The 144,179-nt window shown below is 39.5% G+C and overlaps 2 protein-coding genes across 7 annotated transcripts; one reads left to right on the plus strand and one right to left on the minus strand.

Moving 5' to 3' along the window:
* Positions 1-1,769: 1,769 nt before the first annotated feature.
* Positions 1,770-113,407, minus strand: UBE2E3 (ubiquitin conjugating enzyme E2 E3). Of its 6 annotated transcripts, none has more exons than XM_070070507.1 (6): positions 113,329-113,407; positions 111,605-111,823; positions 109,758-109,808; positions 8,596-8,728; positions 4,317-4,464; positions 1,770-2,408 (listed from the first exon to the last, which is right to left on the minus strand). In XM_070070507.1, exons 2-6 carry the CDS (start codon positions 111,796-111,798, stop codon positions 2,311-2,313), a joined length of 624 nt encoding a protein of 207 aa, XP_069926608.1. In that variant the 5' UTR covers positions 111,799-111,823; positions 113,329-113,407; the 3' UTR covers positions 1,770-2,310. The 6 variants fall into 6 exon arrangements, with proteins under 6 accessions (XP_069926608.1, XP_051704343.1, XP_069926607.1 ...); XM_051848383.2 differs by lacking the exon at positions 113,329-113,407 and adding an exon at positions 112,890-113,240; XM_070070506.1 differs by lacking the exon at positions 113,329-113,407 and adding an exon at positions 112,252-112,822.
* On the plus strand, positions 112,528-117,811 carry LOC127491522 (translation initiation factor IF-2). The gene is made up of 3 exons (XM_070069875.1): positions 112,528-112,926; positions 113,003-114,123; positions 117,576-117,811. Exons 1-2 carry the CDS (start codon positions 112,528-112,530, stop codon positions 113,951-113,953), a joined length of 1,350 nt encoding a protein of 449 aa, XP_069925976.1. The 3' UTR covers positions 113,954-114,123; positions 117,576-117,811.
* Positions 117,812-144,179: the final 26,368 nt, after the last annotated feature.

Raw genomic sequence — 144,179 nt, forward strand, 5'->3', positions numbered from 1 at the left:
CGTATCCTGGTCTCCCATGGGGTGCAGGGCCCAAGGACTTGGGCCATCCTCCACTGCACTCCCTGGCCACAGCAGAGAGCTGGCCTGGAAGAGGGGCAACCGGGACAGAATCCGGCGCCCCGACCGGGACTAGAACCCAGTGTGCTGGTGCCGCAAGGCGGAGGATTAGCCTAGTGAGCCGCGGCGCCAGCCCTATTTTTATTTTTTAAAATATACTAGTTTTGATTCTCTCCTCTTTAGAAGAGTTACAGTTCTTACTTTATAGGTAGCTATATATCAGAACACCAAGATACTATCAGCTTATTTGAAAGTGTAGCCTGTTCCCTGCAAGAGAAAGCAGAACAAGCAGAACAAAGATGAAGAAGATTAGAATTACTCAGAGTTTTATGGTGAATAAAAAATACAGAAATAAGCAAATTCAACTCTGGTGGTTCATATATGAATAACTTGAAACTGCCTTACTCCAAGGCTACAAAGGTAGTTTGTGGAACAGTCACAAATATGTTAAGTCTCCATTTCCTTCTATTTGGTCCCAGGCCAATATGGGACACAGCCTATACATTAGCAAAATATCACGGTGATAATAGTAACTAAAGAAAGCCTAACCAAATTCCCAAACCTCTGACTAGCACCATGACAGAAGTTTATACTCTATGATGTGCAATGTGCAATCTCAGAAATGGGGAAAATCTACTTCCTACAGCTCACAAAAATCCTTATAGCTTACGTAAAAAGTCTTCACTCTTATCGTATTGACTTCAGTCCATTACAGATTATTGGTTACTGGTTAAAGTAGTTAAAACTCAGAGATTTTCATAGACGCAAGGATATAGTACTGTTTTATTTGGTGTTCCTTCAAAGGAAGTTAAGTGAAAAAATAGTAAGCGCATATTTTATTTTATTTTTACTCAGACTTAAGACTTCTACTGGCAACTCAAGAAAGAGCTCACTATTCTTAGTGATAGTATACGCAACTATATTTGTTTTAAACTGTTATTGAGAAGCAATTTTATGTTACTAATTCCATTTTATAAATTTTAAGACAGTGCTCCATTTCCACCTTCAGATGTAGAAGACACTTAAACCACACACTTGACCACGTGACCAGAGATAATGACCCCAAGTCATAGTAAAACACAAACCTAGTATTAGAAAGAATTTGACCCATAAAACTCTTAAAATATCATATTTTTTCAATAGAGGAACAATGTCACTTCTGTACACTAACATGTAACTTTCTCTCTACCTTCAGGGCTGACAAGAGTTCCTGCATTCAACTCTGCCTGTGGCTATCCTGGATGGCCAGGTGCCACGGTGAGAATGATAATACATACCATAAAATTCAAGATCAGGATTAAAAGGAGACTGTACCACAAACAGCCATGAGATCAAAGGGATTATTTGACAATATTGTCTAATGGTGGAGAGAAATCACCAAATTTTTCTAGAAGGCATTACCAGATTCCTAAGCAAGCCTGAATTTTATCTTCTTTTTCACTTAAATACTATCATCATCAAATTAAACCTTTATGTGTTTCTGAAACCAATGATTTAAAGTCCAGTTCTGTATATTTACGCTCATTGTATTCTCCAAGACTTAAAGGAAAAACTCTATACACATTTAATGATTTTAATGTTTTCAATTTAATAATTCACTTATTTTTACTAGTCCTTAGTAGTCAATCTTCATACCCACATTTTTATTTCATCAACAATCATCTCTGACACACCTTCTAACAAGACTGACTAAGAATATTACGACAGGAAACTACGCCTTCAGGAGCATGTTTATTGTGTTTGAGATGATACATCAGGTGCTCTCTGAGCTACAAAGGGTAAAAGGAAATCCTCTCATTACAAACTGACAAAGGTAAAAGGTAAAACATTTTTCACAACAGCATGAACCACATACTCAGAAATAGATCTGGGTTTAATACAAATGACATAATTCCTAGTCATCTACAGCTACTTTTATAACTTCATACAGATAATGAATTAGGCTAAAATGCACTATAATATTTGGTAGACTTCAGGACCAGTATCCTTAGTACATCACAAAATACATTTTGATATCCCAAAGAAGCAAGACTTGCAAGTAGGCATTTTAAACATAACTAATCTACAGCTACAAAGTTCTACTCTTGAGAGCATTTACCTTTTTGGGGAGTCTCCCAGTCTCCAAAGGATAAAAGCAGAGAGTAGAATCAGTATAACATATACACAGAAGTCCGTATTGTAAAGGCTATAAAGATTTGCAGCACAGTGAGAAGATGCCTTCTGCTCCTTCACACTGCATACAAATTATGTGAATTATGTTGCGTATCTCTTGGTCCACTGTCTGGCTATCCTGTCATGTTCTGCTCTGTTGGTCAAATACTGAGTGGCTATGCTTCCAACCAGAGGATCCGCTGGAAAAGTGGAAACAACATTAAAAGATATTATGTGGTATCTTTAAGGTACAGTTCTGATATTCTATTCAACTAAAACATTTTTATTTTAGCAGCACCTTGAAATTCAATAGCTAGGTTTTCAAAAGAAAAACGTTTAAAGCAACATGATCATTTACATAGTCTATTACTTAAATTAGGAAGGCCCCTTTGGTTAAAAAATGAATTTTGAGTTAATAGAATTTATTTTTTATAAAAGATGTAAGCCTTTAAAATACAAAGATTTCTTTGTAATCCTCACATTTTATTCAATAATCAGAGTGTGCTAGGTGGTTGTAATTCTGTCCTTATTTTATACATTAAAAAAATTTTGAGATAAACTTGAATCTACAATGCTAAATGAAATGTTTCTCTTATTCTGTGCAGTGATCTTTAATCACTACTCATATCTCCACTAGAAAACTTGACATTTCATTTTCATAGACTTCTGAACTAGAAACTGAATCTGAGTTTTATTTTGAACTTATTTTCAAAAAGATAAAGGATGTCCATGTGGTAAAATAACTGAAATATACCAAATAGCCTGTAAAAATATAAAGTTCTCTTCCTTCGTGATCCAAATACTCTGAAGATTCTCTCCCTGGCAAATAACTGTTACTCATTTACAATATTTCTTTCAGATACATTATGTGCATTTAAAAGCATTTAGAATATTATTTCTTATATATATTTCTCTGGTACCTTGATTTACGCTTAATATCTTAAAGATCATTCCTTATCACTTCATATCTAACGGCTTTATTCTTTTTAATAGGAATAACTTCTATTTGTAGACATTCAGGTTATTTCCAATCTTTTTCTTTAATAAAGGATAGCACAATGAATATCTATCTATTGCGTACGTGTAACTACCAAGCCACAGGTAATGGAAACAGACCTTACTATTATGTTTTTAGAAAAGTATGTCAGCTCCTTGAAAAATGACCACATAGTAAGAGAACTTACAGGAAATTCCAGGTCCAAACACCAGTTTATGAAGTTAGCTACCTATGTTAAAGCTCCTATCTGGCTGTTAGATATTCCTAAAGAAGTTATGGACTATACACTGATGATTTTATTTTAATTTATATAATCATCAACTTCCATCTGCCATAAATTTAGCATCCATTAATATTACATCTAATATAGCCAATTTTAATTAGTCCTAAAAGTTAAGGAAGAGCAAGAAACCCTTCGTTTTTTGTCTTCAAGTATACGGCTGCATGCAAAGATAAAGAAAGAGAGGCACTGGGGCCAGTGTTGTGGCACAGAGGGTTGGGCCACTGACTGTGATACCAGCATCTCATAAGAGCACAGGTTCAAGTCCCAGCTGGTCTACTTTCCTGCTAATGTGCCTGGGAAGGCAGTAGAAGACGGCAAAAGTACATGGGCTCCTGCTGCCTATGTGGGAAACCCAGATGGAGTTCCAGGCTCCCGTCTGCAGCCAGACATGCCAGCAGCCACTGAAGCATTTGAGGAGTGAACCAGTGGATTGAAGATCTCTCTGCCTCTCCCTCTCTCAGCAACTCTGCCTTTCAAATCAATCAATCAATCTTAAAAAGCAATTAAAAAAAAAAGAAAAAAAAAGATATTGCTTTACTCTTATCAGAAGTACAGCTATCTAATTTAAAATGTAGATTCCATACCTAGATTTCATGAAGGATGTTAAGAAAACTATTATAGAGCAGCATGACATTAATAAAATGAGAGAAGTTATTGAGAAACTTCTGGGCTAGTCTAACTGAAATAGGTTTGATGAGTTCCTCACAACATGTTTTATGCTGATTTATTTCTACCAAGAGCATTTACTTCTTTATCCACATTTAAGCTATTGAAGAAAATATACTAGTTTTTGTGGCTTTATTATATGTGTTTACAAAAATTGCTTACCAGGGTTGCAGTCTGTCAAAAGGGAACAAATAGACAGCAAAACCTTTGAAATAGTCAAAGCAGGACTCCAGTTGTCTTTAAGGATGTCCAAACAGATGACTCCCTGACTGTTGATGTTGCAGTGATAGATTCTGGTGCGGAAAGTAACCTATGTACAATCACATTAAAAACAGGAAGAAAATGAATGCTTTTTACCAACCAAAATTCTCACCAGAAAAAAATGAAAGGTACAAAACCACAAACAATACTGAACAGCAAATAATTTAACTGAAACTCATATTAGGTTTAATTGCAAAAATTAAATGGGCTTATTTGAATCAGTTGAAAGATTATTTTCTGTTTTTACCTGGCAAAGAGGGAACAACGAGGGAGAACAGAAATGTTTTGGCACCCAGGGTAAGAGAAACTGGTGGAAGAATTTTTTTATAAGCACGGAAGTTATATTTGTTTCTTGGCAGAAAAATACTGGAGAAGGATTTAGATAAAGTTTGGTAATGGGGCTGGTGCTGTGGAGTAAAGCCATCACCTGTCATGCTGGCATCCCATATGGGCGCCGTTTCGAGGCCCGGCTGCTCCACTTCTGATCCAGCTCTCTGCTATGCCTGGGAAAGCAGTGGAAAATGGCCCAAGTCCTTGGCCCCTGCAGCAGCATGGGAGACCTGGAAGAAGCTCCTGGCTCCCGGCCATTTGGGGAGTGAACCAGAGGACAGAAGACCTCTCTCTCTCTTTCTCTGTGTAACTCTTTCAAAAAAAATTTTTTTCTTTTTTTAAAAAGGTCAGTGATACCATTTATACTACCTGTCTTTCTAGTTCTCAATTTTTCATTCCCACGGTTGGTACACTGTGTTTTGTTTTGTTTTCTTTTTGAGTAAAACATTAAAATTAGCAGTCTTTACTACTAGGTAAAGGAAACTGACATAATGCTGAGGTACGTGAGAAAAGGTAGGAACAAATACTGGCAAGTTTCAAAACAAATACAAACACTAATTGAGTGGTTCATAATTTGGGATTGCAGAGGGGAAAAAAAGACAATTTCTGACCTTTAGGAAGTTAACACTGAACTGTGAGCTCTGAAATGGAATCTGAAAGAAAATACTAAAATTTCTCAGACGTATCTTTCTGAAAAGGGGGCAGTAGTTGAAAGGTGAGGACGGAAAGACAGGAATAGCTTACTGGTTCAGTGTGGGAAGAGGCGGAGCCTCTAGAACTGCTCTGTCCAATACAAAACCAACTAACTACATATGTGTGAATACACAACTTTTGAACTGGGGCTACCCAAAGCATCAAAGTATAAAATCAGATTTCAAAAACTTGGTGGCAAAAAGATGATGTAAAAGGCATCAGAAATAATACTGTACTTATGTGAAAATGACAGTGTTTTGGTACTTGGCTAACCAAAACAAATTATTATTAATTTTAGGGGTACTTGTTTGACCTAGCAGTAAAAATACCACTGAAGAAACCTGCATCCAGTATTTAAGTGCCTGGTTTAGTGTCCTGGCTCCATTTTAGGTTCTAGCTTTCTGATGTCGTGTACCCTGGAAGGCAGTAGGGGGCGGCTGATGTGGGTGGGTCCCTGCCATCCGCAGGGGACATTGAGTTCCCAGGTCCTAACTTCAGCTTGGCCCACACCTAGTTGTGAGCATTTGGGAGAGGGAGCCAACATATGGGAACTTGTTCTCTTATCTCTCAAAGTAAGTAAATAAAAATATAAGTTTATGGTCTCTTTTTCCATTTTTAACTGTGCCTACCTGAACATTTAAACTTCTATCTATAGTCTCTATTATAATTCTATTAGTGCTGCTCTATAAAATGAGGAATAATGTATATTCAGGTTATTGACACTCAATAGAGACACAGTGGTTTACAAATAAAATTAATATTTTGAAAATGTTCAGCTCTTAATAACTAGAGAACAAAAATACTATTCATGAACAGAAGAGAATTACATATTTATCATTCAACAAGTTCAACTTTTAACTTCAAAAAACAGGAACTAAACAGAAATAATTGTTCCAACAAGTTAATAGCAGAAACTTCGTTTGTTTCAAATGTCCAACATTTTTTTAGAACTTAGTGATGCCTAATTCTACATAAGTTATCTTAGCAAGAGGAGTAAACAGAAATTAAAGAATTAGAAAATTAAATTATAATTTCAAAAATTAATAAGCTGAATTTGAAAAGAACTGCATTAATCAAAATGATAAATCACACACAGAACAACTGTTTGAAACCCATGTTAGTCAACCCATTTTCCATTAAGTTGATAGGACAAATGTTAACAGTGTTATAATTCTGTATAAAATAAATCTTGCTTTTTTCCCCTAGTTTTGCTAACATGTTTAAAGCAATTCTAATATGGAACACTAGGCAGAGTTATCACTACTTATAAATACAGTTATAAGGTATTTCTAAAATTTCATTTGTTTTCCTGTAATACAGAGTACTTTTAGCATTATACTAACATTTAAAGGTGTTAATCAAATTAGGGTTTCGCCCTTTTAATTGATTCAGCAAGATGGATTCTATAGACCTGGAAACAGTAAAAAATATATTAACTTCAAGATCTTAGATTCTTTTTTTTTTTTTTGACAGGCAGAGTGGACAGTGAGAGAGAGACAGAGAGAGAGAAAGGTCTTCCTTTGCCGCTGGTTCACCCTCCAATGGCCGCCGCTGCAGCCGGCGCACTGCGCTGATCCTGGCAGGAGCCAGGAGCCAGGTGCTTTTCCTGGTCTCCCATGGGGTGCAGGGCCCAAGCACCTGGGCCATCCTCCACTGCACTCCCTGGCCATAGCAGAGAGCTGGCCTGGAAGAGGGGCAACCGGGACAGAATCCGGCGCCCCAACCGGGACTAGAACCCGGTTTGCCGGCGCCGCAAGGTGGAGGATTAGCCTATTGAGCCACGGCGCCGGCTGAGATCTTAGATTCTGATGGAACACATAGAAAAACACTCCAAAAATAATCTGGTAACTGTAACTGACAGTAAATATTTGTAGGGGATCCAGACCTTGGCATCTGCAACTTGAGGTAAATACCACTAGGTGGCACTGTTGTTACCTTATTATATAATGCTTTCCTGAGACAGAATCTTTCTTAAATCTTTACGTAATATTTATTATATATATTACACACACATGCATCAAGTTGCTACATAAATTGTAATTTTAAAAGATTTTATTTATTTGGAAGACAGAGACACACACACATAGGCAGAGTGATTTTCAATCTGCTAGTTCACTCCCTAAATATCCACAATAGCTGGGGCTTGCCCAATCTTATCCCAGGAGTCTGGAAATCAATCCAGATCTCCAACACGGGTAGCAGGGACCCAAGTACTTGGGCCATCATCTTCTGTTTCTGAGGGTGTACATTAGCAAGAAAGTTGAAAGTGGAGCTGAGACAAACCCAGCCACTCCAAAATGCGATGTGGGCGTACCACGCAGCATCTTTACAACTGTGTCAAATGCTTCCCCCTCTACATAAACCTTAAATAGTATAGGGCATAAGAGGAATAATGTAGCAGCTAAGGGCTATAGGCTTGCTAACACACTTTTCCCCCTGGCATGTTGAACGTCTCTGGAATAAAAGTACAATTGTGTTCTGATTTCGTTCTGGCATTTTTTTTTTTTTTTATATAGCTTGACAGGTAAAAGGAAGGAAGCCATTCACATGAGTGTCTTGTTTAAGTTTTGTAAACTAATTATGTTACGTTTAAGTCTGGTAAACTGACAGTTATGACAAGGCACAACTTAATGCTTCTCTTTGTTAGCCATGTAATTCATATTTCAAGTGAATGAAGCACTAACAGGCAGAAACCACCCCCGGTCATCCTCCACTTCCAGTACAAGGTCATACCCACGCAGCCACATTACTAGTTTCCTGTGTATCTGTTGTAGTTTCCCAGGTTTTTGCTTATCTATGAAGGATTTCGCATAAAACTCACACTAAACTCTCATTTCTGCAAACTGTCAGTTTTTTGTCCCAGTATGTTTCTTAGAGAAGGTTCACCGAATATTTTCCCTCAGAAGTTCAAAATGTATCTGCCTCACTGATATGCAAAGTATAGTTTTATTTACAATTAACAATTCACCTTCCTTCTGTTGATCACAAAATTATTTGTAAGACTCAATTACTTTCAGTTTTAAAATTCTTTCATGTGAGATTCCACATAAATTCATGAAAAATAATGAAATAAAATGCAACCAGAATACAAGCAAGTCCTAGAATTAATGATTTCAGAGAAGAATGAATATTAAAGAATATACTTATATGTTCTTACCTTTGGTGGTTTAAATGGATAATCTGATGAAAATGTGATATCCAGAAAAAACACACCACCTTCATATACAGAACCTGGTGGACCAAGTATAGTTGATCTCCACTCATAAATGTTATCTCCTTTAGGCCCAGCACTATTTAAAAGAAATTAAAAATCAATATATACATCTGCAAATATACATGCTAACATCTTAAAACCAGTAAAGTATTAAAGGTAAATTGGTAAGAGCAACAAAGAATGAGATTAAGTATTAAAAAAAAAAAAAGCAATAAGCCCTAATGTGCTCAGGCATATGTATAAAAACCTATTTTAAAATATCTCAAACTTACAGAAAAATTACAACAAAAGTACAAAGAACACTTTACCCACAATCTCCTTCTGTTAGCGTGAGGCCCCATTTGCTCCTCTCTCTTCAGAACACACACGCACACGCACATACACACACAGACACGCAAATGCACCTGTTCCTGAATCATTTAGGAGCATGCTTGCATACATCACGGTCCTTTCCCCATAAACACTTAAGTGTACATTTCCTAAAAGCAGTCTCCCATAAATCACAATGCATTTATCTTTTCAAGAAATTTGGTAACACAATACTATCTGCATAATGTTGTTAACTGAATCAAAAGTATTTTTTTCCAAGACACAAGTTCCGGTCTTTGGAACATGTTATATCCTATGTCCACAGTCTCTGTTGATAGGGTTCTCTCAGCCTTTTCTGACATTTCTAACATTAACATTTTTACAGGATACAGTTCTTCAAAACAGAACTGAATGATCATCACTTGAAGCTGTTTCCCCCTCACTAATTTCAAGTCATGAATTTCTAGCTGAAACAGTACATAAATGATGTGTCCTCCACAGGGTTATCACATCCAGAAGCACAAGATATCAACCAACCTCTTGCTCACTGGTGATGTTAGGTTTCTTCATCTAGACAAGCACGGTCCAATTTTCCTACTACTTAGTCATCTTTTCCTTGCAACTTAGAAGCAATCTCTGGGCAAACACATTAAGATCATGGAAATGTCTTACTTATTAAAGCTTCTCTCCTGTATCTAACACCTATTTGTGATTCTTTAACTCTACTAATCATGATTTCTCAGCTCCAGTACTTCTTACACACATCACCCAACTGCACCTTGTTAGAATGTAAGCAACACACTCTTCTGTGTGTTCCTAGTTTGCCTCCTGGGTTCCTATTTTTTCCCAATCCTTTATATAATTTACTGTGGCATTAGTTACTCTGGTGGATCAGAATGGCCACAGGGAACCCTTTTAAAAAGGCTCTAATCCTTCTGACATGTCACCACATTTTCTAAGTACCACCTTTTCTGGCATAACAGGAATTCTAGGCTTTCAGTCTGGTTATCAGCCTGTTCTCCAAGGAGCCCTAATTTCTTTGAGTGAAAATGTGATTAGAAACCAAGATCTGAGTCCTAGGTGCTACTAAGCTCCAGTTACATTTTGATGAATTGTGCTCAACATCAGCACTTCATTTATAAAATGCAAACAAAAGATTCAGTTCAAGTAAAATCTAAATTCACAATTACTTAGTAGGAAACCCTAATACTCCATAAACCCTCTTCAAATATACCTGACAGACTTCCATTTTTCTTTCTAACCTTTACATCATAAACTCCCTGGCTTTCCGGAGACACATATGTATAAAGGTTTTCTTCTGTTAAAGTGATCATCAGTTTAGAAATGATCTCAGGTTCTATTTAAAACAGGTTCAAACCAGCATTGATAAGGCAACCATATGTTAATTAACAATAGGGTGTTGGTTAAAATGATTTAACTATTGTTAATTATTTAAACATAAGAACATAAAATGTAAAACTTCAGGAAAGTAAATAATGCTATCAATAATCAAATATGTTTTCTGAAAAATGCTTCCTATAAAAAAGTCTATAAACTTGATGATGTGTTAAGAATGGTTACAAATTGTTTCAATAATCTTTAAGGGAAATATATGCACAAATAAAACTTAGCATTTTGTTCTATTTAGGAAAAAAATTTTGAAAAGAAATAGTATTTCATAAATTTTAAGAAACACTATAGGAACTGCAACTAATTATAGTTCGGGTTCATTGTTAAGTCATCATTTGAGAATCAGGTATGTTCACTAAGAGAATATCACTAGAATTAAAAACACCCAAAATTAAGGACCAATAGTATAAAACAAACAGTTTAAATGCTTCTGAACCATATATAACGCACCAGTAAGAGTAACAACAATAATGAAGTTAGCTACATTTCACTCCATTTGTACCATAAACCAAGAATTGTTTAAAGCACCAAGGTGCATTCATAACTCACTGAATTTCAACAAACCAAGGAAGAGGGTACTATTATTATATTACTACTTTTAGATGAGGGAACTTAATGTATGCCTCAGAGCTACAAAATGACACAGAATTTGAACAAAGCAAGTAAACTAGTCTGTATTTTCCTCAATGGTTTTGCTGTAGTTCCTCTTCTAATTTCAGGACTATTCCTTCTGATCTCCAATCAAATTTTGCAAATATTTATTTATAAATGAGCCTGGGAGGGGAGCTGTTTTCCAGGTAAACCACACTGCCTCAGAGATATAATTGCTTCTTGGTATAATGCTTGGATAGAAGGTTAAGTTGGGATTACTGTATTTTAATGGATCACAGATTTGTAGACTGAAAATATCAGGCTGATATCAACCCCCAACCCCTTTACATGTGGAGAAATCAAGATACAGGAAGGGTATCTCTAACCTAGATTTCTGAATTCTGGAACTACGTATCTAAATTCTAAGTCTTTATTTTGAAATACAATATTTGAATATAATAAAGTTGAATAGTGCCTCCAATTTAAATCAAGTTCCTGATAGTCCAACTCCTACAATCCTTTTTTCAGCTAACTTCCTTTTTCTAGTTCCTCAGAGCAAAAGTCTCATCTTTGATCACCTTCTTTGAGCTCTGATACAGTATACCACAAAATTCTACTGTTTCTACCCGAAAAACATATTCAAAGTACTGCTTCTCCCCACTGGCGCTGGCCCAGCCTTGACTGAAAACACCAGCATCCTCTACGTGGTTAGTCACAACTGCCTGCCTTCTTCCACCTCTCACCCAATCCCCAAACCACGTGTGGTTCTCAATATGACAATCAGGAAGAATAACAGCTAAAAAGTAAAGCACAGTATGTAACTCTGGTCAAAACCTTCTTGGTTGTATTGAAGTCAAAGTCTTATAAACGACAAGACCCTGTATACTTTTCCACACCACAACCCCCTCACCTCTTACACTCTCCATTCCTGGGCTGGTTGTACCATGTTTATTCTGACCTCAGTGCAGCTACATCGTTTGTATCTCTGCCTGGAAAACTATTCTCCTAGAAAACCACCTGGTTTTTTGCGTGTGCGTTTGCTTGCTTGCATAATTTCTGCAGGTCTTGACCCAAAAGTCACCGTCTCAGTATGGCCCTTCCTGGTGACTCTAATACCACAAATGATCTCCACATATTTCATATGCTCCATTTTTCTTCCTCATAGCATTTACCATTCTTTAGCATATCACAGAGCCCCACGCTTTACTTATCATCTGTCATCCAACAAGAATTTAAGCTCCATGAAGATACAGATGTGAACTGGGCATTTTATGATCAGAAAATGAGGTGCATTTTTTAATATGTATTTTTTTCTTTTTGACAAAAAGTAATTGTAATTATTTATGGAGTACAGGGTAATAATACATGTACACAATGTGTAACAATCAAATTGGAATAAACAGCATTTCTTTATCCTTATCAATTCTTTGTGCTTGATTACTAGTTCTTCATAAAGTATCTAACATGCTGTTCTAAACTAATCAACTCAACTGTGCTAGAGAACACCATAAGTTATTCCTCCTATCAAACTGTTTTTGAACCTGTTATCCAACCTTTCTCTACCCTTCCCAGCCTCTAGTGATCACTATTCTAGTCTCTTCCTGATAGTCCATTTTTTTTTATCTTCCACATGCTTGACAACAGGCAATATCAGTCTGCCTGGTTTATTTCACTCAGATTCCAACCATATTGCTGCAAATGACAGGATTTCATTCTTTATGGCTAATAACTCCATTGTGTACACATAGCACAATTTCTTTATCCATTCATCAATTGGTGGACACTTAGGTTGTTTCCATTGCTTGGCTACTGTTAACAGTGCTGCAATAAACACAGGAGTTTATTAGACAGAAATTTCCTGTCTAACAGCAGAGGGGATGCGTGGATTATATGGTAGACATATTTGTAGTTTTGTGAGGAATCTCCCTATAGTTCTCCAAGACTGTATTCATTTACATTCCCACCAAAAGTATATAAGGATTCCCTAGTCTGATTCCTCACCAGCATTTCTTCCTCTTTGCTTTTCTGATTACAGCCATAACTGCAATGAGATGATATCTCATTGTGGTTTTGAGTTGCATTTCACTGATGGCTAGTGATCTTCAGTATTTTTCATATACTTTGTTGGTAACTGTATTTCTTTTGAGAAATATCTATTATTTGACTTTTTTAAGAAAAGGATTTTGATCTGAAAGGCAGAGTTACAGAGAGAGAGACACACACACACAGACACACAGACAGACAGACACACACACACAGAGGGAGAACGTGCACACGCCCAGGCCAAAGCCAGAAACTAGTAACTCCATACAGGTCTCAAGCACTCGAGACTTGTTTTGGATGCTTCCCCAGGTGCATTACTGGGCTCAAATGGGATGCCAGTGTCACAGCTTGTGGTTTATCTCACTGCACCACAACACTGGCTTCTATTTGACCATCTAAATCAGGTTAGATTTTGCTCTTGAAGTTTTAAAGTTTCTTATATAGTTTGGATATCAATCCCTAGTCAGATAAATAGTTCGCCAATATTTTCTCCCATTTTGTCAGCTCTGTCTTCACTCTTCATTGTTTTCTTGGCTGAGCAGAAGCACCTGAGTTGACACAATCCTATTTGTCTACTGTGAGATATAACTTAATAATTAAAGTGATCAAAGAGTGATGGGATCAGCAGAGGGGACAGGAAGAGAATATCAAATACTGCAAGTTTACTAGCAGTGGTGACAAAAATGGAAGAATAAAATTATTTCTTATACTTGCTTCGTAAGGAAGGGTTAATTTACTCAGTGATTTACTTCAAGGACAATACAAAATAATTCATTCCTGTTCTGGCTCAAGTTATAAAACAGCAGATATAATATCAACAGGGATTTAGTTTACTAAAACTTCAATGTGAGCTAATCTCCCAAAGAAAGGTGAATAAACTCATAACCAGAAATTTGACCTCTTATTTAAATATTTAGCAAATGAGAAACATCTTTAGACTACTGTTTTCCCTTTGAAATTCTCATTTTTCCTCTTTAAATACAATGTTTCCCATATGCATTCTTATCAAACCAATAGAAATAAAAAGCAGGTAGAAAGTACAGATATAGATAGAGTGATACAAAGTGACACCAATGAATTTTCTGTTATGAGCAGCTCTTACTGCTAACAGGTGACACTATGTCAAACAATAACAGCTTCAAGACTAATCTTAGCAAAATCTGGTTCCTCAATTCTTGAATACTAATTCAACTTTTATGGCGAAGGTAATAAACAATATCCTTTTGCAGCACTGGAATAATTCTAAGAACCCTCAAATCCTTAATTTAATAATGGAATCATTTTGCAATACACTATTTCTAACACATTGCTTTTACACAGGCAACTGTTTAACCCTGCACTAAGCCAGATGAAAAGGCTTATAGTAAATACCGTATGCATGTTCTTTTATCCCAAGAACAAAGAAAAATCCTATCTAAAAATGATCGGAATAAATTATAAATTAATACAGAGAAATCATGTAACGATTTAAGATGACATAATTGTGAAAAACATGATGTCATGGTGAGCACTACATTTTACACTGTTAAATTGAATATTCCTATGTTTGTTATTGAAGAATGAGTTTACTTTTATGACTGCAAAAATGGAAGGGTCGAATTAACATGCCATACTGATGTAGTAATTTCAATGGACTTATTCAACTCAACTGAATTTTAAAGTTCCACACAGTCATAAAATGCATGCTAAAAATACAAACAACTAGATAAACAGACAAATAATCCATATCTGCGAATAAGAAGAATCAATTTGTGACAATGTCACTTCTTCTTACTTCATCCTATAGATTCAGTGCAATTACATCCAATCAAAAATCCAAGCAAGTTATTTTGTGTATATCAATAAACTGATTCTAAAGTTTATATGGAATGTCTAAAGACCCATAATACCTAACTCAACACTGAGGAGAGAACAAAGTTGGGAAGACTCAACTGCAGCACTTAGTATAAACATGCAGAAATCAAGACCGTGAGATACTGGTGAAAACAGACAGACCAAGGGAAAAGAACAGAGAACCTAGAAATAGACATATTTAAATGCAGCCCACTGATCTTTGACAAAGAAACAAAAGCAATACAATGGAACAAAGAAAACTTTGTCAATAAGTGGTGCAAGAATAACATGCACCTGCAAAAAAACTGAATCTTGACAGACCTTAAACCTTTCTCCAAAATTAATTCAATATGGATCAGACCCAAATGCAAACAAAAAAATTTTAACACTCCTGGAAAATAACATAAAAGAAAGCTTAGATGACCTTGAAGCATGGTACCATCTTTAAATATAACATCAAAATCATAATCCATAAAGGATATAACTGATAAGATTACATCAAGAGAATGAGAAGACAAACCACAGACCAAGAGAAAATACATGTATACAACAAATCTAATACAGAACTGGTATCCAAAATATACTAAGTACTCTTCAAACTCAACAACAACAACAAAATCAGTAACTCAATTTACTTATTTATTTGAAAGGCAGAGAGGTGGGCAAGGAATATCTTCCACCTACTGGTTCACTCCCCAAATGCATTCAACAGCCAGACCCCAGCCAGGTCAAAGCTAGAAGCCAGAAACTCCAACTGAGTCTCTCACATGGGTGGTAGGAACCCAACTTGAACCCTCATCTGCTGCTTCCCAGGGTGCATGTTAGCAGGGACCTGGATCAGAAGCAGAGGCAGTACTCAATCCCAGGCACTTTGATGAGACTTGGGTGTCCCAGGCAGTGTCTTAACTCAAAGCATAATGCCCATCCCAGAAAAATTAGTTATACAATTGGCAAAAATTCTGGACACGTCACAAAGAGACACAGGTGACAGGTACGTAACCATACGGAAAGATGTTCAAAGTAATGTCAATAGGGAAATGTAAATTAAAACAATGGCATACCATTACACACCTGCTGAAGAGCTCAAATCCAAAACAGTGACAATACCAAATGCTAGAAATGACATGGAGCAATACCAACTCACAACCACCGCTGTCTGGAGTGGGACTAGCACAGGGAATGTGAAATGTCAGGATTTTTTGCACGTAGGATCCACTTCTGAAGACAAAATTTAATAGTTTTTTATAAAGCTAAACCTAACTAATCACATGATCCAACAATCACATTCCTTGGTATTTACCCAAAAGAACTAAAAACTTAGTTCCACACAAAAATTTGCACACAGATGTTCACAGCAGCTTTTGTCACAATTTCCAAAACCTAGAAGTAAACAAGATGCTCTTCAGTAGGTAAATCTGTGGTATAGCCAGTTGCTGGAATATTATTCAGTGTTAAAAAGAAATGAACTATTAAGTCACAGAAGACATGGAGGAAGCTAACTGTGTATTGTCAAACAAAAAAAACCAATTTGAAAAGACTATGCACTGTATAATTTCAACTATATGACATTCTGGAAAATTAAAACAATGCAGAAAATAAAAAGATTGGTGGTAGGCATAGGGTGGGGGAGGAGGGGATAAACAAAACAAAGCATCTTTAAGGCAGGGAAACTGTTGGAGACAGTAAGCCAGCGATGGATATACATCATTATACACTGGCCAAAACCCATAAAATGGACAACACCAAGAGTGAATGAACACTGATAGAAACTGACATCTGGGTGATAATGATAAATGCAATGTAGGTTCAACCACAAAAATGTACTGTTGTAGTAGGGGAAACCTGGCTTTAAGTGTATGGGGTCAGAAATACATATGAACTCTGCATTTTCTGCTCATTTTTGCTATGCCCTAAAAATGCTACAAATAATAGTAACAATCGTTCTCTCCTTTTTAATTCTGTTAGTAGTAGCAGACACTAGTCTTGTTTATGTGATCCCTTTGACTGTTAATCCTATCGTTATGATCAATTATGAACTGAAACTGATCACTTTGACTAGTGAGATGGCATTGGTACATGCCACCTTGATGGGACTGAATTGGAATCCCCTGACACGTTTCTAACTCAACCGTTTGGGTAAAGTCTGATTGAGCATGTGCTGAACTGTACATCTCCTCCCTCTCTTATTCCCACTCTTATATTTAACAGGGATCACTTTTCAGTTAAATTTAAACATCTAAGAAAAACTGTGTGTTAATTAAAGAGTTCAACCAATGGTACTAAGTAGAACAAAAAAAATACTAAAAGCGATAAAGTATTAAGTTGTTCCTCGACAGTCAGGACAAGGTCTGATCAAGTCACTGTTTCTCATACTGTCCATTTCACTTCAACAGGTTTCCTTTTTGGTGCTCAGTTAGTTGTCATCAATCAGGGAGAACATATGATATTTGTCCCTTTGGGACTGGCTTAATTCACTCAGCATGATGTTTTCCAAATTCCTCCAGATGGCAGATGTCCTAAACAGCACTCTGGCCTCAGAATCAGCCCTTAAGGCATTCAGATCTGGCTAAAAAGTCCATGAGAGTATTTCAGGCATGGGAAGCCAAGATACTCTGGCAAACAAACAAACAAACAAACAACAACAACAAAACCCTACATGAAAGATCTCTGTGAGTGAGGTCCCAGTGGAAAGAACGGGCCATCAAAGAAGGAGGAACCTTTCTCTGAAGGGAGGAGGAGAGAAATTCCACTTTGACTATGGCCTTGTCTAAATAAGATTGGAGTTGGCGAACTAAAAGGCTTCCATAGCCTTGGCAACTCATGACAAGAGCCTAGGGTGATTACTGACGCCATAAACAAGAGTGTCAATTGTTAAGTCAACAACAGGAGTCACTGTGCACTTACTCCCCATGTAGGACCTCTGTTCTTAATGTGCGGTACTATGTGAATTAATGCTATAACTAGTCTTCGAACAGTACTTTATACTTTGTGTGTCTGTGTGGGTGCAAACTGTTGAAATCTTTACTTAGTATATACTAAATCGATCTTCTGTATATAAAGATAATTGAAAATGAATCTTGATGTGAATGGGATGGGAGAGGGAGTGGGAGATGGGATGGTTGCGGGTGGGAGGGAGGTTATGGGGGGAAAAAGCCACTGTCATCCAAAAGCTGTACTTTGGAAATTTACATTTATTAAATAAAAGTTAAAAAAATAGTAACAATAATACAAATAAAATATGGGGCACCACCAGTGTGGCCAACCGGTTAAAAGGCTGCCTGGAACACCAGCATCCCATATCAGAACACTGGTTCAGGTCCTGGCTCCTTGGCTTCCCGTCCAGCTCCCTGCTCATGTGCCTGGGAAGACAGTCAAAGATGCCCCAAGTACCTGGGGCCCTGCTACCCATGTTGGAAACCCAGATGGAGTTCCTGACTCCTGACTTCCGGCTGGCACACATGGGGACTAAACTGAAGTATGGAAGATCTCTCTCTCTCTCCCCCTCTCACTCTCTATCCCTTATTAATCAAAAAGTCTTTCTAAAAAAGAAAGAATTAATTTTAAGAAGCAAAGTTTACAATAAGTAAATATTTGTATATTAAAACAAAAAAGTAAATATTTCTCTAAGTGTTAGCTTATAAAAGTCGTTTCTAGGGCCGGTGCTGTGGCGCAGTGAATTAACACTCTGGCCTGAAGCACCGGCATCCCATATGGGCACTGGTTCAAGACGTGGCTGCTCCACTTCTGATCCAGCTCTTTGCTATGGCCTGGGAGAGCAGTAGAAGATGGCCCAAGTCCTTGGGTCCCTGCACCCATGTTGGAGACCTGGAAGAAGCTCCTGGCTCCTGGCTTTGGATGGACACAGCTCTGGCCAGAGTGAACCAGCAAATGGAAGACCCCCTCACTCTCTGCCTCTCCTCTCTCTGTGGAACTCTGACTTTCAAATAAATAAATAAATCTTAAAAAAAAAAAAATAGTTTCCAACTTACAGATAGATGTATTCCAAAAATTTGTTTTAAAAGCAGATATTTTGGACTTGGAACACATTTTAACCACAGTAATACTTGCACAAATAGTGGTTTCAATGCAGCCCACAAAAGTTATTTTAAACCATTTTATCCATAACATTACATATCAAATATTAGTTGTAAAAAAATCAGAAAAATAAAGTTGTATTTTATTTTTTATGATATTAAGCTAAACATTTTTAAAATAAATAACCCACTCCACCTTCAGATTGACCAGTTTGGCTTCAAGTTCATGTATTGGCAGAGATGTATTCACTCTGGCCTCTGGCCTTTTCCTATTCTTGCAAACAGACACTTATAACCACAGGAAAAAAGAGACAAAAATAAGGAGATTCTGGTAAGAATAATTGTAAAGAAAAATATTATTCCTGAATAATCAGGATGTTGAAATGATTGAAAAAAATGGGAGGGCAGATGGATTAGGACTGTGAACATGATGGAGAAATATGCTATGAAGCACTGGGAGGCAAAAGTACTGTCCACTAATAAACCAAAGCCAGGTACAAAAGGGACCAGCGAGCATGTCCTGGAAAGTATAAAAATGGAGAAAGGAGATACTCCTCAGACAGAAAAAAAGCAAAGAAAATGAAGAAAGGAATCTACGTCTGGTCCTAACAGTAAGCAGGCTTTTCAACACCAATAATCAGGAGTATGTCCTGCCTGATATGATCAGAAACTGAGATCTGGGACATAGATGAGAAAAGCTAATTTTTTTTTTTAATCAAGTAGCCTTATTTTGGCCCCTCAGTTTAGAGGAATCACAGAGAAATCTTAGATTTAGCTGGGGCAGGTTTTTTTTTTTTTTTTTTAAGATTGTTATTTATTTATCTGAGAGTCAGAGTTACAGACAGAAGGAGAGAAACAGAGAAAGGTCTTTCATCCCCTCTGCTGGTTCACTCTACAAATGGCCACAATGGCCAGAGCTGAGCCAACAGGAAGCCAGGAGTCAGGAGTTCCCACATGGATGCAGGGGCCCAAAAACTTGGACCATCTTCCACTGCTTTCTCAGGCCATAAGTAGAGAGCTAGATCAGAAGAGGAGCAGCCGGGACAGGAACTGGCACCCATGGGGGATGCCAGAGCTGCAGGTGGAGGCTTAAGCTAGTAGGCCACAGCACAGGCCCAAAAGGGAATTTTTGTGGTTGTTAGATTAGCAGACCAAAACTACGATGGAGCAATGTGGTGACTATTAAAACACAAGTGTTCTCACACTGGTGACTTCATTTAAGTACTACTCAAAAGCCATTTCCAGATTTTTTTTTTTTTAATTTGACAGATAGAGTTAGACGGTGTGAGAGAGAGACAGAGAGAAAGGTCTTCCTTTTTCCATTGGTTCACCCCCCAAATGGCCACTATGCTGGAGCTACATGGATCCGAAGCCAGGAGCCAGGCTCCTCCTCCTGGTCTCCTGTGCAGGTGCAGGGGCCCTAGCACCTGGGCCATCCTCCACTGCCTTCCCGGGCCACAGCAGAGAGCTGGACTGGAAGAGGAGCAACTGGGACAGAATCCGGCACCCTAACCGAGACTAGAATCTGAGTTGCCGGCGCCGTAGGTGGAGGATTAGCCAAGTGAGCCACAGTGCCGGCTCAGATTTTACATCTTGTGTGATCGCTAAGCCTTTCTTTCTTATTTATTTATTTATTTATTTATTATTTATTTGACAGAGTTAGTAAGAGAGAGAGACAGAGAGAAAGGTCTTCCTTCCGTTGGTTCACTCCCCAAATTGCCGCCATGGCCAGAGTTACGGTGATCCGAAGGCAGGAGCCAGGTGCTTCCTCCTGGTCTCCCATGCGGGTGCAGGGCCCAAGCACATGGGCCATCCTCCACTGCACTCCCAGGCCACAGCAGAGAGAGGGACTGGAAGAGGAGCAACTGGGACCAGAACCCAGTGCCCATATGGGATGCCAGTGCCGGAGGTGGAGGATTAGCCAGGTGAGTGCTGGCGCCGGCCCCCAGATATTCTTAAAATACAAGTTTCTGAAAGCATCTAGTGTATATCCTAAACAGTTGGAGCAACAAAGATATTTAAATGACACACAGACTTAAAACTGTTTTAATTAATTCTTTTAATTAATTAAGATCAAAGCTAACTAGGCATGATGTTAAAAACCAATTTGGGGCAAGCCTTTGGCCTACTAGCTAAGATGAAGCTTTGGATGGCCACATCAGAAGACAGAATACCCGGGTATAAGTCCTGGCTCTGCTCTCATTTCTGGCTTCCTACTAATGAACATCCTAGGAACCAACGATGGCTCAGATAGTTGCATTCCTTCCACGCATATGAGATGACTGCATTGGGTTCTCAGCTTCCTGCTTCAACCTGCATCAGTCTTAACCATTTGGAAACTCTGTCTGTACTCTCTTCCCTCTGTGTCTGTTTCTCAAAATAAGTACATAAATAAAGACATTTTTTAAGAAACACTGAATTTCTACAAGGTATTTCAATTTGAGAATTAGTTACCTCAAAGTATACTTTACAGTTTGGTCACCCATTCATTTTCTTACAGTTTGTGGCTGTCATCAGTTACCTTTCTTTTGGACAATCTTAATAGCTGAGTAAGATGCAATCAGATTAATAAAACAGCTGGTGAAACAGACATCTCAGCACTATGAATCAGTCATAATTAAGTAAATCACACTCATTTTACACTATGCCACACCATATAAAAATTTCCAATGATTCAAAAATATTCCTAGTTTCTGAAGATCTACACCAAATTATTTTATTTGGAAAATGTATTCTTAAAATACAGATAATAGAAAAGTGCAAATTTTAGATAGGATATCATTCCCCTAAAAAAAGTAATAATCAAGAAAACACAGAGAGCAGCATTTATAAAGATAGCTCACCTATAGACTGTAAATAGAGACTGAGAAAGAAATATCTACATAAGAGGTAGAGTAAACCATCATATGAAAGACCTCTCTCTCTCTCCCTCTCTGCCTCTGCCTCTCTTTTAAATAAACAAACAAATAAATAGAAAAAAATTTTATTAGTACTGTAACTTTTCTGTAACATCTTCAATACTTTTTCAGGAAATTGATCAGAGTACTGTCCTATAAAAGGGTGGTTTTTTGAAAATTATAAGATTTGTATTAAGCAAAATTTAATTGTTTAAATTATTTATTTTCATTTTAATTTGAAAGGGAAACAGAAATCTTCCACCTGCTGGTTCACTCCCCAAATCTCCCTACAAGATAGGGATGGGTTGGGCCAAAACAAGGAACCAGAATTCAATCCTGATCTCCCACATGGTGGCCAGGACACAAGTACTTAAACTATGACCAGCTACCTCCTGGTGTACACATTAGCAAGAAGCTGGACTTGGAAGTGGAAGAAGCAGGATGACAACCAGGCTTTTTTTTTTTTTTTTTTTTTTTTTTTTTTTCAGACAAAGTTACAGAGAGAGAGAGAAAGAGAGAGAGGTCTTCCATCCACTGGTTCACTCCCCAGATGGCTGCTCAACGGCACAGCGAGCCGATCCGAAGCTGGGAGCCAGGAGCTTCTTCCGGGTCTCCCATGCGGGTGCAGGGGCCCAAGGACTTGGGCCAACTTCTGTTTTCCCAGGCCATAACAGAGAGCTGGATTGAAGAAGAGCAGCTAGGACTTGAACCGGTGCCCATATGGGATGCCAGCACTTCAGGCTAGGGCTTTAACTAGCTGCGCCACAGTGCTGGCCCCAACCAGGCTTTTCTATATGGTATGCAGGCATTCACAAAAAGTGTCTTAACTGCTATACCAAATCCCTTCCTAGATTTCAACATTTTTTCATAAAGTTTTTAACCACTCCTTACCAACTTAATATAAATTTCCACAAAATGCCTATATGCCCTTCCAGCCCCTTTTCAAATTACTGTAATGCATGGAAGATGATTTTTGAGACCTACGCTCCTTTTCATACAGTGAGAGTGTGGCAAATAAACAGATTTGCTCTTTCTGTTAAGCAACTTCACCCATACATGTCCTACAGGGAAAGAAGTACTGTTTATTTTCATAGTTTTTCCATTGAATGGGATTAAATTAATGCACACTCCTTAAAAGGCATTAAGTAAATTCACATTGTGCATGATATTCATGAATGGTTAGTTAGCTGACACAGAAAAAGACTGGTGAACTCTGAAATTCATCATCCAAATGCAGTCACATCTGAGACCAGAATGTGATGCAGTGGTTGGAGCCACCACCTGTGAGGCTGGCATCTGGCTCAAGTTCTAGTCCTGGCTTCTCTACTTCTGATCCAGCTCCCTGCTAATTCACCTGGGAAAACAGAGGAAGATGGCCCTAGTACTTGGGCCCCTGCTACTCATGTGGGAGACCCAGATGGAGTTCTGAGCTCCTAGTTTCAGTCTGGCCCAGCCCTGGCTGTTGTAGCCATTTAGGGAGTGAGGCAGCGGATGAAAGATCTCGATCTCTGTCTGTCCCTCTCTCTAACTCTTTCAAATACATAAATAAACCTTAAAAAAGAAACTGAGTTAAAAAATGCAGTCAGGTCTGTTTTGCACATCTTGAGTAACACTTAAAAGAAAATGTGGGCCTGGTGCTGTGGGGCAGCATGTTAAAAGCCCTAGCCTTCAGTGCCAGTATCCCATATGGGTGCCAATTTGAGTACTGGCTATTCCACCTTCTGATCCAGCTCCCTGCGAATAAAGCAGAGTACAGGCCAAGTCATTAGGCCCCTGCACCCATATGAGGGACCTGGAAGAAGCTCCTGGTTCCTGGCTTCAGACTGGCTCAGCTCCAGCCATAGTGGCCATTTGGGGAGTGAACCACCGGATGGAAGACCTCTACCTCTGTGTGTGTCTATACCTCTCTCTAACTGTCTTCCAAATAAATAAAACAGAAAGAAAGAGAGAACGAGAGAGAGAGAGAGAGAGAAAGAGAGAGAAAGAGAGAGAGAGAGAGAAAGAGAGAGAGAGAGAAAGAGAGAGAAAGAGAGAGAAAGAGAGAAAGAAAGATACAAAGAAAGAAGAGGGAGGGAGGGAGGGAGGGAGGGAATGGGGACTTCATGATGGTGTGGCAGGTTAAGCTGCTACCTGTGCTGCCAGCATCCTGTAAGTGCCAGCTGGAGTCCCAGGTGCAGCACTTTCAATCCAGCCCACTGCTAATGCACTTGGGAAAGCAGCAGAAGGCCCCTGCCACCTCTATAAGAGACCCAGGTGGAGTTCTGGGCTCCTGGCTGCAGTGTGGCCCAGCCTAGATCACTGCAGCCATTTGGGGGAATGAACTAGTGAATGGAAGATCACTCTAACTCATCCTTTGAAATAAATAAATGAATCAAGAAAAAAATTACCTTTTTCCTCCTAACCTCTTCTACTCCTCTACTCTTCAGCTTAAGCCTAAAGAGATCTATCTTTACTGGAATACAGGAAGAAGGAAAATATACAATTTTTGTTACCAATTATTTTTCTTTCTTTCTTTTTTTTTTTTTTTTTTTTTTTTGACAGGCAGAGTGGACAGTGAGAGAGAGAGACAGAGAGAAAGGTCTTCCTTTGCCATTGGTTCACCCTCCAATGGCCACTGCGGCCGGCACGCTTCGGCCGGTGCACTGCGCTGATCTGAAGGCAGGAGCCAGGTGCTTCTCCTGGTCTCCCATGGGGTGCAGAGCCCAAACACTTGGGCCATCCTCCACTGCACTCCCTGGCCACAGCAGAGAGCTGGCCTGGAAGAGGAGCAACTGGGACAGAATCCGGCACCCCGACCGGGACTAGAACCCGGGGTGCCAGCGCCACAGGCGGAGGATTAGTCTATTCAGTCGCTGTGCCAGCACCAATTATTTTTCACCCCAACAAGTTTATCAACGGTAGGTAAAGTTTTTGAAGATTCTTAGCACACAGAATAACGAAGAATGAATGTGTATGTGTCAACTAGACTGGAAACCTAAGCAATCTTTTTAAAATTTTTCTAAGGGAAAACCTTATCTCTGTATTTCTTTACAAATTTAAAACACTGTTGATAAATGAATAGTTGGAATTCAAAAGTGTTTTCAAAAAAGTTGTCTTTGTTTAGGTTGAAAATAACTAGGAGTTTATGATTTATTAGAGAGAGATATAAGACAATCAAGAGAAGGGGGATGGCTGGGCAAACAATTTAGGAATCTAATTCCACCAAGAAAGGTAGGCTGAGTTATCTGGTAGTAGTTCCCAATTATTTTAAACTTCCCACACCCAGAATGGCACCTTTCTGATAAATTTGTGAATTCTGATGAACAGATAAATTAATCTGTACTACATCCAACCAGAAAATGGTATTGCTTATGAATACATAATTTGACTTGTGAACATATAAATTTACTTTGAATTGAAAAAATGTATCTGAGTTTTTACGATATGCAAATAGATTCAATGCAGAAAACAGGAATTCATTCACTCAAAGATTTACTGTGGCATAGCAAGTAAAGCAGTGATACTGGCATCCCATATGGGCACCTCTCCACTTTCAATCCAGCTCCCTGCTTGTGGCCCAGGAAAAGCAGCAGAGTGGATGGCTCAAATGCTTTGCCCCTGGCACCCACATGGGAGACTTGGAAGAAGCTCCTGGCTTTGGCCTGGCTCAGCCCTGGATATTGCTGCCACTCAGGGAGAGAACCAGCAGATGAAGATGTTTGTTTCTTCCTCTCTTTCAAATAAATAAATAAATCTTCTAAAAAATTTATTGAGTATCTACTATTTTGTGCCAAGGACCTGTGGTGAGAAACTAAAGATACCACAGCCACTGCCTTAGAGAGATTGCAGCCTAACTTGAGATATAAACGTTAATCAAATAAACACAAAGATCATAAAACAGAAAATGTGACAAATGTTACAAAGTAAGCTTTGCTGAGTTCCAGTGAAATACGATCTAACCAGGGACAGCAGGGAAGATTCAGAAGGCAATGCTAGAGAGGATCTCTGTAACAACCAACAGAATTTAATGATGGAAAGGTGACAGGGAAGAATGGGGAAAGACAACTGAAAAGCAAATGCAAATGTATTGAGGCAGCAGGGAACAAGGGCATAAGGTAACAGGGAGCGTGGAAATAAGGAAATGTAAAAAAAAATGAAATCTGGTCATTTGCAACAAAATGGAGGAATCTGGAAAACATCATGCTGAGTGAAATAAGCTAGTCCCAAAGGGACAAATATCCTAAGCTCTCCCGGATCGGTGACAACTGAGCACCTAAAAGGAAACCTGTAGAAGTAAAACTGACACTATGAGAAGCAATGACTTGATCAGCCCTTGTCCTGACTGTTGAGGACAGCTTACTATCTTATTCTTTTTAGTATTTTCTTTTTCTACTTAATACCATTGGTTGAACTCTTTAATTAACACACAATTATTCTTAGGCATTTAAATTTAACTGAAAAGTGATCCCTGTTAAATATAAGAGTAGGAATAAGAGAGGGAGGAGATGTACAGTTTGGCACACGCTCACTAGGACCTACTCTTTTTTTTAATTTTTATTTGACAGATAGAGTCAGACAGTGAGAGAGTGTGAGAGAGAGAGAGAGAAGAGAGAGAGATAGAAAGGTCTTCCTTCTGTTGGTTCGTCCCCCAAAAGGCTGCTATGGCAGGCACTGCGCCAATCCAAAGCTAGGAGCCAGGTGCTTTCCCTGGTCTCCCACGCGGGTGCAGGCACTCAAGCACTTGGGCCATCCTCCACTGCCCTCCCAGGCCAAAGAGAGCTGGACTGGAAGAGGAGCAACCGGGACTAGAACCGGTACCCATATGGGATGCCAGCGCCACAGGCAGAGGATTAACCAAGTGAGCCACGGCACCAGCCCCATCAGACCTATTCCTAATGGTAAAGCTAGAAATGTGCCATGGGACTCCAAATCCCATTAAGCTGGCATGTACCAATGCCATCATACTAGTTAAAATCATCACTTTAAGTTCATAATTGATCTTAAAGATAGGATTGTCAAAGGGATCACATAAATAAGACCAGTGTCTGCTAATACTAATTGACAGAATTAAAAAGGAGAGAACAATCCAACATGGGAAACGAGATACACAGCAGACTCACTCATTGAATGGCAAATGCCCTAAACAGCATTCTGGCCTCAGAATCAGCCCTTAAGGCATTAGATCTGGCTAAAAAGCCCATGAGAGTTTCTCAGGCATGGAAAGCCAAGACACTCTGGCAAAAATGACCAAAATGAAAGATTTCTGTGACTGAGATCCCGGTGGAAAGAACGGGCCATCAAAGAAGGAGGAACCTTTCTCTGAAGGGAGGAGGGGAGAACTTCCACTTTGACTGTGACCTTGTCTAAATAAGATCGGAGCTGCCAAACTCAAGAGGCTTCCATAGCCTTGGCAGCTCATGACAAGAGTCTAGGGTGATTACTGACATCATAAATAAGAGTGTCAATTGTTAAATCAACAACAGGAGTCACTGTGCACTTACTCCCCATGTAGGATCTCTGTCCTTAATGTGTTGTACTATGTAAATTAACAGTAAAACTAGTCTTCAAACAGTACTTTATACTTTGTGTGTCTGTGTGGATGCAAACTGTTGAAATCTTTACTTAATATACACTAAGTTGATCTTCTGTATATAGATAATTAAAAATCAATCTTAATGAAGAATGGGTGGGAGAGAGAGTAGGAGATGGGATGGTTTGCAGGTGGGAGGGTGGTTATGGGTGGGGGGAACCACTACAATCCAAAAGTTGTACTTTGGAAATTTATATTTATTAAATAAAAGTTTTTTAAAAAATATTTTCTACTATTCACACACACACACACACAAAAAAGGAAATAAGGAAAATGTAACAGAAATAACCAGATTATGGGGAAGCACAATAGGATGAACAGATAAGAGAAGTACTAATCAAATGTCCATAATACAGGACTTTGTCAAGATGTGTTAAAGATAACTGGAGCAAGCATCTGGCCTAGGGGTTAAGTGGATGGTAGTGATACTTGCTTCCCATATCTGAGTACCTGACTTTGAGTCTCCCAGATTCTTGCTAGTACACACCCTAAAATACAGCAGAGGATGGCTTTGCTCCCTAACATCCAAGTGAGACCTGCCTGGATTGAGTTTTTGGCCTCTGACTTTACTTGGCCCAGTCCCAGCCACTACAGGCATTGGTGGGTGGACCAGTAGCTGGGAGCTCTGTCTCTTAAACACATTTAATTAACAATTAACAAATAATTAACTATTAATTCTTATAAATAAGTGAGAAAATAGATGCCTGTGTTGGATTGAATGCTTGGTCTAGCAATCAAGATGCTGGTTAGATACCTGCACCCCACCTTTGAATGGAGTCCCTAGGTTTGTGTACTGGCTCCATTCCCAATTCCAGCTTCCTGATAATGGGAAACAGCAGGCAATGGCTCAAGTGGTTGGGTCCCTCCTACCTATGAAGGAAACCCTGACTCAGTTCCTGGTTCTTGACTTAGGCCTGGTTGGGTCTTAGCTGTTACAGGCAAATGGAAATGAACCAGCAGACAGAAGCTTCTTACTATGTCTGTCTCTCAAAAATTTTTTCAAAAAGAAAGAAAAAAGTTTAAGATAATGTTCTTTTTACTCTAAAAACAGTAAGAAGCTAGCAAAGTATTTTTAAACAAGTGAGGTCATCATACAAATATTTACATTCTGGAAGGCCTTCTCACGTTGCTGTGTGGCAGATTGTCTAGAAAAGGGCTAAGAGGGGCTGTGGGTGGACTACTATAATAAAGAGGTGAAAGGTCAGAGGCTAGACTAAGGTGGTATGGGAGATGAAGAGAGGATGATGAACCTGAGAGATCTTTTGGAAGTAAAAAAAAAAATCAACCAAATTTACATTTTTGGAATATGGGAGGTGAAGGGAAAGAGGTATCAAGAACAGCTTGCGATTTTCTGGACTGTGGAACTGGGATGATAGTAGATTACATTCACTAAGATACAGATGCTAACAAAGAAATCTGATTTTGGATTAAAGAAGTTTTTGAAGGGGCTGTCCTGTGGTACAGCAATTAAGCCACTGCCTGCAATACTGGCATTCCATATGAGTTCGTGTCCCAACTGCTCCACTTCTGATCCAGTTCCCTGCTAATATGCCTGGGAAAGCAGCAGCAGATGGCCCAAATGCTTGGGCTCCTGCACATGTGGGAGAACCAGATGGAGTTCTAGGCTCCTAGCTTCAGCCTGATTCAGCCCTCACTGCTGTGGCCATTTGGGGAGTGAACCAACAGATGGAGGATCTCTATCTAACTAACTAACTAACTAACTAACTAAGTCTCTGTCTCTTTCTCCCTCCCTCTCTCTGTAAATCTTTCAAATAAATTTAAAAAAAAAGAAGCAATTTTGCTAGGTTCTAAAATGGCGGATTAGGGACCAACATATTGCGCTAGGCTAGGGGATAAACAGTTTTTTTTTTTTTTTTTTTTAAAGTGTAAGACATACACTCAGGGGAGAACTGGAAAGAAAAAACACACTGGAAATCCTACAAGAGGAATACTGTGGACTTTTGTGGAGAGTGCACACAGCACGAACACGAGCACAATGCACAACTGCAGCAGCCAAGAGCTTAGAAGTGGAGGTGAGACCAGACTGCAGCAACCAGTAGTGATATAGCTAGAGGGACAGTGTGGCCTGAGTCTGCACTGGAGTCCTGGGGACTAGTGGTTGCTAGCAGTTACCTGCAGACTCAGTGGAAGGAGAAGCGGCATGTTTATCTCACCCCGACTTCCCCACTACAGCTTCTGCTATCTGGCTGAGAAACAACAGGCACCATTTTGGGTTTGGTCAGGAGCTTTGAAGACTTGGTGAGCGTGCACAGCAACTGGCTGAGATAGGACATCTTCTCGGCAGTACTGGTGGCAGTGGTGGGGAGAGAGCAACATTCGGCCAGTGGCTCTTGTATATGTGTGTGTTCCAGAGATTCTAACGGAGGGAACAATCCGCAGTTCCCATTGACTTTAAGCCTGGCTGGGAGGTAGCTGGACAACCACGCAGGATTGTAAGGTGTCCACAGCCTCCCAGGATCAAGACAGCTAGGTGGAGCTGTCTCAGGGAACATCTCCTTCTCTGTTGACTGGACAGGCTTGCAGGGCAGAGAGAAACCTCTGCATCCAGTGACTGTGGGAGCCTTTGGTGCTGAGACTGTGGGGACACAGTGATTACATGAGAAAGTACAGGGTGTAGCTGGGTCTGTGGGCAATCACTGGGTGCAGCTCTACATGTTCAGAGCTCCCTGGCTACCTACAGTAGGTCACTGTAGTTGGAACAATGCTCACATTAAGGACTGTGCAGATCATTTGTGTAGTTCATACAGTGGCAAGAAAAACACTCGGGGCTAACATGTGAGCATTGAGATTTAATGTGTCCAACTTGGGTGTTACCCTGGACACTCGGCCCACCCTGGAGCACTGACCAGAACTCCCTGGCCACACCAACCATACACCTCTTGGTATTCACTGAACGTATAGACATTCCACTAATCCAGAAACTCATAGCTCAAAGATAAATGCCATCAGAGGGAAAAAAAAAAATCAACTCCACAAATGCCTAAAACAAATGCAGAAATTCAAGAAACAATGATAAGGAAGACATCATGACCCCCCCCCCCCGCCAAAGGAAAACAACATTTCAATATTAGAATGTGAAGATGAAGGAATTGAGGAAATGCTGAAAACGGAATTCAAAAAATTAATCACAAGATTACTCAAAAGCCATCAGAAGCAAATCCATGAACTAAAGGAAACCAAAAATGACATGAATGAAAATTATTCCCAAGAAATTGGGATTTTAAAGAGAAATAAAAATGGAATATTAGAAACAAAAAATTCAATAGATCAAAAAATTGTGGTAGAAAGCCTTAACAGCAAACTTGGCGAGGCAGAAGAATATCTAAACTAGGAGCCTAATCTTTGAAAACCTTACAGTCACAACAAAAACAAAACAAAACAAAAAAAAGAACAAGAAAATAGAAAACTTAAAAACAGTGTAGGAGATTTATGGAATACTATCAAACAACCCAACACACGGGTGTTAGGAGTTCCTGAAGGCATGGAAAGAGAATGGATTAGAAGGCCTATTTAGTCAAATAATTACATAAAACTTCCCTAATTTGTAGAAAGAAGGGGACATCCAAGTAAAGTAAGCAAACAGACATGACCAGAAAAGATCTTCACCACAGTACATTGCAGTCAAACTTTCCACAGTAAAACTTAAAGATTCTAAAATGTGCACAAGGGAAATACCAGATTACTTTCAGAGATCTCCAATTGGACTCATAGCTGACTTCTCATCAGAAACCCTACAGGCTAGAATGAAATGGCAAGACACAGTCCCAGCCTTAAGAGCAAAAAATCTGTCAACCCAGAATACTGTACCCTGCAAAGATCTCATTTATGAATGAAGGTGAAATAAAGGCCTTCCATAACAAACAGAATTGAAAAAATTTGTTGCTGCTGAGCATTGCTTGTCCAACCTTACAAAAGATGCTTGAGGATGTGCTACACACAGAAACACAGAAAGATAGACATCATTATGCAAGAATGTGAAGGTGGAAAATCCTCCAATAAAAGTACAAAAGAAATCCAAAGTAAACAACAGGGATATTTATGGAAAAATTGTAGGGCCATTTTTATCAACAGTCATGTTGAATGTAAACGGCCTCAACTCTCCAGTTAAGATATATAGTGGATGACTGGATTAAAAAAAAAAATAAACACCTATTTGCTCCCTACAAGAAATACATCTCACCAACAAAGATAAATGCAGACTAAAAGTGAAAGGATAGAAAAAAGATATTCCATGCTAACAGAAAACAAAAAAGGACAGGTGTTGCCATCCTAATACCAGACAAAATAGACTTTAACATAAAAACTGTTAAAAAGACAAAGAAGGACACTATGAAATGATTAAGGAATCAATTCAACAAGACTATAATAAATGCATATGCAACCAATTACAGGGTACTTGGCTACTGAAAAGAAATGTTAATGGATCTAAAGGGAGACATAGACTCCTACACTATAGTAATGGGGGACTTCAACACCCCATTTTCATCAATGGACAGATCAACTAGTCAGAAAATCAACAAAGAAACAACTGAACTAATTGACACTATGGACCAAATGGACCCAACTGATATCTATAGAACCTTTCACCCCACAGTTGCAGAATACACATTCTTCTCAACAGTGCATGGAATTTTCTCTAGATATACCATATGCTAGGCCAAAAGCAAGTCTCAGCAAATTCAAAAAATCAAAATCATACCATGCATCTTCTCAGACCACAATAGAATGAAGCTGGATATCAACAATACAAGAATTTCTAGATCATACGCAAACACATGGAGATTGAACAACATGATCCTGAATGAACAGTGGATCATAAAAGGAACTAAAAGACAAATAAAAAATAACTCAAAACAAATGAAGACAACAATACATCATATCAAAGCTTATGGGATATATCTAAAAACAATGTTAACAGGGAAGGTTATAGAAATTGGTGCCTACATGAATAAATGGGAAAGGTATCAAATAAATGAGCTATTGATGCATCTCCAAGACCTAGAAAAACAACAACAAACCAAACCCCAAATTAGGAGGAAAGAAATAATTAAAAATACAGAAGAAATAAAATTGAATCAAAAAAATACAAAAGAACAGTGAAATGAAGAGCTGCTTTGTTGAAAATATAAACAAACTAGAACCAGATTTGGATGCTCATTCTCACCAATGCTATTTAATACAGTCCTGGAAGTTTTACCCAGATCCATTAGGAAAGAAAAAGAAATCAAAGATATACAAATTGGAAAGGAGGAAATTTGCAGATGACATGATTCTATATATAGGAGATCCAAAAAACTCCACTGAGAGATTATTGGACCTCATAAGAGAGTCTGGTAGTGGCAAGATATAAAATCAACAAGGAAACAATCAATAGCCTTTGTATAAACAGACAATGTCATGGCTGAGAAAGAACTTTATTTGTAAATTAATTTACACTTGAAAGGATGAGGCTTACAGAGAGGCAGAGGCAGAGAGTGAAAGAGAGAGAGGGGGAGATAGAGAGGGCTTCCACTTGCTGCTTCACTCCACAGAAGGCTGCAACAACGGCAGCTGGGCCAATCCGATGCCAGGACCCAGGAGCCTCCTCCGGGTCTCCCACGCAGGTGCAGGGGCCGCCATCTCCTACTGCTTTCCCAGACCATAGCAGAGAGCTTCATTGGAAGAGGAGCAGCTGGGACTTGAACCGGCGCCCATAAGGGATACCAGCACTGCAGGTGGCAGCCTTACCTGCTACGCAACAGCACCGGACCCCTGAGAAAGAACTTTTAGTATCAGTCTCATTCACAATAGCTACAAAAAGAATTAAATACCTTGGAATAATTTAAACCAAGGATGTCAAAGATTTCTATGATGAAAATTACAAAACATTAAGCAAGAAATAGAAGACACTAAAAATGGAAAAATTTTCCATGTTCATGGATTGGAAGAATCAAAATGTCCTTACCATCAAAAGCTATTTACAAATTCATTGTGATATCAATCAAAATACCAAAGACATTCTTCAAAGATCAAGAAAAAATGATGCTAAAATTCATATGGAAACACAAGAGACCCCAAATAGCTAAAGCAATCTCATACAACAAAAAGCCAGATGCATCACAATACCTGATTTCTAGATAGACCACAGGGAAGTTAAAATCAAAATAGCCTGGTACTGGCACAAGAAAAGACATGTTGACCAATGGAACAGAATAGAAACACCAGAAATCAATCCATGCATCTACAACCAATTAATCTTTGACAAAGGAGCTAAAACCAATCCCTGGAGCAAGGACAGTCTCTTCAACAAATGGTGCTGGGAAAACTGGATCTCCATATGCAGAAGTATGAAACTAGACCCCTACCTTTCCTTATACCTTACACAAAAATCCACTCAGAATGGATCAAAGACCTAAATCTATGATCCAATATAATCAAATTACTAGAGAACATTAAGGAAACTCTGCAAGACACTGGCAGAGGCACAGACTTCTTGGGAAAGACCCCAAGAAGCACAGGCAATCGAAGGAAAAATTGACAAATGGGATCACAACAAATTGAGAAACATCCAGACTCTATAAAAAGAGACTCAAGAAATTCAACAACAACAAAACAAACCATCCAGTTAAGAAATGGGCAAAGGACTTGAAAAGGCATTTTTCAAAAGAGGAAATTCAAATGCCCAACAAACACTGAAAAAATGCTCAGGATCATTAGCTATCAAGGTTTCACCTCCCTCCAGGTAGAATGGCTCTCATACAGAACCAACAAAGCACAGATGCTAGTGAGGATGTGGGAGTAACATACCCTGGTCCCCTGTTATTAAGAATGTAAACTGCTGCAGCCACTGTGGAAGACAGTATGGAGAAACCTCAGAAATCTGAATATAGACCTACCAAATGACTCAGCCATCTCACTCCTGGTAATCTACCCAAACCCAAAGAAATCAGTAATGAAAGAGTTATCTGTGCCCCTATGTTCACTGCAGCACAATTCACAATTTAGCTAATAATGGATTCAACCCAGATGCCCACCAACTGTTGACCAGATAAAGAAATTATGCTATATATACACTACAGAGTATTGCTCAGCTGTTAAAAAAATGAAATCCTGTCTTTTGCACAAGGTGGACTCAACTGGAAACCATGATACTTAGTGAAATAAGCCAGTTTCAAAGCGACAAATATCATTATGTTTTCCTTGATCTGAGGTAACTAACAGAGTACCTGAAATGTAAAGTATGGAGTGAAACAGACATTTTGAGATTCGATGATTGTTTATAGCCCTTGTCTCTTCTGTTGAGGAACAGTGTGGTTTTTTTTTTTCTTCATACTATTTGTTGAACTCTTTTACTTAGTGTAGGGTTAACTATATGATCATTAAGTAAACTGAAAATAGACTTTTGTAAAAATTAAGAGCAGGAATGTGAGAGGGAGGAGTAGGAAGGGTTGGAGCATGGGCAGAAGTGGAGTGTCACTATGTTCCTAAATCTGTATGCATGAAATACATGAAACTTGTATAACTTAAATAAAATTAGAAAAAAAGCAGTTTTCAATGTACCAACAGATAGATCTGACAAGAGACATATACAGATAAATATTTATGTTTATGTGTCTATATGTGGGGTTTGGGCTGTAGGTTTAAGTATGTGAGACCCTGCTATACAGGTGATCTTAAAAGTCCTGCAGGTAGATGAGTCAGGGTAAGGGAAGTTTGAAGAGTGAGAATGGAGAGGATGCCTGAGATGAGAGCTCCATACGTAAGTCACAATAACATACAGCATAGCTTTGACAGATGTGTAATAGACAAAAATAAAAGAGCATATGGAAGAAAGCAGGGAGAGATGAATTACATCAAGAGATAATAGAAGAAGCTGGGTTTGAAGAGTGTCAGAGACTAAGGAACACTTCTGGTGAAACTGGGATTACACCAGCTCACGGTGAGGACAAGAAAAAAATAATCCGCAATAATTTTGAAGACATACGTTAAATGAAAAGAAAAAAAAAAGGCAGGTACAGAGCAGGGAATAAAAATGCTCCCAATAATATAGCTATCATCTATAAGAACTCTCTGCATATAAAAGTTGGTAATAGGAGCTCTTTCTAGAAAAATACAGAAGGAAATGCTAATAGTAGGACATGGAGCTTTAGAGTGGAACAGACACCTATCTATCATTCACTGTACACTTTCTGCCCTGAATTATTTTCTCTCAGATATGACACACACAAATTTAGTTTTGTTTTTTTTTTTTTTAAATAAAAGTTAGAGGAACCTCTGTGAGTCTCACAAGGATAATGTACTGAGTAAGAGCTGTAAAGGGAGTGTAGAGAAAACCTAAACCATGAAACATTTTATATAAGTAGAGTGAATTTCTAAAATGTGCCTTCTTATACTTAATCCTATAACAGAGAAAGTCTGACAGTAGAGTGTCCCCTAATTCTGTAACAACACAGACTAACAACTTACTAGGTATCCTGGCTAGAACTACTTACTCCTTCTCAAGTAACTTCCTTTTCTCCTTTCTTTCCCCACTATAAATTTTAAAGGTATATCCAAAATTCAAGCCATTTTGCCACTATTTTATAAATCTATAGCACAGATCAACCACATCTGATAAACATCTCATTCTCCCTCATCTATTTAAGACAGGTTATATTGAGCAAAGATACAGTCCATGAGTTAACACTGGTTTACTGAAGTGATAAGATGAGAGGGAGAGAAGAACTGTGAGCAGAAATCTCCCAGGTGATTTTAATTAGCAACCTGCTAATTGCTCCTCAAGTTAATTGATGGTGTTGGCACATTTGAAACTATGGGTCACAAGCTTGGCTACCAAGTAAGCCCACCTGTGGAACTTCAAAATTCACTCTTTCCTAGGTCCCACTCCCAGAGATGCTGATACAGTTAACCTGCGGTGTGGTCTGAGCTTATAGATCTAAAATTTCATCAGGTGATAATAAGCAGCCAGGATTCAAAACTACTGGTTGGTGGAGGGGTGAGGATCTGATATGCAAAAAGAATGGGAAATAACAGAATGAACTAAGTATCCCAATCATGAACTATGACAATTATCTAGGCTCCTTATGTGTCATTCCTGCTGTGCAGATACAAATAAAAAGCTTTAATAACTTTTTATTAAAAAAAGATTTATTTATTTATTTGAAAGTCAGAGTTACACAGAGAGAGAAGGAGAGGCAGAGAGAGAGAGAGATGCCCTCAATCCACTGGTTCACTCCACAGTTGACTGCAATGACCGGAACTATGCTGATCCGAAGACAGGAGCTTCCTCTGGGTCTCCCACGTGGGTGCAGAGGCCCAAGGACCTGGGTCATCTTCCGCTGCTTTCCCAGGTCATAGCAGAGAGCTGGATTGGAAGAAGTAGGGCAGCTAGGACTCGAACCGACGCCCATATGGAATGCTGGAACTGCAGGTGCCAGCCCCTTAATACTTTTCACCACAACTGTTTTTTATTTTGGATTATAGTGTTTATTAGGGTAATACAGCTCCCTAGACTTCAGTCTGGGACATGTCAGCTTCCTTGGAAAACTTCCCCATTACCACTTCAAAAAACTACAAAATGTTTTTTATTTTTTTAAATTGGTCAAATGAGAAAATGTTTTGACAGAAGTAATTTTGGTTTTAGATTTGTCTTTAAAAAATAGAATGCTGAGGCCAGTGCTGTGGCGTAGTGGGAGAAGCCACTGCCTGCGGTGCCAGCATCCCATATGGGCTCCGGTTCAAATCCTGGCTGCTCCACTTCCGATCCAGCTCTTTTCTATGGCCTGGGAAAATAGTAGAAGATGGCCCAAGTGCTTGGGACCCTGCACCCATGTGGGAGACCTGGAGGAAGCTCCTGGCTTCGGATCGGCACAGCACACTGGCCATAGCAGCATTTGGGGGGTGAACCAATGGAAAAAGGAAGACCTTTCTCTAACTCTGCCTGTCCAAAAAAAAAAAAAAAAAAAAAAAAAAAAAGTAAAATCTGGTTGTACTTACCAGATGTATGACATCAGGCAAATTATCCAATTTTTGCCCCTATCTCTGATGGCTTCTACTTTTGGGGTTATGGTGATGATAACAGCTCTTAATATTATACAATTTTCTTTAACACTACTTCAAAGCCAAATACTTAGCACATTTGACTGCGTGAACATGGGTGTACAAAATCAAAAAGCTTCCAGACATGTTTTAGTGTGAGTCCCTTGTTTTACAAAAGAGGACACAGAGGCCAGATATTTTCTCAAAGCCACGAAACAACCATGTGGCAGAACCTGAATTCTAACCTGTTTCTTGACTCCAAGTTCAGCACTGTCTTTCCAGCATCCTTGGAAAATCTTTTCTTCCTACCTCAACAATCATTCACATCTCTTTCAATACTTTTTAATCTGAATTCAACTAATTAACAGAACCCCTTCCCCACCCAACGTCAAAAGTGACTTTTCCACCCTTTTAGAGCTTATCAAGTGTTGTTTGGCTTTTTGTTTAGGTCACATTGTTGGATGGCTAACTAGATAGCACAATAGCTAGAGGACAAGTCAGAAAACATGAAACATACAGCTAGCCATGAAGGCCCAGAATAGTAACTGACGTTTCACAATAGCCTTAAGAATAAGATTGAGTGATGGTCACTACACATTGTTTCCTAAGACAGGATAACAGATTAATTCCGAAATACTGGAAAGCTTAGATGCAACTGAAAATTGATGCATTAGACTAAAGAGATGTGACAACTACATGCAGTGTGGTGTCCTATAATAAAAAGAGATATTAGTGGAAAAAAAACTGGTAAAACCTGAACAAAGTTCAGAGTTTAGTTAATAGTAATTTCTGAATACTAGCTTCCTAATTTTGACAAATGTGGCAGAAGGCTTCACAACCACAAGCATTCTGTCATGTAGAGAACAGGCATCACGGTAATGTACAAAGTCAACTGGGGTCTGAGAGATACCAGGCCTCCCCGATGGCCCTGAGCTCTGGGAGAGTAGGGATGAGCTCTCCTAACACTCGAGTGCTCTCCCTAATCACACTGCTCTTGCCAATGACTTGGCTGTCATTCAGTTCACTGAGGAAAAACACTGGCCATAAATATAATCTGTCTGACAAAACCTTATTGCAAGTAATGCTGTTAAGAATCCTTAAGTTACACAGCATTCATGGAAAGCCCTGACATCCATCTTAACCATCAATGTGGAGCTGTACTGATCATCTATATAAACTGTTCAATGTTCCTATGAAGAGAGGTAAAGGGCTATTTGAGGTCTAAAATCTACTTTAAAAAAGAAAAAAAAAATAAAAGCCAGTGAGTCTTTGAAGTCTTGTCCTTCATCATATTTCTTTAGAGCAAAGAAAACATATTGAAGATTCCAGAGGAACCTTAGAGAGTACTTAAGAAAATTCAAGTCTTCTGCTCTTCAACATTAAAGACTATCTCATTTACTACAGTCTAACTCTTTTGTTCAATCTAAAATGACTGTATAAACCTCTTCCCAAAACTGTTTTATTAAAATGACATTTTAAACTATGATTATTTTGAATAGCATAGATACTAAAAATGAGTTCCTCTGTCATCATAATAAATGGTTTTTCAATACTATTAACCTACAATCCACCTGAAAGCTCTGATGATTATCCACACTTACCCTTTATATTACACCTTACACTAAACAGAAATTACATTTTGTTCTATACTTAAAGGTTTGGTTGTCACAGCAGTTTTATATATCCCAAAACAGCCAATATAACATTTTCCACATAATAGATATTCAATAAGTGTTTGCTGAGTAAATGTCAAGCATGATAAAAACGCATCATGGCACAAAAATGGTAATTTAAAAAAACTTTCCTTTCCACGAATATTTCTTGCAGGCATATCATAAGCTGGGCACTGTAGCTGGTGGAAAGACAAAAGGAATAAGATGCCATCTAACTGAATTTACAGATGTGAGAATGGCTACATGCTATAGTGTAAACATGTGCAGAAATGATGACAGTCCCATAAAAGGATAAAGGAGACATGGTTGCTTACTTGGGTGTACCAGAAAGCTCTACCAACGTTTGAGTATAAGGCAATCCTCCAGTTTCTCAAAGAAGATACAAAAAAACCTTTTCTACATTTAAGTATACAAATTTTTAGGGTTATCAAGGAAATAGATCTAAAAGTACTTATCAGTTTAGCGGCCAGAGCTGTGGTACAGTAGGCTTAGCCTGCAGCACTAGTGTTCCATAAGGGCACCAGTCCCTGTAACAGCTGTTCCTCTTCAGAGCCAGTTCTTTGCTAATGGCCGGGGAAAGCAATGGAAGACAGCCCAAGTGTTTGGGCCAAAACACCCATGGGAGAGACTGGGAGGAAGCTCCTGGCTCTGGACTGGCCCAGCTGTGGTTGTTGTGGCCATTTGGGGAGTGAACCTGAGGACAGAAGATCTTTTCTAGCTGTCTTTCCCTCTCTGTGTCTGTAACTCTACCACTCAAATAAAATCTTTAAAAAAAAAAAAAAAAAGAAAAGAAAAAAAAGGTTGTGAGGGTATGTGTAAGGGGGGTGGTATCAATAGTTCACTTAATAGATGGAAATAATGCAATTTGTTTATCAATTCACCCAGTTAACAGACACTGGTTTGTTTTCAGTTGCTGGCTATTATGACCACAACTGTTCTAAATATTTGAGTATATTTTTGTGTGAACATATTTTTCATTTCTCCTCGTGTAAAGGCCTAAAAATGTTATTGCTGGATATGGATATATTTGTTCTCTAAAGCTGATGATGTACTGCAAACTAATATGGCTGAAAACAATGGAAATTTATTTTTTCAGAGTTCCACAGGCTAGAAGTATTAAGCCAAGGTACTGGTATGTCATGCTCTATTGAAGCTCTAGAAGGGTCTCTAGGGAGGTATCTGTTCCATGTGCTTTCTTTAAAAAGAAAAGATTTATTTATTTGAAAGGCAGAGTTACACAGAAAGGGGGGAAAAACAGAGAGATCTTACATCCACTGGTTCACTTTCCACATGGCTGTCAACAGCTAGGGCCAGATCAAAGCCAGGAGCTTCACCCTGGTCTCCCATGTGGGTGGCAGGTGCCCAAACACCTGGGCCATCTTCCACGGCTTTTCCCAGGCCATTAGCAGGGAGCTGGATCAGAAGCAGAGCAGTCAAAATAGGACCTGGAGCACAAAAGGGATGCCTGATGCCTGCATAGCAGGTGGTGGGTTTACCTGCTACAATACTGGCCCCCTGTTCCATGTTTTTTTCCTCAGCTACTGTTGCTGCCAGTAATTCTGGGCAGGCCTTGACTTCCAGCTGCGTAACTCCCATCCCATTTTTCATTGTTGGGTGGCATTCTCCCTTTAAGTCTCTGTCTTCATGAGACAGTCTCCCCTCTTTGTCTCTTCTGAAAGAGAACACAAGTCATACCGAATAAAGAACTCTCCATTCCAATATGACCTCTGTACTGATTTCATTGGCAATGACCTTATTTCCAAAAATGGTCAAATTTTTTAAATAGTAGAGATCACACATCGTTGGGGAGATATAACTCACTCAGAACCCTGCATGACAAAGTGGTTGCCTTCTCAATAGTAACATATGATGATTTTAACTGTTCTACATCGTCCACCAAACCAAACTTAGTATGACCCAGGTTTTTTCTTTTTAGCTGTTCTGGTTTGTATGTAGTTAGAGTTCATTGCAGTTTTTTTTGTTTTTTGTTTTTTTTTTTTTGACAGGCACACCGCGCCTATCCAAAGGCAGGAGCCAGGTACGTATCCTGGTCTCCCATGGGGTGCAGGGCCCAAGCACTTGGGCCATCCTCCACTGCCTTCCAGGGCCACAGCAGAGAGCTGGCCTGGAAGAGGGGCAATCGGGAAAGAATCCAGTGCCCCGACTGGGACTAGAACCCGGTGTGCCGGCGCCACAAGGCAGAGAATTAGCCTAGTGAGCCCTCATTGCAGTTCTAATTTGCATTTTCCGATTAACTAATGACGTTAAGCATTGTTGACCTTCACATACAGTTTCACTAGTAACATGTCTGTTTAAATCTCTTGCCCATTTTGAAGCGCTTTCCTCACTATTAATATAAAATTTCTTTGTATGTTCTGGATACAAGTCTATAATCAGACACAGGCTTATAAACTGCTTCTCTGTCTTCCCTTTTCATTTTCTCAAACATGCCTTTTGTTTAGATGAAGTCCAATTTGCCAATTTTTGTCTTTTATTTCATGCTTTTTCATCCTAAGAAATCTTTGCTTAATCCTAGGGTGAAAAAACTTTCTATGTTTTATTCTATAAGTTTTATAGCTTTGTCCTATATTTCAATTTGAGCTAAGTTTTGTTTCTGATGTGAGGTAATGACCAAGTTTCAGTATTTTGCACATTAATACTGTTATTCTAGCATCTTCTGCTAAAGCCCTTTCCCTACTGAATTACCTTGGCATTGCAGTCAAGGAAGGAAGGGAATTTCATTATGCTCTTAGAGCTGTGTCTACAAATCACACTGAGTCTGCTGAAGAGCCCAGCAGAGTATTTTAGGCATGGAAAGCCAAGGCACTCTGGAAAAAAAAAAAAAAAAAAAACAAAAAACAAAAAACACCTAATTGAAAGATTTCTGTGAGTGAGATCCCAGTGGAAAGAACGGGCCATCAAAGGAGGTACCTTTCTCTGAAGGGAGGAGAGAACTTCCACTTTTACTATGACCCTGTCGGAATAAGATCAGAGTTGGCGAACTAAAAGGCTTCCATAGCCTTGGCAACTCATGACTAGAGCCTAGGGTGATTACTGACGCCATAAACAAGAGTGTCAAATTGTTAAGTCAACAACAGGAGTCACTGTGCACTTACTCCCCATGTAGGAACTCTGTCCTTAATGTGTTGTACTACGTGAATTAATGCTATAACTAGTACTCAAACAGTACTTTACACTTTGTGTTTCTGTGTGGGTGCAAACTGTTGAAATCTTTACTTAATATATATTAAACTGATCTTCTGTATATAAAGATAATTGAAAATGAATCTTGATGTGAATGGAACGGGAGATGGAGTGGGAGATGGGAGGGGTGTGGGTGGGAGGGAAGTTATGGGGGGGGGCACTGTCATCCAAAAGCTGTACTTTGGAAATTTATATTTATGAAATAAAAGTTAAAAAAACAAATTAAAATTAAAGAGTTAATCTAGCAGTGTAATAAATGAGATGAAAAAATACACAAAAATTGATAACAAATACTTGATAAATTGATTTGAATACAAGAAATGATATGGAAAATGGGAATTAAATTCCTAACTAAAGAGTATGACTGTGGAGTCCTCATAACAGTGCTAATGGAGGAGCTGGGTCAGTGAAAAAGAAAAGCATATGGATGAGTTAAAAACCAAAACAAACAAAAAAAGCCAGGAGCCCACCCAGACAAGTAGTTCTTACCCCCATTCTACTTCCTGGTTTCCCAAGGCATCAGTTCTGGAGGAATGATACAGCAGCCAGGGATCTGGAGCAGTTCTTTCTTTCCCGCGGTGGTAGAGGAAAAACAGGTTCAGCATCAGTGTGTTAACACTGGCTGTAAGTCAGGCATTGGGAGCCTCTGCAGGTCTACCCAGAGGTGGACCCATATACTTCCAAAGTGAAGAACCTATTTTGCCCTAATGGAGGAGACTTTCCTCTGTTTCCTGGTAGAGTGCTTGCGTGAGTTCTCTAGGATAGCTCATTGCAAAGTGGCATGTAGCTTTTCTCTTCCTTTCAGAGATGTTTTGACAGAAGGTACATTTTGAAGGTATCCCTTAGACATTACTGTACTCCAGCTTTCAGTCAGATTTTAGACAGATCTTAAATAATTTCATTTTTTACTTACATAGTTACAATTTTGATCAACATTAAAAGGAAGTTGATCATCTTTTACATTATTTCAGTATAGTTAAATGACAACAGACATGCAAAGTAGATTTAAAAATTCCTAATAGGCTTACTATTTACTTCTATATATCCTGCCTCTTCCTCAAGTGGTATTGTCTTCCCTCTAACGTTTACATATGTTTCCACTTTCATATTCCAGTGACAATTGGATTAATAAGTATTATTTCAATTATTCGGAAAAGAGTGGTGTGCAGGGGTGGGCTGGACCAAGCTTGTACTGACTCTTAAGAGCTGACTGTTTAATTTTTAGGAATTTTGCTGTTTGTTAAACACAGCTGTTATTAAAATTAAATTTTAAAACCTTAAAATAAATTACATACAAGAGAATACAACCTCAAAATCAATTGATGGTTTGCGTGTAGGTCTATGTCTGGGTCCTCTAGTCCATTCCACTAATCTATCTATCCATTCTTATGTCCATGCTAGTCTTAGTCTTGATTATTGTCATCTCAGAAACATGCAGTTTGAGTCCTTCTACTTTGTTTTTCATCTCCAAAATTTAGAATGTTGCCTAATGTAATCTGGTTCCCCCATCCTATTCATTTCAATTAGAAATTTGGTATTTCAGGCTGGCGCCGCGGCTTACTAGGCTAATCCTCCGCCTTGCGGCGCCGGCACACCGGGTTCTAGTCCCAGTCAGGGCACTGGATTCTGTCCTGGTTGCCCCTCTTCCAGGCCAGCTCTCTGCTGTGGCCAGGGAGTGCAGTGGAGGATGGCCCAAGTGCTTGGGCCCTGCACCCCATGGGAGACCAGGATAAGTACCTGGCTCCTGCCATTGGATCAGCGCGGTGCGCCGGCTGCAGCACGCCGGCCTCGGCGGCCATTGGAGGGTGAACCAATGGCAAAGGAAGACCTTTCTCTCTGTCTCTCTCTCTCACTGTCCACTCTGCCTGTCAAAAAAAAAAAAAAAAAGAAAAAAAGAAAAGAAAAGAAAAGAAATTTGGTATTTCAAAGATAACACTCAAGAAAATCAGGATTTTACTGTTTAAAGAATGGGCTGTACTGAAACCACCTACCACATTGGAGGCTTACTTTAACATATACCTAGAGTCCAACATCACATAAAATCAATCTTGAACTCTAAGAGAGCTGGCTGTTGAAGGATGAGAAGACTTCATTATATGCTTATATTACTTATAATATGACCTTCCCTCTGTCTCCATGCAAAAACCCTGGGCACATATAAAGACTATATACATAACTACAAAGAATAACAGATAACCCTATCTATATTATTATATGTAGTATAAGTAACATGCTAGTATATTATATATTATTAATAACAGGATTACTGATAAGAGTAACATAATTAGCAATAATCTGGGGGCAGTGTTGTGGCACAGTGGTTTAATTCACCTCCTATGATGCTTGCATCCTATATGTGTGCCGGTTCATGTCCAGGCTGCCTCTACTTCCAACCCAGCTCCCTACTAATGCACCTGGGGGAGCAGCAGAAGAGGGCTAAAGTGCTTGGCTCTTGCACCCATGTGGGAGACCTGGAACTACCCCCTGGCTTAAGCCTGGACAGCCCTGGCCATTGTTTCCATTTGGGGAGTTTATCAGCAGATGGAAGATTCTCTCTCTCTCTCTCTCTCTCTCTCTCTCTCTGTAACTCTACCAAATAAATCAAAAAATTTTTTTGATTAACAATTAGTATTTTAAAATTATCTTGAACTTTTTTTAAAAAAGAAAAGAAATGATAATTATTCCCCTGACAATGATAAAAGCATGTTTAAATTCAAAAACAGGGGCCGATGCTGTGGCACAATACGCTAAACTGTCGCCTGTGGTGTGGGCATCCCATATGGGTTCTGGTTCTAGTCCCGGCTATTCCTCTTGCGATCCAGCTCTCTGCTATGGCCTGGGAAACAGTAAAAGATGGCCCCGAAGTCCTTGCGCCCCTGCAATTGCTCCTGGCTTCGGACCAGCCCAGCTCCAGCTATTGCAGCCATTTAGAGAGTGAACCAGCGGATGGAAGACCCTTCTCCCTGTTTCTCCCTCTCACTGCCTATAACTCTACCTCTCAAATAAATAAAAAAATTTTTTTTTTAAAATTCAAAAACAAAATTAAGTACCTGGAAGAAATACTGCAACCAAAAAAGAAGACTTCAGGAAGAGAAATATATACAGGGGCTTTGCATCTCATACACCATAGAATAACAAGTGATTAGAAAAATCTTTTATTTGTAAGTTTTACTTTTTACCATGTAAAAAGTATCTCTTAAATAGAATGCATACAAATATAGAAATAAAAGTTATTTTGCTCTAATCTATATGAATTCAAAACTCAATACTAACCATAAAGCACCTAAATGATATGAATAGTTTATGAAAGATGACTTATATACCAAATACATTATGAAGCTTTTCCAAAGGAGAATTTGCTATTTATCTAAAAAGAATTACCTAAAATACCAATTATCTTTGTTTTCCCCCATCTCTAACCTTTCCTAAATTACAAGTCTGAAGCCAATTTCTCCCTGGAAATATAAATCTATGTATTTTTTTAAAAAGTTATCTTTAAGATTTTACCATGGCAATGATAAAAATTGTGTTTAACCTGAAATTCAACCTTTTTCTATTATTGAAAACATTTGACCAGCAGAAAGTTAAATTTTGTACTCTTAACAATTCTTATAAAACTTCAAGATTAAACAGAATTTAAATACAATTTGATGTACACACTGAATTTTAAGTTGGACTTAAAAATATTAATGTGGCATGTAAGTTTTAGGAAATTTCACACAGTATTTGATAATCCTAGAATTAAAACAAGCATTTGCCCATGAACTTCTGTGCTTCTGAATCAACTAGGAGTAAGCAGGTGCCCTTTTAAAATTGTACTTTTCAATCTCATTTTCTCTGCATTTCAAAATTATTATACTAAACTTTGAATTTTCTTACTTTTCAAAGAGATTGTAAAATTTTTCTTATTTAGAAAAAGATAGCTTTTAAAGAGCTAACAGTAAGTCCTAGATACAAAGAAGATATTCAAAACCAAAAAAAATGACTCATTTTAATTTTTTTCCAACTTCATTATCTTATTCACCCCTATTACAAAGGCTCCCTTCAAGAGGAGCCATTTGAATAAATTAGACATATAATTTTTCTCTGGTCATGTATATGAAAGTATAATATATATTTTTATCAGAGAACAGAAACTGGCTCTCCAGAGAAATAAATGTCATCAATTAAAAATTAATGTTGACTATGTATTATTTCATATAATTACTATCAGATGAATAAGGCCACACTCTTTCTTTTCCTTTGAAATAATGATATTCACTTTAGCCCCCTTAGGATACTATTTCAACAGTTCATTTTGTCAGAGCCATCTCCCAAGGAAAGCTGAGTGTTAGAATCTGCTCAAAATGGGTATGAGAAGCTCCATTTCTTCAAAAAACAAAAATCCCAGAAGAGTGATACTGTGCAGTTTTTGGTGTCCAGGTTCTCCCAGTGGAGTACCTCCCAGAAACCAGCTTCACTTCGCAGAAAATAACTCCTGAATGATAACAGGTTACATGGAACTTCCAAAATGGGCATTTGTGAGCCTGGCCAAAAGTGAGTTAGACAAAAATAAAGGCATTTTTAAAAATGTTAATAGTCTGGAAACATTTAAAATCAGGAAACAAACTGCTAAACTGTTGTGTTATATGAGAGGGAGTTAAAAGTTATTAATGCAAAGTTTATTTAAGTAGGCATGTTATAATTCCAAGGTAATCAGTAACAAAATAAAAATACTGTATATGCATGCAGCAAAACTAGATGTGGAGGAAGAATGTTTCTTTAAATACACACACCAGAACTAATGCACAAGCAAAAAGTCTTCAAGGAAGGAAACAGAAAATTAGAAAGTATTAAATAGACAGTAAAACTAACCCCCATCACAATAAATGTAAACAGACCAAAACTTTTTAGAGATTGTCAAACTGAATAAATACATATTAACACAGCAAACTTGTATTTTTAAAGAGCTGTTAAGATGTTTCAACTTATTGAAATATTTAATTTTAAATTTGCTTCAGGTAATAAACAGCCCACAGATATATCACCACAGCAAAGGTTAGACAAATGCATACATTTCCAAACTTCATACTTTATTTTTCAATAAGCAGGGTGAAGGGGGATTAAGATACAAACAACCTGAACCACAACACTAATGAATTTGATTTAATGAAGATTTTTTAATGAAAACATTTGTAGGACTTTGTAACCAAAGCAATGAGAGATGATACATTTTTTTCTCAAGCACAGTGGAAATATTTACAAAGCCTAATAATACACCAGGTAAGAAAGTAATTCTCAACATAATTCTTTTAAAAACTAGTACCAGGGAAGCCACAAAGACAGTTGTACCAAAAAGGTTCTGTGACCAATATAATCTTGATGTTAAAAACAGGCTGGGGTAGGCATTTGGCACAGAAGCTAAAGTCTCTGCTCCAGCTTCCTGCTAATGCACATTGTAGGAGGAGCAGATGACGGCTCAAGTACTTGGACCCATGTGGGAAATCATGATCAAGTTCCAGGTACCTGCACAAAGACTCTTCTGTCTTTAAGTACCAGAAGAAAAGCCAATCCCACAAACACAGATGCAAAATCCTTAATAACAAACCACATCCAAGAATGTTTGCATTAAAAAAATGGTATCATAACCAACTTGGAATTGCAAAGTAAGTTTGACATTGGGAAAAATACACAAACAAAATTTATCATACCAAACAAATTAAAGCAGAATATTATGATTATTTCCATAGTAGAAAAATTACTTGTCAAAACTTAATACCTAATGAAGATTTTATATGGGGTCTGCATTATGGTGCAGTGGACTATGCTGCAGCCGGTGACACCAGCGTCCTATATTAAAGCACTACTTTTGAGTCCTGGCTGCTCTGCTTCAGATCCAGCTATCTGCTAATACACCTGGAAAAGAAAAGGATGATGGTCCAAGCACTTGGGGCCCTCCTACCCACCCCGGAAGGCCTGGATGTAGCTCTGGGCTCTTGGCTTCAGCCTGCAAATGGGAAGTGAACCAGTAGATGGGAGACTTCTGTTGAATTAATAGGTCCTTTTTTGTTGCTGAGGGAAATGACACAGATTTCTCATCTGTTGGTTCACTCCCCAAATGACCACAACAACCAAGGCTGGAAAAGGCAGAAACCAGGAGCAAGGAGTTTTATTCGAGTCTTCCACATGGATGACACAGGCCAAAAATCTGGGCCAACCTCTGCTGCTTTTCCCAGGCCACCAACAGGGAGCCGGATCAGCAGCAGAATGGTAGAGACATGAACCAGCACCCATATGGGATGCCAGCACTATAGGCAGTGGCGTAATCTGCTACACTTCAGTTCCGGCTCCATAAATAAATCTTTAAAAAAAAAAAAAAAACACTTAAAGAACGCCATCACCTTCAAAAATAACCAAAATGCCCTCTTGGAAAACTAGCAAACGGGGATTACTTAACCAATAAAAATATCAACAATGAATCAAATATCAACACTTAATATTTTTAAGATGAAAAGCTCATACTACTCCATTTAAAATCCAGAATAAGACAGGAAACGCATCTATGATCTGGTGGTACAGGACAGAACAGCAAAGAAATGGAACTAGAAGTAACTTTCTCTTTGCTTTCCCCTTCAAAAAAAGAAAGATGGGGGCCAATGCTGAGGCACTGCTTCTGACAACAGCATCCCATATCCTAGTACCTTATGAGTTCCAGCTATTCCACTTCTGACTCAGCTTCCTACAAATGTGCCTGGGAAATCAGCACATAATGGCCCAGGAACTTGGGCCCCTTCCACCATGAAGGAACTCCTGGCTCCTGGCTTCAGCCTGGCTCAGGCTGGGCTGTTTAGCCCATTTGAGTAGTGAACCAGACAATGAAAGATTTTCTTTCTCTCTCTCTCAATCTCTCCTTCTCTCTCTCTCCCCCCCTCTCCCTCCCTATCACTCTTTCAAAGAAATAAATTTCAAAAAAAAAGTGTCAGAGATGACTGTCTACATGTAAAACTCTGAAAATGTGAGACAAAAATCACTAGAATTAATAATAGTATTTATACAAAGTTGCCAGATGAAAAACATCGAAAAAATCAGTTTAGGAGATCCAAGATAGCTAAATAAGGCACAGATACACTAACTTAAGCTACTTTCAGATATGAAAAGTACAAGGGAAGGACTAAGTTTCCAGGGGTGTGAAGAAGTGAGGAGGGGGAAAAAAAAAGAAAACCAAAGACTCTGTGGGACAAGAGGAGAGCAGAGACACCACTGCAGCTAGCACCCAGCCCAGCAAGGTGCAAGCTGTGAACCTCCAATTTTACCACGTGAAGGTAGGAAGAAACTGCTACATGCCCGCGGCTCCAAGTTTTGGCTGAGAGGAAATTCCTCAGTCCCCTACTGACTTCTACTTAAGCCTGGAGAGCTGACTGAGGTCTGAGCAACGGCCGGGCTTGCAATAGGGAAGCTGATTTCCTTCCTTCCCTTTCCCTACTCTGCAGAGCACCGTAAGTCATGCAGTGTTATCTCTGTTCTCCTACCAGCATTATAGTCAGGGTCAGAGCATGTGGGGCTAAAGACAGATCCCCTACAACTGTGGGAGTTTGGGGACATTAGCCCCAAGGCTATGTTAGCGCACTCTATGTGAGCAAGGGGGGCTAACACCAAAGCAGCCCATTAGAAAAATCCACTCCCATCCTGGGAGATGTGGGTAATGACTCCACTACACCTTGCAACACAAGGACCGTAACAATTCATTCTAAATTTGTTTGTGCCACTGGAATCTACATGGTGGACCTACAGGAAAGAATCTACCTGCATTCTACCTCTGTGGACTCAAACCCTCTAGAGTGGGATCTCCTGTATACACTGAAGTCACCGTCACCCTCTAGGACTAAAACAGGGTTCAGTCCACATTCCCTAGCCCTAGGACTAGGGCTCTTGTTATTATAAGCCCCAGCACCAGTTGGACTCTCCTTGCAGGGTGTGAGGAAAGGTACATCCATATAATATGGTCCTACAGCCAAAGCAACTGGTGCCACAAACCCTGGCTTCATTCAGGCTTGCCAGAAGGACAAGAGGGGCAGACACGCTTGTCTCCCTCAGCACCAGGAACAAAGCCTTGGCTATCATGTTTGCCAGGGAGACTGACATTGAACTCTCTGTGGACCAAAGATTCACACTCAAGGAAACCTTTATTTATCTCAAAGTCACACTTCCAGCCCAACAAACTGGAGATCAGTTCAAAGTGTCACAGACACAGATGACATTGATTAAAACAAAAGAAATCACTCAGTGACTACACTCCTGGGCTCACCCAGAACCAAAGTCAAAAAAGCAAGCCAAGTAATTGATACTTTGCATTCCTGCTAAACCATAAAGAAGAAGGGACGAGGGGCCGGTGCTGCTGTGGCATAGAGGATAAAACCGCCACCTGCAGTGCTGGCATCCCATATGGGCACCGGTTCAAGTCCAGGCTGCTCCACTTCCAATCCAGTTCTCTGCTATGGCCTGGGAAAGCAGTAGAAAATGGCCCAAGTCCTTGGGCCCCTGCACCCACCTGGGAGACCTGGAGGAAGCTCCTGGCTTTGGATTGGTGCAGCTCCAGCTGTTTTGGCCAACTGGGGAGTGAACCAACAGATGGAAGACCTCTCTCTCTCTCCCTCTCCTCCCTCCCTCCCTCTCCTCTCCTCTCTGTAACGTTGACTTTCAAATAAATAAATAAATCTAAAAAAAAAAAAAAAAAAAAAAAAAAAAAAAAAAAAAGAAGGGACGAATACACCAGATGGACAGACTTCAATGTAGGGATACAGGAGACATGAAGAAGCAAGGTAGCAAGAAGCCTCCAAAAGAATACAATACTCTTCCAGAATTAGATCCTGAACTGAAGAAAATCATTGAAATGACAGCTATAGAATTCAAAATAATGACTATGAGGAAACTCAATGAGATGCAAGAGAACACTGACAGATTCAGGAAATGAAGCAATCAAAGAGTGACATGAATGAAAATATTACTAAGGAGACAGAACTCATTAAGAATAACCAAATAAAAATTTGGAGATAAAAGCTCCAGTGAGTGAAATAAAAACATGACTGACAGCTTTAACAGCAGAACAGATCAAGTGGAAGAAGAATTTCAGACCTTAAGGAGAATTTTAAAATAACCCAATCAGTCAAAAATAAAGAAAAAAGAACCAAAAAGAATTAAAGTCTGTGAAATATGTAAAGCCATTAAACATCCAAATGTCTGTATTATAGTTATCTCTGAAGGATAAAAAAAGGAAACGCTATTGAGAACCTGCTAAAGTAAATAACAGTTGAAAATTTCCAAAGGTCTTGAAAGAGACATGGACATCCAACTATAAGAAGCTCAAAGTCCTCAAGCAGATTCAACCAAAAAAGGTCTTCTCCCAAGCATATCACCATCAAACTGTCAAAAGTTAAAGACAAGAAAAAAATCCTCAAGACACTAAGAAAAATGTCAAATTATATATAAAGGGAAACCAGTAAGATTAATATCACAGTTCTCAACAGAAACCCTACAGGCCAGATGAGCATGGGATGATATATTCAATGTCATAAAAGAAAAAAAAATTACAACCAAGAATATTATATTCAGCAAAGCCACCCTTTAAAAGTGAAGGAGAGCAGTGTTGTGGCACAGCTGGTAAAGCCACTGCCTACAGTGCTGTCAACCCATGTGGGCACTGGTTCAAGTCCCAGCTGCTCCACTTCCAATCCAGCTCTCTGCTATGGCCTGGGAAAGTGGTAGAAGATGACCCAAGTCCTTGGGCCCCTGCATACACGTGGGAGACCTGGAGGAAGCTCCTGGCTCCTGGCTTCAGATCACCCAGTTCTGGCCATTGCAGCCATTTGGGGAGTGAACCAGCAAATGGAAGACCTCTCTCTCTTTTTCCGCCTCTCCGTAACTCTGCCTTTCCAATACATAAATAAATCCTTTAAAAAATGAAGAAAAAAACAAGTACTTTTCAGATAAGCAAAAACAGAGAATTCACCACCAGCAGACCAGCTTTACAAGAAATTCTGAAGGGTACCTTGAATTAGAAGTTAAACATCCTCAAAACACATAATACCACCAAATTCATTAACACAGCAGGTAGAATCATTATCCAATCAACAAAATGACAGGTCTTAGATCTTATCTGTCAATACTAACCTTGAATATAAATGGATTAAATTCACCAACCCAAAGACTTAGGTGGGCTAAATGGATTAAAATAAAACCATGATCCCACAATATGCTGCCTACAAGAAACTCACTTCATAAAGATACTACACACAGACAGAAAGTGAAGAGCTGGAAAAAGATACACCAGGCAAATGGAAATCAAAAGCAAGCAGGAGTAGCTATCATGATATCAGATAAAACAGACTTGAAATCAAAAACTGCAAAAAGACATAAAGGACATTATCTTTTGATAAAAGGTTCAATTCAGCAAGAAGACATAACAATCAAAAATACATATATATCCAACACAAGACCATCCAGATATATGCAGAAAATACTGCTTGAGCTTAAGGGAGAGAGAGACTCCGCAATACAATAATAGCAGAAATAAATGAAATTGAAACTAAAAAAAGGCAATACAAAAGGTCAAGAAAACAAAAAGTTGTTTTTTTTGAGGAGATAAACAAAATAGATAAACCTCTAGCCAGACTAACAAAGAAAAAACTTAATAAGTAGAATTAAAGATGAAAAAGTAGACATTACAACCAACACCACTAAAATACAAAGGATCATAAGAAACAACTATGAAGAACCATATGCTAATAAACAGGAAAACTTCGAAGAAATACATAAATTCCAGGATTCATATCACCTACACCAAGATTAAATCAAGAAGATATAGACAACCTAAATAGACCCATAACAAACAATGAGACTGAAGCAGTAATCAAAGTCATCCATCTCAGAAAAGTCTGGGACCTAACAGCTTTATTACTGAATTCTACAAAACATTCAAAGAGAAAGAAACGCCAATACTCTTCAAACTATTCCACACTATTGAACAGGATAGAACTCTGCCACACTCTTCCTTTGAGGCCAGCATTACTTTGATACCAAACCTAAGACAGGATACAAAAAGAAAACTTTAGATCTATATCCTTAATGAACATAGATGCAAAGATTCTCAACAAAATACTAGCAAATCTAATTAAAACCCACTTTGAAAAGATCATATATCACAATCAAGTGGGATTATCCCAGAAATGCCAGGATGGTTCAACAACTGCAAATCAATAAATGCCATATATCACATCAATAAAATGAAGAATAAAAACTAACAGATGCAGAGAAAGCATTTAATAAGATTCAACACCTCTTTGTGATAAAAAATCCTCTACAAATTGGGTATAGAAGGAACATACCTCAAAATTATAAAGGCTTTAAATCACAAACCAACAGCAAAAATCATACTAAATAGGGAAAAGCTGAAAGCAAAGATCTGGAACAAGACAAGGATATCCACTTTCACCATTTTAATTCAATATATTACTGAAGTTTTAGCAAGAGCAATTAGGGAGGAAAAGAAATCAGCAGCAAAATTGGAAAAGAGTAAGTCAAATTATTCATGTTTGCAGATGGCATGATGTTGTACATGGAAAAACCTAATACTCCACCAAAGAGTTGTTAGAATTGATAAACCAATTCAGTAAAGTTACAGGTTACAAAATAAACATACAAAAAACAGTGGCTTTTTGTATGCTAATGATGAACTCACAGAAAGAGAAATCAGAAAAGAAATCTCATTGACAACACTAACCAAAAAGATCAAATATTTAAGAATAAATTTAACCAAAGAAGTTAGGGATCTCCATAAAGAAAATTATCAAACACTGATGAAAGCAATCATCAAGGATACAAAAAATGGAATGATAGTCCTTGCTCACAGACAAGAACCAATATTATTAAAATAACTATACTAACTAAAGCAATCCACAGACTCAGTGTAATCCCTATCAAAATATCAATGACATTCTTTACAGAACTAGAAAAAGCAATCCTAAAATTCATATGTAATCACACACACACACAAAAAAACACCACAATAGCCAAAAAAGATCCTAAAGAAGAAAAATAAAGCTGGAGGCATCACAATACATGACTTCAAAGCCTACTACAAAGCTAGAGTAATAAAAATAACGATACTGGCACAAAAAACATCAATGCAAAAGAATACAGAGTCCAGAAATTAATCCACATACATATAGCCAACTGATTTTTGACAAAAGTGCTCAGACCATACAGTGGAGTAACATAATCTCTTCAACAAATGGTGATGGCGAAACTGGATTTATATATGTAGAAGAATGAACTCTCACCATATACAAAAATCAACTCAAGCTGGATTGAAGTCTTAAACTCAAGACCTGAGATGATGGCCTGGGAAAGCAGTGAAGGATGGCCGAAATGCTTGGGCCCTGGCTTCAGATTGGCACAGCTGCAGCCATTGCTGCCAAGTGGGGAGTGAACCATCAGATGGACCACCTCTCTCTCTTTCTCTCTGCCTCTCTATCTGTGTAACTCTTTCAAATAAATAAATAAATCTGCCTTTTTTTTTTAAAAAAAAAAAAGACCTAAGATGATGAAGTTGTTGGAAGAAAATATAGGTGGAACACTCCAAGACACTGGGGTAGGGTAAAACTTCTTGAATAAGAACCCCAAGAACACAGGCAACAAAAGTAAAAACTGAACAAATGGGACTATATCAAACTCAGAGGCTTTTGCACAGCAAAGGAAATCATCAATAAAGTGAAGAGACATCCAACAGAATGGGAAAAAGTATTTGCAAAGCACCTGACAAAAGATTAATACCCTGAATATATCAGCAACTTAAAAAATTCAACAAAAAACCCAACCAATTCAGTTGAGAAATGGGCAACGGACTTCAGTGACCAGTTTTCAAAAGAAGAAATACAAGTGGCCAACAAAATACATGAAAAAATGCTAAACATCACTAGCCATTAGGGAAAAGAAAGTCAAAACCACAACGAGATACCACTTCATCCTGTCAGAATGGCTACAACCCATTTGGGTTCCTGCACCCTCGTAGGAAACCAGGATGGAGTTACAGGCTCCTGGCTTCAGCCTGACCCAGACCCAGCTGTTGCAGTCATTGGGGGAGTGAAAGTCCTCTGTCTCTCCACAGAGCCCTTACCCCACATTTCAAATAAATAAATCAGTAAATGAATCTTAAAAAAAAAAAAAACAAAAAAAAAAAAAAACACTTAATCCTATCATTATGATCAATTATGAACTGAAACTGATCACTTTTACTAGTGAGATGGCATCAGTACATACCACCTGATGGGAATGAATTGCCTAAGAATAATTGTGTTTTAATTAAAGAGTTCAACCAATGCTATTAAGTAGAACAAAAAAAAATACTAAAAGGAATAAAACAGTAAGTTGTTCCTCAACAGTCAGGACATTGTTTCTCATAGTGTCCATTTCACTTCAACAAGTTTCCTTTTAGGTGCTCAGTTAGTTGTCACAGATCAGGTAGAAAATATATTTGGGACTGGCTTATTTCACTCAGCATGATGTCTTCCAGATTCCTCCATTTTGTTGCAAATGACTGGATTTCATTACTTTTTTTTTTACTGCTGTATAGTATTCTATAGTGTACATATCCCATAATTTCTTTATCCAGTCTTCAGTTGATGGGCATTTAGGTTGATTCCATGTCCATTAAGTGTCAAAGGGATCACATAAATAAGACTAGTGTCTGCTAATACTAACTGACAGAATTAAAAAGGAGAGAACAATTCAACATGGGAAGCTGGATACACAGCAGACTCATAGAATGGCAGATGTCCTAAACAGCACTCTGGCCTCAGAATCAGCCCTTAAGGCATTAAGATCTGGTTAAAAAGCCCATGAGAGTTTCTCAGGCATGAAAAGCCAAGACACTCTGGCAAAAAAAAAACAAAAAACAAAAAACAAAAAACAAAAAACAAAACCAAAAACAAAAAACAAAAAACAAAAAACACCTAATTGAAAGATTTCTGTGAGTGAGATCCCAGCGGAAAGAATGGACCATCGAAGAAGGAGGAACCTTTCTCTGAAGGAAGGAGAGAACTTCCACTTTGACTATGGCCTTGTCTAAATAAGATCAGAGTTGCCAAACTCAAGAGGCTTCCATAGCCTTGGCAGCTCATGACAAGAGCCTTGGGTGATTACTGACGCCATAAACAAGAGTGTCAATTATTAAATCAACAACAGGAGTCACTGTGCACTTACTCCCCATGTAGGACCTCTGTCCTTAATGTGTTCTACTATGTGAGTTAACGGTATAATTAGTACTCAAACAATTCTTTATACTTTGTGTGTCTGTGTGGGTGCAAACTGTTGAAATCTTTACTTAGTAAATTCTAAGTAGATCTTCGGTATATAAAGAGAATTGAAAATGAATCTTGATGTGAATGGGATGGGAGAGGGAGTGGGAGATGGGATGGTTGCAGGTGGGAGGGAGGTTATGGGGGGAAAAAGCCGCTATAATCCAAAAGTTGTACTTTGTAAATTTATATTTATTAAATAAAAGTTAAAAAAGAAAAAAACCAATGACAATAGACCAAGCTGTCTTTTATGGGAATCAAATTCAAGAAGTTAACTTTACCTAGAGTTTGTACTGTTTTCTTCTCCTAAGATTTATTTAATTATTCTTTAACTCACTGTCAAATTGCAAGGAAATCTCAATAATCTACAAAATATATGATCTATATTTGCTATATTAAAAGATCTATTTGTCTCTAAGAGTGTCCGAAGTATTTGCATGAATCATTATCTTCTAAATTTGAGTAAATCTTTTGAACACAGTTTCAGTTTGTTTTGTCCGTTTTTCCTACTATTTTACTAACTAGTTAAGTATTCATTTATATTTGCTTGCATAGTGGAAGTCTCAGTTCTATCATCATCTTATTAACTATTCTGCTGACCATGTAAAATAAAATCAAATTGCTTCTTGGTATTATTAAAAAATTTAACAAATTTTTTGAACATTAGGAAAATGCTTAAATGTTTAAGATAAAATGTTTATGTACACATTTCCCTAAATACATTTCTTGTTTTTCTGAAAACTGTTTTCACACAAAGTTCACACAACTATCTTAGAATCTTTTTCTTAAGATTTATTTATTTGAAAAGCAGAGCGACAGAGAGAGAGAGAGAGAGACAGAGAGAGAGACAGAGAGAGAATCTTCCATTCCCTGGTTCACTCCTCGAATGGCTGCAATAGAAAGGACTGGGCCAGGCTGCTGCCAAGAACCAGGAGCTTCTTCCCAGGCCTCCCATGAGGATGCAAGGGCCCAAGCACTTGGGCCTATCCTCTGCTGTTCTCCCAGGTGCATTAGCAGGGAGCTGGATCTGAAGTAGAGCAGCCAGGATTCGAACTGGCCACCCATATGGGATGTATGCCCTGCAGCCTGCAGCTTTAATCCTGCTGAGCCACAGCGTCAGCACCCAAGAAAATTTTTAAAACAATGAAGAGAGGCTGGCTTTCTGGCGCAGCAGGTTAAGTTGCTACCTGTGATGCCTGAATCCCACATGGACACTGGTTCCATTTCCAGCTGCTCCAATTTCAATCCAGCTCCCTGCTAATTCGTCTGGGAAAGCAGTGGAGAATGACCCAAGTGCTTGAACCTCTGCCACTCATGTGGAAGACCTGGATGACACTCCTGGCTTCAACCTCGACAAGCCCTGGCAGTCACAGCCATGTGGGGAGTGAATCAGCAGATTCAAGATCTCTCTCTCTCTCTCCCACTCTGTAACTCTTTGAAATAAATAAATAAATCTTTAAAAAGCAAAACAAAGGGCTACTGTACATTCACATTAGAATAGTTCTTACAGAGGACTATGTATGGGGACCAGCACTGTGGCACAGCATACCATATGGATGCCGGCTTGAATCCCAGCTGCTCTACTTCTGATCCAGCTCCCTGCTAATGTGCCTGGGAAAGCAGCAGAGGATGGCTCAAGTCCTTGGGCCCCTGCACCCACATAGGAGACCTGGAAGAAGTTCCTGGCTCCAGCTTTGAATCAGCTCAGCTCCAGCCACTGTGGCCATTTGGGGAGTGAACCAGCAGATGGAAGACCTCTCTGTGTCTCTACTTCTCTCTGTTACTCTCTTTCAAATAAATGAAATAAATTAAAATAAATAAATGTGTAATTTCAACGCCACTGTACATTATGCAGGGGGAAATAATGTCTCATTACAGGTCTACTCTGACATCCACTAAAATGTGAACTAGTTTGCACAGGTTAGTCCCTTGGACAGCATGATGTTGCTCTGTCCACCAAGGCTTAAAAATTCACAGTGTAGAGGAAAAAAACCTGAATTAAAGCATTTTTACTAAAATATATTTTAATAGCTGGTGTTAACAATTTGCATAACAAAAGCCAAATTATGTTAATAACACTGTATCATTCTGTAAGCCCCTTCCTTTGAAAAACATTTTGAATGTTTTCTTCAAAACTGTTAGGTTCTCAATGATAGTACAGTCTTGCACATTTATCATCCACCACAATTCTGCATCTTTTGAAGGAGATGGAAGCCAAACATCACAATGGTGTGATTTTGCATTTTTATCACAGGTCAAAGGTCAGCAGTTCTGTATCATGTCTGTCACATACTTGGTGCTACTTCCCAAAATGTATAGCAGCTCATTATATGGACACTAGAGAAAGGGACTGTGATATAGTTTTATCTGTTCCGTTAAAACAAATCATTCTCAACAGCAACTGGATAATAAGGACATAGATATTATGCAAACTGAATACCACATTATCAAATGCAAAAGCATATGGAATTCCCACGAATCTACCAAAGTAATGTGGACAACTGGGGAGAAAATTTGCCTGGGGATCTTTCCAGGACTGTGGATTCTAGTAGTGTGAGCATCACGGAACGACCACAACAGAGATCACATATGATGTCCTGACTTTTTTTATCATCAATAGTTGAAGTTAGTTGCCTGGAAAGGGCCCTTGTGGGTTACTTCAGAAAGAGACTCTCATTTTAGCATCCTTCATCAAGTTCACACATCTACTTGCTCAACCAAAGCTATCTCATCTCCATGTCACATTACCCAAAACAACAGCAATCTAACCACTGAAGTTATCAGAAGCAAATACCTAAGGTATAATTAACTTATGAAGTAAAATTCACCTTATAGAGTGAATTCAGCCTTCTAACAAAATTATTTTCTTACAATAATATTTCTTTTTTTTTTTTTTTTTTTTTTACAGGCAGAGTGGACAGTGAGAAAGGTCTTCCTTTGCCGTTGGTTCACCCTCCAATGGCCGCCGCGGCCGGCGCGCTGAGGCCGGCGCACCGCGCCGATCCGGTGGCAGGAGCCAGGAGCCAGGTGCTTTTCCTGGTCTCCCATGGGGTGCAGGGCCCAAGCACCTGGGCCATCCTCCACTGCACTCCCTGGCCACAGCAGAGGGCTGGCCTGGAAGGGGGGCAACCGGGACAGAATCCGGTGCCCCGACCGGGACTAGAACCCGGTGTGCCGGCGCCGCTAGGCGGAGGATTAGCCTAGTGAGCTGCGGCGCCGGCCTTCTTACAATAATATTTCAAATCCCAAACCTAAACCTAATGTTTCTGTATCTCAACTATATATTAATCCATAAAGAACCTTTCAGTAATACAGGGAAAAAAAAATCAGCATTTTCTGAAGTTCTAAACCTTTAGAAGTAAAATACAATACAATTAGCTACCACTATTAATACCTCTCAGGAGCATTCCCCGTCCCCACCACAAAAATACCCATCATTTATAATAAAATATTACTATAGAATAATAGGCAGAAGTTTGCTCATTTAGTTTTCTTCCCAAGACCATAATAGATAAATACGATAATAAAAATGCACCTATTTTTCTTTATATCTATTACTATAATTTTGGTATAAACTATATCCATTTTGTATAGGGATATGTATCAAAGATCATAGACATTATCTTTTCATTAAAAACATTCCATGGGAAATCACAAACCTAAACTGAATTTTTTTAAGTCTAACAAGATAACCACTAAAAGGATTCTTTACTGCTAATCTACATAGACACGGCTCTCAAAGATCATTAAAAGTATATAATATGATTCAAATCCACAATTAACTTGATAGAAAAATTCTGTATTTCTCATTTCTGAGAAAAGTTCAATAACACAGCATGGTGGTCATTCAAATGTGTAGTATGTGTGGTATTAACAAGTATGACTAAAGGTACATTAGAAAACTGTTCTAAAATAATACCCTTAAATGGCATATGCTCAGAAAATTCCACCTGTTCTTACAATACAAAAGGAAGACAATAAAACTTATCTTGCAGGTCAGCAAAGTGGTGCCAGAATCCCCTAAGAGCAACAATTTAAGTCCTGGCTGCTTTACTTCAGACCTATCTACCTACTCATGCACCTGGGAAAGCACTCAGGAAGAAGGCCCAAGGACTTGGGCCCCTGCCACCCACATAAGAGATTCCCATGGAGCTCCAGGAGGCTCCTAGCTTCCGCCTGGCCTACCTTTGGCTGTTGGAACCATTTGGGGAGTGAATCAGCAAAGGATAAGATTAAATAAATTTTAATATCAACAGGTGAAAAAAATGGTAGTATCTTCAGTGACAAAATCAATATTATGAAAATTTACAAGTAAAATGCTAGTAATAAAAACAAAGGTATTTTTCTACAAAGCAAGCCCACTTCACATTGCTGAGCAGGTTACTGCTCTACTTAACAGAGTGCCTAGAGAACAGATTTAGGAATTCAAGCATACTGGTCGAAGTAGTCTGGTTTCTGGACAAATGTCAAAGCCCACACCTGAGATTCTAAACTGTGCCTCAAAACCTGTGCCCCTAGAAATTATCTGATATTTTTAACACTCTGAATATAAAGACTGAGTATGCCTTCTCTAACATGACCAGTATGAGACATGTTTTAGATTTTGGATTTTCACATATTTGCATGCACATAATGAAATACCTTATGAATGAGACCCAATTTTTTTTTTAAGATTTATTTTTATTTATTTGAAAAAAGAGTTACAGAGAAAGGCAGAGACAGAGAGAGAGGTCTTCCATCCACTGGTTCACTCCCCAGATGGCCGCAATGGCTGGAGCTGCACCAATCCAAAGCCAGGAGCCAGGAGCTTCTTCCCAGTCTCCCACGTGGGTGCAGGGCCCCAAGGACTTGGGCTATCTTCTACTGCTATCCCAGGCCTTAGCAGAGAGCTGGATCAGAAAAGGAGCAGCTAGGACTAGAACCGACACCCATATGGGATGCTGGCACTTCATGCCAAGGCTTTAACCTGCTGTGCCACAGTGCCGGCCCCAAGACCCAATTATAAACACAAAAATCATACACATACACACCTCATACAGCATAGTCTGACGGTGATTTTGCAGACTATCTTCCAAGCACCTGCAGTTCAACTGTGATCTCTCACAAGAGGTCAATATGGAATTCTTCACTTGTGTTATCAAATGGACTCAAAAAGTTTTGGATTTCAGAGCATTTTAGATTTTCGTATTAGGGATGTTAAACCTACACTTTGAGTACGGACGCCAAAACAAAGTCTGACTAAAGTCACAAGAAAGGCTAATCCTGGATTCTTAAAACCCTTATTGGTGTGGGCCCCTAGTGTGCCTGGGTTCAATACCCACTCTTTGACTCTAGCTTCCTGGTAATGCAAACCATGGGAGGCAGCAGTTATGGAACTGGGTTCCACCTACCCACATGAGAGATCTGGACAATCCCCAGCCTTGGCCTTGACCCAGTCCCAGCCACTGTGGACATCTGGAGAGAGAACCAATAGATGAGGACTCTCTGTCTCTCAGTCTCTCAAAATAAATAAATAAAAATGTAAGATGAGGAGAGGAGCTTCTGGCCTAGCCTAGTGGTTAACATGCTGCTTTGGATGCCCAATTTATACTGCTGTGTCTGGGTTTTAGTCTTGGCTCTGCTCATAATTCCAACTTCCTGAAAATGTGCACCTGGAACAACAGGAGGCAACAGTTAGTTGGTTCACTGCTACCATGTGAAGAGACCAAGATTAGTTTACTTGCTTTGGCCAGGTTTAACAGGCTGAGCCATTGGGGACATCAGTTATAAGCCAAGCAGATGGGAGCTCTCTCTCCTCCTCTCAAATAAATAATTTGAAAGAAAATAAATTTTAAAAATAAAAGACCCTTTTGACTTTTTTCTTAAACTGGCTACCCTGCTAATGATATGATGAAAATTACTTTGTTATCATTCTATTTTTATTAATTGAGCTGATGTGAAGTATAATAATACATCAGAAAAACTTATTTTTAAAGTTAATACATTTGAGTTACTAAGTAAAAAAATATTGGTTTTCATTTCTTTGGAAGACCATGAAAACAACTCAACTACTTTTTTTTTAAAAAAAGATTTATTTGTTTATTTGAAAGTCAGAGTTATACAGAGAGAGAAGGAGAGAGAAGAGAGGCAGAGAGAGAGAAAGAGGGAGACTGTCTTCCAACCGATGGTTCACTCCCCAATGGGCCGCAACGACCAGAGCAGTGCCAATCCAAAGCCAGGAGCCAGGAGTTTCCTCCAAGTCTTCCCATGCAGGTGCAGAGGCCCAAAGATGGGCCATCTTCTACTGCTTTCCCAGGCCATAGAAGAGAGCTGGATTAGAAGTGGAGCAGACGGGTCTTGAACCAGCACCCTTATGAGATGCCACAGCGCAGGCCCCACCCATCTACTTTTAGAGTATACAGTGGTTCATTATAAAATAGGTACATCACATTGCCTTTATAAAAACTCAATGACAGGGGCCAGCGCTGTGGCATAGTGGGTTAATGCCCTGGCCTGAAGCGCTGGCATCCCATATGGGTGCCGGTTCGAGACCTGGCTGCTCCACTTCCTGTCCAGCTCTCTGTTATGGCCTGGGAAAACAGCGGAAGATGGCCCAAGTCCTTGGGCCCCCGCACCCACGTGGGAGACCTGGAAGAAGCTCCTGGCTCCTGGCTTCAGATCAGCACAGCTTCGGCGGTTGTGGCCATTTGGGAAGTGAACCATCAGATAGAAGACCTCTTTCTCTCTCTCTCTGCCTCTCCTCTCTGTGTAACTCTCTGACTTTCAAATAAATAAATAAATCTTTTTTTTTTTTTTTTTTTAAAGAAACTCGATGACAGGGGCCAGTTTTGTGGTATAGTAGATTAAGCTGTCACCTGCGACACTGGCATACCATATGGACACAAGTTCAAGTCCTGGCTGCTCCACTTCTGATCCAGCTTCCTGCTAATTTGCCTAGGAAAGCAGCAGGGGATGGCCCAAGTGTTTGGGCCCCTGTACCAAACAGGGAGAATTAGATGATGCTCCTGTCTCCTGGCTTTGTCCCAGCCCAGCCCTGGCCGTTGCAACCATTTGAGGAGTGAACCAGCGAACAGAAGATCTCTCTCTCTCCCTTTCTCTCTCTGTAACTCTGTCTTTCAAATAACTACATAAATCTTTAAAAATAAAAACCTCAATGACAGAATCTAGATGTTGGGTACATTGTTAGTCACATAGCTTTGCTCTAGGTTTAAACATTTTCACAATCAAATGTCAGAGAAAACCAGACATAATAATGACTCATTTACACACAGCAGCATATAACCAATATGATTTTACAATATCATCATATATATTAAATGTCAAGTTTGTGAAAATAAATTCAGAAAACCTTCAAAGTCTGATTTATAGCTCTGTTACAATTCAACATTATTAGAGATTACCTGATCAGGCCATTGCTTGCTTATTACATTATGCATGGAACTTAGCATCCAAAATACTTCAATTTTATCCCTTATTGAAAACCTTTCTAGATGATTTTTCATGCAAATCGGGTAGAGGGATGAATAGTATGGTGAAGTCTTCAACATTTTTCTAAAAATTAACTTTAACATAATTCATAATACTCTTTAGGAGTGAAACTTAACATACATTGTCAATCATATTCTGAGGACAGTATAAAGACTAATCTTAGAAGATATTAACATTTGTAAAAAATGCTTTGACTATTTTAAATAATTTTAATTTTGAGTAACTAAAAATTGTTTTTGAGGAATCTTTTACCCATTGTTAAATCCTCACATCAACTTTCAGTTCATAAAGAAGGACTGAACATGCATGTTTATCTCCTTCCATTCCTGACCTTTTACCAGGATAATAACAAGGGAGAAAAGTGAGCAAACAAAGGACAACAAACAGGAGTTTGAGAAATAGGGATCAGCACTGTGGCCCAGCTGCTCCTCTTCCGATCCAGCTCTCTGCCATGGCCTGGGAAAGCAGTGGAAGATGGCCCAAGTGCTTGGACCCCTGCACCCATGTGGGAGACCCAGAAGAAGCTCCTGGCTTCGATTGGCCCAGCTCTGGCTGTTGTGGCCATTTGGAGAGTGAACCAGTAGATGGAAGAAATTTCTCTGTTTCTCCCTCTCTCTGCTTATAACTCTACGTCTCAAGAAAATGAGTGAAATCTTAAAAAATAAGTAAATGAGAAATATCACAAAACACAGGCTTCTTAATGGCTTCATCACCCATGGCAACAAATGGCAGGGAAAAATAAGAACCATTTAAATTAAGGATAATAGTAATAGCAAGGATAGCTAACTTTTACTGAATAGTAACCTAAGTAGCATGTGCTATTTTAAACAGTTCCCACCTATCTCTTTTTTATTTTATTTTTATTTTTAACAGATTTAATATGATTTGTAGATACAAATTTAAGAACATAATGATTTTCTCTTCCTTCCTCCCTCTCCCCCTCCTTCTTCTTCTTTATAGCTTTTGATAACATATTTTAAATGTACATCACAGTAAAAGGGCTTAATACCTCACAGAATAAGAAGTTTAACAAATAGAAAGCAAAAAGACCCTAGTAGGAATATAGACAATGGCTATAAACAATAATTAAATGGAAAAATGACCATTTTATCTATATATGGTTTTAATCACAGATCATTACTTCTATAGTGGTATAACATCTTTAACCATTGGTTTCTTTTTTTTTTTTAATCTCTATCTCTTTACTTAAATCTCATACCAAAACCATGAGGTAGATCCTACTATTAACCTTCCTATATAAAGAAATCAAGACACAAAGAACTTAGGTAATGAAACTAAAGTCACACATATAATAACAAGATGAAACTCATGTGCTCAATTCTCTTGCTACACTAAATATCCCTGATTTTTTGCCCAGAAATATCTAAAGACTGCTGGGTAGAATAATGCCTATGGCCAAATCAGGAAGCTGTGTAAAGGAAAGTAAAAGGGATGCCCCATACCGGCCAAAGTCCTCTTATTCTCTCTTGCCACTAAGCAATTTATTATTCGTTTATGGAGCAGACTCCTTATTATTCAATCAAAAGGCAATGCAAATAACCCATTTTATTTATTTAACATTTATTTTATTTATTTGAAACAGTTACAAAGAGAGGGGAAGAAACACACACACACACACACACACACACAATGTGTTAGGGGAGGAGAGAAAGATACCTTACATTCACTGGTTCACTCCCTAAATGGTCATAATGGTCAGGCTGAAGCCAGGAGCCCGAACTCTGTGCAGGTCTCCCATATGGGTGGCAGGGGCTCAAATACTTGGTCCATATTCCTCTGCTTTCCCAGGCACATTAGCAGAGAGACAGACCAGAAGTGGAGCAGCCAGGACTGGTACTCATAAAGGATGCTGGCATCCTAGGAAGCAGCTTAACCCATTGCATCATGACACCAGTCCCATAAAATTCATTTTTATTTGCAACAAATATAGGTATTAGAGATTTTGTGGCAATATATATTGATGAACCAGAAGATAAAGGTAAAAAACACCATTTACTGTTAAATAAGACATTTAAAAAGTATCTGTATCTAATTTTAACAACTTAATAATAACCTAATGCATCCTCTCACTGTACAGTAGATAATCAATCCTCATTACTCACAGATTTCATACCTGTTCATTCTTCTATTCCCTAAAACACACTTGCAAATTCAAAATCAATAGTAGTGGGGCTTTTACAGTCATTTGTGCATATGTTGCAAGTGGAGAAAAACTTAAACTCTAGGTGAGGTTGAACAAGGCACTGCATTCCTGTGTCAGCTCTTATACTGTAAACAAGTGTCCTTTTTGTGGCCTATTTGCTACCGTGTTGTTTGCACTTTGTGCTTTTTGTTAGTTGGTGCTCACTGTCTGAACTGGTCCCCAAGCACAGTGCTAATGTGGTTTCTATAGTCTCTTAAGATCAAGAAGACCATGACATACTTCACTGAAAAAATACATGTGTTAGATGAGCTTTGTTCAGTAAGCATTATAGTGTTGCTGTCATGAGTTCAATGTTAATGAATTAACATTATCTATTAAGATGTCTTTAAATAGAAACAATGTTGTTTCCTCTAATTTTTATTTAAGCATTGAAATGTTGGTGAAATGTTACAACAGGCGCCAATGAACCCTGTATTTCCTCTAGCTGTAGTGATTCAGTATTCATTAATCCAGTCTTTGCAGCAACCCCATGGAATATAAGCACCAAGTATTAACAAGAATGAATTGTATTCCTTTTCCCAAACAGCGGATATATCTTTCTGAAATGGATGGAGCCAGCAACATTCATCTTATTTTCAAGAAAGTCGTACCCAAAATTTAAATTTCCCATCAAATAACTATTAAACATTCACAGAATGTTGGTCCATGATTCCTAGAATTATAATATATTTTTAGTAAACAAGATTAACTAGAAGAAATCTAAATGTAATGCTCCATTTAAGTTCCAAAATTACTGTCAATGGTATCTTATTACATTTGTACTACATTTTACAATTTCCAAAATATTACACATCCTATGATTTTATCTTCACAAAAGATGATAGCCTATGGAGTGACCTGATCCTGAACTGTAAACAAACTGCAAAATGAAATAAACATTTTTCTTCCCAAGAAGTCCCTCTGGGTATTTCAGTTAAGGTAGTGAAAAAAATTGACTATTAGAAGATGGGAAGATGGTAGGGGCAGTGTTGAAAAGATGAAATAAAAAGGAAAAGAACAACAGTTCTGTGTTTAGAACATTACTTATAATGAAAATCTTTTTCATCAACTCTTAAAGGCTGAATTGTGTCCCTCTGAAAGATGTATTCAAATCTGTTATGCTGTACTCAAAAGATGACCACATTTAAAAACAGTCACTGCAGATGTACTTACTGAAAATATGGTCAGAATGCAGTAGGGTGTGTGCCCTTATAAGAAAAGAGAAACAGAGACAGACACTCAGGAAAGGACAGCCCCTTCCAGGACAACAGAGGCAGAGATAAGAGATGCATCTGTAAGTCAAGGAGTGGCAAGGACTGCCTGCACACACCACAAACTTGAAGAAACAAAGAATTCTTCCCTATGAGTTTCAAAGTTAGCATGGTCCTGCCAACATTATAATTTGGAGAATATCTAGCTTCCAGATATGACATGATAAATTCAGTGTGTGGTACTTTGTTATGGCAGGTGTAGGCAACTAACAAATCAACAATCCCAAAAAACTAACAGTAAATAGACTATTAAAAAAAAAAAGTTCACTGGTACAATATGCCCTCCACTTAAAGTAAATTTTAGATATAATTAAAAATGAAGCTCCTAACTCCAGAGTCCTACAGTTTCAATTATTCCATCAAAATGTAAAAATGAAAATAAAATCCATGCTGTACTTTCCAAATAACAATGTGGGGGAAAAAAGCAAGTTAAAAAGGCCATGGAATACTGTATTCTGAAAGTACATATTAGAGGGGGAAAATTAATGTAAAGTTAGTTTGTTTTTCAGTGACATTTATGGGTAGTGAACTTTGACCACTGGCTGAACAGGTTTCAATGATTTAATGTCTGTCAACTAAGAACTAGATGGAACTATATTCTCATTTCCATCTTCTTGATTTTACAATGAAAAATCTGAGACCAAAGAACCTAGTTTTCTCTTGACTCCTAGGTCCAGTAATCAGAAAAGTCATGAGCTTTTCTAGACCCTCTGGACAATGAAGGAAGCAATTATGTATGTTTACTACTACATTAGTGCCATTCACTAAGATGTTCCTAATACTATCAAATCAAAGATAAAGAGCCAGAAAACCGTAATGGAAAAACACTAACTCTTGCAATTAAAATTACTTCTTTCTACAAGCTCTTCAGAATCTGCTTATTAAAAGGCTTAGTAGGCTGGCGTTGTGGCACAGTGGGGTTAACGCCCTGGCCTGAAGGGTCCACATCCCATATGGGCACGGGTTCGAGACTCTGCTGCTCCATTTCTGATCCAGCTCTCTGCTATGGCCTGGGAAAGCAGTATAAGATGGCCCATGTCCTTGGGGCCCTGCAGCCACGTGGGAGACCCAGAAGATGATCCTGGCTCCTAGCTTTGGATCAGCGCAGCTCTGGCTGTTGCAGCCAATTGGAAGGTGAACCAATGGATAGAAGACCTCTTTCTTATTCTCTCTGCTTTTCCTCTCTCTGCATAACTTTGAATTTAAAATAAATAAATAAATCTTAAAAAAAAAAGGCTTAGTAAAAGTATCAAACATGAGAAACTAAATTTATCTCCTCCAAATAAATAAAATAAAACATTGGAACAGGCATTTCAACCTAGCAGGTTAAGACAACTGTGTACCATGTAGGAGTTCCTAGGTCTGATCCCTAGCTCTGGCTCTTAACTCTAGTCAGCTTCCTGCTAATGCAGTTGTTGGCACAACTCAAGTAGTCAGGTTCTTGCCATCCATGTGACTCCCAGCTTCAACTATAGCAGGCATCTGAGGAACCAGCCAGCAGATAACAGTTCTCTCTGCCATCTTTTTATCTCTTTGTCTCTCAGATTAATAAATAAAACTTTTACAAACTGCAACAAAATGCAAAGGTGTGAGCAAATGAGAAGGGCACACAATTTTAACTACCTATACTCTTAAGTCCTCCGTATCAGAAAGTAATCACATATGTATGGCCTACACTTTACTGTATATTTATATGCACATGCCTCCCACAAAATACCTCTACAGATACAAACATACATACAATATGTCTCCCTGTATAACATCTATGTGTATAAATAGATGACAATACTAACCACGTATGGAAACACAGGTACTTACATGCATGTGGATGTGTATTTATTCATACACGTATGAGAAAACGACAAAATGTCCATGGAAAATGGAATTCAAAGATAAGTATATTTTGGTGCAAAAAAATTCATGGAAAATGAGTTATCAAAAAATACTCATGGATTTAATCAAAATAAACTTGCCTTACACTTCAATTAATTTATCTGTGAATTACATTTTTCAATGAAGTACCCTTATATACTACCAAAATACATTCCTCAAAAAGGGTCAGAATCTTATCATGTTCTTTAGATTTTAGTGGCTTAGGTTGCTACTGTAACATAACCCCTTTTATTAGTTATTATTCACTTAAGGAGAAATGGCAAAGTACCAATAAGCGCAAAGCAAAGGAAAGCCCAACATGTAAGCATAAATTAAACCAAAGCCAATCACCATGACAGTGTCAACACAGAACTAAAAGAAGACCAACAAGGGTGATCTGAAAGAAAAGAGAAAGCAGAAATTAAAGATACTGGGAAAAGAAATGGAGACAAAATGAAACAAGTTCAGAGGACCGAGTTGGAAGGCGATGGCTGGCATGGGGATTAGATTCTTTTAACCAAGGTAAGTTGCAGCAGTGGGGCTCCAAGTCACTCTAAAAAAAAGCAGCTTCAATTTCCTCTTCAAAGTTCTCAAAGTCCCTTGTTTTAGGTGAGAGTTGAAAGACCAGGCAAGCTAAAGAGCACTGTGAGTCCAATTATTAAACAAATTTTTATTTCATGCTGTTGTTAAATTAAGCACCTTATGACACTTTTACACCAAAAGGATTAAAGGAAAGCTGAGAGCTGGAAGGCACAGATGAATCAAGTCTAGAAGTTACATTTCCCAGATGTATTCCCAGTAGGCAATACTGCTGCACATACCTTAGTCAGTATACATACAAACTATCTTCCTTGAGAAAGAACTGTCCAGAACTGGGACAACCCATGGTTAGTCTTATAAGAACAACTGTTGCTTAACAAACTGGAGCTGATCATGCCTGGCTCCCTGTCCCATGCCCCAACTCACTATCTGTGGTCCCAATCTCACAGGCACCCTCCTGAGTTTTCATTTCTGAATCTTCCTCACTGGTCCATCCCTTACTTGTCCCAGCAGCCTCTCCTGGGTCTCAGCCTTCACTTGCATACACCTAAAAATCTCCGTAGAGAGCTTAGTCATTGTGCTACTTTAATCTGAGCTCCCAGGCCTATCATTTTTCCAGACTTCTCAATCCTCATGCCCCTCCTTCAGGATCTACACTTTTCACTCCAAGGAATATTCCATCCTCAGTCTCAGGTACGATAAGGCAGGTTCTATTCCTCACCCAACTGTCTTCCACTTTCCAACTTTCTCTTTTCAATTGGAACCAACTATCCTCACTTTCCCTTTCTTCTCCTGTCTGCAATATAGTTACTTAATAAAGGTCCCAGTCAGATGAGACCTGAACTGCCAGTTCCAAGTGCTCTCCTTTGAACTGTTGTGGCATTTCCAGACTCAGGCCTCCAACTCAGACAGACTCATCTGTCCCTGGATCTTTGATCCTTCGCACCTTTCAAGTATCCTTTTTCTCTCCACTCTCCCAGGATGAAGGGCGAGTCCATTATCTTTTCAAGTTTTCCTGTAAGTTTTGTTTAATTTTTGTTTATCAAGCATATTCCTTCTGATTTAAGTAAGTAGACTATGTGAATAAGCATTTAAAGAGAAATATCTAGTAAATAACAGTAGTAGTGACACACTAGGGAACAGCAAAGTATAACAATGAATGAAGTTTGTTGGGACATACTAACACTGTGTAGAAAGCATCAGTTTTTGGGTCAATGGACTTGAGGTGGAATTCTACCTCCATTATTTACTAGCCAGATAGTCTTGTCAAATTACCTAGCCTTAACTGTACAATGAGTCTACCAGACAGCTTCACAGGATGGCTAAGGATTAAAAAATAAATATTAAGAAAATGACACCATATGTCACACAGGTGCTCAACAAATTAGAGTTTTTATACAGCTCTGACTCTAACTCCATCATTTTATTGACAGTGACAAAAAGGTATAAAGAAATAAAGAAAGGAATGGTTGTGTGTCCTGTCCAGGTTCACAAAGCTAAACCTGTGGTGGATTTAGAATTCAAATTCAGTTGCCCTGACAGTAAGCCTACCACACTGTTCACTGCCATTTACTTCCAAGTTTGCCACGTGAATGCTAGTGGCAGCATATGGTTATTTTACTTTACTACAATTTCCTACAACTTTCTAAAAAGCTACTTTAATTAGGCAAATTTTAATCTTCACTGGTAATTACTCTGGTATCATTCTTGTAGCTTCAACATGCTCCATGGTCTTAATCAGTGGCTGGTGAGACACGAACCCAATTTCTAGCTAGGGCTCTGGCACTATAGTTAGGGATATACTACTGAGCTACTACTGACTTAACATTTGTGGGTTTCATCTATAGAGTACCTGGAACAAGGACCAAAGAGTTCTTTAACATTATATTAAATTCTAGGCTTCTTCGCACATCCATTTAATTAATCCCAGTTTTCTGTTGCCATTCAGCCTTGATGAAATTTGTATCATCTATTTTTTAAGTGTTTGTTATTTCTTGGGGACTTCCCAAGGCAATTAACTTGCTTTTATTCTATTCTTAACTGTTGATATGATATATTCCAAATTTTTAAATAGTCTTGCCATTATCCTATCAGGGAAATTGCTCATTTTTCCAAGAATTCTGCCATTATCTTTTAATAATGCCTCTAGTCTGAGAAACTCTGTATTATTTTCTCGGGACTATACATTACGATTTATTTCACTGTTTGGGTTTTTAAACAGTAAAATTTGCCTTTCGTTATTGTCCTTTACTGAAAAAACTCACCCTGTTCTGTCTCAATAAACATTGCTTTTATAGACACATGTTCTAGCTTTGTTGAAACCAAAGTAATTCAAGTCACCAACTTAGTTCACAAAGAACACATATAAGCCACATAATAACTAGTTTGTGTTGTTAAATGGCCTAATGTGACTACATATAGGAGTGGCTTAAGCTATGGGAGCATAAATGCCTTATCTCTATTCCTAAATAAATACACTTTTCATGTCCTGACTTTTACACTGAACTAAGAACATGTATAGGGTTCTGCAGTTACTGTTCCCTCTCAATCCTTAAATAAACATTTCAATGTGTTGAGCTCCTTTCTTCTTAAAGGGGGAAAAATTAAGAAAACCAAACAAAAAAACTCTGCTTCATTTCCTTTGCTACTGGCCTCTCTTCTGCAACATAACCATTTTAAAGAGTTCCTATACCAAGTATGTGCATTCTTTCTTCCCACCCACTTTCCACAACACTCCAACTTGAATTCACTTTGACTCCTCTTCAGAAACAATTTTGCTGAAGTCACCTTCAGCAAATACTTACAAAGAAGGCCAAATCCAGTAAACATTATTCAGTCCTCAACTTAGTTGACTTTGAGATAATTCTTGAAACACTGTTGTTAGGTTTCCCTTTTTCAGGCCAGCCCTTCTCAATCTTGTTTACTGATATAGCCCCTTCTCATCAATCATGAAAAAAACTGACATTCCCCGGAGCTTTTTCCCCTTTTTTATCTTCTCAGTGCATATTGAAGTGGAGTGAATTTTACTTGTACCTACTGCCACCTTTACACCGAACATTCTTGAAGAATCTATGATGAAGACTGTTTCTCTATGTTAAACTAGCACCATTCCATTTCCACTGAATGCCCACTGAGTAACTCAAACTCATTCCAGAATTGAACTATAATCTTCCCACCCAGCCTCCTACAATTATAACCACTGAAGACAAAAACAAAAATTTATATTCCTATATCCTCCAGGATTTCCTATCCCAGAGTAGGACGACAAATCCCCTTAATCACACATGTCAAAAACCTGGGAATCATCCCCAACACTTCTACCTCCTTCATCATCCAAATCTTTTCAATCAACAGATGCTGTCCACATTCTGGCATCTCTTGCATGTATCTCTACTTCTTTGTATTCCCACTTTGACCACCAACATTCATCTCCTTGCTGAACTAACAAGAGAAGCATGTTAACTGATCTCCCAGCATCTTTTCTTGCTCTCCCTTTGCAGTGCATTAAGTTTTCCCAATAATGGCCACATCAGTACACTTAGTCCAAGTGCTCTTCTAGAACCGTGGCATTCCCCCATTAAAAGGCAGGGACTGTCCTCCTTCCTCTGAGTTGGGGCAGAACTTTGTTACTACCTTGATGAACAGAATTCAAGACAGGTGACATGAGACTTCCAAGGCTGGGTCCAAAAAGGCAATGTGACTTCTGGTGTAGGAATAAATGTTCTCTCACCCACTCTTCTTATTCAAACTCAGCCATCACACTTAAGAAAGCCCAGGAAAAACAGAGATGTCATTCACACCTCCCTCAGATCACTTAGTCTGGAAAAAGTTAGCTGCTTTGTTACCAGGATGTATGAAGCCCACATGACAAGAAACTAAGATTTCCCACTAAAGGCTATGTGAATAAGTTATCTTGAGATAAATCTTCCAATCTAATTAAATGTTCAGATAACAGCAGTTTGCTGATACACTGACTATAACTTCCCTCCTGCCATCCCTTTGCTATGGGATCTCTCAGCCACATCTTGGCTCCCTGATATTGGACTTCCCAGACTCTAGAACTGTGAGCTCATCAGTTCTGCTCATTGTAAATGCCCAAATTGAAGGTATTCTGTTATGAAAGCACAATATGAACTAAGAGAAAGCAAAATGGAGTCTCCAGGCCTGAACTTCTGTGCTAGCAGGGAGGGAGGAAGGAAGGGTGGGCCAATTACCTTGTATCCAAGACAAGTTTAAAATTCTCCCTAAGTTTACTAGTGAGAGACTTTTATTAGATAAGTCTTTAAGGGCCTTGCCTGTTGTATGCTGGGAAGTCTTCAGTAGGAAGTTTCAAATCAAGACACTCACTATCATCTAAGCACACATAACAATCTGAGGCAGGTTTGAATGCTGGAAATAAGCACATCCATGTAAGTGCAAAATGCAAAAACAAATAAAAACAGCCAGCAGGAGGCAAATATATTCAATACTCTATAACATCATACCTCTTTATAGCAAAAAGGATTCTTCCCCTAAATTGGTTTTATCAGTCACCAGCTGTTTTAGTCTGAAGTCCCACTAGAAAATACTGTTTATACAAATGCAGAAACGGAAAAGAATAAGACGATATTTAGAAAAATTGTACTAGTTGCTATTTTCCTTTTATATCTAACTGAGAAACCAAATTCCTATGTAACTTCTGAATCTCTTTTTGGCAGTCACAAAAACACATACCAAAATCTAACTAAGGGTGTCAATCCTGCTAGAATTTTTACATCAGTGCAAATTTTCGATCTGATACAATACTAAAAACTTGCATGGTTTCTACAGATTACTTCCTTTACTGAAGAGCATACATACAGATTAGGATGGACAGGTAAATCCTAGAAACATGCAAATATCCCTTTGATTTTTCTACAAGAACAATATCAACCATTCTTACTGTTTGGAAAAAAGCAAAGTTAGAAGTAACCACCGCACACAGGGTTCCTTCAAAACAGCATAAGACAAACAAGAAATAGTATTACAGTAACATGTTATTAACCCTCTAACTAGTCCTGACACACCTGAAATTAAGTCTTTGACTTCTCTCAATAAAAATAAGTATATAGACATGCAACATTAACAATATAAATACAAACTAATAAAATACATATCTTCCAACTATCCCACTAGTTCTTATTTTGTTTTGTTTTTGACCGACAGAATTAGACAGTGAGAGAGACAGAGAGAAAGGTATTCCTTCCGTTGGTTCACCCCCCAAAATGGCTGCTACAGCCAGCGCCCTGTGCCGACCCAAAGCCAAGAGCCAGGTGCTTCCTCCTGGTCTCCCATGCAGGTGCAGGGCACAAGTACTTGGGCCATCCTCCACTGCCGTCCTGGGCCACAGCAGAGAACCGGCACCCCAAATGGGACTAGAACTCGGGGTGCCGGCGCCGCAGGCGGAGGATTAGCCTAGTGAGCTGCGGCGCCGGCCTATCCCACTAGTTTTATAGAAGAAATAACACTGTGGTGAGACTTCATCTTATAGTGAATATTCCTAGATGGTAAAAATTGTAATCCATAAATGGATATGACAGAAATCTGATTATATCTGCAACCATATCTTTATTTTATATATCTGTTCTATTCTAGCATAATAAATATTTGCATAAAAGTTAAAAGGTAAAGGAATTAATTGGGATGGTCGTGCTTCAGTTCCCAGCTGCTCTTCAAATCCAGCTCCCTGCTAATGCACTGGGTAAAGCAAGTACCAGGGCCTCTACCACCCACCTGAGAGGCCCAGATGAAGTTCCTGGCTCCTGGCTCCAGCCTGGCCCAGCTCCAGCCATTCCAGCCATTGCAGCCATTTGGAGAGTGAACCAGTGAACAGAAAATCTCTTTTTTTAAAAGATTTATTTATTTATTTGAAAGTCAGAATTACACAGAGAGAAGAGGAGGCAGAGAGAGACAGAGAGGTCTTTCATTTGCTGGTTTACTCCCCAACTGGCTGCAATGGCTGGAGCTGGGCAGATCCGAAGGCAGGAGCCAGGAGCTTCTTCTGGGCCTCTGCACCTCCCATGCGGGTGCAGGGGCCCAAGGACTTGGGCCATCTTCTACTGCTTTCCCAGGCCATAGCAGAGAGCTGGATCAGAAGTGGAGCAGCTGGGACTCAAATCAGGCCCATATGGGATGCTGGCACTGCAGGCAGCAGCTTTACCCACTATGCCACAGCGCCAGCCTCTCCCCCCCACCCCGATCTTTCAAATAAATATTATTTAAAACAGAAATAACTATTTAGAAAAGGACAGAAAATATAAATGCCACTTACAGTATCAAACTACAAATACATCTGAGAATGAAGAATAAAAAATGTAAGAAACTAGGAATGTAAGCTTATCAAGAAAAATGATTATACATTTATGATAAAAAAGCATTTATAAAATAGTTAAATGTCAGTGTGCTTTATTAATATTACCTTGCAATTCCTGATAGCAATAAATTCTTAAAATAGTAACTTTTACATTTCCTAAAGGAATTAAGCTTAGCTTGTACTTTAGGGTACAGGAGTCAGAAAAACATTAACACTTCAGAAGAAAAAATACTGAAAGGAAGAAACTTATTTCTTCATTGATTTCAAGCAATTGTACACACTAAAATACATGAAAGCTAAAACTTAATAACTGAAAGTTAGCTTTATAGGTAAACAGTAAAAAGATTCACTTAGTTTCCAGTTATATATTTTGTGATATGCCCAATCTTTTAACATCAAAAACATTATACATCCAGGAAAAACATCTCACTAGCATTACATTAACAATTACTCTGGAAGAAATACAGTTCTCATTTTCATTTAGAGAGGACATTCTAAATAAGAGTAGAGCAGGGGACAAAATGTGAAAGAACTGGCTGAAGGAAACAATTGCTTCCTCTAACTGTTTTATAACAGTGCTATCTGTTTACAATGCTGGAGAATAATCCTCTTTAAAACTGCTACAATATTGAATGCATGCAGATCCAACACTGTTCCACTCAACTAATTTTATATTTTCATTGAAAAAAATTAAGCAAATTTTAGTGTGGTAAGGAGAAAGTACTGTGTAACTGAATGACTCTGTCAAAGATTTCAAGGAGAGTCACGATCATAACCTACTAAATCATTTCAAATTTAGCTTTAAGAAAATAAACCATCACCTTCAGCAACTGCTCAGTGTCTCTTGTGGGAAACAGACTTGATGTAAGCTTGCTCAGGGCTCTTTGATCTGCTTTAATCATACTCACTGACATTTCCTTTTCCCAGTCCAAAGTGCTTAAAGAATGCCTCCTTCCTCCTCACTTCTAAAGATCCCACCATAGCCAGACTGGCCAGAGTCCTCACTCTGCTGGAACCTGGAGCTGCCCCTTGTGCTGCCCTCAGCAGGCTGGAACAGGAAACCTCCCCTTACACAATGAGGGCTGCAGTACACAACCAGCTGGAACTAAAAATGTGTTCTCACCCAGTAGTCAACTTCTATACACAAAGAAGAAATGTCTAGGACAGCTGCAAGATGAGATGATATCAGTGCAATGTTAACAGTTAACAGCATGAACTCTGGAGTCAGACAGCCTGATTGCAAGTATTGGTCTCACCTTCTACCAAGTGTGTGATTCAAAGCAAGTACTTCCTCCTTCTGCATCTGTTTTCTCTCTTAAAGTGACTATAACATTCATATATAACATAAAATATGTCAGACACACAATAATAATCCAATAAATATTAGAATTATTCTACAAAGCTTCCAGCCAAACCTTACGCAGAAGAATAAGAAATCATTTGTAAAATAACTGCCCGATTACCATGCCCATCATATCTGTCTATATTGCAGTGGCCCCATAATGTCACAACTGGTAGTTTTATCACCAAGTTCAAAGTTTAAACTATTCTTAAAATTTGTGTGGCATCAATAACTACTTTTTTTTTTTTTTTTTTTTTTTTGGCAGGCAGAGTGGACAGTGAGAGAGAGAGACAGAGAGAAAGGTCTTCCTTTCTGCTGTTGGTTCACCCTCCAATGGCCGCCACGGCTGGCGCACCGCGCTGATCCGAAGGCAGGAGCCAGGTGCTTCTCCTGGTCTCCCATGGGGTGCAGGGCCCAAGCACTTGGGCCCTGCTCCACTGCTTTCCCGGGCCACAGCAGAGATCTGGCCTGGAAGAGGGGCAACCGGGAAAGAATCCGGCGCCCCGACCGGGACTAGAACCAGGTGTGCCGGCGCCGCTAGGTGGAGGATTAGCCTAGTGAGCCGCGGCGCTGGCCAATAACTACTTTTTTTTTTTTTATCTTTTATTTAATGAATATAAATTTCCAAAGTACGACTCATTGGTTACAATGGCTTCCCCCCCCCATACCGTCCCTCCCACCCACAACCCTCCCCTTTCCCACTCCCTCTCCCCTTCCATTCACATCAAGATTCATTTTCGATTATCTTAATATACAGAAGATCAGCTTAGTATACCTTAAGTAAGGATTTCAACAGTTTGCTCCCACACAGAAACATAAAGTGAAAAATAATAGATGATTTTTTTTAAATGATGATGAAATCAGATCAGACCTATTGTCATGTTTAATCCCAGTGAGAGTCAAGTTGGGAATTGATAATTTCTTTTCTTTTTTTTTTTTTTTTTTTTTACAGAAGATCAGTTTAGTGTACATTAAGTAAAGATTTCAATCGTTTGCACCCCCATAGAAACACAAAGTGAAATATACTGTTTGAGTACTCGTTATAGCATTAAGCCTCAGTGCACAGCACATTAAGGACAGAGATCCAACAGGAGGAGTAAGTGCACAGTGACTCCTGTTGTTGACTTTACAAATTGACACTCCTGTTTATGGCATCAGTAATCTCCCTATGCACCAGTCATGAGTTTCCAAGGCTATGGAAGCCCCTTGAGTTCTCCGACTCTTATCTTGTTTAGACACGGTCATAGTCAAAGCCAATAACTACTTTTAAAAAGTCAGATGAAGAAATGATTCTGAGTACTGTCTTTGTTTGGTGTTAGTTTCAATAGATGATGAGAGAATGGGAAATAAATGGAATTTTCCATTCTAGAGAAGCCTTTTATCAAGGCCCTATAGAATATGTTAGCCATTAGCCAGTTGCATGTGGCTATTTAAACTTAAAATAATAAAAATCATAAACACAGTTCTTCTTTCATGTTAGCAGTATCTCAGTTCCCATATCTGGGAGCTATCAAGCTCTTCCACTACCTTATGAAGTTCCTTTGAACAGAACTGGTATGGACAGAGCCCTGCCACAGCACATTAACTGTCTCGTCTCCCAGTAGGAGGTGTCTAAGAGACTATGTTGACACAGTCCTCCTCCAGGGGTGGTAAATGCTTATCCAATCAAAGGTCAAAGGGACTAATTAACTCTAGCTCCAATCTGCATCTCCTCATTACAGAGCAATGTCCTATACAGATATCTAGAAAGGAAGAAAAAGAGATGACCAATTTCCTTTTTGCACAGTTTTACTCAGTTCCACTTCCTCTCTTCCCCACCTCTGAAGTCTATTCTCTTTAAATAATAAAAGCACTAATAAGGTTTGATTACAAATGGGAAGCAACAGGGAGAGCTGTTTCTCCTCATACCATACCACCTACTGTCTGCACGTGGGATGGATAGGAAGACAAGCTATTCCACTGGACTCAACAACTCTGAAAACCTGAGTGTCTGTTCTCTTTTTAAACTATAATTCCACAATTATGAAATAATTAATTAAGTTACTACAAACTACTAGAAAAGAATTATAACCATCTTGCCAAATCTGGGTCAAGGGCATTAGAGAAACACTTAAGGACTGAGGGGTGAAAAGAACCTTACTGTCTGGCTCCAAATAATACATGCCCCTGAGATTTCTCAAGCTAAATTACATCACAGTTTGTTTCTTGGTGTTTCCAGTGAAGTAACTTGCAAGAAAGATTAGATTATTAGACATTATAAATTCTGTATGGGCTTTTTTTTTTTTTTTTAAGATTTATTCACTTTATTTGAAAGGTAGCGTTACAGAGAGGCAGAAGCAGAGACAGAGGTCTTCCATCCACTCCCCAGATGGCCACAATGGCCAGAGCTATGCTGGATCTGAGGGCAGGAGCTAGAGGGTCTTCCGGGTCTCCCATGTGGGTGCAGGAGCCCAAGGACTTGGGCCATCTTCTATTGCTTTTCCAGCCCATAGCAGAGAGCAGGATCGGAAGTGGAGCAGCCAGGTCTTAAACCAGCACCCATATGGGATGCCAGCACTGCAGCGGTGGCTTTAACCACTAAGCCACAGAGACAGCCCCAATTTTGTGTGGCTTTTGAAGTGATTTTATTCAGAATTTTTTTAAATGGTGGAGTAATTTAAGTACTATCTTATCTCAAAGACTCAAATATGAGTTTTGGCCCCAAAAAGGTTTCTAACTAATATTTATTTGTGAAACACAGAAGTTTGAGGGTTACCTATTGGAAAATAGCCAGAGGACTGCAAACTCTAGTAAATAAAAATATAGGAAAATCTCTGAATTATTTCTTACAACTCCATGTGAAGCCACAGTTCTCTCAAAATAAAAAGTTTAATTAAAGGAAAACACAGAACACTCCATAAAATTTGAATTTCAGATAAAGAATATTTAGTGTTCCCCTAATATTTCATATGCAACTAATATGTCCATATGTGTACCTGGGACCTACTTATACTAATAAATTATTGTCTATCTGACATTCAATTTTAATTAGGTGTCCTATATTTTATTTGGCCACCCTAAACACCTAGCCTTCATGGATTCTAGAAAGGCAAAGGGCAACAAAATCTGAAATCATGAACAATATGGATAGACTAAGGATAGACTAAATACACACTGGGCAGAAAGATGCACCTTAAAAACAAGCAAAGGCATGTCTATGTGGGCAAACCCCATGCATCCAGTTCTAGACTAGTATAAGAATAAGGGACTATGGAAATGCCTTCCAATTCTGTTGCTGCAAACGGATTAGGTTTGGACCTCTTCAATTCCAGCTATGATGCCTCCTAGGCCTCATAATCTACTGATTGGTTTAGCTATAATTGTACATACATGTGAGTCAAAATACTGGCTACACACCCTTCTAAGAAATGGCCAGAGCAGTTTAATAATTTCAGCTGAGGTTTAACCAATAAGTAAAGGGTTTTTTTTGATATGGTCTTTTGGAAAAAGTCAACCATTTATAAACATCTTTGCTATCACAACCAAAACAAATATAATTTCATATTCATAGAATATTTAAGACACAGATTTCCAAATGATTAAAGATATGAAAGGTCTGTTAAATGGAATGGAGAAAAATACAATTATACAATCAAAACAAATTCTTCAATAGTTACAATAATGAGATGGTAGCTACAGAAGAATCAAACTCAAATGTCTCTAAAGTGCCAAGTAGGTAATGAAAATTAGTTAGGTGGGCTAGAAAAATAGGGAGTGGTAAGGGCTATTGTATCACACAGAATGCTGTCACTCCGAATGGGATACATGTTGATTTTTACACTCAGCTTCTTTGGATTAACTTATGGTAGCCCATTTCACATTTGGACCCTTTCTCACAGCCTACCTGCCTCCAGTAGAGTTAATATCAATTCAAACGGGGACTGAGTAACAGCCAAGGCAGGAACCATTTCACCTCCCAATTCTCACCACCACACTGTGGCTGGCTCAATGATGACTCCAGTTAGATTTAATGAAACTCAATTTGACTTCCAAAGAAAAAAAACAGCGCCAGGACCCTCACTATTTCACACTGAATCTCAGCCTAAAGGACATGGCAAGGAGGTATCAGCAGTTATCTTGTGACCCTCAGGAAAGTCTGGAGTCAGTTAAGACAAAGGAGAGCTAACAGAAGGAAAGGTAAGACAGACCCCAATGGTATGCCAAAAGCCAAATCAACTCTGAGTTTGTCAGTTATGTGAGCCAGTTTAGTATGAATTTTTTTGTCACAGCAACCAAAAAAACTCTGAAACAAGCATTCAAAGTCAATTTTTAAAAGTACTTCATGGCCAGCGCCGTGGCTCACTAGGCTAATCCTCCGCCTAGCGGCGCCGGCACACCGGGTTCTAGTCCCGGTTGGGGCGCCGGATTCTGTCCCGGTTGCCCCTCTTCCAGGCCAGCCCTCTGCTGTGGCCAGGGAGTGCAGTGGAGGATGGCCCAGGTGCTTGGGCCCTGCACCCCATGGGAGACCAGGAAAAGCACCTGGCTCCTGGCTCCTGCCATCAGATCAGCGCGGTGCGCCGGCCGCATCGCGCCAGCTGCGGCGGCCATTGGAGGGTGAACCAACGGCAAAGGAAGACCTTTCTCTCTGTCTCTCTCTCTCACTTCTCTCACTGTCCACTCTGCCTGTCAAAAAAAAAAAAAAAAAAAAAAAAAAAAAAAAAAAGTACTTCATGGCCGGCGCCGCGGCTCACTAGGCTAATCCTCCACCTTGCGGCGCCGGCACCCCAGGTTCAAGTCCCGGTCGGGGCACCAGATTCTGTCCCGGTTGCCCCTCTTCCAGGCCAGCTCTCTGCTGTGGCCAGGGAGTGCAGTGGAGGATGGCCCAAGTGCTTGGGCCTTGCACCCCATGGGAGACCAGGAGAAGTACCTGGCTCCTGCCATCGGATCAGCGCGATGCACCAGCCGCAGCGCGCCGGCCACGGCGGCCAATGGAGGGTGAACCAACGGCAAAAGGAAGACCTTTCTGTCTCTTTCTCTCACTGTCCACTCTGCCTGCCAAAAAAAAAAAAAAGTACTTCATAAAAACACAGTGCTGAGTTTGTCTCATAAATTGGCAGTAAGCAACTATGTATAAATGTAAAGCCTTGAGTTTTATTTAAAATTCTTTCTTAACATTTTCTAAGACATATTCTGCCTTAAGATGTAATACAAACACCAGCCTTCAAAACTACCTGTGGCAGAAGACCAAAAAGCAACAAAGGCTTTGCTCATCACTTATTATACAATTTATATATACACATACATATACTCATAATATAATGAACTATAATGTTTGAGTCTCTTAAAAAAGAAAAAAGCCCTAAACATAGGCACACAACACAGACACTCTCAATTAAACCAATATTAAGCCCCAAGTCAAAAGTTACTTTTGTATTGTTTCTTAAGCTACAGCTAATTTTGTAGCTAATATTTATGTACAAATATGAGATTTAAGATATTAACATTATATTATCATGGCTGGTGCTATGACGCAGCGGGTTAACGCCCTGACCTGAAGTGCCAGCATCCCACACAGGCGCCAGTTCGAGACCCGGCTGCTCCACTTCCCACCCAGCTCTCTGCTATGGCCTGGGAAAGCAGTAGACGATGGCCCAAGTCCTTGAGCCCCTGCACCCACATGGGAGACCTGGAAGAAACTTCTGGCTCCTGGCTTCGGATGGGCGCAGCTCCAGCCATTGCAACCAATTGGGGAGTGAACCAGCGAATAGAAGACCTCTCTCTCTCCTCTCTCTGTGTAACTCTTTCAAATAAATAAATAAATCTTTAAAAAAAATTATATTATCAAGTTTTACAACTAAAACTTTTACATACCATCACTGGCTTAAAAATTGATTATAGAGGCCGGCACTGTGGCATAGCGGGTAAAGCCGTTGCCTGCAGTGCCGGCATCCCATGTGGGCACTGGTTCAAGATCAGGCTGTTCCACTTCTAATCCACCTCTCTGCTATGGCCGGGGAAAGCAGTAGATGATGGCCCACGTCCTTGAGCCCCTACAACCGAGTGGGAGACCCGGAAGAAGCTCCTGGCTCCTGGCTCTGGATCTGCACAGCTCCAGCCGTGTGGCCATTTGGGGAGTGAACCAACGGGAGGAAGATGGACCTCTCTTGCTGCCTCTCCCTTCTCTCTGTGTAACTCTGACTTTCAAGTAAAATAAATAAATCTTAACAACAACAACAACAAAAGATAGGATATTTGAAGTGATATTCTAAAGTAGTTCTAAATTTAAAAAAATTTGATTGTACAGGGGCCAGCATTATACCATAGCAGGTAAAGCCGCTGCCTGCAAAGCCAGCATCCAAGGGTGCCAATTCAAGTCCAGCTGCTCCACTTCCAATTCAGCTCCCTGCTAATGTGGGTGGGAGAGCATCGGAGGATAGCCCAACTGTTTGTGCTCCTGAACCCAGGTGGGAGACCCAGAATGAATTCTTGGCTTCAGGATGGCCCAGCCCTGGCCTTGCAGCCATTTGGGGTTGTTAAACCAGCACAGGGAAGACTTCTCTGTCTGTGTCTCTCCCTCTCTCTCTGTTAACTCTGCCTTTTAAATAAATAAATCTTTAAAAAAAAAAAAAGATTAAGATTATACATTCTTAAATAAGTGTTTGAAGTCAACAAATCTCAAATTATGTATAATAAAAAGTGAAGATAAAAGTAAAGTAGTATGCTACATTGATTACTTTCAGTGTAAACAGGCTTGCTTTCTCTCTCACCTCAACCTCAAATACACTTCACACCTGAAGCCACGAGGAGCTCTCAGGCAGCAGCAGAAGAGCTTCCATCCTTCACCAGGAACTTAGGAAGAGTTACATAATTTCTCAACAAAAGATAGTATCTTCCTAGGAGCATTGAAAAGTAGGATAGCTCATGTAAATCACCTAAAACAGGAGCTGACATTGTGGCTCAGTGTATTAAGCTGCCACCTAGCAACACGAGCATCCATATGGGTTGGTTCAAATCCCAGCTGTTCCACTTCCAAACCAGCTCCCCACTAATGTGCCTGGGAAAGCAATGGAAGACAACCCAAGTGGCCCGGGGCACCTAAGTGGAAGACCTGGATCAGAGTTCCAAGCTCCTGGCTTCAGCCTGGCCCAGCCCTGGTCACTGTACCCATTAGAGGAGTGAATTACCAGATGGAAGACACCTCCCCCATCTCATAACTCTGACTTTCAAATAAATAAATCTTTACCTCCTTCCAAAAAATTACCTAGATCAGTATCTACTACACTCAACAATACACTAGAAATTACATTCAGATGGTGATGTAGAATTGAAATTAAGTGACACTTGTCAAAATGCATCACTTAACAAACAAGAAAATGGCAATAAAAAAGTATAAATCTAGAATCAGAAATCTTGGAAAATACCAAATGGTTCTACAGTATATAGAGCAACAAATTTTGTTTTATGAAATTTTATAATATTCAAATTTAGTATTCAAAAACAACCAGCTGACTTACATTGCAGTAATACAGTCACAATCCCAAAAAAAAAAAAAAAAAAACCCGGAACACATCTCATTTATTGTGTATATTAAATAAGGTCCAATGGTAATGATATTGTCAACTTTACATCTTAAGTCAGTATCATGCCTTCTGAAAGTTCTTAGAAAGTAAGACACAAATAAATATATTTACAAAATACTTCTAGAAATGTTCAGACAGGGAACATATTTCCTCATTAAAAGTTGTCTGAAACATGACTACTGCTATTGGCCAGATTATCTATAACAGGATAAAAAAGTCACAAATACATTACCTCATGTTTGCTTAAAAGTTGTTAGTATAAAAATTCAAATACGAGGCCGGCACTGTGGTAAAACGGGTAAAGCCGCCGTCTGCAACTACAGCATCCCATATGGGCGCCACTTTGAGACCCAGCTGCTCCATTTCAGAGCCAGCTATCTGCTATGACCTGGGAAAACAGTAGAAGAGGGCCCAAATCTTTGGGCTCCTGCACCCACAGGGGAAGACCCAGAGGAAGCTTGCTCCTGGCTTTGGATAAGCACAGCTCCAGCCATCTGAGGAGTGAACCAGTGGATGGAAGACCCCCCCCCCTTCTCTTTCTTTTTTAAATATTTATTTATTTATTTGAAAGACAGCATTACAGAGAGAGAGAGAAGTAGAGGCAGAGAGAGAGAGAGAATCTTCCATCCGCTGGTTCACTCCTCAAGTGGCCACAATACCTGTGGCTGCACTGATCTGAAGCCAGGATCCAGGAGCTTCTTCCAGGTCTCCCACTTGGGTGTAGGGGCCGAAGTACTTGGGCTATCCTCTACTGCTTTCCCAAGCCATAGCAGAGAGGTGGACTGGAAGTAGAGCAGTCGGGACTCAAACCGGTGCCCATATGGGATGCCAGCACTGCAGGCGGCAGCTTTACCTGCTATGCCACAGCACGAGTCCTGATAAATAAATCTTTAAAAAAAATTAAACTCACAGTAAATGGCATTTCAACTTAAAACACTAGTGAAAATATTACTTAAGTCCAATTCAAGCTCCTTCCATGTAGGCATCCTAATTAAGCCAAATAGACTTCCTCCTGTCACAAAAGTGATGCTTAAGATACGCTGTTCTCAAAAGGAATAGAGACTCTCAATACCCTATCCAAGACAAGAGCAACTAAGACTCATGGGCATACAGATACATGCTTCAATACAAAATCCTTTGGAAAGAAGCCTGCTTTTCTGTCTTAGGTATTTTTTTCCATCCCAGACCTTTGACACCTAATTACCTCCAGTCAGAAATTCTCCTTTTACAAACTGGAGTGTCCCCTAGTTCTCAAGATCCATGTACCTTAAAAAAAGGGAAGAGGGAACAAAAGACAATCCAAGATAGGTAGAAGAATACAGGACCAACAGTCCAACTCCCCTCCATCCAATACAGTAGCCAATAGTCTATCTGTGGTTACTTCAAGGCTCTAAATGAAATTTGTGGCTAAGGAGAAATATAAACCAGTCTTCAAAGACACTATAAAAATACTAAATATATCTGACCAATAATTTTTGTAATATTTATATACTGATATTAGTATTGGGAATATTTAATTTAAAAATACTGGAACTGGGGCTAGCATTGTACCCCAGAAGGTTAAGCTGCAGCCTGTGACATCAGTATCGCATTTTAGCCCTGGTTCAAGTGGCTGCTGAACTTCCATTCCAGCTCCCTGCCAATGCACCTGGAAAAGCAGTGGGAGATGGTCTAACTGCTTGGGCTCCTGCATTACGTGTGTGACACATGGATGGAGCTCCAGGTTCCCAGCTTCTACGGGGGAATGAACCAGTGGACAGAAACTCTATTTCTCCCTCTCTGCCTTTAACTGTGACTTTAAATAAAAATCTTTTTAAAAAAAAATATGAGATTTTCTTAAAATACTGAAATGTCACTTATTCCCTCCAAAAAAATTTTAATGTGACTACTAGAAAACTGTACTCTTTTTTTTTTATCATTTTTTAAGCTTTCATTTAATTAATATAAATTTCCAAAGTACAGCTGATGGATTACAATGGCTTCCCCCCCATAACGTCCCTCCCACCCGCAACCCTCCCCTTTCCCACTCCCTCTCCCCTTCCATTCACATCAAGATTCATTTTCGATTCTCTTTATATACAGAAGATCAGTTTAGCATACATTAAGTAAAGATTTCAACAGTTTGCTCCCAAACAGAAACATAAAGTGAAAAATACTGTTTGAGTACTAGTTATAGCATTAAATCTCAATGTACAGCACACTAAGGACAAAGATCCTACATGAGGAGTAAGTGCACAGTGACTCCTGTTGTTGACTTAACAAATTGACACTCTTGTTTATGGCCTCAATAATCACCCTAGGCTCTTGTCATGAGCTGCCAAGGCTATGGAAGCCCCCTGAGTTCACTGACTCTGATCATATTTAGACAAGGCCATGGTCAAAGTGGAAGTTCTCTCTTCCCTTCAGAGAAAGGTACCTCCCTCTTTGATGACCTGTTCTTTCCACTGGGATCTCACTCACGGAGATCTTTCATTTAGGTTGTTTTTTTTTTTTGTTTGTTTTTTCCAGAGTGTCTTGGCTTTCCATGCCTGAAATACTCTCATGGGTTTTTCAGCCGGATCCACATGCCTTAAGGGCTGATTCTGAGGACAGAGTGCTGTTTAGGACATCTGCCATTCTATGGGTCTGCTGTGTATCTCACTTCCCATGTTGGATCCTTCTCTCCCTTTTTGGTTCTATCAGCTAGTATTTGCAGACACTAGTCTTGTTTATGTGATCCCTTTGGTTCTTAGTCCTATCATTACGATCAATTGTGAACAGAAATTGATCACTGGGACTAGTGAGATGGCATTGGTACATGCCACCTTGATGGGATTGAATTCGAATCCCCTGGTATGTTTCTAACTCTACCATTTGAGGTAAGTCAGCTTGAGCATGTCCCGAATTGCACATCTCTTCCTTCTCTTATTCCCACTCTTATATTTAACAGTGATCACTTTCCAGTTAAGTTTCAGCACTTAAGAAGAATTGTGTATTGATTACAGTATTCAACCAAAAGTATTAAGTAGAACAAACAAAAAAAAATACTAAGAGGGATAACATATCAAGTTGCTCATCAACAGTCAGGGTGAGGGCTGATCAAGTCACCGTTTCTCATAGTGTTCGTTTCACTTTAACAGGTCTCCTTTTTGGTGCTCAGTTAGTTGTCACCTATCAAGGAGAACAAGTGGTATTTGTCCCTTTGGGATTGGCTTATAACAGGGATCATTAAATTTTTTTTTTTTTTTTTTGACAGGCAGAGTGAATAGTGAGAGAGAGAGACAGAGAGAAAGGTCTTCCTTTTTGCTGTTGGTTCACCCTCCAATGGCCGCCACGGCTGGCGCACCGCGCTGATCCGATGGCAGGAGCCAGGTGCTTCTCCTGGTCTCCCATGGGGTACAGGGCCCAAGCACTTGGGCCATGCTCCAATGCACTCCCGGGCCACAGCAGAGAGCTGGCCTGGAAGAGGGGCAACCGGGACAGAATCCGGCGCCCCGACCGGGACTAGAACCCGGTGTGCTGGCGCCACTAGGTGGAGGATTAGCCTATTGAGCCGCGGCGCTGGCCGAAAACTGTACTTTTATGTGGTTTACATTTTATTTTTATTGGAAAGCACTCTTCTAAACATGAATTTAGAGGGTTTTCTTCATGCGAAATCACTCCTAAGTTTGTCTCTTAAAAAAAGCTCTGTGAATTGGTATCAGTGAATTTAAATACCCTTTATTTCCTGCAGCATTCCATACATACTTTTTTAAAAGATTTATTTGAAAGAGTTAGAAAGAGAGGGAAGTAGACACAGAGAAATCTTCTATTCATTAGTTCATTCCCCAGAAGGCTACAATGGCCAGAGCCAGGAGCTGCATCCAGGTCTCCCACGTGGGTAGCAAGGGTCCAAACACTTAGGCTATATCCCATTGCTTTTCCTAGGCCATTAGCAGGCAGCTGGATCAGAAGTAGAGCAGTGGGACTCCAACCAGCACCCATATGGGATGCTGGAGTCAAAGGCAGCAGCTTTACCTGCTCCTCCACAACACCCGCTCCTCCGTACATTTTCATGTTAGGACCCCTTCCTAACAGGAGTAATTAATATAAAATAGACACACTAATAAATAATATAGATCATGCTTGAAAATACATCAGTGGCCGAAACGATGATCAGAGACACTGCTGTTCTGGATGCTGGAGGGATACTGAGGCAGTGTTCAATTTTAAGCTGAAAAAGGACACGCAGGGCTTTGGGAGGAGTTGCAGGACCCCAGCACAGGCAACAACATCCGGAGTTCTTACTGAGCCTCAGATACTTCCTCCATCTACATCACCCGTGGAATGTCCTCATGATGTTCTCCACGATTGCACTGTTGGCTCTCAAGTCCCCAATATGGAACTGGGAATTCACCTTTCCAGCTGCAGAGTCTCTGTCTCTCCAGTCCTGACACCTTCAAGAACAGTTTTGACCAGAAAATCAGTGACCTTCCCAGACAGCCCAAGCTCGTGTTGGGTTGAAAAACGTCTACCAATGTGTCCGTAGTTTCCTAGCCACCTCCCTGATTTTTTTTTTTTTTTTTTTTTTTGACAGGCAGAGTGGACAGTGAGAGAGAGAGAGAGAGAGAAAGGTCTTCCTTTTGCCGTTGGTTCACCCTCCAATGGCCACCGTCGCCGGCGCACCGCGCTGATCCGACGGCAGGAGCCAGGTGCTTCTCCTGGTCTCCCATGGGGTGCAGGGCCCACGCACTTGGGCCATCCTCCAATGCACTCCCTGGCCACAGCAGAGAGCTGGCCTGGAAGAGGGGCAACCGGCGCCCCGACCGGGACTAGAACCCGGTGTGCCAGCGCTGCTAGGTGGAGGATTAGCCTATTGAGCCGTGGCGCCGGCTCCCTGATGTTTTCACTGCTGTCTCTGATGTGGGATGTTGTGTCCTATGAGCCTTCAGGGTTGTGATAAAACCGCACTGCCCATAGATAAAAGAACATGTGCAGATCCTTTTGTCATACTGGAATCCCTCCTCTGCCAAGCATTCCCAGGACGCCTCCTTCTGGATATTTCTTGGTTTGTTTTTAATACCAATCCCTTTAGTTTGAATCACAAGGATTTTTAAAAAACGTTTTTTATCTGGGGACTGAGCATAATGGCTAAGTTTGACGAAGCCTCTTTTGTGGACAGTGTTTTTTTAAGTGACAAGCAACTTCAGTGTTGCTCCTGGGCCTGACAGAGGTTCTGGGTGCAGCCAGAAGCCCTGTATTGAGATTGCTTCCTGCATCCTGGCAACAGAGTCTACTCGGCCTCTCAGTGCTGCTGAGGTCATTCCCAGGACATCAACGGTGGGTGCCCTGTAACAGCATCACCAGCCTTTCTGTTTAGACACTAAATTGCTAGCTAGAGGGCCAGAAGAGGACCAGGTCAAATTGTATGATTTTGGTGGCTGTGATGTGCAGAGCAATTAGCTGGGGGCAGTGGGGATATTAGGAGAATTTCTCTTTCCTTGAAGCCCCCTATTAAGTGAGGTAACTTGGAAGCTATTCACTGTACAGTTGCCAAAAATTGGAGCAGTTTTTTATTATGTAGTGGTAATTGGGATCGCATTCTGAAGGCAGGTGATTTTGAGGTTAGAAAACAATGTATCTCAGCCAAAGAAACACACACACACCCCTCCACACACAGAAACAGAAATGAAAAAGAAAAAGGAAAAAAAAATAGATGAGAAGAAGTGATTCTGTAACTAAATATCCTAAACAAGTATTTTTATCATGTGGCCCAAAGATGATACTCATTAATATAGAAATCCATTAAAACAAATCCTTTATGGGGCTGGAGATGTGTAGCAGGTTAAGCTGCTGCCTGCAATGCCAGCAACACATGGGAGCACCAGCTCAAGTCATAAAATGCTCCACTTCCGATGCAGCTCCCTGCTAATATATCGGGGCGGGGAGGGGGGCAGCAGCAGATGGGCCAGTGCTTGGGCCCCTGCCTCCCACATGTGATCCAGATGGAGTTCCACAGCATTCTAGCTTCAGCCTGCCCAGCCCCAGCCATTGCCACCATTTGGGGAGTAAACTGGGAGACAGAAGATCTCTATCTCTGTAACTCTTGCCTTTTAAACAAACAAATAAATCTTAAAAAAAAAAAAAAAGCCATTTCAGGGTAATTGGTAAACAATAAAGTCACATTTGCATGCAAACAGTTGGTTTTAAAGGCTATATATGTTTCCAGCTACTCCCAACTGGGCTTCTATACTACTATATTGTTTGCTGTTTGTGATTTTAAAGCCTCTGAATATCCACATACAAAGCTGGAAAAGTAAACTTCATTGTTAAACCACGACTTGTAAACTTCATTATTAAAACACAAAGATGGACAAACACAAAAGTGGACACTCTTCTTAGTTGCCAAATATTTAATAGTGAGGCTATCACTGTTGTTATATGATTAAAAATAAAATTTTAAAAGACCCTCATCCATATTTAAAAACAGTAGACCTGAAAGATGAATTGCATCCAGATTCTCACCATTCCGCCAACATTCATTTGTCATTCACCCAAATCTCTGCAGCCAACGCAACTCAAGTTACAGCTCTATGTGTCTTCTCCATCGGAATCCCTACCTTCACTGCCCTGCAGATCTGACAGTGTCTTTACACATCAGAATCTTTACCTTCAGTTTTAAGAGGCCTCACTGAGTCGGCTGAGGATTTTAATTATCTTTACTGTTTTTCTCCACTTCTCTACCTACTCCTTCCCTTACTCCTGAGTTAGCCTACTTATCTGATGATACCACACCTTCTTCTAGATGTCTTTTTCCCTGTATTTCCACTCCATTCCCCAACCTTACACATTCACAGTGTGGGTTGGCAGAGGACTTCCCAGACATAATTCTATATAGTTTTGCCTACTAAATCAGAATCTCTGCTTTGAATAATTGCTGATTACAAGAGTCTCTTGACTCACCAAGCTTAACTAGAACAATGCCCATTTATAGCATCAGAGTAAGATGATCCTATAATTTATCACATAAACTGGAGCATTTCTGAAAGTGAAAGGAAATGCTACTAACATTTACACCAAGACAACAGAGGTAAACTAAGTTGTATTAGTAAAGCAAGGTAGTTTGGTAACTCTATACTTTGAGAATGTAGCCAGTTTCAGAACTAGTTTCAACCAAGTTAATTAAAATAATTCTCATATTTAGTAAGCACAAGGGCAAAAGTTGATAATACAAGGAAACTTGAGATTTGTACCCAGTCCTAAAGAAAAGTCTAGCTGCAAAGAAAGGGAACATGACAAGAAACGGTGAATTAAATAAAAGTCTCTCAAGAGATTATGTGCAGGAAAGGCATCACTTCCATGTAGAATTTGAAGTGGACCATAAAGGATCAGCACTGTTTGGAGGACCAATGCCAACCTAGGGATTGAGAGAAAGCAAACAAGGATGCAATACCTGGAAACTCAAGTTATACCCTTGGGGTAGGAAAACAGTTCTGCTACAAAACAGAGCTTTTATATAACAGGAGATAAAATAAGTGAGGAATCAAATGCAGAAAGGTTTGATGGACAAACACTGAGATTCTGAGAGAATTCAATAATCAAAACACATCTGTGATACAATGTGGCATGAGTGCCTAGGGGATGTGGGAACAGATAAAAGGTAAAAGGATGAAAAAAATAATAAGATATTGCATGTAAGAGGAAATAATAAACACTAAAGAGTAATCAGAAGAAAGAAGAAACATTCCAGAAATGTCAAAGGAAGCTGAAATTAAAGAGAAGTAAGAAGGTAGGCACATAAATCATATGAAAAAAATATTGATTGGTAAGATTATCAAATGATCTTTCTGAAATAAATGCAGTAAGAAAAGCCAAATAACAGAGATGAAAGAAATACAAGACAGAAAATTGAAGAACTGGCTACATGTACCCACATACACTCCAGATAGTAAATAAGGAAAGAAAAATGAAAGAATAAATAAATCAGAGAAAAAGGAAAAGTTTAATCACTGGAGAGAAATTAGAAATAAAAGAAAAAACGGAAAGCACAATTAAGGCAACAGGCTAACAGAAAATTTATACTAAGGTTTTCCTTAAAAATAAAATACAGTAAAATTTTTGGAATACAAAGATCCAAAGGACACAAAGCCACATCCTTGCAAGACAGTGTGTGTTTTTGTATACATTGAGCTCATGCACAAAATTCAAATTTATAAGATTTCAGAGCTGAGATGTAAAAAGTAAAATGCTGGGGCCAGCATTTACAGCTCAGCAGGTTAAGCTGTCGTCTGCAACACCAGCACATCCCATATGGGTACCAGTTCAAGTCCCAGCTGCTCTGCTTCCAATCCAGCTCCCTGGTAATGTGTCTGAGAAAGCATAAAAGACAGCCCAAGTGCTTAGGTCTCTGCCACCCACATGGAGACCTAGATGGAGCTCTAGGCTCCTGGCTTTGGCTTGGCCCACCAGCCTAGGCCATTGTGGCCATTTCTGGAGTGAACCAGTGATTAAAAGATCTCTCTCCCCCCCCCACACACACTCTATAACTGCCTTTCAAGTAAAATGATAAGAGTATTTTTAGCATATCTGACAATTACAAATATAGCAAAACTTGTAAATTTGATCATGACAGATTTAACATAAGAAATCTTACTTTGAAATTATACATTCTCACAACACCACCATACAGAATTGGTTTATAACAGCACTATAATTTGCTGACATTGTAATATGGAATCTAGACTAGTACTTTCAGTGGAAGTGATAACCCCTTTTCCTATCCCCAAGACACTTGGCAATGAAGACAGAAGTGGATTGTAGGTGATCATAACACAGGGAGGGGCACTACCAGAGTTTATTTAGTCAGTAGAGTCCAAGAATGTTCAATGCCTTCCAAGGCAATACACAATCCAGCCCAGAAGGCTACTTGCCTTGTACATTTAGATACCAACAGGGTTAATTTTTAAATCCAGTTATTGAGATAAATTAATTAGATTCTAACAAAGGTTTGCCTTCCACCTTAATCTATTGCCTTAGTTTAATTCAAAAACTTAAAACAGGGCTATGGTTCTAACACAGATATTTCAGTTATTCTAACGCTAAGGTTTTAATTATATCTTGACAACTGACAAAAAGAACTGGTTAGAAAAATGTCATATGTTTAAAACAATACTTCATTAAGTACTGTTTTCAAAAATATTACCTAGTGAAATGATTAATTTATATGTATGCATATGTATCATTTTACCACCAAATATGTGCACACAATGTTTACACATCTAAAGTTTCCAAAGACAAGGCAACTTAGCTTTAATGAAGATTATTTAAAATTAAGAAGTTCTGTAGGGATAATAATGGGAATATACTGAAGCACTTCAAAGGACTGGAACACAACAAATATGAATATTTAATGATTCTGGAAAGGATACTTAATTATTTTGAAAGAGAAAACAAAACTGGCAAACAGGGGAAAGACTTATGTAGTTTTTATCCTACCTTTAACTTAAAAGACTGAAGATAGGGTAAATTTCTCTTTAGAGATGTATTGCAATGGCTGCTACTTAGATATCTCCTGATAGAAAAACAAACTACAGGGCCAGTGCCGCAGCTCACTAGGCTAATCTTCCGCCTGTAGCACCGGCACCCTGGGTTCTAGTCCTGGTCAGGGCACCGGATTCTGTCCAGGTTGCTCCTCTTCCAGTCCAGCTCTCTGCTGTGGCCTGGGAGGGCAGCGGAGGATGGCCCAGGTCCATGGGCCCTGCACCCGCAGGCTTGGGATCAGCGCGGCGCACCGGCCACTTGGGGGGGTGAACCAATGGAAAAAGGAAGACCTTTCTCTCTGTCTCTCTCTCTCTCTCTCACTGTCTCACTCTGCCTGTCAAGAAAAAAGAAAAAAAGAAAAACAAACTACCACCTAAAAAGATGTTTTGACAAAAGAGAAAATAAATGTAAAGGAAAATTCAGGCTGCATTTGATCACGTCTCTTGATCTAACTCCCAAATTTATAAGAAATACTGAGCACAGAGAAAAATATTAAACACAACACAGAAAACTAATGAGCAAATTACAAATTACTCTAAGAAACTCAACCTAATTTCAATACACTGCAAAAATGGGAAAAAAAAAAAAGAAGTTGAGAGGGACAGGCATTTAATCTAGAAGCTGACACTGTGGTAAGGACATGAGCTCAGTATTTATAGCTGCTCCTAACACCAGCTTGCTGAGAATATTGACCCTAGGAGGTGGTGGAAATAGCTCAAGTAATTCAATTCCTACCACCCACGTGGGAGACCTGGATTGCTCACACTCTGTCTGACTCTGTCTCTAAGAATATTTTTTAAAAAAGAAACCGAGAAGAAAGTTACAGTTTAGAAGATACCAAAGACATATCAACCAATGACAATGTATACTTTATTTAGATCCTGATTCAAATAAGTTGGGGAGCCAGTGTTGTGGTATAGTAGGTAAAAGCTGCCACCTGCAACACAGCTCTCCCTTATGGTTGCTGGTTCAAGTCCTGGCTGCTACACTTCCGATCCAGCTCCCCATTAATGTACCCAGGAAAACAGCAGAGAATGGCCCAAGTGCTTGAGCCCCTCAACCCATGTGGGAGACCTAGAGGAAACTCCTGGCTCTTGGCTCCTGGCTTTGGCCTGGCCCAGTTCTGGCCATTGCAGGCATTTGGGAAAAAAATCCAGTGGATGAAAGATCTCTTGCTTTCTCTCAATCCCTCTGTAACTCTGCCTTTTAAATAAATAAAATAAATATTTTAAAACAAATAAACAAAAATAAGTTGGAGGGAAGGGATAACTAACATTCGTGAAAATATTCAGAAATCTGAATGACTGAGGAATTATTACAAAATTTTTAGGTATGGTAATGGCATTGTGGTTAACTTAAAAGGAGTCTTAGGGCAGGTGTTGTGGTACAGCTGGCTAAGTCTCAGCATGAGACACCAGTATCCATACTGGAGTTCCTGAGTTTTGAGCCCTGCCTCTGTAGTGGATCTAGCATTTTGTTAATGTGTGCTCTAGGAGGCAGTAGATGACGACTCAAGTATTTGGGTCCATGCCACCCACGTGGAAGACCCAGATGGATGGAGTTCTTAGCTCTTGGCTTCTGCACAGCTCCAGCTCTTTTAGGCATTTGGGGAATAAACCAGTGGACAGAAGATCTCTCTGTCACTCTGCCTTTCAACTAAATAAAAACAAAACAAAACAAAAAAAGAGTCTTTCATTTTTTAAATGAATACTGAAAGATCTGCATCTTTGAAAGTACATGTGTGAGATCTGCTTCAATGAAATATAGGAGGATGAAACAGATGGAGGCAAAGATGAAACAATTAGCCCTGGATTGGTAACTACTGAAATTTGACAAAGACTACACAGGGGTTTATCACACTAGTCTATTCACTTTTGTATATGTTACAAGCTCTCCATAATAAAGTCAGTTGCAAAAAAAAAAAAAAATGAAATCTCAACAGAAGAGAAAAGCAATTATTTGCAATATGTCTATTAAAGGGTTTAAAAAGGACAAAATGAATATCTGGCAAAGTCCTCTAATGGAAATCGGGATCTGACGCAACTGAGAAGATAGAATAAAAATGTCTGAAAAATTTTAAAAGGCATCAATATAAATAAAATGAAGAAAAACCACAGGGACCCCAGGTAAAAATGTCGCTAAATTCCCTATAGACTGCATGCCTCTAATTTGTGTTCAAATACCACATTTTTCTTCATTGTGATACCAGGTAACTTTAGTACAAGCATATATATCATAAATCCAACAAATACCACTAGTACCTTTAGAAACAAGTGTGAAGCAAGAATAACAACGTAAGCCATGGCCTAATGGTGCCCCCTATATTTTGTTGTACTATTGTGTAGATTGAGAAGACTACAGAAAGCAATAGGAAGCCATAAAAAAAAAAAAAAAAGTAACCACAACCTTCTCAGATCAATTCTCTTGGGGACCCTGAAGAAATGGATTCTTGACCTACTAAAATTTAATGTGAAAAAGTGATTCATTTATAAGCGACCTGTAAGATGATAAAGGCCAAAACTAACTACAAAAAATCAACTTCAAAATGGGAATGAATAGTGTTTAAAAAATGGAGATGCCTATGTGTGAAGGGAGGGTCATCACGATGATTTATAAGTAAAGGAAAATAAAACAGTAACAAAATTCATGTTTCCCCAGGCCTTTCACTGACCAGAGATGTGGAGTTATACTCCCAAAAGCAATTTCTGACTAGAGATGTCTTTATTTTTCCCCAGACAAGCTAGAAGCTAAACAGAATGACAAAGTATATTTGCTCTGGGACACTGAAACATTAAACAAACTTCAGAATGATATAACTGGTCCAAATTCTTCCCACAGAGGCAGACTAAACTTCAGACAAAGAATGAATGATGAAAAACTACAATTCCACTCGAAGTTTTATTTGTTACCAATAATCCTAAAACTAGTATTACGTACACTAAAGACCAAATACTTGTAGAAGGAGCAGGGATTTTTTAAAAATTTGTTTAATTTAATAACTCTGAAAATCTGATCTTCATTGTGTACTCTCTTAACATTAATCATCATATCAAAAACAAGTTTCTGCTCTTTGCTATACAGCCTTATAAAACTGATGAAATGTCCACAGAGGCAAAGCTTTAGAATTTAACATTAATTACTGCATTTAGACAAGCCACAAGGCACATATCTGAGTGATAAAACATCAGTTTCATCAATCCAAAATGGACTTTATAAACCTGCCAGATCACAGAACACTAGGTCTGTTTTGCTAAGGCCCAAGCTCCTCCTCCTTCCAAAGAGATTCATTGGGTAGAAATAAGCACAAAGTCCCATATCAGTTTCTGGGAATAATTTGCGTATACATTTTCTAAGTTTAGGAAAAAATGCAAGATCTATAAAAACTTTATCAAAAGATAAAAATAAGAGGGACCTAATATAAAGCCAAATTAATTCTTATCTATAGAGAGATTTTTCCAACTCCATTCATACACATGGTCTGCTTCACAATACCCAAAATAAAAAAGAGGTAGATTTAGAAGTTACTCCTTTGCCAAAAAAAAAAAAAAAAAAAAAAAAAAAAGGCCAGACACAAAGCACTACAAGACAGAAAACAAAGATTTGGCTTTTCTATGATGTCATATGTAATCCCTGTCCTCCTTCCTTACAAGGAAAGACACCAATGTAAAAGAGCTGGCAACTTGTGGAATGTTCTGCTTCTGAATGATAATTTAAAAAGTAAGAACCTAAGAAGTGTTAGCATACACCCAAGCCAGAGAAAGGAACTCTCCTCCCCATAACTCACAGCCTAGACCTTACCTTCCAGATACTAAAATGCTGGAGCAAGAGTTTTAGACCCGTCAAGAGACAAGCAAGGCCGACGCCGCGGCTCACTTGGCTAATCCTCCGCCTTGCGGCGCCGGCACACCGGGTTCTAGTCCCGGTTGGGGCGCCAGATTCTTTCCCGGTTGCTCCTCTTCCAGGCCAGCTCTCTGCTATGGCCAGGGAGTGCAGTGGAGGATGGCCCAAGTGCGTGGGCCCTGCACCCTGCACTCCATGGGAGACCAGGAGAAGCACCTGGTTCCTGCCATTGAATCAGCGCGGTGCGCCAGCCGCGGCGGCCATTGGAGGGTGAACCAACGACAAAAGGAAGACCTTTCTCTCTGTCTCTCTCTCTCACTGTCCACTCTGCCTGTCAAAAAAATAATAATAAAAAAAAAAAAAAAAAGAGACAAGCAAACAAGTGGGACAGGATTACACTAAGCATGCACCAATCAACTGAATGCTTTTACCAGGTTTTCCAAACAGTACTAAGTAAAAGCAAAAACACTGATACTCATGTCTAAGGCAAGCCTGGAATGCCTTGGATCTGTCATGTATAAGCACTATATATGTGACATCTGGCAAGTTTCTAAATAACTCTCAGATTCAGTTTTGAAATCTAAGAACAATGATATTAGTTTTGTAACTGTTAACTAAACAAAATAATGTATTACTAGTTTACTATTCTGGGGAACATAGTACAGTGCCAGGCTAATAGTACTCAATTATTTCCTCTTTACTCTTCTGAAGTGAGTCACCCACTCAAGCAAAAATATAGCCTATGTAGTAAAGAAACTGATTTCTAAGGGAAGACCCATATATTCCACATATTTCACATTTTTCAGTCCTCTAACAGTTAGTTGAGGCCATATGACTAATCCATGCCTTATTTTCAGACTAAAGCACTTAAAATCCTCCAACTGTCCTGTCTGAATACAGGTTCCAAACAGCACAGCTGCAAGATGCAAGACCCAAATCAACACATGGAAGAGCTACCAAGGAGATTCTCTGGACCACAGTGTATTTCCTATGAAGGAGAAATCAACCTTTATATGTTGAGCCACTATGCCCTTTAAATTTGTTTAATGTTTCCTTTTACAACCTAATTGCACTTAAGTGTAAAACAAAATACATATATAAAAGTGGCAAGTCCATACTGAAAGCTAGCTTCCTTTGTGTGTAATTCTGCATGTCCAGAATAAACAGAATGTTTAAAAGACAGTATTTGGAAGCAAAGTGGAAAAATTACCCAATTCATACAGAATAACTCAAAAAGAAACTGATATTGTTTCACCTAAGAGAAAGACGCTCCTCCCAATTTTTATACTCTCTCTAGTTACTGCTTCATTGAAGCATATCTTTTATATAACAACACACCCTTCTTTCATCAGACTATGATCGTTATCACAAATCCCTCACTTTATGATATTAGTATATGTTTTCAAGAGAAAAACTGTATATATGTATATAATGTCTACATATGAAGTGAATGTGGCAAAATGTTAAAAACTGTTAAATTTTAAAACATACATATATGTTTTAAATGCTATACATACATATATAGATAAAGAGGGAAGACCTCTAACATTTAGAGTTTAAACTTAGAGCTGGCACTGTAGTGCAGCAGGTTAAGCTGCTGACTGCAATGCAGCATAATCCCATGTCAGAGCATGGATTCAAGCTCCAGCTGTTCCACTTCTGATCTACCTCCCTGCTAACGCGCCTGGCAAGGCAACAAAATATTTTCCAATTTCTGAGTCCCTGCCACCAATAATGGGAGATCCAGACAGAGTTCCAGGTTCCTGGCTTCCAAGTGGAAGTCACTGAAACTATTTGGGGGCTGAACTGGCAAGCGAAAGATCTCTTTCTATATCTCCACCTCTGTCACTCTTTCAAATAAATTAAAAAAAAAAAAATCTTTACTAAAAAAAAAAAAAAATCTAACCTTTTTCTCTAGTTAAGCACAAAAAAAGCAAATACCTAAAAGTAACAACTGAGATACTGAGATCAGCTATTAGGAAACAGGTAAAAATGAAAGCAAAGCGGGGCCAGCGCTGTGACATAGCAGGTAAAGCCTCCACCTGCAGAGCCAGTATCCCATATGGGCGACAGTTCGAGTCCCACTGCTCCACTTCTGATCCAGCTCTCTGCTATGGCCTGGGAAAGCAATAGAAGATGGCTCAAGTCCTTGGGCCCCTGCACCCACGTGAGAGATTCGGAAGAAGATCCTGGCACCTGGCTTCGGATCAGCGCGACTCTGGCCGTTGTGGCCAGTTGGGGAGTGAACCAGCAGATGGAAGACCTCTCTCTCTCTGCCTCTCTTTAACTCTGCCTTTCAAATAAATAAATAAATCTTAAAAAAAAAAATGAAATGAAAGCAAAGCGATATTATAAAACATCCTTTCTACATAAGCAGCAGTTGTAGCCACTGCCACTATAATAAAAGTAGTACAGTGCCTTAACAGCTTTTCTATAATGCTGGAATTCCTAAAGTTCTAAAAACAAACAAATCAAAAAATCAAAGGCTTTTAATCAGGATAGTGCAAAATAATCTGGTAGGAACATCAAATTTGAACTGACTTGAAACTATAGTTCCTATTTATCCCACTTATAATTAATAGTTATACATTTTTGTGAAGAAATATCAACATGCTTGTTTATGGAGTGCTGCTTTGGCTATAACATAACATACAACAAACGCACTATTACCTTATTAGAATCTAAAAACTTGTATTTTGAAACAATCTGATCTCAAAGGTTTAGAATAAGAGATGGTGGACTTATGACAACAGAATGTCCTAATGATGAAAATAAAAATCAAAGAGCACAGCTTTCTAATCTGTGTGAAATACAATCAATGTAAAACTGAATGCCGATGATTTTACAAATGTGTATCTTCTTGATATTATTTCAATAGTCCTATTAGAATACAATAGGTACAACCAGCCTAAAGCAAGATCATACAGGGCTATAATTAACTGGCAGAAGACCTAAAAGAAATAAAAATATTGCTGTAAACGTTTCAGGCCTCAAAAGACCTTAATTTAGCAGATACTTTCAACAGTCATTCCTATAGTTTCACATAAGAACACACCTACATAAAACTTATAGCATGGAGTACCAGCAGATAGAGACACCAGCTCTGAGGAAAGTGATTGTAGTTATCAAGCTTCTCCAGGAAAACAGGAAAAGAGTCAAAAGCAAACTACCAAACAATTCAATCTCTGTAATACTGACATTTTGGTCTGGATAATCCTTTGATGTGGGTAGCTGTCCTATGCACTGTAGGGTATTTAGCAGTATACCTGCCTACTGCCCTAGTTATGAAAAGCAAAAAAGTCTCCAAGCATTGCCAATTGTCCCCTAGGCTGGTGGTAGAGTGAGACACAAAATCTGCCCCTGCTGACACGTAAAAAGAAAAGATTAAAGATAAATGCAGGGGCTGGCGCTGTGACATAGCGGGTAAAGCCACAGAGGCGCCGGCATCCCATATGGGCACTGGTTCAAGTGCTCCACTTCTGATTCAGCTCTCGGCTATGGTCTGGGAAAGCAGCAGAAGATGGCCCAAGGCCTTGGGTCCTTGCACCTGCATGGGAGACCAGGAAGAAGCTCCTGGCTCACAATCAGCACCGCTCCGGCCGTTAAGGCCAATTGGGGAGTGAACCAATGGATGGAAGACCTCTCTCTTTCTCTCTCTCTCTCTCTGCCTCTCCTTCTCTCTGTGTAACTCTGACTTTAAAATAAATAAATGAATCTTAAAAAAGAAAGATAGATGCAAAAGATCTAAAGTTTAAAAATGGTTCACCTGGATTCTAATAAAATGTCTACGTATACTTACTTCCCTCTCACAAGCAGTAGAAAAATCACTATTTTTCTAAATCTGTAAGTGCTTTTCATTATGTTTTTATGTAGGAAGGAAGAAGAAAAAAGATCAAGTTCTCCATTCTCAATCTGAATGCCCTTACACTATAAACAAGACTTGCTGGTTTTCCTGATAACTAACATTTCCATTTGTTCTTAAGCAACTCAAGGAGTGAAGACGGGATCAACTGGTCACCTACAGAAAGGGTAGACAGCAGTTTGCAGCATGTAAATGCAAAATAACCACATAACCGCTTTAAAATCATACATTATTTTCTAATTACATTATCTGCACTGAACTTAATAGGTCTCTATTAAAATGTAGCCTTTCTGGGAGTAAGAATATTGTTTTCAATTAGTCATTCCTTTGAAAAATGTTTTAAGTCACAAAACAGTATTGAATCCCTCTGCCACACCAGTATTCACATATGGGGAAAATAATTAGGAATATTGTGATCAATTCCTTTTATAAGTAAATAAAAATATTAGCTAAATAATCTTTAACTAATCATATTAAATATCCCAATTATGATGTGGATAGCTGTCCTATGCACTGTAGGGTATTTAGCAGTATAAAGAAACAGGGGCAGGGATTTCACACATAAATTAAGATACCCTTTGGGATTCCCACATCCCATATCAGAATGCCTGGGTGAGTCACAGCTCTGCTCCTGATCTCAGCTTCCCACTTTTATGTACCCGGGGAGCCAGCAGGTGATGGTTCAAGTACTTGAGTCCCTGCCACCCAGAAGGAGACCCAGAATGAGTCCTAAGCTCCTTACTTCATCCTGGTCCAGCCCAGATACTACAGTTTTTTGGGGAGCAAACCAATGGATGAAATAGTTATCTCTCAGGGCCAGCGCCATGGCACAGGTTAATCCTCTGCCTGCGGCACCGGCATCCTACATGGGTGCCGATTCTTGTCCTGGCTACCCCTCTTCCAGTCCAGCTCTCTGCTATGGCCTGGGAAAGCAGGTGGAAGGTGGTCCAAGTCCTTGGACCCCTGCACCTGCATGGGAGACCAGGAAAAAGGACCTGGCTCCTGGCTTCGGATCGGCGCGGTGTCGGCCATGGCGGCCATCTGGGGAGTGAACCAGTGGAAGGAGGACCTCTCTCTCTCTCTCCCTCTCACTGTCTGTAACTCTACCTCTCAAATAAAATCAATAAAATCTTTAAAAAAAAAAAGAGTTATCTCTCTGCCCTTAAGTTTAAAAAAAATTTTTTAGGTCAAGAATAGATGGAGTATTTAATAATGATAATTTAATAATATTTAATAAATGAATGATTTGCTTGAAATTTCTGTTTATTAATTTAGCAAATCTTCACATGCAAAGTAGCAGGTGAAGCAAGAGACACAAATGAATAAGACAATCTCTTCCTACACAATACACTCAACTTGCAGAAGGTACACAAGTAATTACCAACCTACTGTATTACAGCTGTGTTGAAGTAACTATTAGCTTAATGAAAAATAAAATATCAGGTGCTAGTGTTGTGGCACAGTGAGTAAAGCCTCCACCAGCAATACTGGCATCTCATACAGGTGCAGGTTGGTGTCTGGTTGCTCCACTTCTGATTCAGCTCCCTGGTAATGGCCTGAGAAAAGCAGCAGAGGATGGCCCAGGTGTTTGGGCACCTGCAACCTACATGGTAGGCCTGGATGAAACTCCTGGCTCTTGGCTTTGACATGGCCCAGCAATGGCTATTGTAGTCATCTGGGGAGTGAACCAGCAAAGGAAAGATCTCTCTCTGTCTCTCCCTCTCCGTAACGCTTTCAAAATAAATAAATAACCCTTTAAAAAAATTAATCTGCTTTGATCATTCACAACTTAAAATTCTCAGTAATGCCCAAGTCACTAGAAAATTATCATAATTTTTTAGGTGTATGCCAAAATTAAATTTATTAATAAATAATATAACTAACAATAAAACTAATCCATCAGCAGATAACCAAAGCACCATGGGATAAAACACACTTTCAAGGGCCAGAGCTATGGCACTGAGCTGCCTTCTGTAGTGCCAGCATCTCAAATGGGTACCAGTTTAAGTCCCGGCTATTCCATTTCCAATTCGGCTCCCTACTAATGCTCCTGGGAGAGCAGCATAGAATGGCTCAAGTCCTTGGGCTCCTGCACCCACACAGGAGATCTGGAAGAAGCTCCTTGCTTTACTGTGGGCCAGTCCCTGCTATTATGGCCATCTGGGGAGTGAACCAGCAGAAGGGAGATCTTGCTCTTGTCTCTCCCTCTCTCATTGTAATCCTGACTTTTAAATAAATAACTCAAAAGACAAAACAAAACAAAATGTTCAGTCAGAGTAGTTCTGTATCTGTTTAAAATTCAAGCTTCCAATTAATATCAAAATTTTACATAAACAGGACTCCAGAATTTTTTTGAAGAGTTAAAAATAAAAGGACTACATAATTATTCAGACAACTTTGTTTTATAAATTAAAGTGCCTTCATGTTATCCAATGTAAGTAAAACAATAAAACAAATGAATATGTAAGTAAAAAATAAAAAGCAAGCTAGCTATATGTGGGAGGGCTTAAAATTAAGTACTGTGTAAGCAACCAACAAAACTAAGGAGATATCACATGTTAATTCCATAATATTACCTGACTTCCTAAGCCAGCTAAGAATATCTTTCAAGATCTATGATGGGCAAGCATTTTGTGCAGCAGTCAAGACACCATTTAGAAGACACACATCTCCTATCAAAGCACCTGGGTTCCAATCCCTCTGCTCTCAACTCCAGTTTCTTGCTAACGCATAACCTGAAAGGCAGCAGATGATGGCTCAAGTACTTAGGTCCCTGCCACCCACATGGGAGACTGGGATGAAGTTCTGGGCTCCTGGCTTTAGCCTGGCACAGCCACAACTATTGAGGAAATCTGGGGAATGAACCAATGAATGAGAAATTGCTGTCTCTTTGCTTTTCAAATAAAGAAAAAAAAAAGCCCTAAAAACCTTTAGATCACAGACACAAGGATGCTCCATTTAAGCAACTGGTAAACTGTATCATTCAGAATCTGAATTTTACAAATATTTACATAATTCCTTTCTTAGTAATCACAAATTCTTATAATGGAATATTTTTAAAAAGAGAAAATGATAGCTACCTCCTACCTAAAAATGTTTTTATTATGATATACTGGATAGTCATAACATTCTCTATTGAATTAAGTATCATTTATCTTATGCATATTCCTTCAAAAGGGATATAGTATTTTGTCCAGCTATGACCAATCTTTTTAAGTTTTATTTTCCTTTTCCCTCAAGTTCCAAGAAACTTATTTTATCAACATTAAAAAAACTACTTGATATGTACTCAATAATTAGGTGATGAACTGATTAAGATGGAATTATTCTGATAAAGGGATGTTGATGCACTGGAGAAAATGCCAGCAAGAGTGATGGCATGCTGCTAAACTGATTCTTCTACTTTTACTTCATGCTGTGGCCACTTTAGTGACCCAATTTATACTGTTACAAAACTTTAAACATAGTAATTCATTTAATCCTCACAACAACCCTATTAAGGGGAGATCTTCTAAATCCCCATTTTATAGCTGAGGGAACTGAGAGACAAAAATATTCAAATTATCTAAGGTAGCTAGGGTACCAGCAAGCAGCAGAGCATGGATCTGAACCCAGGCAGTCTTGCTGCACTACCAGTGCCTTTCAAACCTTGCTGTATGTACAATGAAGCTGAGAATCTTGTTAAAATTAGGTTCTGATTCAGTACTTGTATATTAGGGGGAAGCAACATTCTGCATATCTAACACTCTCACCCACAAGCTGCTGGTCTGCAGATCACCCCTTAAGTAGCAAAATCCAAGCATATCCTATAAAACGACAGAAGGTGGGGGCAACCCTCAGAAGGAGGCAGAGTTCATCCTCAGACAATTACGCTTATGAGCCACCTAAGCCTTGCAAACCTCTGGTTAGAATTTAACAGTTTCTTTTTGTGATTTTTTTTTAAGAAGTTAGCAAAATGTGCAAGTATTATACCTGATCAGGCCCTGCTAGTCAACATATTATTAATACTATTAACCCAGCTCACACCTATGCCAATAAGGCCTTTCCCACAACCAAAAATTTACATAAACCCTTAAGCATCTATTTTAACATAAATTCAATCTAAACATATTAAAGAGTATTTTAAGAGTGTATTTGTACTTTTTCATATATGGAAAGACATTTAGGGTAAGTTAGAAGCCCAGTACCTTTCTACACTTCAACTATATAAGTGGTAACTATGAGAGTGCAAGGATACCTTTGGGAAACATGGAATATAAATGTTCTAATAATGCATAAGTAAGTCAAATTGACAATGTTCTCTCAAAACAGGGAAATGCCTATAAAACAACTTTCCTTCACTCTCACTGGTGTTATTATTTATTTGTATCTTCATCTACAATACAGTATGTAGAGTATAAATTTAACCCAAAAAATACTGTATTCCTATATTTAGGGTGCTCTCACCCATGGCCCAGCAGATCACTGGAAATAACATCTTTATCAACCTCCTACACAATGAGGGGAAAAAAATCAGTACTCTCAAAATATATTCCACCATATTTAAAACCATACACTTAATTCAACAATTAAATCTATCCTAAGATAACTCTGGATAGATATTATATATTAGATACAACTATATAACAATTTTAAAATATACTAAAGGAAGATATTTAAGAGAAATTTCCCTAGTCTGAAGAACTTTGGTTTTGTTGAGCTTTCTTATATTTCATTCAACTTTTTCCTGAATGTATACTTTACATTTCTTCCCCAAGGAAACATTAAATCTGTCATGCACATTGACAAGCTTGTAAAAATCAAATTCAAAACCATAATGGAATTCTGATTAAATAACTACACATGAAAAGTTGGAATTATTAAGTTTCATAGAGCTCAGACAATATGAGTTCACACATTTTAGGATTTATGAATATAGAATCATATTTTTAATTATAGCATAAATAAATTTAAGCCATATAATCATCATAAAGTGAAAATTCTATTTATGCATCTGTGAATTAAAAGAACGTTAACACTACTATCTGCCAGAGACCTGACATGAGGGCAAAACTACAACAAATGCAGACTTATCTGTCAAAACTCAAAAATGCCTCCAGTAAACACATAATCTTCCAAATTTCTCTTCAAGGTCAATGACTAGGCCTTCTTCCACCCAAAGAATCTGAAGACATACAGAATATTTGGATATGCTACACATGAGGCATATGGAAGTAGACTGTCCCCAAAGTAGTAACAGACAACATTTCTTATTTTCTACTAAGACTTATTTATTATGCTTCATTTTTTTAATTACAAAGCCAAAGAAACTCCTATATTAAAAGAACCTGAGAGTGAAATGAAAGATGTGATCTACAACAGCTGAAAATCATTATTGGTTTGTGACAAAGAAAGAAGAGATTCCATATTACTGTGCCCAAGCAAGCCCGAAGTTTTGCTATTTTGCTAGTCTCATTATTAACTGTGAAACACTCTTTCATGGAGGTGAATGAAATCTGGTATACGAAGAGAAAAATAGAAGACAAGGAAAACTTTTTATCTCACACATTCTTATTTCTAAAATAATCTCCAGTGACCTTGTGGAACCATTTCTGAGTTAAACATATAAAGCAGACTTCTTTAGCCACTGCAACACCAGGCTACTGCTCAGGGGGCACTCAACACATATCTACCTACTAACTGAGCTCTCCAGATACACACCTTTTTACCAGTTTGCTTTCTTGGCAGAAAGTCAACAGAAATCTTTAAGAATATCTGATCTTACATGAAATTTTAAAACATTTAAGAGTTTTGAACTGATATATCTTTATATCTTTAATATTGAGAAATATCAGAATACACTCTGCAAGTGTTTCTTCCAAGGAGCAAATTTAACATGACCTTCCTAAACGGCTGCACATTTGACATATCATTTAGAAGGCTGGAAGGAAATACTTTGATTTGCTTACTCTCCAAAGCCGTGTTGTTCAACAGAAATATAATGCAAGCCACATTCGTAATTTTAAATTTTCTGATAACCACATTAAAATGGTAAAAAAAAAACAACTCAATAAAATATAGCCAAACATATCCCAAACATTACCATCTAAGCATGTAATAGGTTTTCAAAAAATATTTTACATTTTTTTTCCTGTATTAACTTTTCAAAATCTGATGTGTATTTCAGACTTATAGCACATGTCATGGACTAGCCACAACTAAAGTGGTCAACAGCCAGATGTGGCTAGTGACTACATTACGGTAAAGCACAGCACTTCTGAGATCTGACATACCACTTTCTGTTTAAACCTGGTAACATTTACGTTTCCTTCTTGAACTGAAATTATTGTGATTACAAATATAAGCAAAACTGCTAATTCACTGGATAAATCAGGATCAGATTACCTTAGCTGAGGATCTAGTTAACAAACACAGTAAGAAGCAACTGGATTATACCCTATTATATCTAAAGTAGACTTCAGAGACAGATCTGATCATCACAAGTGAATACAACCTGTAGCAAAAACGCAGGTTGGACACTTAAAACATTTTCATTCCAAACTAGTTACACTCCCTGATTTCTAGCAGCCACTGTCATTCTTGGACACATCTCCATATGCAAATTACCTATAATACTGTATTCCAAATTTGATTAATGCAGTCATTGTTAAAAAAGAGCACTATGTAACATGAAATGAAAAAATATATACATTGGGAAAAAATTATCAACCAGCTACTTTCAATGCATTTTATACCAATAATCTAAATTATTTCTGAGTTCCACTGAAATGAATTCTTTAATTCCAATTCATTTACTGCTTACTAAAATTTTTCCCCAGTAATCAGGACATTTGCTTAAAATGTAAATAATTCCAACAATGCATTCTCTAGAAACAACTAAAACCATTAACTTAGCACATAAAATTTGTCCTTAAGGCAAGTTACAGAATAAATCAAACAGAAACAACTATTGCATTTACATTTTGTAACACCACATTCAGCAATTTCTAAATTTGGCAGGTCAATTCAAATTTCACACAAGCAGTAACTTTAAAGTTAAATAAAATTTTAGAAGTTTCTGCAATATACTCCTGATTCTGAATAAACAGTCTACAGAAATACAACAGGATCAAATATCAGCACCATCCACTCATACTAATCTAAGAAGCACAAAATCGGCAGTCCTAAGTCCACAACATAAGACACAAGCTAAAAAGTATTTTCCCATTCCAATTTCATAATTCACCTTAAATAATTTTTGTTGAATGCACTTGCAAAGCTGTTAAGAAGCAAATGTAGCCTTTTCTGCTGCACACATATCTGAGGACGATATATTAATCTCTTGCTATTTTTCCACAATTTGAAATAAAAACAAAATTCCTTTCTTACCTACAATTAGGAGGAGGATCAAGGGTTATTTCAGCTAGCTCCTTCTGAATTCTGTTAGTGAAATGAGAACAGACAAAAAGGATTTGAGATAGTCTACAGAATAACCGGGGAATTACACTGCCCTCTACCACCATGCAGTTAAATGCAAGGCTGGCTTTGCCTTCAGTAATGCTAACATGGCTGCTTCCTCTTTGTTCTCAGAGGCATAACCCAAATCCCTGAACAGAAACTTTGCAGCTTTTTTTCTCACTTGCTACTGTAAATAAGTAAGTCATTTACACCTGATTTGAGAAATAGTCTTCCACTAGCAGTCAGGAAAGGTTATGAAATCTATTTTAAAACACTTTTTACCAAAGAAATTCTCTTTTCAAGCTTATATGCAAATGAGAAAAAAGGGAGGAGGGAAAGCACTAGAATATTTGACAATGACTTCGAGTCACTTTTACTGCGGTAAAAATGAACAAGCTACTGCAGAAATACATTAATAGTTCTGACAATATTTTATCTGTCCCCAAAAAAGTTTAAAATGTACAATTATCTTTACCAGTGAAAAACTTCCAAAGACTATTTGGCATTCTTATTTAACCATTTGTTTTCCCTGATCTTAGACACAGCACTGAAATGTAATGAATTTGGGGGTGTGGGGGAGGATAAGATATACAGCCTTGAGTTAAAAGCAGGGCAAAAAGTAGTTCCCTGATTTTCTTCAAATTTAAGACTCTTTCAAAACTTAAAATGTGTTTAATATATTCTCCAAGACTACAATAAATTGCAGATTTAAATTACATCCAAGATTGAAGCCATTTGATAAAATATTCTCAAGTTATTAAAACCTGGTTACTGATATAATAAAGGTGTATATCCATTAAAAACAGCATTTCTGAATCACTATAAAATGCAGTTATTTGATCAGCTTTTGCATTTTCTTTTTCTTTTAGTTGTAGTCAACAACAACAAAAAATCAAAATGTCACTGCTGGTTAATACTGCAGACACATTTTACGTGTAATTACAGTTCCACAAGGCACTCCACTACTGCTACCGACCGAGTCTCACTGACAGAAGCAGTGTTTTCCCCTCATAGAAAATAGAAATCAACAAGAAACAAATGATCTTTCACTTACACCCAACAAAATATGTTTCTCCTGCTGTTGAATATTAGTGTGTCAAGCACACCTAGGAGTTTGAGTGAGGAGTCAATGACAATTTCAAAGACAATGAAAGTTTCCAATTAGCAACTGACACCTGAAATGGAAATGGCTACTTTTCAACTGCATTTGCCTTCACAAGATGAAGGGGGTAACCACCATTTAACTACCAAAAGTTATACCCTTGATGCAGAAGTAAAAGTCTTGTTTGAAAAAGTGAAATCGATTCAGGGCATAATTTTCAATCTGCTTTCAAATACATAGCCAAGGCCTGGGATTTATAAGTTTCCCATCCAACGTGATCATTTCTGATCATTCAGCTGCAGAAAGGGGAGCACTGCTGATCAATTCCACCATAGAAGGTATGACCCACAACAGGAAACATCCCCTGTGTACCACCTCATCTGGGTCCACCAAATTTCTCCTTGCCAATTCCTTAATCTGTCAGAATGCTAGTCCAATCTCCAATCAAGGACGTTCTCACTGAGGTTACCAGAGTACACAGTAAGTTTGCTTAAAAGTACAATTCTAGCAAGGTCGCTCATCCGACCACCTCCTGAAGAATGACATCTCATTCAGGTACAAATCCAATTGGTCGTGAAGTATTTCTCAACTATCAGTAGTGTGTAAAACCAACAGAAGCAGCAGACCATTTGTAAGACAGCCGGAGGGTGCCCTCGCCCCTCGGTTTACACATTACCTTTTAGCACTAGTGGATAACTTAGCAGTGGTTTTGCTAGAGAGTTTGGTGTTCTTCTTCTGCTGGGTGGCAGAAGGTTTTCTTTCTTCTTGTTCCTCAGGCTCTGGAGCGGCTGGGTCTCTCTGGTCCGCATCTGAACTGCCACTGCTGGTGCTGGGGCTCTCATCGTCGGACCTCTGCCTATCACTGGACATCTTGGTGAAGTGACCTCTTGGAAAACTTTTGAAGAGAGGGAGGGAGGGGAAGGAAAGGTTAGCTCTAGGAAATAAACCAGCAGCATTCTCTCCTCCTGGGAGACCCCTAAAATGGTATTTTAATGAAAAAGCGCCAGGAGGGTTCACACTTATCTCACCGTGCACCAAGGTTACAGGGGAGGTGATGTGTGTCTCTCAACACCAGCACGCAGGGACTGACCGGACTCAAGTTAGAAAACCCACTCACATTTTTCCCCCAGCCCCTTGGACAATCTATCAATTGTCTACTTTCTGAGAAGGCATGAGACAGATCTGCCAGGAAACTTAACATATGACACGCTGTAAATAACAGATCTCGCTGAAAAATGTGAAAAAGTCACTAATAACGTCTAAATATTTACACACTGACATTGGTCAAAGCCACCAAATTCCCCTCCCGAGAGGAAAACATACCCTGTTAATCGCCCATATGCTTATTTAACGTGGCGATCCCCCCCCCCCTCCTCTGTGCACGTAAAGCCTTCAAACACTACACTTAAAAAATTTTAAAAATCAACTAACGAGCTGCTCCAGCCGCCTCCACGGCCAGCAGCGAAGACTCAGCCGGCCAAGACCGAGCTGCCATCCTGGGAAGAGCAGAATCCAAACTGCACCTTCTGCAAAGCTCCCAATGCCACCAAGGTCCCTCGCTCAATTTTTACATCACGGACCGACATTTTGTCCAAAATAATGAGAAGAGGAGGGGGGGGAAAAAAAGCCCAGAGGCAAAACAAACAAACAAACAAAGCCCCAAGAAGTGCAACAAATTTCCGCGCCCGCCGAGGCGAGCCGGGGCCGGCGGCGGCGGCGGCGGCAGCGGCGGCCACGCAGCTCCGCGGCCCTTTGTGGGGAGGGCCGCGCGGGGGCCGCGGGCAGCGCTCGCCGCGCCGGGCGCCAAGTGATGCGAGCGGCCCGGCCGGCCCCGCCGCGGCTCGCGGACACCGGCGGCGCGGGCGCCCGGCGCGAACAAAGCTGCCCGCCCCCGCCCCCTCCCCCACCGCCGCCGCCGCCCCGGCCGCCCCCCACGCGGCCCCCCGGCCCCGCCGCCTTACCTCGGCCGCCCGCCCGGCCCGCTCGCGCGCCGCTACGGTGTGGGGGAGGGAGAGAGAAAAAAACCCTTCCTTAAGGAAATGGAGGCAGCTGGGGGGGGGGAAAGGGGGGGGAGGGAAAAAAAGAAGCCGAGGAGGCTCTGGCCGGGGAGTGTGGAACATTGAAAGTCGGAGGGGGTTGTGCAGTGCCGGGCTCCGGCCGGAGGGTGGCGCCGCCCAGCGCCTTCGGGAAAAAGTGGGGGGTGGGAGCTCGCCTGGGCGAGGGCGCGAGCTCCCGGCGAGGCGGAGGGGACGCGGGAGACCCCCGCGCGCTGTGGCCTCCCGCCGCCGCCGCCGCCGCCGCCGCCCGGCTCGGCTCCTCCCGGCCGCGCAGTCAGCAAGTTCCGAGGCGAGCGCGGGGGGAGGGGCGGGCGCGGCGGCGGCGCGCGTGCTCGCTGCTTGCCTGGCGGAGGGGCGCGCGCCGCCGGCGGGCACGAGCCGTTCTCGCGCGCTCCCGCACGCTCGCTCTCCGCACCTCCCTTCACCCGGGGGGGCGCACGCGTTCGCCCGCGCGCGGCCAGGACAAAGAGCGCGGCGGGGACCCGGCGGGCTGGCCCCTGCCGCCCTGGGCCGCGGAGTCGGTGCAGGAGGAGGCGGGGGCGCGAGCGCCGTCTCGCGGGGCCGCCGTGCCGCGGGGTGGCTTCCGGCCTGGGCCCGCCTCCGGGGCGAGGCTGCCCATTGGGCTACCCGCCTCCCCGGGGCTTGACTACATCCCTCGGACCTGCGCGGGGGCGGCCGTGCGCCTCGGGTCCTCAGTAGCCGAGGCCAGCCCTGGACGCGTGGTGGGGAGTCCCCTGCTGCTCCGGGAGCCCGGAGATGGATGGGTGTTGACGAGCCGGGCTCGCGGACCGGGGAGAGCTGCGTCTTGCCCCTCCTGTGAGCAGAGGCAGGGGCAAGGTAGGGTCCTGGGCGTTGAAGGAGGCAGAAAGGCATTAGGCTGGGAGACCAGCCTCTGCTTCTCTTGTGGCTCTCAGCGTGCAGCTGTCGCTGCCAAAGGGGACTGCCCTTCGGATGCTTTGAAAACTTAAAAAATCCAACGCAGTTTTTTAAATGTCCCGCTCAAGATGTTAAAAAGTGGAAGAAGGGAGAGGGTGTGCCTGAGACCTGACACTTCCCCACAGGACCGTTCTGCCTTTCACGGGAGACACCAGTTCTGGAAAGAGCAGCCCTGCGTGCTTCTGCACAGACCAGCTTCTAGGTGGGCATAATTGGAGGTTGGTTTTGTTTCACCACGCTTCTTGCATAGTCTGCAGGTGGACACTGCGGTGCTTGCCCCAGGCGCTAAGTAGCCAGAAGTACAAAAACTTCCTGTTTGCAGCTGGAGCCTTCTCCAGCTACTGGGAACTTGTTCCAGTGATGGAGCCTCGAAGGAATTTGTGGATTCCTCTCCCACAAGTGTCCCAGGGCAGGGGTGCTGGGAGAATGTGGAGTCCTCAGGGGGAGTAAGAATGGCAAAGTCCTAACAGATGAACGGGAGCTCAGGGAAAGAGAAGGCTGCATGAGCCCACATAGAAAAGTTTTGGTAAAGGATTGTTCACAATTCTAAAAGCTGTGTTGCATAGCTGTACTTTTCCAAAGACACGGCCATTCAATGACTTGTATTGAGGACTCATAGCTGCCACGGGCTGGCACAGAAACTTCAATTACTGTATGACTAAAGCCAGGTCTTCCCATCTGTGCCAAAACCTCCCAGGCCAGAAGAGGAACAGATCATTAAAGTTCACCAGGTTGAGCAGGAAAAAGACTATTCCTGTCAGAATGAGCTGAAAGAATGGTTCTCCTGCGTCGATGAAGAACAGGATCTGTGTATGCAAAAGTATTTAGATTTGGCAAGATCAAAGGGTGCTTGTAGGAAGGGCTTGTGAGTGGAAATAGGAGCAGACGATTCCCCCGACTTGATGCCTTGTGATGCCAATGTGGAATTCTGGCTTAACTTTTGTGTGGGAATGGGCAGCTGTAAAGGAGAACCACATGTTATAAAAGTGAGTTTTTTGGGTCCATTCTGTGGTGTAGTAGGCTAAGCCTCCGCCTGTGGCGCCAAAGTCCCCTGTGAGCCCAGGTTAGTGTCCTGGCTCCCCTTCTTGCAATCCAGCTCTCTGCTGTGGTCTGGGAAAGCAGTGGAAGATGGCCCAAGTGCTTGGGCCCCTGTACCCACGTGGGAGACCCAGAGGAACCCCCAAGCTCCTGGCTTCCAATTGACTCAGCTCCTGCAGTTGCAGCCATTTAAGGAGTGAACCAACAGATGGAAGACATTTTTCTGTGTCTGTGTAACTCTCCCTCTCAAATAAATAAATAAATCTTTTTTAAAAAGTGAGTTTTGGGGGCTGGTGCTATGGCATAGCAGGTAAACCCACTGCCTATAGTGCTGGTATCCCATATGAGCACCAGTTTCGAGTCCCGGTTGCTCCACTTCTGATCCAGCTCTCTTCTATGGCCTGGAAAAGCAGTAGAAGATGGCACCTGTGTGGGAGACCTGGAAGAAGCTCCAGGCTCCTGGTTTCAGATTGGTGCCAGGATCCTGTTGCGGCCAACTGGAGAGTGAACCAGCAGATGGAAGACCCCTTCCTCACTCTCTCTCTCCCTGCCTCCCTCCCTCCCTCTGTGTAACACTGACTTTTAAATAAATAAATCTTAAAATATATTTTTAAAAAATGAGTTATTTTAGGAACATTAATATCACAGAAATAGCGTGGACACCAATTGCTGATATGATTTGGGTTGCGTTGGGAGATTAGGAAATAAAATACTTGGCTGTGTTTTGGTGGCATCTTCTATAGAAGAAATAGTGTAGAAGAAACAGCTGAAAAGCAAGTGAAGTGGATTTTAATCCTCATTTACCAAGTTCATGTGACCTCAGGCAAATTACATGTTCCAGCTTCATCTCATATGTAAAAGGAGATTGTTTCAAAGATTCTAGAAATCCTCCCATGCTCAAAAATGCCGTGAGTCTCTGGTGAAATCATGGAGCTCCACTTCACGTTCATGTGGCAGAATATTTAGCAACTACTAAATGCTTGGAAAATTAGAGTGAAACATGGGTTATGCTCTTGCCAAGCTCAGTGTGTAGTGAGACAGCCAGAAAAGGAGACAACAGAATGACAAGCGCTGCATTAATGGAGTTGACAGTGAGAGTGGAGCGTTATTAATTGTCAATTAATTAGTAATGGGAGTATTCATTCAGCTTGGAGTTATGGGTCCTGGGGTGTGGATGGAAAGAAGTTACGCTGCTCTGGGCCTGGAGGGATCAGCAGGCCCAGGGACAATGCAAGTAACATAGTCAATACTCTTGGCAAAATACCTGGAACTTACTAGGTGTTCAATAAATAATGCTTTCCCTACTGGTAAAGTCACAATCAAGACAGTGAATGGCTCCTTAAAGTCAGGGGGCGGTGGCCTGTCACACAGTGCTGGGTGCCTGGCTGCCCTCACTCAGCTCACTGAAGGGATCCCTCTTTAAAGGATTCCTCCCAGGCAATGTGATACTGCCACCTTGACGGGAAGCAAATCCAAGTTCTGCGTGCTTTCTAATCTGACACTCTGCTGTTGCTGCTTTTTACTTTCTATTGTTGAAATTACGGAGCACATTTTACACACACTCCAGGAAGAGTACAATCTGATAATGGAAGTTATTGCATAAACTACATAATAAAAAATTTTCCCATAAGGACCCTCAAAACAGTACCATAGAGCAGACACCAGCTATTTGATCTCTCCCCCAACCCCTTGTTGGTATTGGATCTCACCAGCCTCTCATGCCCAGCTCTGAGACAGAGGCAAAAGGGAACATAGAGCTGTGTGCCGCAGATACTGCCACAACCCCCTTCCTCCTTTCCACCAAATGTGACCAAGCACTTTTGGCGGCCAAGGCAGATCTCAGAATCCTTTACCTCTGCCCAGTCTGGGACATGCTTTTCTCCCGAGCCTTTCAGTGGGTCTCAGCATTTTGTAGGTGTGTGGATATAACCAAGAATCATACAGAAATATATCACTTGAGGTGCCTAAGAAGTTTCTGAATTGAGTGATTGTGGGGTGAGGCTACATACCTCACACATAATAGATGTAGAAAAAATATGTACTACTTGTTTCGTTGATTTTAGGATGCTCTTGTTTCCTCTCCGCAGTAACTTTCCTCAGTATTCCTTCATTTCACATCTTCCTTTTCGTCTGGCTGTCTCTGATGCTTACCCAGTTCTTGCATCCTTTTGTCCTCTGGCTGTAACGTTTTCTCTTTCCACCCATAAGAATGAGATTGCCTTACTGGAAGGCATGTTGTGGCCCAGGCTCCGTTTACAAAGCTGTGTTAGCCATGGTATGGTGTGTCTGGACTCCAGCGGTCTCTGCATTGCTTGATGCCTGGGTATGCCTCTGTGACGTCAGGCGTGAAAACCTGCAGCTTGCCAGGCAAGGGGTTGTGCCTTAGACATGGCACCAAGGCCATGAACAGGAACATTGTGAAAGAAATAGTTAGCATTAAAAAAAAGGTCAGCCTTCTGATTAACAAAGAAAGGATAAAATGAGATACCTATCAAAATATGAAAAAACACTTTTAGTGATTATAACCATTGCTGATTGTAATAATCAAAACAATTTGGAAATTTTATCAAAGGCCTTGAATGTAGCATCCACTTTGACCAAATTTCTTCATTTCAGGAAACGTATCTAAATGTGAGGAAAATAACATAGAAAAATTGGAAATACCCAACTGCACGAAAATGATTCTGCACAGTGGTTCACCTACACAATGAAATTTGCAGCTATCAAAATAATACATGTGAGTAGACAAAAATACAAAAACAAAGTATGATAATGTGCTAATGAGGGCAGAATTCTGTTTATTTTATTCACTGTGAATTCAGAGCCTAGCAAGATATCTAGCACAACGTAAGTGCTCAATAAATATTTATCAGATTAATATGCACCATAGTCTTAAAAGATGACTGTATGAAAGGAAAATACTTTGAAACATCGCCTAACATTTTAGAGTGATTGAATAACCTTCTTTTATTTTGTTATTTAGAGAATACTTTATTAGTTCTGTAATCAAACCCACATAAGACCTTACATGTTTAATATGGTGCATTTAATATACAATACATGTACAAAGGTAAAGAAATGATAAGTTTAACATCTCTAGACCAATATGGTTGTTCATCTCTGTACAATGCCAACTTAACATGGTAAATTGGGACAACACAACAAAAGTTTCCAAAAATTCAATTATATTTATACATGTATTTGTATATATATTTGTATAAAAGACCAATAATAGCAGTATGTTATGTATCAGTAGCAGCAATAGCTCTTCCTGGTCCTGCAGTCTCTTCTCTCTATGATTGATATTTTCCTAATTTTCTTTAATTAGTAGGTGCTACTTTTAAAATGACAGAAGAAAAGTTATGAATAAATAAAGAAGTATTGATTTGGTGAAATTAAATTCTATTTTAACAAGTCTTTTTAAATTACATCTTCTATAAATTAAAAGGAATGATAAAATTCAAGCAGAATGTCAAAATGTTAAATTTGGTCCAAGAAAAAAATCAGGAAAACCATTCTTAAAATCCTGAAAAAGTAATGTGAGTAGACCATACATTAAATAAAACCATAAATAACTTCTGGTTCAAGAACAAATAAATCACTGAAAGAGAAGCAACCAAGAATTTGATAATTTAATAGGTAACAAATAAGACCTCACCTAAAACACAGAAAAGAGGATTGTGCAATTAATGATACTGTGATAACTAGTTACTAATATGGGAAACGATCAGTTAAAACCATGTCTTATATAGTATGAGGATATGTGAACTTTTCGAAGTACCTTTGTATGGGTACACCTATGTGGGTGTTGTGGCACAGAGTCCACTGAGGCTCCTGCTCCCCTATGGGAGTCACTGCTCTGCCTCAGATCCAGCATCTTGCTAAAGTGCACCCTAAGAAGCAGCAGGTAATGGCCCAAGTACTTGGGTCCCTGTCACCCACATGGGAGATCTGAATTGGGTTCCTGGGTCCTGGTTTCCACCTGTCCTGGCCCTGGCCGCTATTGGTATATGGGGAGTGAACCAGTGGATAGAAGATCTCTATCCATCTCTCTCTCTCTCTCTCTCTCTGTCTCTCTGTCTCTCTTTCTCTGTCTCTCTTTCTGTTGCCCTTTCAAATAAATAAATAAAACTTTAAAAATTCAAATGCCTTTAAATAAATTACAAATGAATTCAAATGTCATGTTTTTTAAGTCATTCTTCAGAAAAATCAAAAGGATTTGAGCACTTGATGTAGATACGCACAAGTTTTCACATACTATGCATAAAAGTAACAAATTAAAAAAATCACAGGAGAAAAATGTATTTGGGTACAAAAATTGAATTCTCAATATGCCTTCCTATACACATACACATACATACACACATACACCAAACTGAAACGACAAGACAAAATTGTCTGTACTATAAAAAAGGATAAGTACATGTCGGAAATCTGTATAGGCTTATAAAAATATCAAACATAATAGGTAAAGGACAGGTAAGAAATTTACGGTTATTAAACTATATACAAAATACTTATTTTGCCTCAAAAACTTGAGGAAATATCTATTACAATGAGGTAGGACATTCTTACCCATAAGATTTGCAAATCTAAAACTTGTGCAATATCCAGTACTTTTGACAGTATTATGAGAAGGCCACCCTTCTATATTGATAATGGCATTGTACACTGACATAACCTTTTTTGAAACTTATTTGGCAGTGTGTTTCAAGTGCCATAAAAATGTTCATACCCTCCAACCTAGTAATTCTAATTTTGGGAATCTATCCTAAGGAAATAATACAAAATATTTTAAAATGCCATATGTCTGACAATGCTTATCCCCATATAATTTATACTATATAAAAATGGATAGCACTCAAGCTGTCCAACATAAGAGCTATGCTTTAGTAAATCATAGTTCATTCCCTTGACAGAATACGATACACGAATAAAAAAAAGAGTACTATAAGTACTATAATTATCATTTTTACCACCAACTCTTCCTTGTTGGTAACTCCTTTTCTATGAAATCAGTGCGTGTCCTGCTTAGTTAACAAAGCTAACAAAAGGTGTTGTGCAGCATTTTTTAGCTGATATTTTTACTTAACATTGTCACTTAAATTTTTCTGAGATACTTGACAGTATCTCATGTGTAAAATCAGGTTAAATGTATGTTTCTGCTTCAGAAAACAAAATTGTATGCACAATGACTTGGGGAGATGTATAAAAGAGATTCAGAGGAAATATGTGAACAATCATTTTGGATTAAGGAGCCTGCTTACTTGTGATTCTGGCTACCTCTTTTGTATTGCACCAATGATTGCCTAATTGGAAAAAACTCAATAAGGAGCAATATGCTTTCATTTGGAACTGCAAATAAACTAGTTTAATTTGACATGAATAGTAAATTCACATTTCAGTTGAATATCTTTACATCTAGAAAAGTAAAACAATATTTTTTAAGTGGGAATGTTTCTATATCAAGAGTATTAGTTTAGTTTTTTCAGTTCCATTCTAGGGACTCGTCATAATTTATAAAGCATCTCAAAGGTATGCCTTGTTCATTATCAAAGTGCATATGATTTTAACTTCTCTGGATTATAATATCCCCAAATATCTCAGGCAAATTGAACATCACAGAGGGATGTGAGTGGAATTTTAAAGTGATTAATAGTCTCAAGAACATGCATTCAGTTTCTGTGTGGAGAGCTAAAGACTATTCCTGCTTGTGCTCATAAAGTAATAACCACTTAGTACCAGTACATATAATCCAAGAATGGAAGTACTGGGATTTTTTGACCAGGAAAACTGAGGGTCAGAGATATTAAACGACTTCCCTGAATTCTTAAGGGTAGCTCCTTTTTTTTTTTTTTTTTATAGGCAGAGTGGACAGTGAGAGAAACAGACACAGAGAAAGGTCTTCCTTTGCCGTTGGTTCATCCCCCAATGGCCGCTGTGACCAGCGCACTGCAGTCTGCATACCGTGCTGATCCGAAGCCAGGAGCCAGGTGCTTCTGCTGGTCTCCCATGCGGGTGCAGGGCCCAAGGACTTAGGCCATCCTCCACTGCACTCCCGGGCCACAGCAGAGAGCTGGACTGGAAGAGGAGCAACTGGGACAGAATCTGGCGCCCCAACCAGGACTAGAACCCGGTGTGCCGGCGCCGCAGGCAGAGGATTAGCCTAGTGAGCCGCGGCGCTGGCCTATGGTAGCTCTTATCAGAACTGTAGTCAGAACTTGGAAATTCTGTCCCCATTCTACTGTACTGTCATATCCAGCAGGGTGCACAGCCAGCCTCCCAAGTCAGTAGTGCAGTTGAGATGGTGAAAAGATGTCCTCAGAAAGTGCTTGTTAGTGTAACACTCTCTCTCATGCCCACAAACAAGGGCGAGACGAGGTATGAGGGTATAAACAGTAGTCTTGTGATAATCGTTCGTAACACCCTATATATTTTTGATAATACTTATCACAGTTGGTAGATGAGTATTTGTGAGATTGTTTCTTTAATATTTTTCTCCTCCTGCTAGAATGAAGGTAGTGCCCAGATTTATCTTCTTTGACTAGTTCGGTACTTGGCATATGATTTTCAGTACATAATTCCTGCATGATGACCAGGTTACCTTCACACACAAAGCCAACTGAAGGAAACATTACATAATAAGAAGAAGAAGAAGGAGAAAATGATCTATTCACACTGCCTAATATATTTATGGAGCCAATTTTCATGAAAGGAAGCACAGGCCAAGTGCATGGCAGTCCAAAAGTATTTAGAGAAATTAAAAGACAATAGGTTTATACATTAAAATAAATTGTGTTCGGTACATAACCCTAAATTCTGAAATAAATGTTAGGGAGAACAATGGCCACATTTTCTCACCACACTTCTAACAGAACCATGGTCAGAGAATAAATACAGACTGCAGAATTATTGTGTTCTTTTCTAAAAATACAGCAGGGAGACAAAATTTTCTAACCTTCTTAATAAAGGTCTACTCAGAAGGGATCAAGGTATGTGTTCTAGAAAGCTCAGTGCTGACAATTAGGACTAAAATCAATCAGCCTACATCAGTAGATTCATTGGCAGAGGAACTTAAATGGGTTAATGCAAAATAAAAGTATGATTTGTTGCTCCAACTGTCTCCTCCTGCTCACCAGGACAGCATGAGGTTGACACAGAAACTCAGCTTCTTGGCATCTAGTTCTGGTTCTGTTGCTTTAGCCCTTGAGACAATGGCTTCTTCATCAGTGAAATCAAGGTTTCTCGGGTCCTTTCCAATTCTGCAATCCCTTTGATTTATGCTGTTGTTTAAATAAGTGATGTCGAACACACTGAATTGCCTCACATAGGTGGCAGCTTGGAAAAAAAAAAAAAAACACTAAAATGCTTAAAGGCAACACTTAGGCTAGCAATGATTTAAGGCCATATGTATCGATATGAATTGATTAATTGTTAAAAATTTGACTTTTACAAAATTTGGAAGTTTTTTTGTATGAAGGATACTATAACCAGCTCCCCCTCCCCCATATCCCTTGTTACTTTGGCTGTTTGAACACATGTGTGTCCAAACAAGCTGTCAATTTAAGTAGGAAAAAATATACACTAATTCTAGTTTGGAATTTTGTAAAGAAAATAATTGATGTTATGTTTGATTTTTAACAAGGTTGTTTCTATCAGTAAGATTTCTATTTCCTAAGCAAATTAATCCCAGACTTCAGAGTTGCTTCTTAGCCCCAGAAAAACATTTTTAAAAGGCAGAGAAGGGGTCTGTGTCATGGTGTAGCTGGTAGAGCCGCCTGTGACGCTGGCATCCCATATGGGTACCAATTCATATCCAGGCTGTTCCACTTCTGATCCAGCTCCCTGCTGGTGGTCTGGAAAAAGCAGCAGGGAATGGTCCAAGTGGTTGGGTCCTTGCCACCCATGTGGGAGACCAGGATGAAATTCCTGACTCCTGTCTTCAGCCTGGCAGGCATTTGGGGAGTGAACTAATGGATGAAAGATTTGGGGAATGAACCAGTGGATGGAAGATTCTCTCTTTCCCTCTCTCTGTAACTGAATTTCCAATGAATAAGTAAATCTTAAAAAACAAAAACAGGAGGTTTGAAGAGAAGGGTCTGTTGGGGTAGATATTGTGGCACAGCAGGTTAAACCACAAACTGGGATGCTGGTATCTCATATCAGAGTGCCAGTGTAAGTCCCAGCTCCTCCACTTCAGATTCAGCTTCCTGCTAATGTGCCTAGGAATGTGGGCCATTCACATGGGATCTCTGGCTCCTGGGTTTGGCTTGATTCAGGCCATTTGTGGAGTGAATCCGTGGACAAAACATATCTCTCTCTTGTTCTCACTCTGTAACTCTCCCTTTCATATTAATAAATCTTACTCAGGAAATACAATTATTTGCCTCTCTGAGGCTTCATTCATTTAACAATGAAACAAATACCATTTAAAGGGCAAAATGCAGTGCTATAGGATATACGAGATAGGACCTGTACTCTAAAAAGTTTATCATCCAGAAGAAGGGCCTAAGAGGGAGGACCTCAAGGTCCATGAACAGGAGCTTCCTGCCAACACACTAGTGCAGGATTTCACTTTCCCATTTCTCTGTGTAATCTGCAGCCCCTAAGAACAATGTTTTATTGACTTTAAATATAAGAAAACTTCAGAAAGTCTATGGAAACATGGAATTAAAAGATGTCAATTTTGATCCCAAATATTTTTTGAAATCCATACATACTGTTTTCATAAAATGCATTGCCATGAACTTTTTGAATTCTCTGTGTGCATGGATAAAATTATCTCTTAATTCTGCTTTTCCACAAACTTTTTCAAGTACATCTGTACAATAGAGGGGGAGGCCAAATGACATGAAAGTTGGATGTACTTGCTAATTCAACAAAAACTGAGTACCTACTCAACCATAGAGAAAAATTTGTTCTGAATGTGACATGCCTTCAAATGTATACACACACACAGAGATGTGCACAAACATGGGGCAGGTTATGGAGAAGTAGGTAGTGGTTGAGTAAATGGAAAACAACTTCTATCTTAGGATAATTACATGGTTCAAAAGCAGCTGCTGAATTATTTTTTGGATTGTGGTAAGCTATCTTTTTTTTTTAAAGAAGAATAGAATTCAGAAATCAACCTTCCTGCTGAGATACTTCAGATATTCGGCTCTTTCACCCACTTCCTGCCGTTACAATTATAGCCCAGTGCCTAGCACTCTTTCGGAGCTCAATTAATATTTGTTGGATAAAGATGGCAAACATTTCCGTAGTACTTACTTCTTTTATCCTGTCTTTTCTACACATCGACTTACATAATTCTCCCAATAACCCTAATACAGCAGTTACTATTATTATACATTATACTATTACATGCTATATGTGATATGTGTTATATATTAATATATATCAACATTATGGATTACAGTTGAGGAAATTGAGGCACAGAAATAAAGCAACTTTGTGAAAGTCACATGGCTAGGAAATGATGGCTTTGGCCCCAGAACCCATACCCTTGACTGCTGTGCTCGGCTATTTCTGAAGAAAGAGTAGTATTCCAAGAAAAGGGATGGGAGGAGAAAATAGTTGGCAGGGAAAGCATTGGGGTTTCTGGGCAAGCCTGGAAATGTTATCACCCAGTATAGGATGGGGAAGTTTCATGGTTTTTGGCATCATAAAGGGGTTGCTTTTGGATAGCCGGGATAGTGGGGTTGACAGATTGTCCAGTGGGAAAGAAACTGTAAGGATGCTCCTGTAAACATCAAAAATGGTTTGTGGTCTTTCTGAGCAATATTTCTTGCACCAATTGCTCTTTAGTTCATTCTCTTTCCTTCTGCTTTTCTCTTCCGTTGTCCCTTTTCTCTGCTATTCCTTTTAGTCTGTTATGATGTTGACCTACATTTTAACTGATTGTATTTATGACATTCATTGTACACGTATATTTCATCCCACACTGCCTCCCCACTTCCCTTAAAAGAAAACATCTGATATTATTTCAGAAATATTCCTTATTGATATGGAACATGTAGCATAGTGGCTCTTAATACTAATAGTGTACCAAAGTGAATTAATCCTTAAAAAGCAAAAGATTGTGAAAAATAATTGTTGATACTCCATCACTTCTATATTAGAAGAGATGGGAAAATCTTAAACACAAAGCTTCTCCTAATGGGACAACATTTTTTTTAAATTTTAAATATTCACCAATTTAGGTTTAGGAACATGTTAACACTGTTTAAACTTTCCTTTTGTAATGAAAACAAGGTTTACGTGTGCCTAACATCAGCTGAGGAATAGTTTATAGAATGTTGAAATTTCTAAGTTTCCAAAAAGAACAATAAACATTGATAAGTTGTATTTGAGTATTTTTAAAGGATTTTTTAAAATTTATTTGACAGAGTTAACACAAAGCAGGAGAGACACAGATAGAGATATTCTATCTGCTGGTTCATTCCCCAAATGGCTACAACAATCAGAGCTGGGCCAAGCTAAAGCCAGGAGCCAAGAGCTTCTTTCTAGTCTCAACGTGGGTGGCCAGGGCCCAAGCACTTGGACCATATTCTTCTGCTTACCCAGGCATATTAACAGAGAGCTCAAACCAGTGCCCATATGGGATATCAGTGTCACAGGCAATGGCTTTACCCACTATGCTATGATGCAAGCCCTGTATTTGTGTATTTTTAACTATGTGAATGTATAACATTTTAAAGAAGGTGTTTAGGGAAAAACCCCAGGATCACCAAACAATCTGTATCCAGCTTAATACAGTGTTCAGATTAATGACTTAATCTGTTATACACAATCTAATTAGTGAAACAAAGTGCCTATATTATATATATGTGTGTGTGTTTTTATTAATATACTCAGATGTTTACATATACATGCAAGGAATCTTTAAAAAGTTCATAGGGAAATGGGATTAAAAAATAATGTAGGGACAACATTTAGCCTACTGGTTAAGACACACCTGTGGCCGGCGCCGTGGCTCAATAGGCTAATCCTCTGCCTGCGTCGCCGGCACACCGGGTTCTAGTCCTGGTTGGGGTGTCAGATTCTGTACCGGTTGCTCCTCTTCCAGGCCAGCTCTCTGCTGTGGCCCGGGAGTGCAGTGGAGGATGGCACACATCCTTGGGCCCTGTACCCCATGGGAGACCAGGAGAAGCACCTGGCTCCTGGCTTCAGATCAGCACGGTGTGCCCGGCCACAGCGGCCATTGGAGGGATGAACCAACAGAAAAGGAAGACCTTTCTCTCTGTCTCTCTCTCTCTCACTGTCCACTCTGCCTGTCAAAAAACAAAACAAAACAAAACACACAAAACACCTGTTTCATATTGGAGTGCTTGAGTAAGTACCTGGCTCCAGTTCTTGCCTCCAGCTTCTTGCTAATGCAGAAGACCCCGGGAAGTAGTAGCGATGGCTCAAGTAGATGGGTCTCTGCCGCCCAAGTGGGAGACCCAGATTTAATTCCATCTTCAAGTTTCACAGTTCCCATCACCAATTGTTGTGGGCATTTGAGGAGTGAATTTAGCAGATGAAAGTACTTTCTCTTTCTCTGTGTTTCTCAAATAAATAAAATTTCTGTGAATTTTTGAAGCCCTTAGATGAGGTACATAGAAGTATGCAGAGACAGTCGATTTGCCTCAAGAACAAGACTTTGTTAACACTGCAGGTGAAAATCAACAATTGTAGCTTTCACAACCACATCACTTGTTTAAGCCACAGAACTGGGGTACCGAAAGTATGAAATAAGTAAAAACTGATATCAAGGGTTGACATCAGCAGCAAATGCAAAAGCTCTGTGTCACCTAAGCTAAACAGATACAATGTATTTTACTGTGTTTTGTGAGAGGTGAAATCCAAACAGAAGGAATTCCACTTTAAAGAGATTGATTTGGGGTGAGGGAAGTTGATATGATATTCATCTTTATACAGCTTCTTAAAATTGATTTACAGCAGTGGCTTGTGAAAGTAACAGATGTTTATTTGAATGAATATTCATTGACCTACATCAAGTCCCAGTAGATGATACTTTCTTCTTAAGAGGTCATATTTTCCTCTTGCAGAGTGTTTGTTATTGTGGCTGCCAATTGTCTATTTAGAAGACAGAATGTTAAAGAGCTATGTAAAGTGGAGTATTGATGGATAATGATGCAGAATTAGAACCAGAAATAAATATGCTAATTAGAAACAGCAATAACGTAGATATAAACATCATAGTCACCTTATCTCGATAGCTTCTCATCAACCAATCATGAATTTTCCCTTAAATTATCTTATTAGTACACTGCTTGAGCTATTAAAACAGTTATTTAAGAAAGAACATTACCAAGAAAGTGAGATGACTTTAAGTCACCATAGAAACCAAAGAAACAACTTTATTGTGAAGAAATCTTAAAAATTATAAAATTCTGTATGAATAGAAATTATAATTTGAAGGCCTAACTGTATCACTACCACTTGCTGCAGAAAATCTTGTTTTCTTTCATATGGTTTTTTTCAACAAAACAGTAATATCCGAAATACAGGTGGCCTGCTACAATTGTTTCATAAGTTCGTGCATTGAGGCCAGTATATGATACCTAAAGTTACTTTGGCTCTGCAAACGATTATATTGGCAGAAGTTTTCTTAGTGTGTCAAATTGTCTTTAAGAAACTTGGTCAGTGTTACTGCCCAAGATAGTGAGTTATAAATCTTATTACTATACATTCCCACTCCCTTCCCCCATGACAGTAGCACTATTGAATTTTCTGCTGCTATTATCCAAATTTGCCACAGAATTTCAAAAACAAATAGGATAATTTTAGGAACAGAGTTACAGTAAGATAATGATCTGGTTATATTCTTTTGATCCGTGAAATGCCTGGTGTATTTGGCAGCATAACTACCTCTCCATTATCTATGGTGCTACAAGAACACATACAATATACACACAGAAATCTGTAGCTAATTCAAAAATATTGCTGTTAAGCTGTTGGAGTTAGCCTTTTTTCTCAAACTCACACAGATGTGTTTTATATTATCTAACCCTATTTATTTTTTTTAAGATTTATGTGCTTATTTGAAAGTCAGAGTTACAGAGAGGCAGAGCTAGAGAGAGAGAGAGAGAGAAAGAGAGAGAGAGAGAGAGAGAGAGAGAGAGAGAGAGAGTCTTCCATCTACTGGTTCACTCCTCAAATGGCTGCAACAACCGGAGCTGGGCTGATCCGAAGGCAGGAGCCAGGAGCCTTCTCCGGGTCTCCCACAAGGGTGCAGGGGCCTAAGGACTATGGGTCATTCTCCACTGCCCTCCCAGGCCACAGCAGAGAGCCGGATTGGAAATATATCAGCTAGTACTCAAACCGGTGCCCATTTGGGATGCCAGCACTACAGGCGGTGGCTTTACCTGCTACAACACAGCACCAGCCCCTATCTAACTCTTTATATTAGTGTTTCTCAACTTGGCTACACATTAGAACCATATGGGGATGATTGTGGAGCTTTATAAAATTCCTGAGGCACAGGCCATACATGCATTCCAAATCAATTAAATCTTGGGCTCTGGGATCACACTCAGACATTAGTATTGTTTTAAATCTCCTCTGGTGATTCCAATAGTCGGTCAAGGTTGAGGACCATTGCTTTATACAATTCAGTGGTAGGGATGCTAAGAATTGTGAACAGAGGAACAGCGAGAAAGAATGTTTGCTGAATTGAACAGTGAATGGTATTGACTGTTCAAATTGCTATACACCAATGATATATAGAAAGAGATTATCAGATTATTTGTTTCTGATTCATTTAAAGAGCACAGCTTCAGTTCCATCTATTACATGAGAGTGTAAATTTTCAGGACCTGGAAATATATATTTATTAAGGCTGACTACATCAGTTGCCATTACAATGCAGTCTATAATAACTATTTTTAACTTGTGGAGTTCTTTTTCAAAGAAGTGATATTTTATATATATGTGTGTGTATATATATTTGCATATATGTAAAACTTCAAGAAGTTAGTGGAAATGCAATTAAAATGTTTATTTTGGTGCAAAAAATAGAAATCAATACATGGTTATTTCATGATACGATTTTTCAGTGAACTTCTTGAAACTCTGTAGTGAGTGGGGCTTAAAAATTCATGGAAAATTTTATTTATCTTAATCATTTTTCATGAGATTTTTATGAAGTCCCCTCATACATGTAATACACACATTACTGTGTAGTCACAATGCAGAATGAATGGTTTTTAAATGGTAGTTGGAGGTGGCAGGTGTTCTTAGGAACATTTTCAGTTTAGGGAAAAAAAAAATCTATTTTTTTTGCTATTACTCCATCAAATATGTTAATTTTGCTAAGGTGTGTTTTTCTGAGAAATCATGTAAGAATGATCCTATAAGAAAGATAAGGTGTGATATAGGCAGAAAAATTCCCCCAAATTCAGTAAATTCAAGATAATTTTGTTAGTTTAGATTTAGAAATTTTTATAGAAGACAGTGATGAGATTCAGCATCTGGCTCTGCTCCTCCCAGCCCTGTTTCCTGGAGCACATCCCTTACCTAGCTTGGGGACACACTTTTTTCAACCATAAAAGGAGTGTATTTATATCTTCTGTGTAAGGCTGTTAGCTGTGGGAGATTAAATGGGGAAATGTTGACAGCGCTCTTACCATAGGGCCTGGCACACAGTAATCCCTGAATAAATGGTCGCTATTTGTAACTATTCAAGCAGGTTTTTCAAAAGCCTATTCTTCCCCCTGGGTAATATATGTCTATTTTTTATAACTGCCCACAGTAGACCTTTGCCATTCATGAAGGCTACAGGAAATCTTTGCATATTCTTAAATTTTGGCATAGAGTGGCAAGAGGAATGTGAATTTCTTTACAGGTCCATTCAAGGCTATGTGAGTTGAGTGTATAACCCAACAGGCTCATTCACTAACTGAGGAATCTTTCACTGTGCACCAGACAGGAAACATATGCAACACGTGTCTCAGCAAAGCTAAAATCACCTCTCATCACAGACCACCTCAATTACTACTGAAGAGAGAATCAAGAATCATCATATTCTAAGGGTCTATTTATTTATTTATAATGATAAATGAGTTTATTTATAATAATTGATATTATTTATGTATAATGTATGTTGTATATAGCATTCCATTGATTATACCCTGTACATTTAAACATCTCTGAAATAATAATCAAAGTATACCTTTCATTCAACGATGTCTTAAATAACTCTAAGCCAGGCAGCATTTGTGATGCAATTTTAATGGCCTGAGACAACATGAACTTGGCCATAGCTCTTCGTATTGTAGTGATGCACCATAAAAATTCAAGCTGAAATAAGTTTAAGAAAAATCTTTCAGGGACTGGCTTTGTGGTGTAGCATACCTGAGCGCCAACATCCCATACAGGTGCGTTGTCTCCAATTCTGATCCAGCTCCTTGCTAACACTCTGGAAAAAGCAGCAGAAAATAGCCCAAGTGTTTGGGTCCCCACCACTCACTTGGGAGACCCCGAAGCAGCTCCTGGCTCCTGGCTTCAGTCAGGCACAGCCCTGGCTATTGTGGCCATCTGGGGAGTGAACCAGGGGATGGACGATCTCTCTCTCTCTCCCTCTCACTCTAACTCTGACTTTTAAAATAAGCAAATAAATATTTAAAAAATTATTTCAGTAAATATAAAATGAAAACTGTAGGTAATAAAAATTTTGGCAGTATTTTCTCTCTCCTAATGATGAATAAAATATGATGCATCTTAGAATAAAATCTTTAATTTGGAGTAATAGTTTGTGCTACTCTTTAGCTAATGACAATTTTTCTAGAGTTTCATAAAGTATTGATGTATTTTAGAATTTTCAATTTTAGTAAATATGACAAAACACATACTAATTTTAATATTACTCATTTTTCAAGTCATTGAATATGATTGTCAAAGGACTCAGAATTATTAATATTCTAGGTTTATTTATATGTGAAACTAGCAACCATTTTTTGTGTCAGACACTATAGTTACATGTGCAAAACACTATGTGCTAAACACTAGGCTTAGAAAGATATATAATTGTTATTGAGCACTACTCTCATTCTTAATGTGTCCTGAAGCTCGATCCTCATGCAGTCCTACAGGGTAACTATTACAACTATTGTAATTGTATAGATTAGAAAAACTAGGCGTAAGGAGGTGAAGAAACTGTCAAAAACGTCAGTGCTGGACCAGGTTACAGACCCACTTAATCTGATTCCAGAGCCCTTAATTTTGCTTAGACACATCATGGCAAATAATTGTTCTTGTCCTCAAATAACTAACAGTCTAGGGGAAAGAAATACATATCCCCAAACAATATACATTAGGTCAATTACCACAATGGAGTTAGAAACAAAGCACAGTGGATGCATGGAGAAGAATCTTCTTCTTAACAGTTTTGTATATAATTACCTAATTAAGGTGTACTAACTAGTTGTTGGAACTTCGAAAGGCAGTAACCCCTTCTGTTGGGTCATTGGTATGTCATCAGTGCATACCGGAGTACTTAACACATAGTAGTTGCTTTCGTTTTGTCTCAGGGAGTAGGGAAAAACCAAAGGATTTGAAGCATATTATCAAATTGGTTTGCAAAAGACATGCAGCAAAATCCTTGAGTAAATGCCCGTTCAGATATTATTTATCTTTAACATGGGGATTTTTGATTCCCCCCATCTTTTCTTGCCATGTGTCCAAAACATGTTGTGTCAATTTCCTATGACTGCTATTAACAAATTACCACAAATTTGGTATATTCAAACAGCAAACGTTTGTTCTCTTGCAGTTCTGCAGTCAGAAGTCTGAACTCAGTTTCACTGGGCCCACATCAGGGTGTTGGCAGAGCCATGCTTTCTCCAGATGACACAGTTTCCTTGCCTTTCTCCCTAAAGCTGCAATGCTTGCATTCCTTGATTCATGATTCCTTCAACCTCCCTCCTTCTTCAAAGCCATCAGCATAACATCTTTTTTTCCCTCTTTGAGAAGCAGAGAGAGAGAGAGAGAGAGAGAGAGAGAAAGATCCCATCCATCATTTCATCCCCAAAAGTGAGAGAGAGAGAGAGAGAGAGAGAGAGAGAGAGAGAGAAAGAGACAAAGACCCATCCATCATTTCATCCCCAATGCCCACAATAGCTAGGACTGGAGAGACTGAAGCCACTAGCCAGGAACTCAAGCCAGATCTTCCACACAGATGGCAGGGATCTAGATACTTGAGCCTTCACTGCTGTCTCCCAGGGTCCATATTTGCAGGAAACTGGGATCAGAAGCCTAATCCAGGAACCGAACTTGTGCATGCCAATATAGGATGTGTGTATCTTAACCAGTGTCTTAACCATCTTAACTGCTGGGCCAAATACCTGTCCTGCATAACATCTTTAAATCTCATTTCTCTACTGAGATAGTAGGTATCTACTGAGATAGTAGAATGAGAAAGAGACATGGCTTTGTCGCTTTTGTCTTAAATCTTTCTCCAACTTATAAGAATACTTCTGATAATACCTTGTTTACCCAGATTGGTAAGACAATTTCTTCTCAATATTCTTAACCTAATCATAGCTACAAATACCTTTTCTGCAGGTATTTCAAAAAGTTTGTATAAAAAGTTAAAAGATAGGGGTGTTTTCCAGAAAAAATTTGAAATTCATGTTTGATTTTTTTATAATACATATTTTTATGAACCTTTTGAAGACTTCTAATATGGATGTATTTCAAAATATTTTGCACCAAAAGAAACAACTTTTTTTTACTTCTTTTTTTCAATTTTTTTTCAAATTTTTTTTATTTTTTTACTTAGTAAATATAAATTTCCAAAGTACAGTTATGGATTACAATGGCTTCCCACCCCCCATAATTTCCCTCCCACTCACACCCCTCCCATCTGCTCCCTCTCCCATTCCGTTCACATCAAGATTCATTTTCAATTATCTTTATATACAGAATATCGATTTAGTATATATTAAGTAAAGATTTCATCAGTTTGCACCCACACAGAAACATAAAGTGTAAAATACTGTTTCAGTACTAGTTATAGCATTACTTCACATTGGACAACACATTACAGACAGATCCCACATGAGAAGTAAGTACACAGTGACTCCTGTTGTTGACTTAACAATTTGACACTCTTGTTTATGGCGTCAGAAATCTCCCTAGGCTCTAGTCATGAGTTGCCAAGGCTATGGAAGCCTTTTGAGTTCTCCGATTTTGATATTATTCCAACAGGGTCATAGTCAAAGTGGAAGTTCTCTCCTCCCTTCAGAGAAAGGTACCTCCTTCTTTGATGGCCCCGTTCTTTCCACTGGGATCTCACTCGCAGAGATCTTTCATTTAGTGTGGGTTTTTTTTTGTTTTTTTTTTTTTTTTTTGTTTTTTTGCCAGAGTGTCTTGGCTTTCCATGCCTAAAATACTCTCATGGGCTCTTCAGCCAGATCTGAATGCCTTAAGGGATGATTCTGAGGCCAGCGTGCTATTTAGGACATCTGCCATTCTATGAGTCTGCTGTGTATCCCGCTTCCCATGATGGATCGTTTTCTCTCTTTTTGATTCTATCAGCTAGTATTAGCAGACACTAGTCTTGTTTGTGTAATCCCTTTGACTCTTAGACCTATCAGTGTGATCAATTGTGAACTGAAATTGATCACTTGGACTAGTGAGATGGCATTGGTACATGCCACCTTGATGGGATTGTATTGGGATCCCCTGGCACAAGAAACAACTTTTAATTATATTTCCCATGAATATTCTCAAATGCTGTCATGTGAGCAGCATTCTCAGATTCTGGGCACTAGGCTAGACTTCTTTGGGTACCATGATTCACCCTAACACTTTTTCTTTGCTTATGTGCATATTGCGTAGGGGTCATTTTATTTTAAATTTACGCATGGAAGTTTTCTTTGTAAAAATTCGGAGTCACCATTAAAGTTGTAACACACTAACATTTCACTGTGTCTCATCTTAGGAGCTGTGCTTATGGCTACCCAGAAAGGGGGTCATAACACGATTAAGCAGTTGTCATTAATATAATAATCTCTTTCTTTTGTATACTGTTTTTCAGAAGACTCTCCTCTAGGCAGAAAGACATAAAATAGTTGTGAATATTCCACATTAATTTTGGAACATTCTCTGAAATTCCTGGTGCAAACGTGACACTCAGGCAGCTGCTGTAGTGCAGGCAACTGAGAATCTCTTAGCAGATGCTCTGGCACCCCTCCCCCACCCCCTTCAGCAGCCCATGCCTGAGATCAGCTGTTGCTGAGGCATATAAAAATGTAATTTAAGAGAGCTCTTCTTCCCTTCAACTGAATTGCTATCAGATAACTGGAGGATCAGTTGTACTGTGGGGAAAAAAATCACAACAAAACAAGTCGGCAAACCCAATCCTGTGGCTGATACTAGTTGTCCTATTTCAGGCCACTGCTACAGAAGTACAGTACATGCTGTCAGAGTGATGTTGACCTACCCAATGCCCAACTAACTGCCAAGGAAGAACTTCAGCATAGGAAGAATTTGTCTGTGTAAGTATCAGTTCCTAACAATAATAGAAAAGAAAAGCACCTACTTGTTTGTTTGGAAAAGAAGAGAGGTTCAACATCAGTGGTTTCAGATCATGTTCCAGAAGCTGTAGGATGCATCAGTGCCTCAAGGGGTACCCCAGGGTCTATGGAAAGGATGGATAAAATCTAACCCTTTCTCCAGAGCAATCTCACTTTCATCTGCTTTACTCTTTGGGATTCTGTGTGGACTTTGGTTTGTAAGAAAGCTTCAAGTACCTTTTTAAAAGTGAAAAGCAATTTTAAGTGAACATAAATTAGTTTAGCTCTTGATTTTAACAATATGCATACTTGTGCATGCAGCAAAAACATATCAGGAAGGTAGCAGGTATGAAGGTGGCTTTGGAGTCCACGGACCTAGATTAACACTCGAGGTCTAAATCTTGAGTTGTATAATGCTGAGCCTATTTATTTCAACCCACAAATAGATGGATTCCTGCATCTACACAATGGGGCAGCACTAAGTGTGTGCTTTCTCATAGGGATATGGTGAGGACTAAAAGACATCTTACTGATAAGAAATTGGTTCTTTTAAAATCAGAAAGAGAACAAGGTCACACACGTAATAGCTTGGCTTCAATATTGAGCTGTAGATTATAGCAGCATAGAGAAAAGAAATACAATGTGTAAGGATAAGAAAGGGAGGAATAACATTGTATTCTTCACAAATAATAAAACATAAAAATGCCAGGAAACCCAACTGAGGAATATGATAACTTAGTGATTGATAGCACAGGTTCTGGAGCCAGTTCAAGTTCAAATATTGACTCTACCACTTGCTACCTCTTCAACATTGGGCAAGTTTCTTAAACTTCCAATGCCTTGTGTTTCACATTTTTAAATGACAATACTAAGAAGACTCATGTCAGTCTCATTAGTAGTTATGAAGATTTTTTAAAAAGATTTATTTTTGCTTGTCTGGAAGGCACACTTAAAGAGAGGGAGAGACAGAGAGAGAGGAAGAGAGATCTTCCATCTACTGGTTCACTCCCCAAACAGCTGCAAGTGCAAAGGCTGAGGCAGACAGAAGTCAGGAGGTAGGAGCTTCTTCTGGGTCTCCCAAGGGGTTGCAGAGGCCTAAGCACTTGGGCCATCTTCTGCTGCTATTGTAGGCACATTAGCAGGGACCTGGGTCAGCAGTGGAGCACCCGGGACATGAATCGGCACCCATATGGGATGCTAGGGTTGCAGGAAGCGGCTTTATCTGTTACATCCTAACACTAGCCCCTATTTGTATTTCATCTGGAAATACTACTGGTAATCGGTCACACTTTGTTTTTTTCTGTAAAAATGTTAATTTGTTAGCACACTTTAAAAACACTGACCAGGAAAGCTTATTTGAATATTTAATTTCCAGCCTCCAGAATCTGAATCAATGGGTCTCCAGTGGGACATAGGAATCAGTAATTTTCCCAAGTGTTCCAAGTAATTCTAATGTAGCTGGTCTGCAGGGAACAAAATGATATATTCGAATTCTTAGGTCAGTTCCCAGCTCCTTTTGAAGCCTGCTCCTGCCAGCTCCTCTAGCTTCATTTATCACAGCCTCAGCATCATTACATACCCTATACAGCCTTTTTTCCCCTTTACAGCATAATAAACAACTTGAGTTGTCCCCAAAATTCTAAACGAAAGATAAACTGTATTTCTACTCTGGGCTTTGACACATGTCTTTCTTCTGCTGGAAAATACTTTCCTCATGCTTTCCTTTATTTGACTAAATCCTCTTTATCCCTCAAAATCAGGCATGACTTCCTAAAGGAGGCTTTCTCTCATCCTCCTAAGCTCCTCCTCTGCGCTAACAACCCAGGGCCAACTGCTATTTTTGTCAATTATCGCTCTCTGTTGTAATTGTTATTGATTTGTCTACCCTATTAGACCTTAAGTTTCTGGAGGGCAGAATTAGTAATATTCTACTTGGTTTTCTCATTGCCTAGCAAAATGCCTGGTCATAATAGGGGCTCAACGGATGCTTTCTAAATGGATTAATGAGAAATTGAGTGAATGAACCGTATAATATATTCCAAACATATGGGAGTCCTTGATATTTTAAGATATATGCATGTAAGGCCAGTGGCATGGCTATTATACCTATTAAATAGTAAGATACTAAAGTTTCCTTTTTTTCTTGCTCATTCTATTTTATTTTATTTGTATTATTAAGAATTTCACCAAGATCTCTGAAATAAATTTATACACATCACACGGAACACAATGGGGCATTGTAGACTTTTAAGTTGATTATGGAAATCTCTACTGAAAATAAGAATGTATGAATATAAAGGTCTATTTCTCCACAAAAGACCATACTGGACACAGTGAGCTGTTCCACTCTCAACCCCCAAAATATGATTGAACAAGTTTCAAGATGGGAAGAAAACTGCTGCACTACACAGCACAAAATGTTGTAATTATTATTTATTGCGCATTATTTATTTAGCGCATTGCTCCAAAACTCAGTGGCTGGAAACAGCAAATACTCCTTTCCCCACTCAGTGGTCAGGAAGCTGGGAGCGACCTAGTGCCTTGAGGACTGCCTCCAGGTCTCTCCTGAGTTGTAGTCTCACTCCCAGCCAGGACAGTATTCCCATCTACTTTTGAGCTCAGGCATGTTGCTGTTGGAAACCTTAGAAGATTCACTTCCAAGATCATGCTTTTTAATAAGCCTGTCTCACAATATGGTAGCTGGCTCACCCATGAGCAATAAGAGGGAGTAAGATTCTAAAAAAGTACCAGAGGAAGTAAGAGTACCCATGAGAGAAGCTTCAGTCTTTTCACAACCCAATATCAAAATAGATATAACATTGATTTTGTCGTATTGTATTTCATAAGTGAGTCACTAAAGACCATCACATATGCAGCATACTCTGCTTCTGATCCATCTCTCTGCTAATGTGCCTGGGAAGGCAGTGGTTGATGGCTCAAGTTCGTGAGTCTCTGCCGTGGTGTGGGAGACCCAGATGTAGTTCAAGGCTCCAGTTTTTAGCCTGGTCCAGTCTTGGCTGTTGTAGCCCTTTGGGGAGTAAACCAGCAGATGGAAGATATCTCTCTTTCTGTCACTTTGTCTTTCAAATAAATAGATCAATTTTTATTGTATTCACTTATTTATTTTTAAAGATTTATTTGTATATTTGAAAGTCAGAGTTACAGAGACCGGGAGGGGAGGAGGGGGAGATATCTTCATCTGCTGATTTCACTCCCCAAATGGCCACAATGGCTAGGGCTGGGCCAGGCGAAAGCCAGGATCCAGGAGCCTACTCTGGGTCTCCCACATAGGTACAGGGGCCCAAACACTTGGACCATCCTCAGCTTCTTTCCCAGACACATTAGCAGAGAGCTGGATCAGAAGTGGAGCAGCTGGGACTCAAACCAGCACCTATATGGGGTGCCAGTTCTGCAGATGGTGGCTTAACCTGCTGTGCCACAGTGCTGACCCCAAATCCATTTTTTTTTAAAAGAAAAGAGGTAGGCATAATTGGGAACACTCTTATGGGGTGCCTCGCCAAAAGTGTGCTCTATATATTTCAGATATATTTTAAACAGAACAAAATAGCAGCATGTCACAGGTAAATCTGCCTAGAAATTTGAATAATGAGAACAAATGACAAAGAGGAATGCCCTCAAATTGGTATTTAAACTCAATGTGTAAAATGAATTCATGTTATGCAAAGGTGGCTTTTGAGACAACATATTGTGGGCACAGTGCATCTAATAGTCATAAAGTTGTTATGGTTAATGCTTATTTTGGAATTACTGTCAGGTTTGTGTTGTGATTCTAAGCATAATACAGATTCATCACCATCAAAATTGTCTACTCTATTTAACCACTAATGTCAATTGACTTTTCCTGTTAACTACAGGGGAAAGAAATAATGTTTTTAAAATTATTAAGTTAACTATACATCACTAACACACTAACATATGTTTCTAGGTAGTTCAATGTGATTTCCTGTAATCAACTAACAGTAAGTTAATATTATCATGGAAGTTTGACTAGGAAGACTATTTTTAATATCTTATAGCTTGTAAGACATAGATTACTCTCTATGTGTGAATTGTGGCAAAAACTTCCAATTCTTTCTAAAAGCAAGTTTATGGTTTTGAATCCATTTTCTTCATTCATCTTTAATAGCAGAACTAGACCCATAATAGGAAAAGCACATATTTGTGTTTTGTTGCTGTTGCTGTATCTGATCTTAAATTATGGGTTTCTAAATTGTATGCCCTTTAATGTGTATATCTTCAGTCCAAATTTTCTAATGCTTTCTTATGGAAGTCTATTTTTATTTCTCTGAAGCCTTGAGACCCTTGGGAAGGGAGTGTGTGACAGTGAAAGAGGAACGTGGAAAAGAGACCATCTGTTCCAGGTCTCTCTCTTGCTAGGTCCTTGGCTTATAGTAGCATAATTCCAGTCTTCACATGGAATCCTCCCTATGTGTGTGTGCCCGCCTATCTCTGTGTCTTCAAATGTTTCCTTTTTATAAGGGCACCAGTCATACTGGATTATCTGCCCACACTACACCAGTATGAACTCATCTTAGCTAATTATATTTACAGCAGCAGTATTCTCTAATGTGGTTACATTCTGAGTTACTGAGGGTTAGTACTTCACCAAATGAATGCAATCCAATCCATACCAAATCCCGAGGAGTCTACTTGAGTCCACACAGGCCCTAGTGGTGAGGCACTGATTATTTTTAGTTGCTAGTTCTGTTTTCTTTTAGTCAGGAAGCTAATGTGTTCCAAAGGTCTTTCCAAAATACATATCTGATTGTAGTGGGTAATAATGATCGAAGGGGCTATAATTCTAAACTGTAATCCCGAGAGGCTAATTTTTGGCCACTTGAGGGCCCTAATTTAGAAGGTGGCCTCCAAAGGGGGTCCATGAGCTGACCATGCCAGGGCAGTCTGTTGTCCTCTCTGCCCGACATACAAGCTGACTTTGTCCCACAATCCTAAATGCTCCACGCCCTTTCCTCCTCAGTTGCTTTGAGCACAACTCATTCTTTGTACTTAGATTGCTCTCTCCCTGCCTCACTTAAGTTAATACCTCTGCTTCACAGCTCAAGGGAAATGGCACTTCTTTAAGAAATCTTCACTGGAGCTCTCCAGACTAGATGTGTCTCTCTAGTTATTTGCTCTTATAACTCCCAGACCTACTTCTGTGAAACATTACCACATTCGCAGTTATATGATTAATTGTAGAATCCATCCAGTTACTGCCTGCTTTGCTAGACTGTAAATTCCATGAACAGGAGACAGCATCTGTCCTAATATCATTGACATAGGATCATGCCTGTGAAGAGCAGGTGCTAAATATATATTCATTGTATAAAGGAGGTAATAAAAATCATACTAATGTTAGAGCTATGGGAAAGGAAAAGAACGAACAGAGGACAGGTTCGAGAAGTGTTATGATTTGGTAACTGGATACGGTGAACACAGAAGCAGAAATCAAAAGTAGCACAAATGTTTCAAGTATGAGAGATAATACCACTGATAGAAATGGAACAGCTGGAAGAGCTTTGTAGTCTCAGTATTTGGGACTTTTAATGTGATGTGTATGATAGTACATGTAAACAGAAACATCTACTAATTAGTTAAAGGAAGGTAGACAGATGGTTGAAGTATGGGTTTCATTTTGGTTCCAAAAAAACTCCTAGACATCACCACTGAGGGAGGGTATGGTCTACTTTATTTAGTCTGCATTTATAATCTTATATATATATGGAGTCATTTTTTTATTTGTGTAAGGTTTTTTATTTTTGAAAATTCACATTTAATGTAGATAATTTGGGTTATTAAAAAAATATAAAGAAGGGGCAGGCATTGTGGTACAGTTGGTTATGCCACCACTTGGGGCTTCTGCATCCTATGTTGAAGTGTCACTTGCAGTCCTGCTGTCTCACTTCTGAACCAGCTTCCTGCTAGTTCACCTGGGAAGCGAGCAGATAATCATCCAAATACTTGGGTCCCTGCCACCCACATGGAAAATTCAGATGATATTCCATGCTCCAGGCTTTGGCCTGGTCCAGCCTCAGCTATTCCAAGCATTTTGTGAGCAAACCAGCAGATGGAATCACGTTCTCTCTCTCTCTCTCTCCCCTTTCTTTCTCCTCTTTTTAAATGAATGAATGAATATATAAAAGACTGAGTAAACCAGGTAGAAATTGGCTTGCTTATGTATCAACATATAATATTTCTAGATGACTATTTGAAACTGTGACATCAAACACTTTAAAAATAACAATATAGGGGCCGGCGCTGTGGCTCACTTGGTTAATCTTCCGCCTGCAGCACCGGCATCCCATATGGGCGCCAGGTTCTAGTCCCGATTGCTCCTCTTCCAGTCCAGCTCTCTGCTGTGGCCCGGGAGGGCAGTGGATGACCCAGGTGCTTGGGCCCCTGCACCTGCATAGGAGACCAGGAGGAAGCACCTGGCTCCTGGCTTCGGATTGGTGCAGCGCGCCAGCCGTAGCGGCCATTTTGGGGGTGAACCAACGGAAGGAAGAACTTTCTCTCTCTCTCTCTCACTATCTAACTCTGCCTATCAAATAAAAAAAACAATATATATATTATGCTAGACCATTTCACGTTTATGAATGTATTGAAAGGAATTAATCAGGTATATGTGCAAGGTTTGTTTATAAGATATGACTGTTGAATGGTTGAATTTCCTTTTAGTAAATGTTGGGTGTTTTTGTGTGAAGAATTTTAAAATTCAGTTAATACTATACATACTATTTTTTTTTTTGACAGGCAGAGTGGACAGTGAGAGAGAGAGAGACTGAGAGAAAGGTCTTCCTTTTCTGTTGGTTCACCCTCCAATGGCCGCCGCAGCCGGTGCGCTGCAACCCTGCACATCGCACTGATCTGAAGCCAGGAGCCAGGTGCTTTTCCTGGTCTCCCATGGGGTGCAGGGCCCAAGGACTTGGGCCATCCTCCACTGCACTCCCTGGCCACAGCAGAGAGCTAGCCTGGAAGAGGAGCAACCGGGACAGAATCCGGCGCCCCTGCCGGGACTAGAACCCGGTGTGCCGGTGCCGCAAGGCGGAGGATTAGCCTAGTGAGCTGCAGTGCTGGCCCTATACATACTATTTTTAACTCTACTTTTCTCACCCCATCTTCAACCAGAAACATATTAGGTTCTGTCCCAATAACCTAATAATTAGATTATTTCATTTAAAAATAAATATTCTATGATAAATCTCTCTGCACTTGAAGCTACTTTATCAAAAGAAAGTGATCAAATGTGAGCATGAAGTATAATTTCTATGTTTTTAGGACTCTTGATGCTTTACCAAGTGATCTAAGAAGTTGAACCAATTCTTATTCATTATCAACATGACACATTATAGCGTTCGTGAATTCTGGCCAAGTTAAAGCTATCTGCTGAGTCCAATCAATGTCAAGACACTTATCTGGGCTTTGACAAGGGAAGAAGGAAAGGAGGTTGTAACTACAATTCTGTTATTAGTGATATAAATTTTGGAACAAATGAATTTAACTCTAGGTAATAAGTATTTCTGTGTGTTTACAGAGTTAATGTTGAATGTATGTTTTGCCCAAAAAAAGAAAATCTATTCTAGACTTTTTTTAACCCTTTGCCTTTTTTCAGAGAACTGCTTAGTTACTGATTGGGCCATGGAAACACTCTAAATAATTACTATGTTGAGGTGTTAGCTGTGTATGCTGGTCTCTGCCTGAGACCTTTCCAATCTCTTGCTACACTGACAGCAGAGGATTCACCAGTGTCAAGTTGCAAAAAAAAAAGAAAGAAAAAGATATTCGCAGAACACTTTTCTTCCCAAACTTGGATTTAGATTAGGTAAATCAGTGCTCGAACTTTATAAAGATTATTCTTCAATAAACACCTACATATTATTTCATCACAGATGTTTTTAAACTGGGTGCTTAACTTATTCTCTTGAATTTTCTGCATTAGATCTATGAACAGCCTCTTTTGCAGATAGATGAAGGCCCCATTTTCTAGAATAGAGGTGTAAAATGTTGAGCACTTTGTAGAAAATCACTCTAATGATTATATAAAAATTATATTGTAAAAAGGAGAAAAAATTAACTCAAACAAAACTAGAGAACAGAATGGGAAAGAGGCAGAACCAGGAAGAGCAAAAAGTTTCTGAAATTTTAGGTAATTCTGAAATTTAAGTTATTTTGAAGTTGAAAATGTCCCTTGTATTTGATTGCTCCATCTAAGATAATTGAAAATTTTTAATAACTCCCTTTCTTTTTCCGCAAATGCTACTAAAATTAATCTTGCATTCAGAAAATGCTTTTATGTGGTTATCAGTGAGGAAAAGGGTTTATTTGCACAGGTGGAGAAATTTACCTTAGAAATGTGATTAGTTATACAAGTTTGGGAGTGGCTTCTGAGTAATACATTGATTTCCACTTGAACATGAGGTTGTGATTATATATCTCTTTAGATGTGAAATGTTAACACAAAATTCACTAGGTGACGTAATACGTTATACTACATCCCCTAGTAGAATGAACTAGTTTTTGTCATTTAGAGGCTTTTCCCATCATTATTATAAAACCATGGTAAAGGCAACAGATGGCATGGTATTGTCTTAGTTGGTTTGGGCAGCTATAACCAAGTACCACAAGTGTTGTGACGTAGAAACTGCAAACGTTTGTTACTCTTAGTTTTGGAGGCTGGGCAGATGCTTGAGAGAGCAGGCCTGGGTTACAGACTGCTGTCTTCTCATCGTATCCTCAGATGGTAAAAAAGAAACAACTTAGCTCCAGAGCCTCTTCTTATAAGGGTACGAATCCCACTCCTAGGGGCTCCCTACTCATGCCCTAATTACCTCCCAAAGGCCCCACTTCCTGACGCCACTACATCGGGATTGGGTTTCAGCATTAGAATTTTAGGGGGACACAAGCATTCCTTCCAAACCAGGGACCTACTGCTTTATATCCAACCAATATGAATTTTCCTCTTTATCAAGGTACATAACAAAAAGTACTGACCTCATGGTGCTACCTGGCATCTGGAGTAAGTCATATGACACTATTTTGCCAGAGAGATCAGCACAGCAGAAGTGTACTTTGGATGTGTCAAAAGTTTTAGCTCTCATGAGACAGGTGCTACTCCTTCATCCCTTCCATCTTATTCTTTCTTGCTACTCAGAAGTGAAGTGTAGGGGTGCAGGAACTACCTTGTTTCCTTGAGGTAACAAGCAGGATGGGGATGGCTAGGATGAAGGAAGACAGAGATGGAAGGAGCCTGGGCCCTGCTGGTTGCCTCTGTGCAGTGATTCAAATTCACACATCATCTGCTATTTTTTTTTTAAGATTTATTTGAAAGTCAGAGTTATACAGAGAGAGAAGGAAAGGCAGAGAGGAGAGAGAGAGGTCTTCTATCCTCTGGTTCACTCCCCAGATGGCCGCAACAGCTGGAGCTGGGCCGATCCAAAGGCTTGAACCAGGAGTCAGGAGCCTCCCCAGGGTCTCCCAGTCGGATGCAGGGGTCCAAGGACTTGAGCCATCCTCCACTGCTCTCCCAGGCCACAGCAGAGAGCTGGATCGGAAGTAGAGCAGCTGGGATTCCAATCAGTGCCCCTATGGAATGCTGACACTGCAGGTAGCGGCTCTACCCACTATGCCACAACATCGGCCCAATCTTTCATAACATGAAGAAAAAACACTTTTTTGT

Source organism: Oryctolagus cuniculus, chromosome 3, assembly GCF_964237555.1.
Source record: "Oryctolagus cuniculus chromosome 3, mOryCun1.1, whole genome shotgun sequence".
Classification (NCBI taxonomy): Eukaryota; Metazoa; Chordata; class Mammalia; order Lagomorpha; family Leporidae; genus Oryctolagus; species Oryctolagus cuniculus.

What these genes read in the sequence shown, in the direction of transcription:
- UBE2E3 (XM_070070507.1), bottom strand. Translation starts at nt 111,798, where the DNA reads ATGTCCAGTGATAGGCAGAGGTCCGACGATGAGAGCCCCAGCACCAGC. An exon ending in TTATCCACTAGTGCTAAAAG is followed by an intron (nt 109,809 to 111,604) that starts GTAATGTGTAAA and finishes TTTCACTAACAG; the next exon opens with AATTCAGAAGGAGCTAGCTG. An exon ending in ATCCATTTAAACCACCAAAG is followed by an intron (nt 4,465 to 8,595) that starts GTAAGAACATAT and finishes GATTGTACATAG; the next exon opens with GTTACTTTCCGCACCAGAAT.
- LOC127491522 (XM_070069875.1), top strand. Translation starts at nt 112,528, where the DNA reads ATGAGAAGAGGAGGGGGGGGAAAAAAAGCCCAGAGGCAAAACAAACAA. An exon ending in CCCGCTCGCGCGCCGCTACG is followed by an intron (nt 112,927 to 113,002) that starts GTGTGGGGGAGG and finishes AAGGGGGGGGAG; the next exon opens with GGAAAAAAAGAAGCCGAGGA.